At 34.8% G+C, this 144179-nt stretch overlaps 8 protein-coding genes, 1 non-coding gene and 1 pseudogene across 36 annotated transcripts in view; 3 read left to right on the top strand and 7 right to left on the bottom strand.

The window, feature by feature from the left end:
* The window catches only part of LOC144564959 (bZIP transcription factor TGA10-like), a 10159-nt gene extending 9702 nt beyond the window's left edge, over positions 1–457 (top strand). For all 4 annotated transcript variants that reach the window (XM_078314565.1, XM_078314564.1, XM_078314563.1 and 1 more), the window contains exon 11: positions 162–457. In XM_078314565.1, the coding sequence (XP_078170691.1) occupies positions 162–317 (156 nt within the window). In that variant the 3' untranslated portion in view covers positions 318–457. The remainder of the gene's footprint in view (positions 1–161) is intronic.
* Positions 458–37660: 37203 nt separating this feature from the next.
* Positions 37661–40261, bottom strand: LOC144565014 (uncharacterized; annotated as a pseudogene). Its single transcript, XR_013514815.1, has 5 exons — positions 39666–40261; positions 38604–39416; positions 38279–38483; positions 37834–37997; positions 37661–37746 (listed from the first exon to the last, which is right to left on the bottom strand). The product of XR_013514815.1 is annotated as an uncharacterized LOC144565014 (transcript).
* Positions 39799–40692, bottom strand: LOC144565013 (uncharacterized). Its single transcript, XM_078314624.1, has one exon. It carries the CDS (start codon positions 40690–40692, stop codon positions 39799–39801), a length of 894 nt encoding a protein of 297 aa, XP_078170750.1.
* Positions 40693–46278: 5586 nt separating this feature from the next.
* LOC144565884 (small nucleolar RNA R71) lies at positions 46279–46383 on the top strand. Its single transcript, XR_013515060.1, has one exon. It is a non-coding gene; the product is annotated as a small nucleolar RNA R71 (small nucleolar RNA).
* Positions 46384–52755: 6372 nt separating this feature from the next.
* Positions 52756–58530, bottom strand: ATMND1 (Mnd1 family protein). The gene is made up of 10 exons (XM_078315652.1): positions 58418–58530; positions 57571–57651; positions 56168–56284; positions 55345–55383; positions 54880–54987; positions 54326–54388; positions 53876–53927; positions 53538–53582; positions 53352–53431; positions 52756–52941 (listed from the first exon to the last, which is right to left on the bottom strand). The coding sequence occupies exons 1-10, from the start codon at positions 58418–58420 to the stop codon at positions 52906–52908; spliced, it is 624 nt and encodes a 207-aa protein (XP_078171778.1). The 5' UTR covers positions 58421–58530; the 3' UTR covers positions 52756–52905.
* A 2837-nt stretch (positions 58531–61367) lies between these two features.
* Positions 61368–71768, top strand: LOC144565012 (uncharacterized). Its single transcript, XM_078314623.1, has 3 exons — positions 61368–61516; positions 70530–70627; positions 70771–71768. The coding sequence occupies exons 1-3, from the start codon at positions 61368–61370 to the stop codon at positions 71766–71768; spliced, it is 1245 nt and encodes a 414-aa protein (XP_078170749.1).
* A 3127-nt stretch (positions 71769–74895) lies between these two features.
* On the bottom strand, positions 74896–81422 carry LOC144565365 (uncharacterized). The gene is made up of 4 exons (XM_078315098.1): positions 80938–81422; positions 76754–77040; positions 76065–76292; positions 74896–75782 (listed from the first exon to the last, which is right to left on the bottom strand). Exons 1-4 carry the CDS (start codon positions 81230–81232, stop codon positions 75267–75269), a joined length of 1326 nt encoding a protein of 441 aa, XP_078171224.1. The 5' UTR covers positions 81233–81422; the 3' UTR covers positions 74896–75266.
* Positions 81423–105127: 23705 nt separating this feature from the next.
* Positions 105128–107156, bottom strand: LOC144565033 (ras-related protein RGP1-like). Its single transcript, XM_078314660.1, has 2 exons — positions 106789–107156; positions 105128–105800 (listed from the first exon to the last, which is right to left on the bottom strand). Exons 1-2 carry the CDS (start codon positions 107007–107009, stop codon positions 105353–105355), a joined length of 669 nt encoding a protein of 222 aa, XP_078170786.1. The 5' UTR covers positions 107010–107156; the 3' UTR covers positions 105128–105352.
* A 3011-nt stretch (positions 107157–110167) lies between these two features.
* On the bottom strand, positions 110168–116836 carry LOC144565029 (SWAP (Suppressor-of-White-APricot)/surp domain-containing protein / D111/G-patch domain-containing protein). Of its 24 annotated transcripts, none has more exons than XR_013514818.1 (10): positions 115180–115706; positions 114411–114549; positions 113723–113832; positions 113051–113170; positions 112593–112730; positions 111868–112053; positions 111390–111568; positions 110823–110879; positions 110312–110395; positions 110168–110281 (listed from the first exon to the last, which is right to left on the bottom strand). XR_013514818.1 is itself a non-coding variant. In XM_078314640.1 (10 exons), the coding sequence occupies exons 2-9, from the start codon at positions 115574–115576 to the stop codon at positions 110853–110855; spliced, it is 1296 nt and encodes a 431-aa protein (XP_078170766.1). In that variant the 5' UTR covers positions 115577–115611; positions 116749–116836; the 3' UTR covers positions 110168–110395; positions 110823–110852. The 24 variants fall into 24 exon arrangements, 23 of the variants coding, with proteins under 23 accessions (XP_078170766.1, XP_078170773.1, XP_078170784.1 ...); XM_078314640.1 differs by adding an exon at positions 116749–116836 and having other exon boundaries at positions 110168–110395; positions 115180–115611; XM_078314647.1 differs by adding an exon at positions 116749–116836 and having other exon boundaries at positions 110168–110395; positions 112593–112724; positions 115180–115611.
* Positions 116837–120341: 3505 nt separating this feature from the next.
* LOC144565436 (zinc finger protein WIP5-like) lies at positions 120342–125308 on the bottom strand. The gene is made up of 2 exons (XM_078315192.1): positions 124777–125308; positions 120342–120871 (listed from the first exon to the last, which is right to left on the bottom strand). Exons 1-2 carry the CDS (start codon positions 125176–125178, stop codon positions 120407–120409), a joined length of 867 nt encoding a protein of 288 aa, XP_078171318.1. The 5' UTR covers positions 125179–125308; the 3' UTR covers positions 120342–120406.
* Positions 125309–144179: the final 18871 nt, after the last annotated feature.

Raw genomic sequence — 144179 nt, 5'->3', positions numbered from 1 at the left:
AATGAACAAGTGGAATTTTAATTTCTATCTGTAAATCCATAAATGAACTTTTCTGATACATTGAACCTCAAATTTAGAGAAATTTTATAGATCTACTAAAAAGCTCATACATTTTGAATAATCTGTTCATAATTTCAAATTGTGTTTCTGTTTTTTTGCAGGCAGACAATCTAAGACTTCAGACTCTTCATAGACTTCATCAGATTCTAACTGTCCGTCAGTCAGCACGATGTTTCCTTGCGATCACCGAATACTTCCATCGCCTTCGAGCCCTAAGCTCTCTATGGGTATCTAGACCTAGACAAGAGGGAGTTTAGAGACTAATTAGAAGGGTCTTTATGATATTTGTACATAAGTGTAGGTGCCTAAAGAAATTAGGAGAATCATTAATTTAAAGGTGTTAAAATAATTAGGGTGGCATGGCAAATTAATGAAATGACAAAACTATATTGAAAGCTCTCTGGTAGCATAGAAATTGCATTGACAACTGCATTGCTTTTGGAATGTTTTATTACTAGACCTATTCCGTAAACATAATTATAAAATGAATATACAAATTAATCAAATAAAAAAAGAATATACAAATTAATCTAACAAATACACAAAAAAATAGAAACAGGTATGTTCAATTATCCAAAATATATAATAGGCCGTTCCTCAAGTTTAGGTACTACAAAAGTCTAGCATACATGCAATACAGTCACCCAAAAAATAATATATTAGCATAAATTTGTGTTTCTCATGTGCAACCGAAGCATTATTTGAGCTTTGATAAGTTGGAAAAATAATGAACAATTTGTACAAATTCACAAAAATAATGAAATAATAAAAGACACTATATCTATATGGTATCCTGTCTTGACAGAGGTGATAAAAAAAGCTCATGAATCAATCGTAACTTGCATCTGACTTACTCGCTAACAACTTGTTCGTTAGTGGAGCGAGTTGTTAAAGATCAATAATTAACAAGTTTGAGCATATGACTTACTCGCTAACAGCTCGCCACTAGCTTGGTCTAGAATTAATGAGTTTGAGCTGTGGCCTAGCTCGCTCGCGAGCTAACAAGCCAGCTCTGTCCAAATATGAATTTGTATGTTTGATTTGGTATGTATAAATTTTTGTGAACTATATATGTTTGTATGAATTTGAGGATTTGATATATTTTGATATGTATGAATTCAGTTGCAAACTTAATTTATGGTAGTTGATTTGCTTAGTTACACTTGAATTGAGAGTACTGCTCAAGTTATGGAAATGAACTTGTTGTTATTGTTGTTGTTGTTATTATTATTATTATTATTATTATTATTATTGTTATTGTTATTATTATTATTATTATTATTATTATTATTATTATTATTATTATTATTATTATTATTATTATTTGTATGATTGAGTTCCAATAAAGTCCATTGAACTAATGAGCCAGCTCGGTTCAGCTCTACGCTCGCCCATGATGATCTTAACTAAAGATTTTAATTTGGGTCCTTAATCTCAGTTCACTCAACTAGCTCAGTAGCTATAGCAAGCTGATCTTAAGCTGAACCCAGCTCGTTGCCACCCCTATCCTGTCAGTTGTGACTTATCTTACCATATGGAGAAACTACTAGAGTGCTGCAAAGAACTTCAATTGGAGTGTTGTATTGGTGTTGCACCAATCATCTTCTCTTGTTATCTGGAGACACTACTTATGTGCTGCAAAGACCTTTAATTGGAGTGTTGTATTAGGTTTTCAACTACTCTCTTCTCTTGCCATCTAGATAAACTATTAGTGTGTTGCAAGGCCTTTAATTGGAGTGTTGTATTAGGGTTGCAACCACTCTCATCTCTTGCTATATGGAGATACTGGCTGTATGCTGCAAAGACCTTCAATTGGAGTGTTGTATTAGGTTTACAACTACCCTCTTCTCTTGCCATATGAAGATACTACTAGTGTGCTTCAAAGACCTACAATTGGAGTGTTGTATTAGGGTTGCAACTACTATCTTCTATTGCTATATGGAGACACTACTAGAGCATTACAAAGACGTTCAATTGGAGTGTTGTATTGGGGTTGCAACTTCCCTCTTCTCTTTCCATATGGAGGCACTACTAGTGTACTACAAAGACCTTCAATTAGAGGGTTGTATTAGGGTTGCCATATGGAGATACTACTAGTGTGCTGCAAAGACCTACAATTGGAGTGTTGTATTAGGGTTGCAACTACCATCTTCTATTTCCATATGGAGACACTACTAGAGTGTTACAAAGATGTTCAATTGGAGTGTTGTATTGGGGTTACAACTACCATCTTCTCTTTCCATATGGAGGCACTACTAGTGTACTACAAAGACTTTCAATTATAGGGTTGTATTAGGCTTGCAATTATCCACTTCCCTTGCCATATGGTGACACTATTAGAGTGCTCCAAACACCTTCAATTGGAGTGTTGTATTAGGGTTACAACTATAGTCTTTTATTGCCATCTGGAGACACTACTAAAGTGCTACAAAGACCTTTAATTGGAATGTTTTATTAGGGCTGCAATTACCCTCTTCTCATACCATTTGGAGACAATACTAAAGTGCTACAAAGACATTCAATTGGAGTGCTGTATTGGGAATACAACCACCCTATTCTCTTGCTATATGGAGACAATAACTGTGTGCTGTAAAGACCTTCAATTGGCTACTATAACATCTGTGTCATTTCAGTCTATATAACACCAATTCCAAAATCTATCGAATCGACTTCAAACGGTGAATTCAAACCATTCAAACTGATCTACTTCATTAGTTGTGCGTATACATGTAAAATTTATAACTTTTATAATTTATTTGGTATCAAGTTAAGAGGTCAAATGTGTGAGTTTTAAGTTAATTTTAATACATTCATTTTTCAATTTTTTTACCGCTTGATTTGATACTAAAATAACTCGAAAATATAAAAAGTTTGCATGTAAATGCATCACTCATAAAGTTAATTGGTTTGAACGGTTTGGATTAGTCGTTTGAAGTCTATTCAATCAATTTTGAAGTTAGTGTCATGTGACACCGATGTCATACTAGCTGGACTCCTCATTATAAATGAAGGGCAATGATACTATTAACATATAACTTTCTCCCGCACAAGCCATATACGAAGAACTACTATTTTTATCATTACTTGCAATAAACACCTTTTAATAGTAATTACGTTATACATTTCTCATGTGAAAAAGATACAGTCTCATATCTTATAATTCGTAGACACAATGAAGACATTAATGACACAAACACAATCCATATAATGTTTCATTTGTTAGGTTATGTTCAATGCATGAATCCTTTCATACACTTGTGTTAATAAATGATGATATTTTGTCAATATTTATAGAACTACAATGTACTTTAACTAACATGACAATCCTCTTGCGATATATTAGTGTTCCATACTAATTATCAAGATTGTGAACATTTCAGAGTTTATGTTTAGCATGATTTAGAGTTCTACGGTTCAAGATCAATAGAATCTTTTTGAACACATCTAAGTTAAACATCAAACTCAAGAAAATAAAATGTATATAACATCTAATTTAAACATGCAAAAGTAGTCAACAATAGATAACTTTTAGAACACAAAACTAACAGTAACTACCATCTTCTCTTATCAAAAGGAGACACTACTAAAGTGATGGATAGATTTTCAATTGGAGTGTTGTATTGGAGTTGCAACTATAATCTTTTATTGCTATGTGGAGACACTATTAGAGTGTTACAAAGACCTTCAATTGGAGTGTTGTATTGGAGTTGCAACCACCCTCTTCTCTTGATATCTAGAGACACTACTAGTGTGATGCAAAGACTTTCAATTGGAGTGTTGTATTAGGGTTGCAATAACCATTTTCTCTTGCTATCTGGTCACACTACTTGAGTGCTGTAAGGCTCTTCAATTGGAGTGTTGTATTAGGCTTACAACGACTCTCTTCTCTGGCCATCTGGAGATACCACTAGTGTGTTGTAAAGGTCTTCAATTGGAGTTACAACTATCCTTTTATCTTACCATATGGTGACAACATTAGAGTGCTCAAAACACCTTCAATTGCAGTATTGTATTAGGGTTACAACTACTCTTTTTGTTGCCATATGAAGACACTACCAAAGTGGTGCAAAATACTTTCAAATCGAGTGTTTCATTAGAGTTGCAACTACCCTCTTCTCATGCTATATGGAGAGACTACTCGAGTGTTGCAAAGACCTTCAATTAGAGTGTTGTATTAGGGTTGCAACCACCCTTGTCTCTTGCTATATAGAGACAATACTTGTTTGCTGCAAAGACATTCAATTGAAGTGTTGTATTGGAGTGGTAACTACCATCTTCTCTTAGCAACTGGAGACCCTACGACAGAGCTACAAAGACATTCAATGGGAGTGTCGTATTGGGGTGGCAACTACCATCTTCTATTGCCATATGGAGACACAACTAAAGTGTGACAAAGACCTTCAATTGGAATGTTGTATTGGAGTTTGGAACTACCCTCTCTATTGCCATATGGAGACTACTAGAGTGCTACAAAGAACTTCAATTGGAGTGTTGTATTGGGGTTGCAACCACCCACTTCTCTTGTGATATGCCTAAATTATATACATATTCAATCTGATTTTTATCACAAAATAACACCAAATATCTTGTATTTTGAATATAAAGTGAATAGAATACACCTAGGATCAAGTTATTGCGTTTGTTTGGTTTTATTTTGCAGAAAATAAAGAAAAATGAAGAAAACCGAAGAAAAATGCCCAGTGCGAACGCACGGTTTGCGATACGGCCACACTAAGTACTTAGATGAATTTCTGGACGCGCGCCAATTTTAAAAATGTATAATAAGCTATTCATCAAAATCCGTGCGGACACATAGATATCGATGCGGACGCACTCTGGTCGCACAGGAAAAACCGAGCCTAGTGTGGACGCACTGTAGCACCAGTGCGAGTGGCCTGGCCACACTGAAGCAGAACGCAGAATTGGAGCCTGAACTTAAAATAGCCATAATTTTTGACTCGTAACTCTGTTTTAGACATATGACCACTTTTTGGAAAGCTAACGAGAAAATCTACAACTTGAGAATCTAAAAAAAGAAACTTGAAGTTGGAGCATCCGCCTGGTCCCGCAGATAACCAAAATTACATGGTTTGACAGTTTTTTCTATTTTTGGCGCATCATGGACGCGTTTTTAGAGTCAAACCTGGACAAGGCATCCTGGGAAACAATTCAAATATAGCACCCACTCACCTCACAACTATGCCCCTTGATTTGGCATAGTCCTTGGCTATAAATTGAGGGGTTATTTTCCATTTAAGACACAACAACTCTCATCTCTCTTTCTCACCCCCTGGTGCATGTCCATTTCCAAGGAAATACACACTTAGCGTAAAATTCAGCAGCCAAAGAAAGATTTTCTAGGAGGGAGAAGAAGGAGATTCGAGCAAGAAGTTGGCAAATTGAGGTTTTTGATCCAAGAAAGGGTGTAATCATTTCTTCTTATTTTTGCCAATTTTTGTAATGGATCTCTCCATGAGGGAGTAGATCTCTCTCTAGGGGTTTATGTCAATGCATGAACTTGTTTAATTGTATCTTATTCGGTTATTTGTTTTTATTATGATTGTTTTATTGGATTTGATTGTTAATTTCTGTGATTTATCATTTGTGTTGATTACATAGTTTAGTACTTGAAATCGCAGTAGTCCCGCTTTGGAATCACTTTGTTATGCAAAGGATCCAAAGAAGTTAGGATGAGAGGAGAGTACCAAATTATGAACACAAATATCTTAGGTTTTGGGTTAGAACCGACCGTACTTTGATATCCATAACTGGAACTATAGAAATTAAGGGTTAGGGTTTGGTGAAGAAACGACCGTGAAGTCAAACCCCCTACTTAGGACACCTAGATTGATTAAGTATTGATATGTATTTTGTGTAAATGTGATTGTTAAATATCCCTTTAGGATGATGACAGCACCTAAAATTCGAGGAACATTAACTCAACCTACCAAAATACTTGTGTCAATAATTAGTCAATATAGGCTAACGAGAGCTCAATGGGTCTAGATAACTAGGGTGAAGAACGACCGTGAAGTCCAAAATTATCTAGGCACGTTATTAATTCACGACCGTGACCCTTTTTAACACTTTAGGTTAGAAACCTCATCAAATCATACATGAATTTGAACAAATACCGAATAGATAGAATTAGCAAGGGATTGTAGACCAAATACCCCTAGATCTCCTTTACTTGAAAGAAAACCAATCTTTCTTTCCTTTATTTACTTTAATTGTTTAAAAATCCTCTCTTTTGGGTATTGAACCCAAACTTATGATTAATTAGAACAAACCCCCCCCCCCCCCCATTTACTTTACTTTCGTTTATTTTCTGAAATTAATTATTAAAGTTTAAACTAAGTATTTACCATACTCTCTGTGGTTCGACACCCAAAGTACTACAAAGATAGGTTGTGCGCTTGCAACTAACCATTTTTTGAGTATTTAGGTTTATAAATTTAAAAGTCTAAAGAGTATAAAAATAATCACAATTCCCTATCTCCAAAATACTCATCATCTTGCTATTTGTAGACACTACTTGTGTGCTGTAAAGACCTTCAATTGGAGTGTTATATTAGGTTTTCAACTACCCTCTTCTCTTGACATCTGGAGACACTACTAGTGTGTTGTAAGGTCTTCAATTGGAGTGTTGTATTAAGGTTGCAACAACCATCTTCTCTTGCTATCTAGAGACACTACTTGTGTGCAGCAAAGACCTTTAATTGGAGTGTTGTATTAATGTTGCAACTACCCCCTTAACTTGCCATCTGGACACATTACTATTGTGCTGCAAAGGCCATCAATTTGAGTGTCATATTACGGTTGCAACCACCCGCTTCTTTTTCTATCTACAGACACTACAAATGTACTGCAAATACCTTAAATTGGAATGCTGTATTAGGGTTACAACTACCCTCTTCTCTTGCCATATGGAGACTACTAGAGTGCCTGAAAAACATTCAATTGGAGTGCTGTATTAGGGTTGCAACCACCCTCTTCTCTTGCCATATAGAGAAACTACTAGAGTGTGACAAAGACCTTTATTTTGAGTGTTGTATTGGGATTGCCACTACCGTCTTCTCTTGCTATATGGAGACATTACTAGAGAGCTGCAAAGACCTTTAATTGGAGTGTTGTATTGGGGTGTTGTATTAGGGTTGCTGCTACCCTTTTGTCTTCCCTTTTGAAGACACTAATAGAGTGCTTCAAACACCGTCTATTGGAGTGTTGTACTTGGGTTTGAACTACCATTTTCTATTGTCATATGGAGATACAAATAGTGTGTTACAAAGACCTTAAATTGGAGTGTTGTCTTGGGATTACAACTACCATTTTTTCTAATTTTAATTATACAAAATTTCAAATTGTTTGTCTTGTTCTTATTAATTTACTTCTTATTGTTTTGATAGGTTTTGTTTGTTACAGTTCGTGTAAACAAAAAAAAACCTTCCTTTTGATTCTAATGCTAATCAAAATTAAAAAAATCAACATAATTCGAATTAGAAGAATCAAAAGATTCAACGCAAAAAGAAGGTTCATCTGAGGATTATTCGGTATATTCGGTATATTCTATGGAAAAAATCTGTCCTTATCCGTTTCATGGATTTGGTTTTGATACCAGGTTAATTCTCATTAACAGGATTTTTCGGGCTTGGATTGTCGCCAAGGTCCATCGCATTGGAATGATTGACAAAGATTCCAAGAGGCTAATCGTGTGGGCGCGGATCCAGTTTTACTGTTTTAGTCCAATGCCTGTTCCACAAATCATCAAGTGTAGGCTTAGCGATGAATTGTGCCACAAACCCATATTGATTGGGAACTTCGTGGTGGTGGAATACAATGCTTTTGAAGAATTTTCTTCTAAAAGAAAGTATACAATAATTAAAATAAATTATTGGTACCATTAATCTATTATAAAAATGTCTTTTTCTATCCAAATCAAATCCTCCATTTGATTTGGATAGAATAAGAAAGTAGTATATGAACCCATCCAACTTTTTGTGTATACTAATACTAGATTGAAATAATTTAACTGGTATTATCCTGATTTTTTGGTTTTTCCTGATCGGAAAAATTATCCAAGAAAAATTTATCCACAGATTCTCTTATATCAGGTATAATACTATTTTGCTTCTTGTGATTTCATAAATTATGAAGAATCGTCTGAAGCAGATGCAAGGTTTTTTCTAATGCATAGTATGTCCCATAATAAGTTCGGGGTAGAAGATGACTATTCATAGCTATTACCTTAACAAGAAGAGTTCGACCCAATCCTTGATTTCTGTCTTTGTTGATCCTGATTCGACATTAGAAGTATACAAGGTCTTCAAGTTTTTTCTTGTGTAAGAATTTGTCATTGTTGAACAAATGCTTATCTACTCCTTCCTCTTAGTATCTTTCTGAGAATTTCTTCTTTATATTTGACGAGAGTCAAAAAAGTCAAATTCTTGATCCTCTCAAAAATCCATTATTGTCTAAGAAATATTGACATTCCCATTTTTCAGATTGTTCAAAATCTTCTATGTGGATCTAAGAATCTCATATCAATAGAAACCATATTCTCATCCGTAGAACTCCAAGTACTCGAATCAATCAAAGATTCGATTCGACCGAAACTCTCTATTCGTAAATGAAATCTACAATGTTGACAAATATATTTGTTTTTTTGCGCATATTTTTTGTAAATGGATGTCTCACAATTTTCACAATAAGTCTGTAAATGAGCGTATGGCCCAAATACATTTTGATATTTAATGAAAGATTGATTCTTTTTGAAGACTTTTTCCTGTAACTACTGCATATTTGATTCCATCCATAAATCCATTTTCTTACCTATGATTTTCAGTATCGATCAGAATCCTCACATTACTATTGTGCTCCAAAGGCCTTCAATTTGAGTGTCATATTAGGGTTGCAACCACCCGCTTCTTTTGCTATCTACAGACAAATGTACTGCAAAGACCTTCAATTGGAATGTTGTATTAGGGTTACAACTACCCTCTTCTTTTGCCATATGGAGACTACTAGATTGCTTCAAAAACATTCAATTGGAGTTTTGTATTAGGAGTGTGGTATTAGGGTTGCAACTGATAAGGGTCAAATTTTTCATGATTTTCCCTATCACTTAGCATATATTATTGCCATTTGTTATTAATTACAATTGCTTATTTTTTAGAGAATCAGATTCATTTTTGTTATTTTACTTGATTTTAGATAATTGCATATTTTCAATGATTTTTAAGCAAAAACAGGATAAAACACGCAATTCTGACATCTCAGCCTCAGGCGCACGGATGCCATCATCCGCATGCTATCCAGAAGCCGCTACCGTACGGGTCTCAACCAAACCGCGTGCTATCCAGAAGAGCTATCGCAGACGATTATGCCGCCCGTACGGATCTTAGCCAAACCGCATGCTATTCGGGCATCCGCACGCAGAAACTGCCAGAACAACAGTTATAGATCTTATTGAAGGTTTCACTCTAGTGGACATACAATAGATCTTAAGTGCTCTCACATACAATAGCAGTTATTAGGGTTACAACTACCCTCTTCTCTTGCTATTATCTTTGCACTATGATCTGAATTCTTACTGAAATCTTATTCCTCATGATCTTATTTATTGTGTGTTTAAAGTGACCTTGTATGAGAGGAGTACGTAATCCACCCATACCTAATTTTAACCAATATCCGAAGAACATAAGTTATCTTAGGTACAAGTAGAAAATTACTGACCAGTTGACAGCTTGTATCCGAATCACAGTTAAGGGACCTATTGGGAAGTGGTTTAGCAGACGAATGTCGCATTCCATCACCGATAGTGGGGTAATCTTGATTATTAACATCGTGAGATATTAGTAATTAGGACTTATCATTAATCTTAACATCGTGAGATATTATTAACATTCTTACTGAGACTTACAAAGTATCCGACAGGCACTTACTCAGTTAGGGTGTTGTAAGTCCGACCCAGAGATCAACACTAGAATAGGATTAACAGCTCTCAGATTGCAGAGATACCAGTATAGCACGTGTACGGTTCTGATCAAACCGTGTGCGATTCTGACTGGAGTTGAAACGAGACCTTGTACGGTTTACCCAAAACGTGTGCGGATGGTGATAGAGTCGCATGCTATTGAGTAACTTTGCAACTGACTGGTATTAGCAATAGCATGCGGATGGTGACAGAACCGTGCGCTATTGTTATGACAACCAGAACCTACATTAAACAAGTTTAAATGATAGAATGTCTGATTCCATAGAAGCCCCATCTTCTAAACACTTAAACTACTACCACTTCTTTGTTGTAATCCAATATTACAACTAAGAAACCAACAATCAACCAACTGTTCGCACAGAATATATGCTACAAAGTTTCAGTATAGCAAGCTATACCTTTTAAACCTTTGTTATACTCTGTCAAATCAGATAGCAAGTGCACTATCCTATCGATGAGTATGCTCAGGTATCGATCCACAGGGACGGAAGAAAATGACCGGACTCGTCTTAAAATTACTTGAGATTCTAGAAGTGAGAAAAATTGGTTTGATTTAATCCTAACAATTCTACTGATTTATGACAAGTTTAAAAGACAATAAAAAGAATTAAAGTTATTTTCAAATGATAAAAAGGCGTTTCCAGGGTTCAGATTTCATTTCTGTTCAGCCCCGAGGCATACGGCCCGTAGGGGACCCCGAGTTAATGCTGCAGCTACTGTTTTCTGTGTTGATACTAATGTTTAGGGTTTCTATCGACCAGATCTAGATACCTAACCTCAACTTTCGCATTTTGGCCTAGTACCCGATTACCGGACTCAAATACTTCCCTCTTAGATGCGTTAAACCTCAACTTTCGCATTTTGGCCTAATTTATCTAAGTTACTTGTTGGTTTACTAAAAGTATCCAATGACTTTCGCCTCAAGGAAAGTTTCACCTTTCGGGTACTCCTTGGTTTAACCCTACTTCATATACTTTATTCGGTTGGATTAAATGTCATAGACTTGGCTCCTAACACTTAGATGTGCGCATTCATCTAACGGGATGACTAATCAATTCAAGCAAGCACAAATAAAGCAATCAAAATACTACTCAACAAAGTAAAAACAAAGCATTCAACACAAAATCCAAGTAGCATACAAACAAAACCAAACTAGAAACTACATCTTAACCCTAGAAACAAAGTAAATTAGCTACTCATGTTAATAAGATAACACAAATAACAGAAAATAAAAGAGTTCATGACAAAACAGTGGAGAAATCCGAAGATCCGTTGCAAACTCGCGTTTTTCACTTCTCTTCCTCTCCTCCTCCTCTTGTCTTTTGCTCCAAGAAAGCTTGTCCAAGTTCCAGTGGTGAATCCCCCTTTTTTTGGTGAGGAAATATCTCATTTAATGCCCCAGATCGCGCCCCCAGGGGCTTCCTTTTCGGCCTCCTTAAATTATGCTCATTTCAGATTCCAGCTGGATTTTCCGAATTAGCGCCCTACGGGCCGTAGGGGACCCCGTACGGGCCGTATGCCTGTGCTTTGTCTTGGAGACTTTGTGCCTCTGTTGTGGAACCTTATGTGTAGTTGGGCAGATCCTGTACGGGCCGTACAAAATGTCATACGGGCCGTATGAAAAGTAGTCAGATCCAGTTTTTCGCCCTTTTTCCTGCAAAATACCAAACAAAGCATAGCAGTACCACATTTCATCGAAATATAAGTAAAAAGTCCACATTTATAGGCTTTAAAGCACAGGTTTCAGTGTAAATCAGGGCTGTAATTTAGATATAATATGGAGATGTCAAATTTCCCCAAGCTTGAACTTTGCTTGTCCTCAAGCAAAAATCCCAACATGGGTATAGGGTTGGTCTTTGGATTACCTAAATGAAAATAAATTCCTAAATGTGAAAATTTACATGAACTGCTCTTATCAAGAACCATGAGAATCTTTTTGGATACAATTTGGATTTTCCTTGATGAATTTTGATTCACCCCACTAATCGATTAATCAAACTTCATATTTTGAGATGCTTTAATATTTGTAAAAAACTAATTACTTGAATTGATCAATCTTTCATTCTTACATTGAAATTATGCCCTCGTTTGTGGTGATTTTTCCTTTTTCGCCCCCCCAAGCTTGAAACAAGCTTAGGTTAGAAAGTCGCGGATTTCATGTGTTGATAACTGCAAATATTTTTAAAACTTTTCGAGCTCAAAGGCATCCCGTCGGATTGTGCCAGTACTCTTTTTTTTTCTTTGGGAGACGAGCTCAAAGGCGCCCAGTAGGACTTATTGCCAGTACTCTTATTTTCTCCATCTTTTCATTTATTTCATTTGCATATATCATGAATACACACATCCAAGGTATTCTTTCATACCAATGGATATCCCAACCTTTCTATTATTTAAAATCCCCAATTCTCTATTTTAAAAGGCAGAGTTCAGTTTCAAAATGACTTTTCGATACAATTCAAGTTTTCATATTTTCAAGTTCTCAAAACATCCCTTCCTAATTAGTTCTTTGATCAATTATGAGGTTAGTTGTAAATTCTCAAGGTCATCCCAAACACAACCAAAACTTTTCACAAAAGTCCCTAATTCAAGCAATAACGCAAATTTATCACTGAAAAATACAAATTTTTGAAAAATAAACATGCCCTAAATGCAGATACAGTTTTCTTCTATTCCACCCCCCCAAGCTTGAATGAAGCATTGTCCTCAATGCTTGAGTTCACACAAGAAAAATAAAATAGAAGAAAATATGAAAACTAACCAGACATGGAGTGAGGGAAGAGGCAGGGGCGCCTCACTGATTGGTGGGAGGTGGGTCGGGTGGTTTTTGGTGGAGCGCCGTGTCAAATGTGTTGAAAGGATACACCATTATTTCCTTTTTAACGCGCCAAGGGAGATAAAGCATAGACCAGGTTGGTTGTGCATGGCTCGTATGCTGGTCTGCACGGTCCGTGTGCCTGTGATCATCCGCTGGTAAGGTCCTGTGCATGCATGTGGCTGGGTTTGTGCCCATCAGCTCCTCGATTAAGTTCCCGATCACAGTTTGCTGAGTTTTCAAATCCTCCAAGAGTCTAGCAGTGCGATTCGGGGGCGGATCTGAGCAAAGTGTCGTGTTGTCAAACACTTGCAAAAGAAAAATCCACCCCATATCTTTCAAGTCCTTGATTGAGCACCCGATCGCGCTTATGTGAGCTTTCAATTTCCCCAAGAGCGTGGCAGTCCGATCAGGGCTGAGATCTGCATTCAAGATCACAGGACAAGATTTATTTGGGTCTAGAAACTCATACCTGAAGTTAGCTGGGAGAGGCTTTAATTCGGGAGTGATCTGCTCTGCCTGGCTGGTTGTACGGTCCGTATGAATATTGTGCGGACCGTATGCCTCAGCTCCAGCCTGAGCTTTTGGTTCCTTCTCAATCTCCAGCTTCTCTGTTTGGGATTCCTCTGGTGTACGGTCCGTATGATCTGGGTACGGTCCGTATGGCAATTCTTCCAGACAGATAGGCGTCATGTCTGCCGTGCAGATCGTCTCAAACTCGCTTGTTTCATCCTGCAACTCAGATAAATAATCAGAGTAATTTTTAACTGAGCTCCCGTATCCCTCACGGAGTTGTCCCTTAGCCAATCGATCCTCCACGTTGACTGCACAGCATATTTCTGGTTCAGCTAGCCTCTGAGGGAAAGGAACAGGTGGCTGGTAGGGTGGTGGTTTCTCGGTCACCTTCTTTTTCTGTCTGTCAGCTTCATTTTGTACGGGCCGTACGGGATTGGTACGGACCGTATGGTCTGTCTTCTCATTCACAACTTCAATCGGATCAGGTTCTGACTGCTCAGGAATCTCAGGGGAGGTCGATACGGGCCGTATGGGATTCGTACGGACCGTATGGTTGGCTTCTGGCTCGACAGGTATGGCTGGTCCTTGGTACTGTGTCCCACTGGGCGTGCCAGGTGGTTTCTTGGCCCCCATCCTTCTCTGATTCTCAGCCCCTTTTAAAAGGTCTAGCATAAGCAAAGTGTCACCCTTCCTTCTCTGGTTCTTAGGCTCTCTCTGTACGGCCCGTGTTGGGTTGGTACGGCCCGTATCAGAAAAATCTTCAACATTCACTACTAGCCGCGTTGGATCTGCACGGTCATGGATTTCTTCGGATGGCTTTGGCACGACCTGTGTTGGGTCAGTACGGTCTGTGCAAGGTGGTGCGGAGTCAGATGAGGTTACTGGTTGAGCTGGTTCTGCAATGTCAGGGTTTGGTACGACCCGTACAGATTTGGTACAGCCCGTACCAGGCATGGAGGGTCCTTCATAGTTGGTCCCACTCAGCAAGGTTATGGATTTTACCTCTCCTCTAGGGTTCATTTCTAGTTGACTGGGCAGTCTTCCAGGAGGTGGTTGTGCAGAGGCAGCTTGATGACCCATTTGTTCATTCCTTCTGTTCTGAGCAACTGAACCGGCCAGTTGGGCATTGAGAGCCTGCAATTGCTCGAAGATCATTTGGTTCATTTTCCCCTGCTCATGCATGAAATTACTCACCGCGGGATCAATGTACGGCTCGGGTGGATCGGATTGGAATGGGCAGTCGTTTGAAGTGTCGAATGGTGCATTGTTGTAGAAATTGCGATTGTAGTCGCCGAGATAGTTGACCTGTTCGGGTTCCTCATCCCATTCCGCCAGTGGGCAATACTCGTAAGAGTGACTCCTATCCCCACACATGACACATGGTTGTGGTTGATGGTTTCTGACTGCCTTCACGCTCATTTTGGCTAAAGCCTCTTGCATGGCCTCCTCCAGCTTGGCAGCTTTAGCAAATAGAGTTGTGATCTGATCAACTTTGGATTGGCGTCTCCTCCAGCTCGAGAACTGTCACGGCCAAACCACTGTTGGTTTGTCGCCATGTTGTACATTAGATCCATGGCGTCTTGTTCTAGGTCTGTCTGGCCTCTGTTGTCAGCTTGTACGGTCCGTATGTATCTTGTACGGGCCGTACGGAGAGGTGACAGATGTGGTGGTGCTGGAACGAATGTGTTGGAAGTTTGCCCCTTGCTTCTGAGATGGTAGTGGTTCTTGGGCAGTGACTCCTTCCAGTATGTTCCTGCAAAGATGGAAAAAGAAAAAAAAATTAAAATTAAAATCTAGAATCAAGCACAAATAAGAAAAAGTCTAGAATTTTCGTTGCCGTCCCCGGCAACGGCGCCAAAAACTTGTTCACACATAAGTATGCACAAAGTTTCAGTACAGCAAGCTGTACCTTTTAACCTTGAATACACCTTCGGTTCAGACTGCAAGTGCACAGTCCTATCGAGTAGTATATTGTCGGGTATCGATCCACAGGGACGGTTGAAACTTAACTGGACTTTACTTAAATTAAATAAACTCTAGAAGTTGCAAATGTGATTTTGGTGTTTTAAAAAGATAAATAATGATATTCAAAACAATAAATATTTTTGGGGTTTTGTTTAATAAGAATAAAAAGGCGTTTCAGGGTTCAGATTTCATTTTTGTTCAGCCCCGAGGCATACGGCCCGTACGGATTCCCGTACGGCCCGTAGGGGACCCCGAGTTAATGCAGCAGCTACTGTTTTCTGCGTTGGTGCTAATGTTTAGGATTTCTATCGACCAGATCTAGATACCTAACCTCAACTTTCGCATTTTGGCCTAGTACCCGATTACCGGACTCAAATACTTCCCTCTTAGATGCGTTAAACCTCAACTTTCGCATTTTGGCCTAATTTATCCAAGTTACTTGTCGGTTTACTAAAAGTATCCAAGGACTTTCGCCTCAAGAAAAGTTTCACCTTTCGGGTACTCCTTGGTTTCACCCTACTTCATATACTTTATTCGGTTGGATTAAATGTCATAGACTTGGCTCCTAACCTTTAGATGTGCGCATTCATCTAACGGGATGACTAATCAATTCAAGCAAGCACAAATAAAGCAATCGAAATACTACTCAACAACGTAAAAACAAAGCATTCAACACAAAATCCAAGTAGCATGCAAACAATGCCAAACTAGAAACTACATCTTAGCCCTAGAAACTAAAAGAAAAGAAAGCAAATAAAACAAGTAAAGATAATGATAAGGGAGCTCATGGCAAAGCTCGAGGAACGAAGAAGATCCGTCGCAAAACTCTCATTTTCCTCCTCTCTACTTGCTCTCCAAGCCAAGCCATCGCTCCCAAACCCTAGGTTGATCCCCCGTGATGAGGAATGAATCTCTCCCCCTGGAAAGATTGTATTTATTCCATGACCTAATCCCCCTTTTTCTGCTGTGGAATATCTCCTTTTAATGCCCAGATCACGTCCCAAGAGGCTTCCTTTTCGGCCTCCTTAAATTATGCTCATTTCAGATTCCAGCTGGATTTTCCGAATTAGCGTCCTACGGGCCGTAGGGGACCCCGTACGGGCCGTATGCCTATGCTTTGTCTTGGAGACTTTGTGCCTCTGTTATGGAACCTTCTGTGTGGTTGGGCAGATCTTGTACGGGCCGTACGAAATGTGATACGGGCCGTATGAAAAGTAGTAAGATCCAGTTTTTCGCCCTTTTTCCTGCAAAATACCAAACAAAGCATAGCAGTACCACATTTCATCGAAATATAAGTAAAAAGTCCACATTTATAGGCTTTAAAGCACAGGTTTCAGTGTAAATCAGGGCCGTAATTTAGATATAATATGGAGATATCACCAACCAAACACAATCAACTAACCTAAATGAACCGATAACCTAGACTTTAGTTTATATCTTAGATCTCTTAATACACCATCCCTGCGGATCGATACCCCAATCTATACTACACGGTAGATTCATGCACTTGTGAATCGACACTAAATAGAAATTAGGGTCATAAATATTATTAGCATTGATTTCCACCCTATCAGCAACCGCCCTCTTCCATTGCCATATGGAGAAACTACTAGAGTGCGGTAAAGACCTTTAATTTGAGTGTTGTATTGGGGTTGCAACTACCCTCTTCTCTTGCTATATGGAGACACTACTAGAGTGTTGCAAAAACCTTCAATTGGAGTGTTATATTAGAGGGGTAACTACCCTCTTCTCTTGCCATATGGAAACACTAATAGAGTGCTTCAAACACCATCTATTAGAGTGTTATATTGGGGTTTCAACTACCATCTTCTATTGTCATATGGAGACACCAATAGTGTGTTACATAGACCTTAAATTGGAGTGTTATATTGCGGTTGCAACTACCTTTTTCTCTAGCCACATGGAGACACTACTAGAGTGATGCAAAGACATTCAATTGTAGTGTTGTATTGGTGTTGCAACTACCCTATTCTATTTTCATATACACAACAACTGTGTTATAAAGACATTAAACTAGAGTGTTATATTAAGGTTGCAACTACTCTCTTTTTTTGCCATAAGGAGACACTACTAGTGCTGCAAAGACTTTCAATTGGAGTGTTGTGTTACTGTTACAACTACTACCTTAACTTGCCATCTAGACACGATACTATTGTGCTCCAAAGGCCTTCAATTTGAGTGTCGTATTAGGGTTGCAACCACCCACTTCTTTTGCTATCTACAGACACTACAAGTGTGCTGCAAAGGCCTTCAATTGGACTGTTGTATTAGGGTTGCAACTACCCTCTTCTCTTGCCATATAGAGACACTACTAGAGTGCTTCAAATACCTTCAATTAGAGTGTTGTATTAGGATTGTGGTATTAGGGTTGCAACCACCCTCTTTCTTTGACATATGGAGAAACTACTAGAGTGCAGCAAATACCTTTAATTTGAGTGTTGTATTGGGGTTGCAACTACCCTCTTTTATTGCCATTTGGAGACACTACTAGAGCGTTGCAAAGACCTTCAATTGGAGTGTTGTATTAGGGTTGCAACTACCCTCTTCTCTTGCTATATGTAGACACTAATAGAGTGGCTCAAGGACCTTCTATTGGAGTGTTGTATTGGGATTTCAACTACCCTCTTCTATTGTCATATGGAGACACAAATAGTGTATTGCAAAGACCTTAAATTGGAGTGTTGTATTGAGATTGCAACTACCCTTTTCTCTTGCTAGATGGAGACACCACTGGAGTGATGCAATGACCTTCAATTGTAGTGTTGTATTGGGGTTGCAACTATCCTCTTCTATTGTCATATAGAGACAGTAATAGTGTGTTACAAAGGCCTTCAACTCTAGTCTTATATTAAAGTTGCAATTACTCTCTTTTCTCGTCATATGGGGACACTACTAGAGTCCTGCAAAGAACTTCAATAGGAGTGTTGTATTAGTGTTACAACAGCCCCCTAAACATGCCATATGGACACATTACTATTGTGCTCCAAAGGCCTTCAATTGGAGTGTCGTATTAGGGTTTTAACCACCCGCTTCCTTTGCTATCTACAGACACTACTAGAGTGCTTGAAATACCTTCAATTAGAGTGTTGTATTAGGGTTGCAATCACCCTCTTCTCTTGCCATATGGAGAAACTACTGGAGTGCTGCAACGACTTTTAATTCGGGTGTTGCATTGGGGTTGCAACTACCCTCTTCTTTTGCCTTCTGAAGACACTACTAGAGCGCTGCAAAGACCTTAAATTGGTGTATTGTATTGTATTGGGGTTACAACTATCCTTTTTTCTTGCCAGATGGAGGACTCTACCAGAGTGATGCAAAGACCTTTTATTTGTGGTGTAGTATTGGGTTTTCAACTACCCTCTTTTATTGTCATATTGACACACTAATATAATGTAACAAAGACTTTCAACTGGAGTGTTATATTATGGTTGCAACTACCCTCTTCTCTAGCCATATGGAGATACTACTAGAGTGCAGCAAAGACCTTCAATTACAGTGTTGTATTAGGGTTACAACTACCCCCTTAACTTGCCATCCGGAGACATTACTATTGTGCTGCAATGGTATTCAATTGGAGTGTCGTATTAGGGTTGCAACGGGCACTTCTGTTGCTATCTGGAGACACTACAAGTGTGCTGCAAAGACCTTCAATTGGAGTATTGTATTAGGGTTACAACTACTCTCTTCTCTTGCCAAATGGAGACTATTAGAGTGCTTCAAAAATGTTCAATTGGAGAGTTGTATTAGGGTTACAACTACCCGCTTCTTTTGCTATATAGAGATACTACAAGGGTGTTGCAAAGACCTTCAATTGGAGTGTTGTATTAGGGTTGCAACTACCCTCTTCTCTTGCCATATGGAGTCAATACTAGAGTGCAGCATAGACTTTCAATTGGGATGTTGTATTAGAGGTATTGTATTTGGGTTGTAACTACTTTCTTCTCTTGTCATATGTAGAAACTACTGGACTGCTGCAATGACCTTTTATTGTAGTGTTGTATTAGGCTTTCAACAACCCTATTCTATTGTCATATGAAGGCACTAAAAATGTGTTACAAAGTCCTTAAATTGGAATGTTGTATTAGAGTTGTAACTACCCTCTTCTCTTGTCCTATTAGAACACTATCATAGTCCTTCAAAGATCTTCAATTGGAGTGTTGTATTAGGGGTGTTGTATTAGGGTTGCAACCAGCCTCTTCTCTTGTCATATGGAGAAATTACTAGAGTGCGCCAAAGACCATTATTATGAGTGTTGTATTGGGGTTGCAACTACCCTCTTCTCTTGCCATATGGAGATATTACTAGAGTGCTACAAAGACTTTCAATTGGGGGTGTTGTATTAGGGTTGCAACTACCATTTTGTCTTCCCTTATGGAGACACTAATAGAGTGCTTCAAACACCGTCTATTGGAGTGTTATATTGGGGTTTCCACTACCCTCTTCTATTGTCATATGGAGACACTAATAGTGTGTTACATAGACCTTAAATTGGAGTGTTGTATTGCGGTTGCAACTACCTTCTTTCTCTAGCCACATGGAGACACTACTAGAGCGATGCAAAGACATTCAATTGTAGTGTTGTATTGGTGTTGCAACTACCCTATTCTATTTTCATATAGAGACACAACAACTGTGTTATAAAGACATTCAACTAGAGTGTTATATTAAGGTTGCAACTACTCTCTTTTCTTGCCATAATGAGACACTACTAGAGTGCGGCAAAGACTTTCAATTGGAGTGTTGTGTTACTGTTACAACTACTACCTAACTTGCCATCTAGACACGATACTATTGTGCTCCAAAGGCCTTCAATTTGAGTGTCGTATTAGGGTTGCAACCACCCGCTTCTTTTGATATCTACAGACACTACAAGTGTGCTGCAAAGACCTTCAATTGGACTGTTGTATTAGGGTTGCAACTACCCTCTTCTCTTACCATATGGAGACACTACTATAGTGCTTCAAATACCTTCAATTAGAGTGTTGTATTAGGATTGTGGTATTAGGGTTGCAACCACCCTCTTTCTTTGACATATGGAGAAACTACTAGAGTGCAGCAAAGACCTTTAATTTGAGTGTTGTATTGGGGTTGCAACTACCCTCTTCTATTGTCATTTGGAGACACTACTAGAGCGTTGCAAAGACCTTCAATTGGAATGTTGTATTAGGGTTGCAACTACCCTCTTCTCTTGCTATATGGAGACACTAATAGAGTGGCTCAAGGACCTTCTATTGGAGTGTTGTATTGGGATTTCAACTACCCTCTTCTATTGTCATATGGAGACACAAATTGTGTGTTGCAAATCCCTTAAATTGGAGTGTTGTATTGGGATTGCAACTACCATTTTCTCTTGCTAGATGGAGACACCACTGGAGTGATGCAATGACCTTCAATTGTAGTGTTGTATTGGGGTTGCAACTATCCTCTTCTATTGTCATATAGAGACAGTAATAGTGTGTTACAAAGGCCTTCAACTCTAGTCTTATATTAAAGTTGCAATTACTCTCTTTTCTCGTCATATGGGGACACTACTAGAGTCCTGCAAAGAACTTCAATAGGAGTGTTGTATTAGTGTTACAACAGCCCCCTAAACATGCCATCTAGACACATTACTATTATGCTCCAAAGGCCTTCAATTGGAGTGTCGTATTAGGGTTGTAACCATCCGCTTCCTTTGCTATCTACAGACACTACAAGTATGCTGCAAAGACCTTCAATTTGACTGTTGTATTCGGGTTGCAACTACCATTTTCTCTTACCATATGGAGACACTACTAGAGTGCTTGAAATACCTTCAATTAGAGTGTTGTATTAGGGTTGCAATCACCCTCTTCTCTTGCCATATGGAGAAACTACTGGAGTGCTGCAACGACTTTTAATGCGGGTGTTGCATTGGGGTTGCAACTACCCTCTTCTTTTGTCTTCTGGAGACACTACTAGAGCGCTGCAAAGACCTTAAATTGGTGTATTGTATTGTATTGGGTTACAACTATCCTTTTTTCTTGCCAGATGGAGGATACTACTAGAGTGATGCAAAGACCTTTTATTGTGGTGTTGTATTGGGTTTGCAACTACCATCTTTTATTGTCATATTGACACACTAATATAATGTAACAAAGACTTTCAACTGGAGTGTTATATTACGATTGCAACTATCCTCTTCTCTAGCCATATGGAAACACTACTAGAGTGCTGCAAAGACCTTCAATTACAGTGTTGTATTAGGGTTACAACTACCCCCTTAACTTGCCATCTGGAGACATTACTATTGTGCTGCAACGGTATTCAATTCGAGTGTTGTATTGGGTTGCAACCAGCCACTTCTGTTGCTATCTGGAGACACTACAAGTGTGTTGCAAAGACCTTCAATTGTAGTTTTGTATTAAGGTTATTACTACCCTCTTCTCTTGCCAAATGGTGACTACTAGAGTACTTCAAAAACGTTCAATTGGAGAGTTGTATTAGTGTTACAACTACCCGCTTCATTTGCTATCTATAGATACAACAAGTGTGTTGGAAAGACCTTCAATTGGAGTGTTGTATTAGGGTTGCAACTACCTTCTTCTCTTGCCATATTGAGACAATACTAGAGTGCCTGCAAAGACCTTCAATTGGGGTGTTGTATTAGAGGTCTTGTATTTGGGTTGTAACTACCTTCTTTTCTTGTCATATGAAGGCACTAAAAATGTGTTACAAAGTCCTTAAATTTGAGTGTTGTATTAGAGTTATAACTACCCTCTTCCCTTGTCCTATGAAGACACTACCATAGTCCTTCAAAGATCTTGAATTGGAGTTTGTATTAGGTGTGTTGTATTAGGGTTGCAACCACCTCTTCTATTGCCATATGGAGAAATTACTAGAGTGCGCGAAAGACCTTTATTTTGAGTGTTGTATTGGGGTTGCTACTACCCTCTTCTCTTGCCATATGGAGACATTACTAAAGTGCTGCAAAGACCTTGAATTGGGGGTGCTGTTTTAGTGTTACAACTACCGCCTTAACTTGCCATCTAGACTCATTACTATTGTGCTCCAAAGATCATCAATTCGAGTGTCATATTAGGGTTGCAACCACCCGTTTCTTTTGATATCTACAGACACTACAAGTGTGCTGCAAAGACCTTCAATTGGACAGTTGTATTAGGGTTGGAACTACCCTATTCTCTTGCCATATGGAGACACTACTAGAGTGCTTCAAATACCTTCACTTGGAGTGTTTTATTAGGAGTGCGGTATTAGGGTTGCAACCACCCTCTTCCCTTGCCACATGGAGAAACTACTATAGTGCGGTAAAGATCTTTTATTTGAGTGTTGTATTGGGATTGCAACTACCCTCTTCTCTTGCCATATGGACACACTACTAGAGTGCTGCAAAGACCTTCAATTGGAGTGTTGTATTAGGGTTGCAACTACCCTCTTCTCTTGCCATATGGAGACACTAATAGAGTGGCTCAAGGACCTTGTATTGGGGTTTCAATTACCCTCTTCTATTTTCATATGGAGACATAAATAGTGCGTTACAAAGACCTTAAATTGGAGTGTTGTATTGAGATTGCAACCACTACCCTTTTTTCTTGCCATATGGAGACACTACTGGAGTGATTTCAAAGACCTTCAATTGTAGTGTTGTATTGGGGTTGCAACTAAAAGTGTGTTATAGAGACACTAAAAGTGTGTTACAAAGACCTTCAACTCGAGTGTTATATTAAGGTTGCAACTAGAGTGCTGCAAATAACTTCAATAGGAGTGTTGTATTAGTGTTACAACTTCCCCCTTAACCCATCTGGTCACATTACTATTGTGCTCCAAAGGCCTTCAATTGGGGGAGAGGGGGGCGTCCGACGCCCATCAGACCACTTTTGTGTTCGATGGGTTCTCTTCACCATCAGATCTGCTTTAGGATTCGCTCCCGCAATTTCACGTCTGCTTTAAAATCCGTACACACGAATCCTAAAGCAGATCTGACAGTGAAAGAACCCATCGAACACAAAAGTGGTCCAATGGCCATCGGACGACCCCCTCTTCCTTTAATTGGAGTGTCGTATTAGGGTTGAAACCACCCGCTTCTTTTGCTATTTACAAACACTACAAGTGTGCTACAAATACCTTATGTTGGAGTGTTGTATTAGAGTTACAACTACCCTCTTCTCTTGCCATATGGAGACATTACTATAGTGCTGGAAAGACCTTCAAATTGGAGTGTTGTATTGGAGGTGCTATATTAGGGTTGTAACTACCCTTTTGTGTTGCCATATGGAGACACCAATAGAGAGCTTCAAAGACCTTCTATAGGAGTGTTGTATTAGGGTTTCAACCATGCTCTTCTATTGTCATATGGAGACACTAATAGTATGTTACAAAGACATTAAATTTGAGTATTTGTATTGGGGTTGCAACTATCCTTTTCTCTTGCCAGATGGATACACTACTAGAGTGATGTAAAGACCTTCAATTGTGGTGTTGTGTTGGGGTTGGAACTACCCTCTTTTATTGTCATATTTACACACTAATATAGTGTAACAAAGACTTTCAACTGGAGTGTTATATTAAGGTTGCAATTACCCTCTTCTCTAGCCATATGGAGACACTACTAGAGTGTACTGCAAAGACGTTCAATTAGAGTGTTGTCTTAGGGTTACAACTACCCCCTTAACTTGCCATCTGGAGACATTACTATTGTGCTGCAATGGTATGCAATTGGAGTGTCGTATTAGGGTTGCAACCAGCCGCTTCTATTGCTATCTGGTAGTGTGTCACAAAGACCTTAAATTAGAGTGTTGTATTAGGGTTGCAACTACCCTCTTCTCTTGCCATATGGCGACACCACCATGATGCTTCAAAGACCTTCAATTGGAGTGTTGTATTTGGGGTGTTGTATCAGGGTTGCAACTACCCTCTTTTCTTGCCACATGTAGCAACTACTAGAGTGCGGCAAAGAAATTTAATTGGAGTGTTGTATTGGGGTCGCAACTACCCCCTTCTCTGGCCATATGGAGAAACTACTAGAGTGCTGCAAAGACCTTATATTGGAGTGTTGTATTAGGAGTTCAACTACCATCTTCTATTGTCATAAGGAGTTACTAATAGTGTGTTACAAAGACCATAAATTGGAGTGTTTTATTAGAGTTGCAACTACCCTCTTCTCATGCCATATGTAGATACTACTTGAGTGCTGCAAAGACCTTCAATTGAAGTGTTGTAATAGGGGTCTTGTAATTGGGTTGCAATTCTCTTGCTATATATGGAGCAACTACAGGAGTGCTCCAAAGACCTTCTATTAGAGTTTTGTATTGGAGTTTCAACTACCCTCTTCTATTGTCATATAGAGACACTAATTGTGTGTTACAAAGACCTTAAACTGGAGTGTTATATTAAAGTTGTAACAACTCTCTTTTCTTGCCATATGGAGACATTACTAGAGTGGTGCAAAGACCTTCAATTGGAGTGTTGTATTAATGAACTACCCTATTAACTTGCCATTTGGACACATTACTATAGTGTTGCAAAGGCCTTCAATTCGAGTGTTGTATTAGGGTTGCAACCACCCACTTCTTTTGCTATCTACAGAAACTATAAGTGTGCTGCAAAGACCTTCAATTGGATTGTTGTATTAGGGTTGCAACTACCCTTTTCTCTTGCCATATGGAGACACTACTAGATTGCTTCAAATACCTTCAATTGGAATGTTGTATTAGGAGTGTGGTATTAGGGTTGCAACCACCATCTTTCTTTGCCATATGGAGAAACTACGAGAGTGCGGTAAAGACCTTTAATTTGAGTGTTGTATTGGGGTGGCAACTACCCTCTTCTCTTGCCATCTGGAGACATTACTATTGTGCTGCAATGGTATGCAATTGGAGTGTCGTATTAGGGTTGCAACCAGCCGCTTCTATTGCTATCTGGAGACACTACAAGTGTGCTGCAAAGACCTTCAATTGGAGTGTTGTATTAGGGTCTTATATTTGGGTTGCAACTACCCTCTTTTATTGCCAAATGGAGAAACTACTGGAGTGTTGTATTGGGATTTCAACTACCTTATTTTATTGTCATATGGAGGCACTAATAGTGTGTCACAAAGACCTTAAATTAGAGTGTTGTATTAGGGTTGCAACTACCCTCTTCTCTTGCCATATGGCGACACCACCATGATGCTTCAAAGGCCTTCAATTGGAGTGTTGTATTTGGGGTGTTGTATCAGGGTTGCAACTACCCTCTTTTCTTGCCACATGTAGCAACTACTAGAGTGCGGCAAAGAAATTTAATTGGAGTGTTGTATTGGGGTCGCAACTACCCCCTTCTCTGGCCATATGGAGAAACTACTAGAGTGCTGCAAAGACCTTATATTGGAGTGTTGTATTAGGAGTTCAACTACCATCTTCTATTGTCATAAGGAGTTACTAATAGTGTGTTACAAAGACCATAAATTGGAGTGTTTTATTAGAGTTGCAACTACCCTCTTCTCATGCCATATGTAGATACTACTTGAGTGCTGCAAAGACCTTCAATTGAAGTGTTGTAATAGGGGTCTTGTAATTGGGTTGCAATTCTCTTGCTATATATGGAGCAACTACAGGAGTGCTCCAAAGACCTTCTATTAGAGTTTTGTATTGGAGTTTCAACTACCCTCTTCTATTGTCATATAGAGACACTAATTGTGTGTTACAAAGACCTTAAACTGGAGTGTTATATTAAAGTTGTAACAACTCTCTTTTCTTGCCATATGGAGACATTACTAGAGTGGTGCAAAGACCTTCAATTGGAGTGTTGTATTAATGAACTACCCTATTAACTTGCCATTTGGACACATTACTATAGTGTTGCAAAGGCCTTCAATTCGAGTGTTGTATTAGGGTTGCAACCACCCACTTCTTTTGCTATCTACAGAAACTATAAGTGTGCTGCAAAGACCTTCAATTGGATTGTTGTATTAGGGTTGCAACTACCCTTTTCTCTTGCCATATGGAGACACTACTAGATTGCTTCAAATACCTTCAATTGGAATGTTGTATTAGGAGTGTGGTATTAGGGTTGCAACCACCATCTTTCTTTGCCATATGGAGAAACTACGAGAGTGCGGTAAAGACCTTTAATTTGAGTGTTGTATTGGGGTGGCAACTACCCTCTTCTCTTGCCATATGGAGACACTACTAGAGTGCTGCAAAGACCTTCAATTGGAGTGTTGTATTAGGGTTGGAACTACCATCTTCACTTGCCATATGGAGACACTAATAGAGTGGCTCAAGGACCTTCTATTGGAGTGTTGTATTGGGGTTTCAACTACCCTCTTCTATTGTCATATGGAGACACAAATAGTGTGTTACAAAGACCTTAAATTGGAGTGTTGTATTGGGATGACACTACTCTTTCTCTTGCCACATGAAGACACTACTAGAGTGATACAAAAGCCTTCAATTGATGTGTTGTATTAGTGTTACAACTTCCCCCTTAACATGCCATCTGGAGACATTACTATTGTGCTGCAAAGCATTCAATTGGAGTGTCGTATTAGGCTTGTAACTACCCGCTTCTTTTGCTATCTAAAGACACTACAAGTGTGCTGCAAAGACCTTCTATTGAAGTGTTGTATTAGGGTTACAACTAGCCCCTTAACATTCTATCCAGAGATATTACAATTGTGTTGTGAAGGCCTTCAATGGGAGAGTCATATTAGAGTTGCAACCACCCATTTCTTTTGCTACTTAGAGTCATATTAGAGTCATATTTAGAGTGTTGTAATGACCTTCAATTGGAGTGTTGTATTAGTGTTACATCTACCCCCTTAAATTGCCATCTGGACATATTACTATTCTGCTCGAAAGGCCTTCAATTGGAATGTCATATTAAGGTTGCAACCACCCGCTTCTTTTGCTATCTACAGACCCTACAAGTGTGCTGCAAAGACCTTCAATTGGAGTGTTGAATTTTGCAACTACCTCTTCTCTAGCCATATGGAGACACTACGAGAGTGCTTCAAAGTCCTTCAATTGGAGTGTTTTATTAGGGGTGTTGAATTAGGGTTGTAATATGGAGAATCTACTAGAGAGCAGCATAGAAATTTAATTGGAGGTATTGGAGTTGCAATTACTCTCTTCTCTTGCCAGATGGAGACATTACTAGAAAGCTGCAAAGACCTTCAATTAGAGTATTGTATTACATGTACAACTACCCCCTTAACTTGCCATCTGGAGACATTACTATTGTGCTGCAAAGGCCTTCAATTGGAGTGTTGTATTAGGGTTGCAACCATCCGCTTCTTTTTTCTATCTAGAGACACTTGAAGTGTGTTGCTAAGACCTTTCATTGTAGTGTTTTATTGGGGTTGAAAATACCCTCTTCTATTGTCATATGGATAAACTAATAGTGTGTTACTAAGACCTTCAATTGGAGTCTCATATTAAGGTTGCAACTACTCTCTTCTATTGCAATATGGAGACACTACTAGAGTGCTGCAATGACCTTCAATTTGAGTATTGTATTAGGGTTGCAACCGCCCGCTTCTTGTGTTATCTAGAGATAATACAAGTGTGCTGCAAAGACCTTTAATTGGAGAGTTGTATTAGAGTTGCAACTACCATCTTCTCTTGCCATATGGAGGACACCAATAGAGTTCTTCAAAGACCTTCTATTGTAGTGTTGTATTTGGGTTTCAACTATCCTCTTCTATTGTCATATGGAGACACTGATAGTGTGTTACAAAGACCTTCAATTGGAGTTTTTATAACGGTTGCAGCTACTCTCTTTTCTTGCCATATTGAGACACTACTAGAGTACTACAAAGACCTTCAATTGGAGTGTTGTATTAGTGTTACACCTACCACATAACTTGCCATTTGGACACATTAAAGTTGTGCTCCAAAGGCCTTCAATTAGAGTGTCGTATTATGGTTGTAACCACCTGCTTCTTTTGCTATCTAGACACTACAAGTGTGCTGCAAAGACATTCAGTAGGAGTGTTGTATAAGGGTTGCAACTACCCTATTCTCCTGCCATATGGAGACACTACTAGATTGTTTCAAAGATCTTCAATTGGAGTGTTTTATTCGGGGTCTTGTATTTGGGTTGGTACTGCCCTCTTCTCTTTCCATATGGAGGAACTATTGGAGTGCTGCAAAGACCTTCAATTGGAGTGTTGTATTAGGAGTCTTGTATTTGGGTTGTAACTACCTTCTTCTCTTGCCATATGGAGAAGTTACTGGACTGCTGCAAAGACCTTATTGTAGTGTTGTATTGGGCTTTCAACAACCCTTGTCATATGGGGGGCACTAAAAATGTGTTAAAAACACCTTAAATTGGAGTGTTGCATTAGGGTTGCAACTACCCTCTTTTCTTGCCATATGGAGACTCTACTAGAGTGCGGCAAATAAATTTGATTGGAGTGTTGTATGAGGGTTCTTGTATTTGGGTTGCAACGGCCCTCTTCTCTTGCCATATGGAGAAACTAGCTGGAGTCCTACAAAGACCTTCTATTGGAGTGTTGCTTTGGGGTTTCAACTACCCTCTTCTATTGTCATATGGAGAAACTATTGGAGTCCTGCAAAGACCTTCTATTGAAGGGTTGTATTGTGGTTTAAACTACCCTCTTCTATTGTCATGCAGAGACACTAATTGTGTGTTACAAAGACTTTCAATTTGAGTGTTACATTAAGGTTGCAACTACTCTCTTCTCTTACCATATGGAGACACTATTAGGGTGCTGCAAAGACCTTCAATTGGAGTGTTGTATTAGTGTTACAACTACCCCCTTAACATGCTATCTGGAGACATTACAATTGTGCTGCAAAAACCTTCAATTGGAGTGTCTTATTAGGGTTGCAACCACCCGCTTCTTACACATCAAGTGTGCTGCAAAGACATTCAATTGGAGTATTGTATTAGGGTTGCAACTAACCTCTTCTCTTGCCATATGGAGAGAATACTAGAGTGCTTCAAAGATCTTCCATTGAAATGTTGTATTAGGGGTCCTGTATTTGGGTTGCAACTACCATCTTCTCTTGTCATATGGAGGAACTACTGGAGTGCTGCAAAGACTTTTATTGGAGTGTTGTATTGGGGTTTCAACTACCCTCTTCTATTGTCATATGGATAAACTAATAGTGTGTTACTAAGACCTTCAATTGGAGTGTTATATTAAGGTTGTAACTACTCTTTTCTGTTGCCATATGGAGACACTACTAGAGTGCTGTAATGACCTTCAATTGGAGTGTTGTATTAGTGTTACATCTACCCCCTTAATTTGCCATCTGGACATATTACTATTCTGCTCGAAAGGCCTTCAATTGGAATGTCATATTAAGGTTGCAACCCACCCGCTTCTTTTGCTATCTACAGACACTACAAGTGTTCTGCAAAGACATTCAATTGGAATGTTGTATTAGGGTTGCAACTACCCTATTCTCTTGCCATATGGAGACACTACTAGAGTGCTTCAAAGATCTTAAATTGGAGTGTTGTATTAGGTGTTTTGTATTTTGGGTTACAACTACCCTCTTCTCTTGCCATATGGAGGAACTACTAGAGTGCTGCAAATATCTTCTATTGGAATGTTGTATTGGGGTTTCAACTACCCTCTTCTATTGTCATATGGATAAACTAATAGTGTGTTACAAAGACCTTCAATTAGAGTGTTATAGTAAGGTTGCAACTACTTTTTTCTTTTGCCATATAGAGACACTGCTATAGTACTGCAATGACCTTCAATTGAAGTGTTGTATTAGTGTTACATCTACCCCCTTAACTTGCCATCTAGACATATTACTATTGTGCTTGAAAGGCCTTTAATTGGAGTGTCGTATTAGGGTTGCAACCACCAGCTTCTTTTGCTACCTAGAGACACATCAAGTGTACTGGAAAGACATTCAATTGAAGTATTGTATTAGGGTTGCAAGTACCCTATTCTCTAGCCATATAGAGACACTACTAGAGTGCTTCAAAGATTTTCAATTGGAGTGTTGTATTAGGGGTCTTTTATTTGGGTTGCGACTGCCATTTTCTCTTGCCATATGGAGAAACTACTAGACTGCTGCAAGGACATTTTATTGTAGTGTTGTATTGTATTTTCAACAAACCTATTCTATTATGATATGGAGGAACTACTAGAGTGCGACAAAGAAATTTAATTGGAGTGTTGTATTAGGGTTGCAAGTACCCTCTTCTCTTGCCATATAGAGACACTACTAGAGTGCTGCAAAGATCTTCAATTAGAGTGTTGTATTAGGGTTCTTGTATTTGGGTTGCAACTACCCTCTTCTCTTGCTTTATGTAGAAACTACTAGAGTCCTGCAAATACATTCTATTGGAGTGTTGTTTTGGGGTTTCAACTACCCTCTTCTATTGTTATTTGGAGAAACTATTGGAGTGTTGCTAAAGGGTCGTATTGTGGTTTAAACTACCATCTTCTATTGTCATATGGAGGAACTATTGGAGTGCTGCAAAGACCTTCAATTGAATTGTAACAACCTTCTTCTCTTGCCATATGGAAAAGTTACTGGACTGCTGGAAAGACCTTTTGTTGTAGTGTTGTATTGGGCTTTTAACAACCCTATTCTATTGTCATATGGAGGCACTAAAAATGTGTTACAAAGACCTTAAGTTAGAGTGTTGTATTAGAGTTGCAACTACCCTCTTCTTTTGCCATATGGAGACACTGTCAGTGCTTCAAAGACTCCAAAGAAAGCCAATACTGGTAAATCAAAGAAAAGAGCCCGATTGAGATTGGAAGAGGGTCAAGGTAGTGGTGGTAATGATGTTGCCATATTTGATCTATTGTTCTGACCAATTTGAACTACCAAAACATGTGTTTAGAACCATCAAATAACGTCCATTACATTGAATATATATAGAATGTGGTACTACTGCGATTTCATTCTTATTTTGTAGAGAAATTGGCGAAATCAGGGAAGTCTGTGATATTTTGAGATTTTGACGCGACCCGCATCATGGCCGACGCGAGTCGCATCCCACCCTGATGCTACCACAAGATGCGAGGCGCATCAGACAGCTTCCAATGCGGGTCGCATCACTGGTGACGCGACTCGCGTCAAGAGTCCCCAGAGCAGACAGCGGGAGCCCAATGGAGCCCAGTAAAGGCCCAAATTTGAAGGATTCGTTTTGGAAAAGCTATAAATAGACCACCCTCTGCCACTGGAGAAGGAGTTCAGAAATTCAAGATTTCAAACCTTAAGGCCTTTGAAGTGTCGCTCAAGAAAAAGGAGGAGCTGAGGAGGGAGGATTGGAAGATTCTTTCTAGATCCATTTCTTCATTCGGTTTTATCATGATTTCTTCTCTTATCTCTTTCTTTATGATGCTTGAGTAGATCTTTCTTGTTTCTACGGTTGATGTAATCTAAAATTCTGTTTGTATGCATTGAACTTGAATTTGAGTTTTTCTTGTGTTTGATTACCTGTGTATTATTCTTCCATTTCTTGATTGTGATTGTTTGAATGAATCTTGATGTCCACTGTTGAATGTTTCTTGCATCTCTTCTAGTACTTTGACCTTGATGTTTCTTGCAATTAGATCGAGTATTTGAGGTAGATCTTAGATCCGAGAGGTGAGATCAATAGTAACTGAGAGGTGAAACTTCCATCTATTGAGAAATAGTGGATACCTTTAGCAAACCAGACAATTGACTTAGGTTGAACACCAGTAAACGAGAGTTTGAGGTTGTAGATCTAAGAAGGTGAAGTTGCATATCCTTACCAGGTTCATTAAGCCAATAAACGAGAGTTCAGGTTTAGGAATGATAGGTACGGTCAACAGATCCTTACACAAGCAGATAACTCAGAAACAGGCCAAATGCTGCATTCACTCGAGGACCACACGAGTTGCGTGGGAGACCACGCGGGTCGCGTGCGAGAGCACGCAAGTCGCGTGAAGGTCCAGAGAGGCAGAGTTGAGGATGAAATCTGAAACCCTAGAAACTTCGTTTTAAAATCAAAGTAAAACCAAACGTTTAATTGCTTTCCTTTTCTGTTATTGAACCTAGGAATTTAACCAATGTTATCAGAACCGGACCGGACGTTGACCCGGTAAAGCTTCGGATCAAAGGTTCACTGGTCGGACCGGTGGGTCAATCGATTCAACCGCTGGTTTTTTAAAACATATATTGCTTAATATCTGAGAGCTCAAATAGCTATTTACTTTTATCTCTATGTACACATTTGATTAAACAAAACATATATATAACTCTAACAAAGAATAACATATCTAAAACAATAGATAAAAATCATAAAATAGAAAAAAAAAATTATAAAATAATAGAAGTTTAATATTTTGATAGCACTGACTTGAAATGTTGACACATTTCATATTATAAAGTAGCCTCATGATCACACATTTTAAATAACTTAATACAACAAAATAAATATTTAATATTTCTAAAAGCTTAAGAAAATTAATGAGCAACAAATTAAAATGCCTAAAAATTAGAATTCTAAGACTGGCTAGTCAAAATGTCACGCAGTAACTGAAACATCTTGATATATATCATTGTTAGGAGTTGCAGATCCTACTTCTCCTACGGTTTCTCTAGCCTCAACACTTTGATTTCCTTGCTCTTGGACTCCTGTGTTATCTGTGCATGTGTTGTACCCTAAAATATTGCCAATTAAATAAACATAAATTGGTAATAATTTAAATACTTGGAAAGACGCCAAATGGTTTAAAATCTTCCCGAAATGAAGGGAAATGACATATTAAAATTCATGGTAATATTCTACATTTAAAACCATGAATTTTGATATAAGATTCAGATTCTAACTCCAAATGGTTAAAGAGTTATGAATTTTCAAAGTTTCTGATGACATGGCAACCTCTGATTGGTGCCACCTCAGCCTGGGTACCCCTAGCATTAAACCTAGTTATTATGGGTGCAATTTAGGGTATAACAAACCTAAACCTGACCCCTGGGACCCATTATCAGCCTCTCAGTATAAAATTCGCTGAATACTGGAGATGGCTGAACTCAGTACATGAGAAATGAACTATATACACCGGGTTGACAGTGTATTGGTGCACCATGCGCCCAGACCAGCCAAACCAGGCTAAGGAACGCTGAGTTTAAACTCAGCGCCTTTGATCCCTTCAAATCGCGTGCACCCAGAGTGCCATACACCGTGCCACTGCCCTCTACACGGCCTATAGTGCGCCAAGCGCAAGTGAAGTAAGGGACAGAGTAAAGAGAGAGGAGAGGGCATGTCAGGGCCACTGACGAGTGGGCCCCTTGCCCTGACAACTCCTTCTTCCTCCTCCGCGTCTCCTGAGCTTCAATTGGAGCTTGAAATTCATGGAAATTGAAAAGGAATTGAGCAGATGCTCACCTAAACTTGAAAGAGGTTCACTTCCTCTACTCCTTGCTGTATTCTCTCAAGCCTAAGCGGCGACTACCCTCTTTAAACGAGGCCGAGAAGGAAGGAAGGTGAGAAAATGGGATAGTCGATTGGAATCATCTCAAGCTTTGAGACTTAGCAGGGTAATGCCTAGTGCCAACACGATGACCTTACAAGTGTCAATTTGGTCTAACCAAGCCCAATTTTATGAGAATTATGAATCGGTACTGTAAGGAATCCGAGTAATGGCTAAGGCACCAACCCAGCTGTCTAAACGGTAAATTGGGCTTTAGCACATGATAAACAAGTGAAGGCGATGCCATGTGTCCATGCTTTGCACCCTGAAGCGCAATAATCGAGACAGGCACAAGTTAAGCTTAAAATCAGCTCGGTACAGCACACCATATGCACTAACGGCTAATGAAGAGCTCATAGGTCCCCTGGACACGTGTCAAATGGACCTGAGGTCATGCCAAAATAGGAGAATATACTCCTGGAAGCTGGGAACATGCATTCCCTCATACCTCTTCTACATGTCAAGAAATCAAGGGCTATTGATGCCCAGAACTGTTTTCAATGCAATCCAAAGGCTGAAATGCATCCAACACACGATTGATGATGCGTTTAAATACAATTGGGTGACCCCCTGCACAGATGCTCATGGAAAGATGCCAATTAAGCACAGACATTTGATCAAACACTGAGGGCCAAGATGAGACCACCTCAGCTGGGGCAGTTCTAAACCCTAGCTCTTTGCCTATAAAAGGGCACCCCAAATGAAGCACAAAAAAAGGGACAGCTAGGGAGAAAACACACACATCAAGCTCTATACACACAGTAGCATATTACACACACAAACACACACATTTACACACACACAAGTGGTGCACACACACACAATAAGCTTCCTCTGTGATAAACAAGTCTAATTCATAGGTAATTAGAGCTTGGATTCAATGTAAGGTCCCTAGGGACTATGTCATGTATTATTTTCATTAATAAAGTTTGTTATTCTTGCTATTTGATCTTCTTTTCTTATATTTTTTGCTTCTTTTCTGTTCTAATACAATAACCTTCCTTTAAAACACCTAAATAATGTACATAAACATTTAAAATACAAAAATATGCTGTTTTAATACAAATCTTTCATAAAAAGTTACATTTTTGTACATTTTTCTCTATTTTCTTTCACTTTCTTCTTTTCTGTCTCCTCTGATCATTTTTGCAAATTAATTAAGGGCTAGGATGAGTGTAGTGAGCAAGTGGGCATCCTTGCTCATCTAACCCCTTAATTTCTTTGATTTAAAAGTGATTAAAAAGAGGAAAAAGTGACTCAAATAAAAGATAAACACACAAGGGCTGTTTAAAGTGAGCAAGTGAGCATCCTTTGCAGTTCTCAACCCTAAGTCCCCTTGAGAGAGCCTATTTGCAACTAGATCCAAAGAAATGGTGAGATTATGCCCTTTAAATGGCTAATTTTACTATTTTGAAGGGCCTAATTGCAAAAAGTGAGAAACTGAGGACTAAGATGTAAATATGCAGCAGTTATACTGCCATATGCCATTTACATTCTTTGTCTAATGAAGTTTTGATGATATTGCTCTCTAAAATCAAGGGGATATGCTCAAAAATGTGATTTCTAAAACAATCAGGGGTCTCCCTGCATATTTCCAGGTTCTGACATATTCAAAATGTATTCAAATGATGATTTTATAAACTTTGAACCCATTCATCTCTATTTTTCACTTTTCTGGTATGAAAACAGTGGCTAAATGCCCCTTGAAAACCTGTATTGAACCAAACCAGACTTGAAAAGGACTTGTACCAGTCCCTGGTACCATTACAAACTCAGTTTCAGCATTTAATTGCATGAAAAGCTTGACTGGTACAATGGAATTCATTGAAATATGCATAAGTGACCTCTGCTGACAGATCAGCTAATTCAGATCGGTAGAAGGACCAAACTGAAAAATGGGCTTCACAGTCAGATAGAACACATCAAAACACACAAAATTGATATAAACTTCATCTCATTTGGACATTCCTATGAAAAGTTATGAGGTTTCAAAGTTCATCTTTTAAAAAAAATGGAAATTCTGTATTTAAAATGGTAAAATTACCTTGAATACCCCTGAGCTTGATCAAGCCACTCAACTGAGCTACACTACTCAGAAAATTCTCAAATTTAGAACAAAAATCCCTGAACTACATGTCTTTGAATCTGTGAAATAAAAAAACATACACTATGTGCAAAATTTAAGAGAAATTGATTCAAAAGTATTGAAAAATGCATGTTCTTCATGCTACCTTGATCCATAATTCAACTCAGTGTAATTCAAAGCTGCCAAGTTCCTCTAAAACATTCCAAATGACATAAATGACTCCCCTAGATACTCAATTTGACTTGAAATCCCTTGTACCAGTCATTGGTACTAAGTTGGAACTGAAACCGAAACTATAAAACCCAAATCATGTCCAAAGCTCCTTTAAATGTGAAATTGACGCTTCTAACATCTTTCATAGTTTCACACGACTCTAAATAGCCAATCAATTGAAAGAAATCCCGAAGAAATTGATCAGAATCGATTTGAGACCCAATCGGTATCAATTGGTACTGTAGATGCCTATTTCGTCGCCTCCGATGATCGCCGATGGCCGACGATGGTACCAATCAACTCCTGACAGCCTCACGATCATAACCATGTCCTTGGCCGGCGCCGCCGTGGCCTAGATCGGCCGGACTGAATTTGTCAGAGAAGAACCCTAGCCGGGAAACCCCTTTGCACAAATATTAAAGCAAGAAACACGGATCTCAATGCAATCTGTTTAATCCAATGAACCAGGTTCAAAAGATCAAATCCAACGGCTCTCTGACAGCATGGGGCCCACTTATCAATTTAAATGAACTCTTTTGCACTAATCTCAAAGCCCAATGAATTAATCCCGTGCCTTGCACATTAATTGATAGCCTAGTACACATCTCAAAGGCCCAAAACCCAAATCTTGAAAGCCCAGCACAAATCTCAAAAGCCCAGAAATGATTAAACGAACCTCTTTTACACATAAACCCCTCTGTTTATCTAAAATATGCAGAGAAGCCCCTACAAATTTACAAAGAGGCCCTTGTCAGAATAAAAACTTCTCAAATAAGCCCTTGAAGGCCCAAATTTCATTTGAGACCCTGTTAAAAGCCCAAATTACAGCCTCAGGTCCCTGGAAATATACAAACAAGTCCCTGGAAGTATAAAATCTTCACAAACAAGTCCTTTCAAGTCCTTTTTGGCCATAACTTTTTCATACTAAGTCCAAATCAACTCAAATCAGTTCCAAATGAACCCAAATCCAATTCTCTACGATTTTAAATAATATTTGAACATATCCAGGTTCCAGACATAACCTGAAATGACCAAAATACCCCTCTTTCGACATATTTAAAAATATAAAAAATGATATTTAATATTCCTTTCAAATTAAAAACACACAAATGATATTTCTCATGAATGTTTCCACATTTCAAACACATAAATCCATGTCTTCATGCATACATCATGACAATTTACCAAAACATACCCATAAATCAAATGAGAACCAACCATACGACCAAAACAGACTATACATGAGCCCTTTTTAGCCCCATTATCCGGTTCAATCCAAATAGGCACACATCCCGGAATGCATGAGGTCTTCAGATAGACTCGAAAGGTCTTTCTGATGTAATTAACGGCGGGGGCTTGCGCCCGTCGGGAGTAAAACGTCCTCACAATCGCAAATAATAAAACCTCCGACAACTGATCATGAACGTAGGTCGTCACAATGGGTGAACCAGGAGGAAAGCAGAAAGCAAATTCCGAGTGAATGCCTTCCCCTGAGTTCGGTGACCTGGTCACATTCAAAGAAACAGAGCACTGAACCCAGCCGGGAGCATTTCCACTCACCCACATGTAAAAAATCCTGCACCGTTAGCTAACCTAACGCCGTGCAACTTTCTGCGCCCTACAGCATGGATCTTCAATCTCATCACCAGAATCAAACTCATCCAAATTCAAAACTTCATCTACAAAATGATAAGTACTAATGTAATTAGAATTCTAAAATATCTTATATTGAAGTTCATAATTCAAAATAGTTATGAAAAACTCACCATTGTCTTCATTAGTTTGTATCTTAAGCCCAGCCATTTGTTTGTGAAATTCCTCAATTTCATCGACCGTCAAAAATGGTGGATCATCCTCTAAAACCCAATTGTCATTATCAACAAAATCTTCAAAATTAATAGGATCATAATTTCTACCACGGGATGATATCCTGTAATTCACAATAAATATTTTTTTTATTTTTTTGTTGGAAAATATAATTTTAGTTTACATATAACATATAAAGATTCATACCCTTTTTCTCAAAGCACATCCAGACAATATAAAGATAAGATAATATCTTGATTTTTTTTTATACCTTTCATAGAGATATTTTTCTTTTTGGGTTTGGTCTGAGTAGTAAATTTAGGTCAATAATCAAATCATGAAAGGGAGAATTGAAAATCGAGGGAATAATGAATGACAAATTAAGGAGATTCATATTTTTCATACCTTTGATGCAATCTCAAATTATATCGAACATAAACAAGATCATTCAACCTTTGGTGCTCCATCTTATTCCTTTTTTTTTAGTGAATGAACTCAAACACACTCCAATTTCTCTCACATCCAGATGAACTACAAGTTTGACCCAAGATGCGAACGGCTAATTTTTGTAGATTTGGTGCACTGGTGCCAAAAGTTATCCACCATTCATCTACAAAAGTATTGACAAATGTAAATTTACTAAACAATACTATGACATATTATGTGATATTATAACAACATAAAATAAATTAATGTATTAACTAAAAGCTAATATATATATATATATTACCTGGAGGCATCTGAGAACGATTACAAATGGCAGTAGTTCTCCCGAAATCTCCTTCTGCATTTCGAAACAACTTCATCTCACCAGTCAGTTTGGTTTGTAATCCTACTTTTCCATGAGCGAACCTTTCTATCACATCATGCACACCAGAGATGGTTTTTCGATGTTTGGAAAATTCAGTACTATTATACTGATTGGATGGATTGAACTAATACCTTGCTGCGTGGAGATCCTTGCCGAGTTGTTTATCCCAACGTGCTTCCATTATTTCTAGAAATGGTTGTGCTACCTTTTTCTTCCTTTGGAACCTCCAACCAATTTCATCTTTAGCAACATGAATAGCACCATACAAGAAACCCATTGCAGGTCTCTCATCACTGTCAACTATGCGAAGGACACAAACTAGCGGTTCGGTTATTTGGCAGATTGTTGCACAATTTTTCCAAAAATGTTGGTCTAGAACATCTTCTTTAAATTTCTTACCCTTATTTTCTTTTGCATATGATGATATCGTCCACTCTCTGGATGTCACCATGGCACGCAATGCATCCTTTTGTGCAAAGATGCTTTGCAGAGCAATGAAATTAGTCGCAAAACGTGTTGGTGCGGGTCGAAGTATCTCTCTTCCTTTAGTGAATTGTCTCATCAAATGCAGAGGATAGCAATGGTTGTATATGTACTTCGTCATGCTCGATGCTTTATCAACTACTGCTCCAACTTCAACCAATTTCCCCATATCTGAGAGCATCAAATTTATGCAATGGGCAGCACAAGGTGACCAATAAAGAGTAGGAAATTCTCCTTCTAGAAGCTTACCTAAAAATAGTGACAAAGCAAACTTAGTGTTCTTATAACTTTAAATAAAACAAGCCCCTATTTACAACAACACTTGATCAACATATGACAGTTTCTTAGTCTCCAAAAAAGTAATATTACATTTTAGAGGAAAAAAAAAAAGAAAATTGGTGGTTGTCTGAAAAGTGAGCCCTGACTGTAAACCTCACTCTTGATATAAGAAAGATTAATATATAAGAAATATAAATAAGAAGTATAAAAGAAAATTACCTGCAGCGACATAATTTCTTGCATTATCAGTCACTATATGCACCACATTTTCAGAGCCAACAAATTCCACAACTTCTTTGAATAGTTTGAACAACATTTCTGCAGTTTTGGATTCCTCTGTTGCATCAATGGACTACAAGAACACCGTTCCCTTTGGGCATTGCACTAAAAAATTTATTAGCGTTCTTCTCCTTTGATCAGTCCAACCGTCAGCCATTATAGTGCAACCAGTCTCCCTCCACACACTACGAAATCCCTCAACAAATTTCTTTACTTCTTCAATGTTTTTTTCAAGCAAATAACCACGGAGATCATGAAAATTCGGACCTCGATAGCCAGGCCCAAAACTAGCAATTGCATCCAACATGGGTTGATAATACTTGGAGTTAGAAGCATTGAAAGGCACACCAGCATCAACCATCCACTTGGACACTGATAAATCAACCTTCTCTTTGAATTCTTTTGATTGCAAAACACTCTTCATAGATGGTTGAGCACCAGGTGTGGTACGAGGCATGAAGCAGTGGCCAGCACCAAGTTTTGCATTTCTTTTCACAACTTCTGGCCTTTTCTTGCTAGCAACTAGTTGTCCTCCGCTTAAAGCAACATGTTTGCCCTTGGAACTGGAAGGGGCTGACATATTGCCTTCTTCTACTTCATTAGTCAGATCAATAGGAGATTGGTCTTCGTCGGAATGACTTTGTTCATCCAGTTCATTTAACCTCCGTTTTTTGTTGGAAAATTCGTCAATACTTTGTTGCATTTGAAAACTGACCTCTTGCGGTACCTTTTTGCATGGCACTACATCTCCTCTTACTCCGGCTAGGTGCTTCTTAAACCGGTTAATACCACCGCCTTGAAATGTTTTGTCGCAATGGAGACATGCAATGGCTTTCACATTTTTATTCTTCACAACAACAATGCGTTCAACGCAATGTCCCCAAGCCGGATCTGTTTTCCCTCTTGTGGCAGCTTTAGGAGAAGTTGGGGGTACAGATTCATTTCCCTCAAGGTTAATTGCCGACATGGTCCCTTTAAAACAAGAATAATTAGGTTCTTCAAAATCAGCTTAAAACATAAGAAAATAAAAATATTTTCATGAGAGCACTAGCCTCAACTATAAAAAGAAATTTATATTTATGATTCTGTTGATGAGTACAAATAATTCACAATTCAACTTTAGCCATGTGCTTTATTTAAAATAATTATAAATATCAATAATAGATTAAAACAGTGTAGCTAACTAAGAAAATATTATCTATTTCACAATTCAATTTTGAATAGGTCTGATGTTATTACTAGAATCAGACAGGACCAGGAAAAGTGATACTGTGAAATTCTGTGAAATTTTGACGGGTACCATCTAATGAATTCTGTGAAATTATCCCTCTGGTAACTTGTACTCTGATACTTCATATATGTACACTGTACTAGTACTGGTTTTGGCAAGGATTTCTGGTTTATACTCTGATTTCTGGTTTATACTCTGCTTATCTTCTATTTGAAGTATGTCAAAGAAGGATACGGTATAAAATTGACCAAATAAGCAAGAATCCATGAATTTGGACATAATCAATGTTGCCACCGTATTTTTCACTTTTAAGATGACCCATAAATTTATTATTGCAAAATTATATCAGTATAGAAATTCAAGTACTGGACCAAAATGCTCTTTGGTTTGAGCATTTCATCAAACATCTTACATGCATGAACTATTCAATAAAATTATTCAATAAAATTAACTCAAAGATGTCATAAAATTACTTACTGTTCTTGATCTCAGTAGCTCCTTTTGTGATTCGGATTCAATTGAAGTAGAAGGGGATTTGAATGAGTTAATCCACCACCAAATTAACAATAGAGAGGAGGTCAAAGTAGAAGGGGATTTGAATGAGATTTCAAAAAAATATCTTTCCATCTCTACCACCAAGAGAAGGCAAGAGATCAGTGGAGAATCGGGAAAACCGGAAAAGATTTGAGAAAGGAGAAATTCAATAGGCAAGAAATCTCACGAGAGAGATTTGAAGAAGAAATATGTTTTGAACCGGGGTTTTACGTCGGTTGAAATCAACGACTTTTAACTGGAAATCGGGCGGTTTAATCACCTGTTGACGGTTCAATGCATAAAGCGATCCAATTGATGAATCGAACCGGACAGGTGACCGGTTCTGGTTTTTTCCGGCTGAACCGGCCGGTCCGGTTCCGGTTTTTTCCGGCTGAACCGGTCGGTCCGGTTCCGGTTTTTTCTGGCTGAACCGGCCGGTCCGGTCCGGTTCTGATAACACTGATTTAAACAATTCAAACCAACCTTTTCTCAAAATCTAGTACCTAACTGAGACAAGAAAAGGTTCAGAGTTGAACTATACCGTCCCTGAGGATCGATACCTGATTATACTCTTGAACGAAAGTTGTGCACTTGCAACCTAATTTGAAAGCTAAATCACGGTTTAAAAGGGTACGGCTAGCTGTACCTGAAACTTTGTGTATATCATACTTTTGTGCGAACAGGTAACATAGAACCAAATTTTACAATTCAATGTACCAACAAATATCTTTTTCGGGGTATTGTGGCATATGAAAATTTCACGGGCCAATTCATGGAAAGACAATTGACGGATTGTTACTATTTTGATAAGGCTACAGTCACCTTTAGACAACCCGAGGATGACAAAACTATTGCATACTTGAACCATTGGAATTGGAACCTTCTTGTCAGTTGTTGTGAACCATACACCGAGATTCTCACCCGCACCTTTTATGCCAATCTCACCATTGTCGAAAACCCATTCATACTCTCTTCATGGGTATGCGGGCAAGAAATTGCCATTTCTCTCGGGAACGTAGCCGCATGGCTCGGAGTTCCAAATGAAGGTGAATAAACTTACCTCTTGAGAAGTTGGACGAATAATGCTCTTGAGTCCGCCAACCATTACAAAACTTGGTTTGACTGAAACAACGTTGGCGGGGCACCAATCTATATCTCTCATCTTTCATCTCTACATAGATTGCTCTTTCTCTTCATCAATAACATTTGTATCCCAAAAGTCACAATCAAAATCAACCTTGAATGGGGACCCATGTACTACCTTCGCCACCTCATTCAAATGGACAACAAAAGATTCAACATACCTTATATATCCTTCGCCATATGAGAAGTGCTTTTGAAAGCAAAGTATCTCGGTTGTCATATGCCCATCACATTCACAAAATCATTCGCCCAAATGGCATTGAAATGCCCGAGGAGCAACAATTCAATTTGCCTATAAATTTGGTTGATCATCTAACAAAGACTGGATGGATACATGGTCACTCGAATTCGGGTCTACCAAATTACCAACCAGATATGCGAGATGTAAATGATTGGATCAATAGGGAATGTGCTTTACCCAACCAATATTGGAATCCAAATGAAATGGAACAAGAGAACCAAGAACAAGAGGATCTGGTACAAGAACCCCAACCTCAACAAGTACCTCAATATCAATTTGTACCAGAAGCGGGTCAATTCGTACCTCCTCAAGGCCTCAATGAACAAATGGTATGGTTGCCAATAAATACATGCTCACTGTGTGGACATCATGCTCAACATGTTGAAACCAATGAGAATTCCAAAATATCAAGAGGGGACAAAGACAAATACGGACACAAGTGCTACAAAACACCCAAGCTATTAAATTGCTTGATGAGGCTCAATCAAGCCTCTTGACCCGATTTGTGAAGCAATATGGCGCCTCAAGTAGCCCGGCACCTCAAACTCGGCAAGGTGTGAATGTTGTAGAAGAGGAGATTCTTGAAGAGGAAGAAAACCCCGAAGAAGAGGAGACTCTAGATGAAAAAGAAAATGAAGATGAAGAAGAGGTCTAAGTTGAAGAAGAGGATGCGCATGATCACAATAACGACGAGTAGCTATCTTTAATTTCAAAATTAATTTTAATTAAAATTTGCTAAGTTGGTTGCTATGCTATAAACTTATATCTTTAGTTGCATATTTTTAATTTGGACTTTAATTAATGTTGTTGTGGATTTTATGCATTATGAATTATTTAAGGGTTAAATTGCCAAATTGTTGAATACTTGCATGATTAAATTTGGATATGTGATATGTGTGTATTTAATCGCATGAATTGCTAACTTGTCAAGAGTTAAATTGCAAAAATTGCTTATACTTGTATATCTTAAAATCTTGACAAGTGGTATTGATATGTATGAGATGTTAATTGCAAATAATGCATGAATTGAATTGATATGTATGAATTGTGACATGCATTGTGAGAATTTCGATTGACAATCTTCGATTAAATATTGCTATTGGAAATGGACTTGTCAATTGTCATGTAGAATTTTTTATCATTTGTGATTTATCGGTCTTATGTTACTAAATTGAGGGGGAGTGCATATTTTGAGGGGGAGCACTTTGGATTTGTGCTATTTTTCTTCCTTTCGTCGATTTTCAAAATGGGGAGAAATTTCTAGACATGCAAAATAACAATTGAGTAAACCAAATTGGAAAAAAAAATTGATTTATGCACTTACTCGCATTGTATATTTTTGCAAATCGTCAAAAGAGAGAGATTGTTGTTCTGGCAATAATCTTTTTCGTCTATTTGACTAATTTGCAAAAACATACAATTATTGAATTTTATGATTTCTTCTATTTTAGAGTTATGCAAGTTCAAGACAATTGGAATTGCAATGTAGATTGCTTGAAGTGAAGAAATCATGAAGACTTATCAAGAATTTAAATTGTAAAATCGAAAACTTGGTAAAGTGCTTTTGATGTTGTTTCAATAGGGAACAAATGTTCGTAACATTTGTAAAACGTTATAACGATTTCAGCCTATCAGAAACGCTGGAGTACAGTTTGATCAAACTTAAATGGAATCACAAACGTTGGTAACATTTGTCAATCGTTACAATGATTTAATTAAATCTGCATTGTAATGTTTGACAAAAGTTATAACATTTTAATTAAATTCAACCTTCAGAAATTCCTATTTTTGATCAAGTTTTTACAGTGCAAAATGTTACATAACGTTTTACAATCACTGGTAACGATTTGATCAATGTCGCAGAAAAAAAAACCTATAATTCAAAATTGAACTAAAACGTTGTAACGTTTTATGTCAATTTGCTCTTCTAGAGCTGTCTCTATAAATAGACCTGTCTCTACAAATAGAGTTGTCTCTACAAATAGAGTTGTAGGGTCTCTTCCTCACTTATCTCAGCCGACCCTAAATTTCAAAAAACACTATTTTTCTGTGAGCTTGGTTACTCCATTGTTGTGAGAGCTTAAAACTTTAAAATCCCTCAAACAACCTCAAACCCACTTCACTAATCTTGAGTTAGATTATATTAGAGTGATCTTTTGAGTGTTTCTCTTGAGTAGCTTAAACTTTGAGACTTCATTCTCATCTCTAGCTGGCCGATTGACTTCCCGCTTGGATTGTAAGGGCTCAACGGTTCACAAGTTATAATTCTTTCGTATTGGGTAATAGAAAGGCGCACCTAGAAGAGGTTGCGAAACCCTGGAGACGTAGGTCTTTGCTTTTCCAAACTTCGTTAACATCCCGTGTCAAATTTCTCTAAATTCATCTATTTACTTTTAATCGCATTTATTTTCAGCTTTTGTAGTGATTAACGATGCATTTAGTATAACAGTTCTAACCATGACTTAGACTTAATTATGCTAAATTTTTTAAGAAAATGTAAAAAGCAAGAAGTAAAAGGTAAAGTAAATTATTGGGTTGCCTCCCAAACGACGCTTGTTTATGGTCCAAAGCTCGACCATGCTGCATCTATTTTTAGTGGTTGGGTGGTGGCAAGAAGGCTCCCCCTTCACCAATTAGAGGTCCTTCATATCCTTATTCTTTTTGGTGGTTGATGCACTTGCAACTCTCCTTAGGATTTACCTCTGGCTGACCCAGTATGTTGGATTTCCTCTTGAGAAATTGACAAAATCATTTGCTAGGTGAGCAACTTGATTTTTGACATTTTTTGTTCTGCCGGTTAGTGCCTCCACGCTTGCAGCCATGTCATCGCTTGCCTTCTTTTGAGATATGATGAAGTCCTCCATCTTCCACTTCAAATAGGACTTGCGAGGTGGTTGTGCATCGAATTGTCGCTGCAGATATGGTTGTTGTTGTGTGGGTCTGTTTTGATAGTTTCGTTGGCGCATGCCTCCTTGATTGTTGAAGGTAGAGTTTGATTGTTCCTCATTCCTGCATTATAATAGTTAGAATTGTAATTGTTGGATTAAGGATTCCCTACCATATTAATTTGTTCAGCCTCGGCCTCGGTCATGAGGGAACAAGGATCTTCAAGATTGTGAGGCTCTCCACAATCCCCGTATGTTACAACATTCACCACTGTTGTCTTTTGGGTTGTTAACTTGGATACAACGTTGGTTAATGCGTCCACCTTAGTAGTGAGGAGGGTGAAGTCATTGACACTGTGCCTGCCCGGAGTGGCGGTCCTGTTTGGAGAGCGGACCGAAGTTGAGTAGTTTTGACTTTGGCACAAGCCATTTATGATCCGGTTGTCATCTTTGACACTTTGACTAATGAAAGCTCCCCTAGCGGACGAGTCTAATATTTGTTTCAGATGAAGAAAGAGACTATCATGGTAGGGACATTCTCGTAAGTGGCCCTTGTGGCGCTCCCATGCATCATTAAGAGATTCTCCATCCTGTTGTTGAAAACCAGTGATCTTTAGTGGAAAGTACTTGGCAAGGAAAGCGGTAGCAAGCTCGTCCCAAGTTGTGATTGACTCGGGATCAAGAAAGTCTAGCCATGCTTTCGGCCTTGGCCCAAGTGAGAAGGAAAATAGGCGGAGACGCATGTGGTCTTGTTCTACTCCTTCTTGGCGGATGGAATCACTAATGGTGAGAAAGTCTGAGATGTGGATATGGGGATTGTCTTCCGGCTGGCCTTCGAATCGGTTCCTTTGTACTTCATGTATGTATGAAGTCTTGAGTTTGGTTTAAGCATTGGTGGCAGGTATCCTGATACTGCTTCTATTGTGCTCCCCAGTTGGCATGGAATAGTCCTTGATAGGCTTAGTCTCTTCTTCATTGATTTCCACTCGGTTGAATGGAATTCGGTTATTGTTTTGTAGTGGCGGGTTCGGTGAATCTTCACCATGGGAAGACATCTCGGAAGGCTTAGGTAGAATTTCCTTGGAGGGATCTTACTTCCTTATGTACTTTCTCTTAGCTGAAGTTGAGAGAGGAGTTAACTTCTTGTTTGAGTTGAGAGCTAAACTGGATCTCGTGTATCCAGCCAGTGTATGCACCTACAAGAAGAAATAAGAGATTAAGGAAAAGAGATTAAGAGAAGAACTAAAAGACCTTAATGAAAATGTAAAAATTCGTGAGAATTTTTACACCATCCTCGGCAACAGCGCCAAAAAGCTTGATAGGGTGGAAATCAATGCTAATAATATTTATAATCCTAATGTTTACTCTACTGTCGATTCACAAGCGTATGAATCTATCGTATAGATTGGGGTGTCGATCAGCATGGATGGTGTATTAAGAGATCCAAGATGTAAACTAAGTTCTAGGTTATCGGTTCCTTTAGGTTGGTTGATTGTGTTTGGTTGATTGATTGTTAGTTGTTTGGTTATAATATTGAATTACAACAGAGAAGTAATAGTAGATTAAGTGTTTAGAATATGGGCTTCTAGGAACTCAGACATTCTATCATTCAAACTTATTTAATATAGGTTTTGGTTGTCATAACAATTGTGCACAGTCTTTCACCAATTGCATGCTACTGCTAATACCAATCAATGTAAAGTCACTCTGTAGCATGCAATTCTGTCACCATCTGCACACGTCTAAGTAAACCATACAGAGTCTGGTTTCTACTCCAATCAAAATCGCACATGGTTTGATCAGAACCACACACGCCCTGCATTGGTATCAATTGCAATCTGAGAGCTGTTAATCCTATTCTAGTGTTGATCGCCCCTCGATCTAATCAACACCCTAACCGAGTAAGTCTCCATCGGTGTACTTAGTACAGTTGCATGAAGATTTATGATAAGTCCTAATTATTAATATTTCACAATACCAATAATCAAGATTACTCCACTATTAGTCATAGAATGCAACGTTCGTCTACTAAACAATGTCCTAATAGGTTCCTTACTGTAGTTTGAATACAAGTGGGCACCCTCTCGGTTTATTCTACTTGTATCTAAGATACTTATACTCTTAGAATATTGGTGTCACACCCCGGAACAGGGGGTCGCGCAGTTTTGTTTTAAAATGCGTTTTTGTTCATGCATGCGGATTTATATTTATATTATTATATTTTTATGTGGGTGGGCCTGATTCTATTAGTATGCGGGGGGTGGCAGGGGGGTGGCAGGGGGGCGGCAGCCCCCTGCGAGTGTTGTCTGAGGTTACGAAGCACCGCTCAATAGAGCCCGGAAAATTTTATTTTGGAGAAGTCAAATTGCATGAAAATCCTTTAACCGACGGTCCAGATTAGTCAAATTATCATATGATTTGATTTAAAACAAGTTTGGTTCAAATCCGATTTAATTTGGCTAAGTTATACTCAAAACAGCATTTTTCAGAATCCCCATTGCGGCCCGCAATAATTTCCAAAATTCTCAGCCTCTGCACAGCACTTCTGCCTCCATTCATTGCGGCCCGCAATGAATTTATTGCGGCCCGCAATGACCTGGTTGGCTTTTTAAGCTGCGAATTTTTCTCTGTCTACTCTCATTGCGGCCCGCAATAGGGTTATTGCGGCCCGTAATAAGGGTACTGTTTTTCATCCCTTTGCCCATTTTCGTGGAATTTCATCCCGTTTTCAAACCCGATCAAATCCCCGTATAACTAAACAATTATTCCCCATTCACTAGAAATTTTAATGACGTTTAACATGCAATTTCAACATTTAAATCATAACAACCATTTAAAACATACCGTTAGGGTTTTATAACATAATACGGTTCGATAATAACCTATACATCAAAATAACCGACTACGGGTTCAACTACACATTCAAAATGGCATAAAAAGGGTTTGGCATAACCTATTAGCTCGGCCTATACTCACGAGTCGAGCCCGAGTCCCACTTCACTCGCGTTTACCTGCACATATCAGTTCAAAGGGAAAAATTCCCCGAGGGGAGGGGGTGAGAAAACCTGTCATCCGTTATCTCAGTGCGGAATTTAACAGGGCTACTGGATTTGTGAGAAATCCATCACCAGAACTAAATACACTAGCAATAGAGCTTCTATTTAATTATTCACCAATAATAATAAATGCACATGTACCGGGAATAGATTCAAACGGATTTCAATTCACATCTCATCAACATCAATCAACGGATTTCCAGAAAGATTTGGTTTCACAGATATAATATATATACGTCTGGTTATGAGATACAGATATCAACTATCGATCACCTCCGGCTTAACAGTTCTAATTTCTGGTTTCAAGTCATACAATTTCATCAATTCATCACTTAAAATATGCACGGGCATATTCCGCGAATATGCAACAGAATATAAATTTTCTCAAAAAGAAATCACTGACACTTTCACTGAATCACTGAACCACTGAACCACAGTTCTACCTAAAATTACACTGCACTTCCCTTACCCAACCGGTACTGGGTTCACTAGGGCCATTCTCCAGATGCGCATAAGGGTCCTGGATGAAAGTCTAGTAGCGAGCTAGACTTTCCACTATAATACACTGTTCACTTCACACAATCAATCCAAGTCATACTGTGGTTCCACTCACTTGTTCAAAACGACAGATCAACAATCGATAAACCGTACCAACATGAGAATCATAACAGTTATACAATTCAATTTCACTAATATCACAATTAATGCAATGCGGCAACAAATGCTTTCAATCAGAGATTCAACATGCTATGCACAGTTTATTTAAATCAAGCAATCAACATAAATATAATAATATGCACCGTTATTTAGTTCTACGAATAAACCCCAAAACAGATCCCGTGAACCCCCGCACCTGGTTATGTAGGGTACGTAGAGGGTCCGTGATCTCGTGACTCGGTAAGCTCGTCAATCTCGCTAGCCGTGCTCGTTAGGATCTATCCATAGGTCAATTTATTAAATTCCGGCACCTTTACAATTTAAACCCTAATCAATTTTTGGGAAAATCCGTAATTTGGAAATTTGGTTGCACTTTGGAACACGAAATCAATCAATTTACACTTTAGAAACAACAAAGGCACGGAATAATCAATTTGGTACGATTCTACGGGTTTTCACCGAAACCCTAAAAACACGGAATCGAGAAATTTGGGAAAATCCGTAAATTGGAAATTTGGTGGCACTTTGGAACACGGAATCAGTCAATTTACACTATAGAAACAACAAAGGCACGGAATAGTAAGTTTGGTACGATTCTACGGGTTTTCACCGAAACCCTAAAAACAAGGAATCAAGAAACGAGAGAGAAATAGAAACGAGAATTACCAATGGAACGGATGGATGTGCGAGATTTGAGCTCCTCTTCCTAGATCTCGGTTTTCGGGCAAAATGGTCACCGGGGTGTCTCTCTCTCACTCTCTCTCTCTCTCGTTCTTTCTCTCTTGGCGGAAACAAAGGAAAAGAAGAAAAGATATGGGGGCAGGAAAGGAAAGGAAGGAGGGGAAGAGGAGGGAATGACAAGGGGCCCCCACTTGTAAGTGGTATTTTTGCAAAATAAACCCTCCACTTGTTCGATATTGTTTAAATGATTTATATAACCCCAATTGCTCCTCTCTCTTAACACAATTAATCGTATAATTATTTTTCACCATCCACGTCACTAATTTCGTATATACGTATATATATATTATTTGATTTAACCACTTATTATTTTAATTAAATCTGAATTTTAAAAGTTCACGGTGTTACAATTGGTTAACCCCAAAAGGCATGAATGGAGTGTACACTTCCAATCACACGAGATCGCTTTAACCACAATAAGCAAGAACATAAGGCATAAAATCTCAGTAAGAATTCAGATCATAGTGCAATGATAATATAAATGAACAACTAGATTAAACTCATAAGAATTCAAGATTACATGTCTTTACCCTATAAAAGAGTTGCTTAGCCGCTCATGGCGGGTTCAACAACAAAAGAGACAAAAGACATAAAGAAAGAGAGCAGTAGAGAGAGATGGAAGGAGAACACCTATGCTGTCTCTTCTCTCATGCACACTGTCTTTAAGTCTTGCATCTTCCTCTTCTTCTAATGGAGACCTTATTATTCTATTGATTTCTCATTTGCATAGCCTCCATAAGAGTGAAACCCTAGTTGTAAGTGCTCTCTAATGTAAAATGTGTCTTTAGATGTTCAGATATTCGAGATAGATATCTTTCCCTGGCGTCCATATGCTTATATAGGCCTTGATTGGGAAGTTAGATCTATAATCGCTGTTCTGGCGGTTTCTGCGTGCGGATGCCTAAGTCGCATGCGATTTGAATGTAAACCGCACGAATGGCATAACTGTCTGCGGTAGCACTTCTCGGTCACATGTGGATGAAGGCATCCGTATGGCTGAGGCTGAATGTCAGAATTGCATCGTTTTATGGTTGTTTTAGCTCCAATATCATTGAAAATCTACAATTATCTAAAATCAAGTGAAATAACAAAAATTAATCTGATTCTCTATAAAATAAGAAATTGTTACTCGATAAATGGCAATAATTTAGGCTAAGTGATAGGAAAAATAACGACTTATTTCACTCCTATCAACGTCCGAAGCACGCACAACACGTGTTCTCGGCACACCAAAACACAACACACGTCCAAAGCACAACACGACACGTCAAGAAACTTTAATGTGTTCACACGACACATCATGTATTTTGGACACGCTTAAACACATGACCAAAACACAATACATCCGAAGCACGGCACACGTACTATGTAGTATGTATGTCGTGTTTAGGCATATCTAGAATACGTACAGTGTCATATCAACACGTTGAAAATTTTAGATGTGCCATGTTGTATAACATCGGAGATGAACATAACACGTTAATGACATGATACGATTTAGTAAATCATGCTTCGATTTGCCATGCAAAATTAACAAATGACTAAAATTAAAACCATTACAAATTTAATTTAACTAACTAAAAACTAAATATTCATTTATTAAAAATCACCAAGTATTTTGATTCGCTACGAGTGTAAATCCTATACAAATTAAAATAAGTACAAATTAAATAAATATCCTATATAAATTTACATATAAAATCAAGTGTAGTAAATATGTAAATTGAGAAATTGCAAACTTACGTATCAAATTAAGTGTGAAGACTTGATATATCGAACTAATGTAAACTTTTTATAGATTTAAAGCAAAGCTGATGTGTATTGTGTTTACTAAGAGGAATTGGAAAGCACAATTTTAAAAATATATTAGATTGACTTCAATAATCAATTCAAACGGTTGAAATCCATCTACTTCACGAGTGATGCATACATATGCCAAAATTTTAAAATTAATTTAGTACAAAATCAAACGGTTAACAAAATAATGAAATATGAATTCATAAATTTGTATAGTACTCGTGCTTGTGATGCATCAAAATTAGTACATATAAAGAAAACATGTTGACAATCTTCTATTTAATTTCTATTGATGATTGTTAGCAGTTAAGTCTCATACGAATATATGATTAGGCTCGATCCAGAACAAAGCTCGGTCCAAAATTGATAAAAATCATTTAAATGAGCTTGATATTATTGGAGAGGAGACCATTCCTATTCCGTCATCTTACTAACTCGGAAGCACAGTCAATGTTCTACTCATCGCAGTTCACTTCTCTACTGACTGCCAATTTATATTTTGATATATTTAAACAACATATTTGAAGATTAGTAGCCGAAGTCTCACAAGAATAAGCAAAACAAGAGCGGAAACCAAGGCCCCAAGTATCATTAAAAAAAAAAAATCTTTAGATATTTTCTGGTATTGATCTGCCAAATGAACAATTCTGTAAACGAAGTATTCTTCAGATAAACAGAACATTTCTTGATAAAATTGTTAAGAGAAAACAAACAACAGGAAATCTTGCTCAAAGACAACTTAGACTGTGTGAAGTGCATATTTGCATATTCATCATGTATATATAACATGGTCAGGGAAAACACTGACGCAGAAAATATATGCACGTTTTCAAAATGAACTTCTAGAGACCAAGATAAACTGTCCTAGTCACAAGTATATGAAGTGGTAATAATATCATGGGAGATAATCAAAATCTTCTGTTATTCCAGCCTACATATAAGATTAAGATTGCATGTAAAATGAACTTTCTATTTCAAATTCCTTATCAACAGCAACCCTGAACTGGTACCATGATATGTTTTATGTGCGCAAAGGTTTCTGACTATAGGTAACTAGTTGGGTACATCTCCAATCTTACAAGTACCAGACTGGGTAAAGGTAAGTGGTTCGGTGACAGCTGGTATTATATTGACCCAAGCAAAGGAGAGTTAAAATTTCAAAAAAGGAAAAGTAAATTGGAGGCAAACTGATCTATTTTCCCAACAGGTCTGATAGCTGTACAGCTTATACAAAATTGCTTTTCTTCCCCCCATATAACCATCAAAGCTAAGAACATACGGTAAAATTTAATAGATTTAATAGTATAAACAGAACATGGAGAAATGAAAAACTACATTTACCTCTTTGTACAAGTGTTCAAGTTGTTCCTTAGCTTGTGGGAATGTGGTAGAACACCATTGCTGAAGCGTGAATATATTATCTGAAATTCATCCAAAGTATTTTACATGGCTTCATGTCCCACATTAAAAAAATTTCAATATACCTTTTTAAAATAGAGATAAAAATCAATGATCAAAGATAAGAACCTGTCCATCTGTTAGCTGCTGAGTGGGCAGCCTCAATTGCTTGTTCTGCCATGTCAGCAATTTGAAACATTTACAGACAAGAAAAATTAATGGATTCACATATGGATATGTGGAATCTGGTCACCAACCACTCAGTGGAAAGAAAACTTTTGGGACATCCATTTTTTCAATTGAAAGGTGTCAAAACAATTCTTGCCTAGCCTTATTATGCTGGCATCATATAAGGCTCATTTTAACATACTAGTCTTATTGCTAAGACCAGTAAAGATGCACTTGCAAACTTTATAAAATACAGTAAAAAATAATCGATTAAAACAACAAGAATTGTAAGTTCTTACTCATAGCCTCAAGAGCAGCTGGATCATTGTCAGCATAACAAGCTAGATTTTCCTATCAGGAAATATAATAATGTAAGGATCAACTGACAATATTTTAACTCGACATCCAAGACTTGTTATAACTATAATTGAAATAAGAAACCAACTTCTTGTATTGATCTATATGATACATATATTGTGGCTATAGGGAATTACTTGTTTTACCATTCATTTAGTGATTCACAAAGTTTTAATGCATTATAATAAACTCAAATTACATATCCATGTTGAACCCATAAACTTTTTTATTTTTTTATTTTGAAGCACTTTTTATTTGAATTGAAATATATCGTCAAGGTTGTCAGATTCTTTTGTCAATATATATCCTATCTTCATAGAATATATCATAAAATTAACCTTTATAGGGAACTATTGAAACAAACAGGGAATAAAGGGGTGAACCGGACCAACCTTCAGTTTTTTGTGCTCTAATTCAGTAGCCTTGAGCTCTTCTAGAGCAGCCTCCCTCTCATCCTGTACCATTAGCATAGAAAATCAATCCTTGTAAAAGGGAAATAATGTGAAAAAAGCTCTTTGCAAATTATACCCAATATTTTATGATATTTTCAAAAAATAACATTTGCCATATTTATGTCTATGACCCAAATCTTTGAAACATTTGAGAATAAGATCCAAGTAACAGCCAGGTGGGAATGGTTCTTTTATGTTTATGTAGACAATTTTGCCCCTAGAATCGAGTCAAGTGGAACATTCCCTATGCTCAGCTTGAACTGAATTAAGCCAATTGGTATAGATGTTAAGCACCAGGTTTTTATGACCTGAATATGAAGCAACTTAACTAGTACGAAAACTTCAGGGGCACTTTAGTCTTTTCTTACATTTACATTTAGATATGATTTTACAAAGAAGGGTGTCAGTTGTGAATACAAGAAATGTTGGGTGTTATCTGCACATAGTAGTGCTGTAAGTATTCTGTTTAGAACCCAAAATATTAGTGCACTTACAGACTCTTCACGGCCTCTTTTGAGGCTCTCTCTTTGTTCTGCCAGCTCGGCATGTCGTTTTTTACTACTTTTCAGGTCAGCCTCCAGCTTTTTATATGTGTTGCTCAACTACAGCAAAAAAAAATATATATATATATATATATATTTGAGGGAAAGATTTACAACTTCTGCACATGTATTGCACATGTATAGGTAACTCCAAATCTAAAAACTTCAAAACCAGGATTATCATATACTCGGTAATAGCATAGAATCAGCAAGAACAGATGCAACCAGACACTATTATCCCAAAACTAAATTAAGGATTTGGAAAATTCTACAATAAATTCTGCCAAAGGAGTAAAATGAAACAAGATGAAAATAAATTTCCTAAGCCCTGATTCTACAATGGTCAAGTACGGTACCAGATAAAATATAGTGCTATAATGGTCTTGTTTGCTGCTCTTTATTGAATGAATGAGATACCTGATTTCCAGCACAGCTAGGAAGGCTCCAAAAGTATACCTGAAAACATTCATAAGCCATTGTTAGTGAGTGAAGCTAGTATGTACTTAAGCTAACCACGATGTTGGTACACTTAACTCAAGAATTTATTGGATGTCTTCAAATGACAAATCTAAACCATCTTTAATAAATTCATTTTTTATCATTTTTTTACCACTTGACTTTACACAAAATAAAATTAGAGGGTTCAAATGCCTCATGTCCTCTATGCCTCATCACGCCTCACATTCTTTATTTCAGTTTTCAAAGTCCAAACAGTTGATCCGAACCGCTTAACATGATCTCCATATTAAATTGTGCTTGGAGACCAAATTTTATATTTCTTTGAAACTTCTTTACTATTTTTTTAGATAGGTACAAAAACACTGTTTTTGGATTGCGCGGTTTGGATCGACTGTTTGGATATTGAAAATGGAGATAAAGGATATGAGGCACAATTCGTTGTTTGAAGCCGATCAAGTAGATTATTAAGTTGAGCTCACCAATCATCTTGGTAAGTTTAAGTTCATACTAAATTACATCATTCTTTTTGATAGTCATATAATATAATTTAGCCCTCTTTGTATGCACATTGACAAGGCCTAATAACTCATGGTTTTGGTTGTCATTTGGTCAGTATTGTGTTAGCCGAAGCTTTCCAGCTAAATGTAACCTCAAATTTACCTTTTGAATTGTTCTTTTTGAAAAAAAAAAATAGTAAAAAAAAACCATTGATAAAGTAAGCTAAAACTTCTAATAAAATGGACATATAAGAAAAGACATAACAAAGATAAGAAATATATACAGAAGTTCCAATTTTCTCCTTCAAGACAAGGTCATCATCAACTAGGGTTTGAATGACATCCTTCACAGATTGGCTTATCACACCTTTCTTTGGCCCCATTTTCTCGAGTTCTTTTAGCTATTACAATGTTTTATAATTTAATGTCAAACAGAAAGAATAGTTAGAACACGACCTTAAAAATAAGTAAAAAAAAAAACCTATCTTCTCTTTCTCTCTTTCCACTGACCAAGAGAAAAGGAGTTTGAGAAGATAATTCTTTGCAGTATTTTCCAAGTAAACCCACTCTTGTTGCCAATACTTGCTATAGAATATGAAGGCGTGAGGATTTGAGTGTTATGGTACTGGTTCAAGTAAACTAGTTATCATCCAATAAACCACCAGTGATAGCATAGAGCGTATAAGGATTGCTTGGGGTGTGAACCTTCGGGCTTACTTCCAATAGGGCCTATGTACAACAATTGTATAGAATATTTCCAACAGGACTTATATATGTACACTTTCCAATTACCTCCTGATATTTTAAATTCAAAAACCACCAAGGCAAAGTACACACTTTACATAATACAAGATAAAACAACTGGAACAGTTGTACATCCTGGTACATACTAGGTAAAGACAATTTGTGAGAGCCAAACAAATATGGAGGCATTGTTTACTCCAATTTGCAAGGTGAAGATAAATAGAAACTGTGCCCGTGCAAAACCCCACATGACAGTAGATACTCTAGAAATGAAAAACACCTGCTATACCCTACAAAGCACATTAACTATCTCTTATGGTCCTCTTTAGAGTGGAAAAAATGGCACGGCAGAGTCGGCTCCGTCACGGAATGGCACGGCACGCGAGTCGATTACGTGTCCCGTGCCGTGACCATTTTTAGAAAATTTGGCACAGCACATAGCCACGCGAGTCACGTGTAATTAAGACCGTTTAATCTTTACCAAATGGTGAATCTTGAATAAACTAACCAAAATTATGATTAATGGTCACGCGAGTCACATTTGGGCACGGCGTGACTCCCATGGCGTGACCATTCGCGTGCCATGACTACCCCTTGACATGTTGGTCAGGTCACGGCACGACACGAGACCAAAGTCACGGCACGTCACATTTTTTCCACTCTAGTCCTCTTATGATAATATTGTTCAATTCATACCCAAAATACTCTCATTTTTCCTGCCTTATGGAGAGATAAACATCGAGGAAGGAGGGAAGTTGGGGATCTAATGAACCAAATTGTAGAAAACAGGAATAACAAACATAGTTTATACTTTCCACTTTGTGAAGGCATGAAGCTCAGGTTGTTTTATTTTTATTTTTTGTAAGTTAAGACCAGGAGGTCTCAGAGCAATGTACCTGAAAAATCTGTATAATATACGTAATAAATGAATGAATAAACTCACAAGAAAGAAGTCTTGGCTCTCATATAATATTTGAAGCATTTGCTCACGCTTCTCCTCCAATGAAAGTCCCCTTTTCTTCGACTGATAGAAAAGTAAAAAATTGAAGATAGAAGACAGTAGCGAAAGGCCAGTATGTCAGATGATGAAATGTAAAAATTGAAGATAGAAGAACATCTAGTTACTTACATCTTCTACTAAGAGAAAAGAAGTACATGCACATTATAAAGTAAGAAAAGATGTTGATGAAATGTAAAAATGCAAATAACATTGCCCAATTAAATATTTAAAAACAAAGATAAATTACCAAAAAGTAACAGACTTCAGGAAACTATATCTGAATTGCTAAATTTGACAAAAAAATCAAAGCGTTGTAAGAATACATATTCTCCAACCCAACAGTTCGAACAATTTGCTAAAATAAAGATCAATTTAGGACATAAGCAAAATTTATCCATAGTTAACACTTTTCAAACAAAATGTCAACGGGTTAGTGTGCATCATTTGGGGGTTTACTGAAATCCAATTTCCAATCACAGACCGTATGACTTTCTCAAAAAAGAAAAAAGTAAAGAAAAAAAGAACAGTATAAAAGAACCCCTTCACCTGGACAGAACCAGAACCTCACCACGAACAGGCAGTTCGGAAAATAAAGAGTTATATCCGTGCTGCATCTGGCTTACAACAATTGGAATGTTTCTAGAAGGATAAGCTCTAACTAAAAAAATATTAGAAAGAAAACAACTAAAAAGCCTCCATAGAAGAACGATTGGTTCACATCTGGCTACACTTCATCTATGGATACAATTCTTACCATTTTCTCGAATAAAATAAACAGAGGGAGAATTACCATTTTCGATCGATCGAGAGAGAGAGAGAGAGAGGACTGTGTTAGTCGCGAAGTAGAGTTACTCCAACCACTACCAAGTATTTTCAAAAAAAGAAGAAGTAGAGCTACTCCAAACGAATTAACGAGAGAGAGAGAGGCGCTTGACGGTTCGGATCAAATATAGGGGTGTCAATGGGGACGGTGCGGGCGGTGCGGGTTGGGTGTCATATCCATACACATTAAAATTGACCTTATTTAACTTAGCAGTATAGTATTTCAAAAAAAAAAAAAAAAAAAAAAAAATTGACCTTATTTATCCTCTATTCATACCCATTAAAAATTGATCTTATTCTACCCTATTCTTACCCGTTAATATTATCGGGTAACGAAACTGTAGCGGATGAATAACGGATAATATTAGTATAATAATTAGTTTTATTAGATTTTACAAATTAAACATTAAAAACTCATTCATTTTAACACATATATAATTGCATTTTTAATAAAAAATAAAATAAATGTGCAATCAATTCCAACTAAATTATTTTTTATAAAGAATAAAAATTCAAAAACACGAATATACATTTAAGTGAGTTGAAAATTGAATTGAGTATACATTTAAGTGGTTTGAAAATTGAATTGAATATATATTTGGATTTTATAATTACCCTATAGGGTAACGGGTACGAAATAGTCATTACCCATACCCTTACATATTTATTTAACGAAAAAAAATTCTTACCCATACCCATACCCAATAAGCTAACGAAAAAAAAATCTTACCCATACCCGCCTTATCGAATACGATACGGGTCGGATAAACGGTTAAAAAGGTACCATTGACACCCCTAATCAAATTCAACGTTTAAACTTGACCACAGTGTATTGGGACTTTGTGATGGGACCCACACACTTTGTGGTCTATGCCTCTATGGTATTCCTACCTTGATTATACTAGCCTAACTAACTGACCTATAACACTTCTAATTTATTTATTCATCTATTGCTTTTTATTCTAGGGCTGAAAACGGAGCGGATTCGGAGCACCGTATCCGTTTGTTAACGAGCGAATACGGGTAAACAAATTTTCAAATAGAAAACCAAATCTGCTATAAACGGAAACAGATACAAATTGAATAATCTATGGATACGAATACAAAACAAATATTTATCGGATAATTGAATTATTTTAACTTTAAAATATAAATACTAATTAACAAACTCTAAATATGAAAATGATTGAATAATTTAAATTAAATTCAAGTAGTAATTTGTAAAATGTTATATATAGAGAGAAACTAATGTGCATTCGTATGCATATGGTTCGATATGCATACGGTCTAAATTTGAAATTTCAAAATTCAAAATGTCGATCCGAGCCGTTCATCTTGTTATTCATAATAATATGTGCTTGGAGACCAAATTTTACATTTTTCTGAATTTTTTTACTATTTATTAAGCCACTTTGAAAATTGTTGATCCAACGGTGGCTTAACAAAATAGTAAAATCAGCAACCACCGTTGGGTCTGCAATTTTCAAAGTAGCTTAATAAATAGTAAAAAAATTCAGAAAAATATAAAATTTGATTTCCAAGCACATATTAATATGGAGAACAAGATGAACAGTTCGGATCGACGTTTTGGATTTTAAAATTTCAAATTTAAATCGTATGAATATCAGGCCATATGCATACGAATGCACATTAATCACTCTCTCTGTATATATATATGATTTCTTCTTATTCATTTTACTTATTTAAGATGTCTTTTATTTAATTTATATATCTAAGGTAGGGGTAGAAACAAACCGAACCGAACCGAACCGAACCGAACTTACCTTAGGTTTGAGTTTGGTTTGAATTAATTTCGAACCGAACCAATTTCGAATCGAATTAATTGCGAACTACACATTTTTCTAATCGAACTCGAATCGAATCACGAACTAAATTATTTTTAGCAACCCTAATTATACCGGTAGTTTATACATTAATTTTTTCTCGCGGGACAAAATTCACATGACTTCCTTTTACCGGTATGAACTATGAAATGAGTGTTTTTAAGTTGAAAAATTATTCATGAAAAAATACATCAGATATGACTTTTCTGGTATGAACTATGAGAGACGACCGAAGAGAGAGGAGAGACAGACATCTAGGCCGGAGAGAGGAGTGATAGCCGGAGAGATAGCCAGTCGCCAAGAGCGTCGGCTAAATTTTAAAGCTAGAAGGAGAGTGAGTTAGGGAGAGGTGGAGAGAGAACTAGGTTATTGAGATTTGAAAGCGAGAGAGTGTCGGCTAAGTTAAATTATGACTCTCTATTTTGGATTTTAATTTCATCAGGTAAATGGACGACCGATGTTATTATGAGATTCGAACCATAAAAGTAACCGAACCCATTTCGATCGAACCAGGCTAGGTTTGAGTTTGGTTTGTATTAATTTCAAACCGAACCTGGTTTAGTTCGTTTCAATTCGAACCCATTTCAAATCGAATTAAACTCGAATCAAACCCGAATCGAATCACGAATTACGAATTTTTTTGCCAGCCCTAATCTAAGGAGTTCCATCAAATTCTTGGTGATAGAGCCCACAACTATAGAGAGATAGGGTTCACAACTGCACATGCCAAATGTCAGTTCCAGCCGCCTCAGGTGAACTCTCTCAAGAGAGCTACCGTCGACTAGCAACCACTGCAATCTCCTCCAGATCCAATAGATAACAGTGGTTGCTAGTCGACGGTAGCTCTCTTGAGAGAGATTGTGGTGGTTAGTCGACGGTAGCTCTCTTGAGAGAGATTGTGGTGGTTAGTCGATGGTAGCTCTCTTGAGAGAGTTCGCCTGAGGCAGCTGGAACTGACCCAAGCAGATGCTGTGGTACACCTAGCCGTTCTTGTACAGTTACATTGTTGGTGGTTATGTCGAGGCCTGTGTAGAACTAGATCTTGTTCGAGTTTACCACCTCGCCTGAGAACTGATGGGCTATGTCGATGGAGAGGCGGGTCTTGGCGCGTGGCGGTACCGGCGCACCAGAGATCCTATGCTTCTTCTCATCGATGAGAGCACGGAGGGACAGGAGTACGGGATGGTTATTCCAGAAAAGAGGAATAGAATGATGAAGAATAGGTATAGAGGAAGCCAGTTGGGGCACGCTTATCAGTAGCTCATGCGTTTCCGCCTGTCCGCCTGTCCGTCTGTCCGTCTGTGTGCGCGCGATGGTATATGAAAAATGCTTCTCTCTCTCTAGTCTCTACACGGACACACTCTAGAGTCTTTCTGTAATTGTGCGGTAGGGTGTGGAGAGAATGAGGTGTTCGTTTCTTATATATATAAATTAGCAAATGGTGGATTAGAGCGTTCTGTTTTTTTTTTTTTTTTTTTTTTTTGCTATTTGCTTTAATTAATTTTAATCTATTAAATTATGGGAGTTGAGTTATCACTTATAATCATATTGCTTGTGCATACGGCCGGATTTAATACTCTCTCTTTACAGATAAAAATTTAAAACATGGAGGCTGTGCTGGTACTTTGTAATTTTTGTATAGCCTACATTCTACTTGGGGAATGGGGAATGGGGAATGGGAATGTTAAACTCTTAAGGCTGACAGGTGTATCATTACTCTTGTCGTCAAATACAGATTAAATGTGACTAGTATTTGATGTTACTAATGGTGTGCCAGTTACTGATTAAAGCTGAGTGCATGGTAACAAGCGGGTAATTTGAAAATAATATTGGTCAGATTTAAAATTCATTATTAGTATAATTTTAAAAATAATTCGTTATTATTATAATATAAATAAATAGCAAAATAACGATAGTTCTTAACAATAAAAGTTTGTAATCTTCAAGAATAATATAGTATAAATAGCATTATTTCGTCAAAGTTAAAAACTTAAAATTCATTTTTGAAGATTTTGTAAAAAAAATATTCATCATTAAATTTATTGGGAAAAGTTTTTTATAGATTAAAATAAATAATATTTAGAAACTTGGTGGATATACTTAAAGACTTAAAGTAATCATCCTTTGTATTATAATTTTCCATCTTAATTAAATAAATAGTATGTATAATCTTTCAGAGACCTCTAGAAAAATAATGGACATTTATTAATAGTTAGCCAACTTTTTTCTCTAAGAAGAAAGCTCAAATATGTTTGATAATATATACCTTAAAAGAATAAATTTTGTACTTTAATATCTAGTCACACTTACCAACCATATTCGTCTTTTTGTCTATCTTCATAACCACTAATGGATGCATAATAATGCACAGTTAGGACCACATACGATCAAAAACGGGTTGTAATTTAATGAAAATTGAGATGAAGCATAGTGGACAACAGGACAAGGCATTTCAAGAATAAAAATAAACAGTCAAATCTTCTATTAATGCTAGCCGGTTCATTAGAGTAAATCATTTATTCTAATGAACTGGCTACTAATTTTAGGCATCTAATTTTTAAACCAATGTTATTAGAACCGGACCGGATATCGACCCGGTAACAGTTTATCAGTTGGACCGGTGGGTTAATCGGTTCAACCGTTAATTTTTTAAACAATTATATATTACATATTTTTTATGAAAATTCACACATATATTGATTAATATACCGTATAACTGAATTATATTTAAAAGAAAACAAAAAAGGGAAAAATAAATAAGAAACATATAAAACCCAATTACAAAATAAGACTTGGTACCTTCATGCGTGTGTGTACGAGGCAAAGCTCAAACTGAATTAAAGCAAGACCCGTTGAACTTGGTTTACTGTTTGCTATGTTGCTTATTAGTCGACTTATTTGATTTGAACATTTCATTCCACTTTAAGAGCATTTTCAATTCTTCAATACTCAAAGTTATACATTAATCCAATCAAGTTTCAAGTACTACGCACAAACACAACGCACCGATCGATGAGATTACCAGCAACTTATCCCTATAATAACTTTGAAAAAAATTACACCTTGACATCTACGGTTAAACTTTGTCAAAAAAAAAAGGTTTGAAATAATTAAATAAATAGGAACGAAGGCTGAACAGTGAACAGCTCTCGAGACGCATCTGAAACTACATGTAGTAAGAGAAATAATCGAGGTTAGTGAAGAAAATAGTAGAAGCAAGAATAAAAGGTAATTGATACCAGGGGCGGAACCAGGGCCTGGGCCAGTCTGGGCCCTGGCCCCCCCTTGGCCCATAAAATTATAAAGAGTCATTTAATAAAAAAGAAAAACTGGCATCCCCTAAAAATATAAAGAGTCATTTAATAAAAAAGAAAAACTGGCATCCCCTACATTGTTTATGAGCCCTTGGCATCAGGGGCGGATCTACGGCCCTTGAATTTGAAATATTTAGCAGGCCCATTACAATTTAGTATTTGTGCCTACCCTGATTTAACATAATGCCTACCCCTAATTCAGCCCATGAACCTTTTTGATAGTTCTCAGACCTGAACGGGTAAGTGCTTTTAAAGACTGCACCTCCCACCTTTTTTATAGCCTTTGCATATGTTCCAGCGCTTTTTAATTTTGTTGTGGGATTAAGCCAGCGATACTTGTATATAACAATCCGGATGCTGTGTTGATAAGGGACTAATTGTGCTCCCTTTTTGGGCTGCTCCCGTGACCAATAATGACTGATAACTAAGTTTCTTCAACATGTAACTTAACTTTTTTATGTTATTACTGCCGATTGATTGGATATAATACTCTATTTATTTGTTCTAACTTCCGACAAAAAATATATTTCACATAAATTATTACGTCTCGAACTTTGATTAATTAATTTTCAATTTTATTTAAACTCGTGAAAGATTGTTTATTGTGTTTTTCATATTGATTGCATTTTATCTAGTATTCGATTAGTTAATGGGTTTAAACCAGATTAGTTATTTAAATCCGATTAGTGCCCATCCGCCCCTGCTTGGCACCTCTGTTTCTTTTCACTCTCCCAATTGTTTCTTTTCATTTAATCGTATAACATGAAATTAAAATTGATATTCTGAGAGAAACTAGTTAGGCCCCCCCTACCGATCATTCCTGGTTCCGCCACTGATTGATACCAAAATTGTTCCTACAGGAAAGTAATGCCAGACCAAAAATTCAGCGAACACACCAATAGAAAAAAGAGATTAGAAAAAAGAACCGATGCAAATCACCGGCATCGAAGAAGAGAAGTAATACAAGTCAGTACGAACAACCCATGATGGAAGAGACAGGAAGAAAAGAAACAAAAAAAGAATGAAGCGGATTGGATTGGATTTGCATAAAATCGGGGTTCTTTTTGCTGCACGATCTACGGTTCACATGAAAAAACGGTCGGTCAAACCGGTTTTGACCGGTCCAATAACACAAACGGTCCTTTTAAAGAATTAGATCGGACAGGTATCTGAGTCCGGTTTTTTTCGGTTAAACCACCGGTCCGGTCCGGTTCTAATACTCTTTATTTACAGATAAAAATTTAACACATGGAGGCTGTGCTGGTACTTTGTAATTTTTGTATAGCCTACATTCTACTTAGGGAAGGGGGAATGGGAGAATGGGAATGTTACACTCTTAAGGCTGGATTTTTTTGATAAACCATAATTAAGAAAATCATTTTTACTAATCCAGCATGATTGCTTTTTTTTTTCAAAAATCAGAAGGACCGAAGGAGCCCTCCGGTCTCACTTTTTTTCTTTTCTCAAGACCGGAGGAGCCCTCCGGTCTCCCTATTTTTATTTCAAAATTTAACGGAAGCCACAGAAGATCCCACTAGTATATCCAACAAATTTTATGCTTCAAGACCGGAGCCTTGGTCCGGTCCCATTTTTTTTTTTTTTTTTACTTTTTTCCACTTTTTTCACTTTTTTCTGTGCGGCTATCTGTGTAGCATCTCTTATTTTATGTATATATAATATATGTATATGTGTATGTATTACCTCATATTTTATATCTTCGCTTTCAAAGTTTAAATTGTCGATCCGAACCGTTCAACATAATATTTATGCTAAAATATGCATGTAGATAAAATTTTATATTTTTTGAAATTTTTTTACTATTTTTTAAGATGAGTACAAAATTCAACAGTCTGAATATAGCGATTTTGATATATACACATATATTATATATACATATATACTTATATACATATATTATATTATATTATATATACATATATATACATATACACATACACATACACATACACATACACATACACATATACATATACATAAACATATATTATATATACAAATATTATATATACACATATACATATATTATATATACATAAAAAATAGAGATGCTACACAGATCGCCGCACGGGAAAAAGTGGAAAAAGTAAAAAAGATAAAAAAAAAATATTGAGACCGGATGGCTCCTCCGGTCTTGAGAAAAGGAAAAAAGTGAGACCGGAGGAGTCCTCCGGTCTTTGTGGTTTTTGAAAAAAAAAAGCAATTATGCTAGATTAGTAAAAATAATTTTCTTAATTATGGTTTATCAAAAAAATTCCTTAAGGCTGACAGGTGTATCATTACTCTTGTCGTCAATACAGATTAAATGTGACTAGTATTTGATGTTACTAATTGTGTGCCAGTCACTGATTAAAGATGAGTGCAAGGTAACAAGCTGGTAATTTGAAAATAATATTGGTCAGATTTAAAATTCATGATCAGTATAATTTTAAAAATAATTTGTTATTATTATAATATAAATATAGAAGCAAAATAACGATAGTTCTTCTTAACAATAAAAGTTTGTCATCTTCAATAATAATATAGTATAAGAGGAGGGATTGGATGACATATTTTTTGGTGACATCGGATGACACCGTGCATTTTTAAAGTCCAAACAGTCGTTCCAAACCGTTCAACTTGATGGATATGTTAAAATGTGCTTGCAGATCAAATTTTACATTTTTTGGAATTTTTTTACTATTTATTAAGATGGATACAAAAATTCAACGGTCTGAATATAGCGATTTTGTTAAATACTTAATAAATAGTAAACAAATTTCAAAAAATGTAAAATTTGATCTGCAAGTACATTTTAACATATCCATTATGTTGAACGGTTTGGATCGACTGTTTGGACTTTGAAAACTTTGAAAATGCACGATGTTATCCGATGTCACCAAAAAACGGTGTCATCCGATCCCTCCTCATAGTATAAATAGCATTATTTCATCAAAGTTAAAATCAATATAGTATAAATAGCATTATTTCGTCAAAGTTAAAAACTTAAAATTCATTTTTGAAGATTTTGTAAAAAAAATATTCATCATTAAATTTATTGGGAAAAGTTTTTTATAGATTAAAATAAACAATATTTAGAAACTTGGTGGATATACTTAAAGTAATCATCATTTGTATTATAATTTTCCATCTTAATCAGTGTTTTAAATAGCGCGCTATAGCGGCGCTATAGCGCCGCTATAGCGTTTTCCGACCAAAAAAGCTATGGCGCTATGCCCAAATAGCGCCGCTATAGCGCGCTATTCCGCGCTATAGCGCCGCTATTTGAGCATAGCGCGATTTTTTTAACCCGTACGCTATTTCGCGATAAACGCTATTTAAACCATTGATCTTAATTAAATAAATAGTATGTCTAATCTTCCAGAGACCTCTAGAAAAATAATGGACATTTATTAATAGACAGCCAACTTTTTTTCTAAGAAGAAAGCTCAAATATGTTTGATAATATATACCTTAAAAGAATAAATTTTGTACTTTAATATCTAGTCATTAAATTTTGTACTTTAATATCTAGTCACACTTACCAACCGTATTCGTCTATTTTTGTCTATCTTCATAACCACTAATGGATGCATAATAATGCACAGTTAGGACCACATACGATCAAAAACGGGTTGTAATTTAATAAAAATTGAGATGAAGCATAGTTGACGAGGCATTTCAAGAATAAAAATAAACAGTCAACTCTTCTATTAATGGTAGCCGGTTCATTAGAGTAAATCATTTATTCTAATGAACCGGCTACTAATCTTAGGCATCTAATTTTTAAACCAATGTTATCAGAACTGGACCGGATATCGACCCGGTAAAGCTTCGGTTCAACGGTTTATCGGTCGGACTGGTGAGTCAATCGGTTTAAACAATTATATATTACATATTTTTGATGAAAATTAACACACATATATTGATTAATATACTGGAACGGACCGGTGGTTTAACCGAAAAATACCGGACTCGGATACCTGTCCGGTCTGATACTTTAAAAGGACCGTTTGAGTTATTGGACCGGTCAAAACCAGTTTGACCGACCGTTTTTTCATTTGAACCATAGACCGTGCAACAAAAAAAAAAACTTGGTTTTATGCAAATCCAATCCAATCCAATCCAATCCAATCCACTTCTTTCTTTTTTTGTTTCTTTTCTTCCCGTCTCTTTCATCATGGGTTGTTCGTACTGACTTGTATTGCTTCTCTTCTTCGATGCCAGTGATTCGCATCGGTTCTTTTTTTCTAATGTCTTGTTTTGGTGCTGGTTGATTTTTGTTGCTCTATTGGTGTGTTCGCTAAATTTTGGTCTTGCATTGCTTTTCTGTAGGAACAATTTTAGTACCAATTACCTTTTATTCTTGCTTCTACTATTTTCTTCACTTAGCTCGATTATTTCTCTTACTACATGTAGTTTCAGATACGTCTCGAGGGCTGTTCACTGTTCAGCCTTCGTTCCTATTTATTTAATTATTTCAAACTTTTTTTTTTGAAAAAGTTTAACAGTAGATGTCAAGGTGTAATGTTTTTCAAAGTTATTATAGAAATAAGTTGCTAGTAATCTCATCGATCGGTGCATTGTGTTTGTGCGTAGTACTTGAAACTTGATTGGATTAATGTATAACTTTGAGTATTGAAGAATTGAAAATGCTCTTAAAATGTTCAAATCAAATAAGTCGACTAATAAGCAACATAGCAAACAGTAAACCAAGTTCAACGGGTCTTGCTTTAATTCAGTTTGAGCTTTGCCTCATATACACACACACACATGGAGGTACCAAGTCTTGTTTTGTAATTGGGTTCTATATGTTTCTTATTTATTTTTCCCTTTTTTGTTTTCTTTTAAATATAATTCAGTTATACGGTATATTAATCAATATATGTGTGTGAATTTCATCAAAAATATGTAATATATAATTGTTTAAAAAATTAATGGTTGAACCGATTGACCCACCGGTCCGACCGATAAACCGTTGAACCAAAGCTTTACCGGGTCGATATCCGATCCGGTTCTGATAACATTGGTCCCATCACAGAGTCCCAGTACACTGTGGTCAAGTTTAAGCGTTGAATTTGATCCGAACCGTCGCGAACAATTCTTACTTTTTGGAGTTTTATACAGCGTACCCAGGACTTTATCGAATTTACATTTTCTAATCTGAATTTGATTAAAGTAAATTTCTTCAGAGAGCACTGAACTATAATTTTAGTAACTTTAATTATTCTTTATTATAATCCATTAAACTTTTATATTGTTTCAGAAAAACATTTTCTTATTTTTATATAAAAAAACAATTTGGATGCTAGAGTCACTCCTGATGTGTCAATGTTGGGCATAAACATTATCAAGATATTGTTTATGTTCGAATCTTTTTTTAATTTATAACATGTGATAGTTCTGTTTCAACAAGTAACTAATTGAGATAAGTAATTTTTAGATAATAAACCAAAATTTGGTTAATTAATTTATTATAAGAGGTAATGTTTAGCTATCTCTAAAGAAATTTACTAGCGAATTTTGTATCTTCATCGCCTTCATTTATAAAAGTTTAATAGGTTCTATTTTAAAACTCAAAATATAATATGAAATTTTTAGATATCATCCTATATTATTTCATTCTGCAACGAATCATTCCAGCATTGTTAGGTTTGGATATATTGCAAAAATGATGCTACAGATTTAATTTTTAATATTATCAATAAAAAAAAAATCAGTGTATCTATGGAGAATTGGAGATCAAATCAAATTCAGAAAAAAATAGTCCATATTTTTACTGATTATTTATTCATACCATATAAAAGATATTATAGTATTTATAATATTATCGTAAAATGTTCAAAAATTAGCAAGATAATAATGATTCGTTGTAACTTATGGATCACTATGACTCGTTGTTACCTTTAATACGGTGAATAAAAATTGAGAATTCCGGAGCGACTCTTCCTCCTCTCACGAAGTTATCTATTGCAAGTACAGTGGGAAAAATAATACGACATAGTTCGCTCCGTTACGGAACGGTATGGTTATGTCACGGAATGGCACGACACATGTGTCAGTTACCTGTCGTGATTTGTGTGTTCCATGTTGTGACCATTCGTGTGCCGTAGCTATTTTTAGAAAATTTGACACGGCACGGCACACGAAAGATCTAGTCACAGTATGGTATGTGGTCACACTAGTCACGTATAATTAGGGCCATTAAATCTTGACTAAATGGTGAATCTTGAATAAACTAATCTAAATTATGATCAAATAGTCACGCAAGTCACGTTTTGTGGCACGTTTGGGTACGACATGACTTGCGTAGCGTGCTCATTCGCGTAACATGACCACCCCTTGACTTTTTTGATCATGGGATATGAAAAATTAACGTGGTCACGAGACATAAAAATTTAACTTAATCACGGCACAACACTAAATCAAAATTACGACGTATCAGTCATGACACTTCACGGCACGACACAACACGTTTTTTTTCACTCTAATTGCAAGATTATTTGATGCTAGTTGGAAGTTGGAACGAAGGCAATATATTAGACAAATTTGCAAATAAACCAAGTTAAAAAGAAATCTAGAAGTCCCAAATAATTTAATCATTCTAAGCTTTCATTTGGAAGATTAGTTAAATTTAAGGCCTATAAAGCATGATCCAAGCACAAGTGCAACTGAGGCATTACAGAGAAGAATTTGTCGGCCCAATAATCTTCTATGGGCTGGAGCACATCTGACTTAAAATTTTGTGCATCTATAAACAAGCAATTTCACGCTGCACATGAATTCCTGTGCCAGAATATTCTACGCATACAACCCTTCATATAGTTGATCAGATTAAATGGGAAATAGCAGACGGATCACACATCCCGGCTCTGAACCAACCTTGGTTTGATGGGTGGAATTTGCAGATAATTGACACAAACAGGAAAAGAGATGCAACAGTGGCCTCATTGGTTAACCTAGCAACAGGATCATGGGATGCTCAGGTAGTGACGGAGCTGTTGGGGGTAGATGCAATGCAAGGTATCCAATTAGCCCAAGCACCTGCACAGTTAACCATACTAAAAGATAGGTTGATTTGGTTAATTGGTTGCCTAGCAAAAGTGGCTCGTACTCCTCCAAACAAGGATACGAACTTCTTAAAACACTGAATCTGCAACCACCAGTCTATGAGGATATAACAAATGAAGCTTTGGGGAAAATCTGGACATGGAAGGGTATTTTGCCTAGAGTACGAACATTCCTTTGGCGAGCAATACATGGGGCTTTACCAACTGCAGCATGGCTCCACGCAAGGATAAGAGACATCAACCCAGTATGCAAGCGATGTCGGGCTGAAAACGAATACCTTATGCACCTGTTCTACTACTGTCCGGTATCACAGGCCACATGGCAAGCAGCAGGATTGACTCTCAACGTGGATGACCTTCCACTAAACTTCACCAAAACATTGCTAACCGTCACTCAGACAATGGATGAAAGACAAACAGTAAACTACTGCAACCTGTTGTGGGAGGTTTGGAAAGCAAGAAACAGAGAAGTCTTTGAAGGTAAGAAAACACAACCATTGGGAATCCTCAAACAAGCCAAATCCATGGAGCAAGCTGTTACAACTCCCAGCAGTAACCTGACAAGGACTCGAGTAATCCTGAATAGGATACCAAGGGGAGCAAAGACCATATTAATAGATGCTTCATGGGAGCCCTCAAACAAGACAGGAACAACAGCAGTGATGGTTTTTGATGAACAAGGGGGGCTGCTAGAGGCGCTGAGCCAAGCTATGGTGACCAATGATTCCTTTCAAGCTGAGGCCATAGCCTTGTTACAAGCATTGCAGTACGTGGAATCCAACAGCACACACACTTCTAGATGCCCTTATGTGATTTTCTCTGATTGCAAAACTCTTGTTCAAACGGTGAACCAACAGTGTGTAGATGAATTACCATCATGGAAGGCAAGACAGACAATAGCACAGTGCATTGTCATTTGGGAACAAGTACTGCACACAACCTCACTCTACCACACCAGACGAGAAGCATTGACACAACCCCATTTGTTGGCAAATGGAATTAGAAAGGCTAACTCAGGAAGCACAGGCATGGAGCTGGTCAGAGAACTAGGAATAGATTTACAGCTCTTGTCACAATTTTTTGTTTTTCAATAATTGGGTAGAGGTAGTTTCCTTTTTACTGTTAATTTAGTTTATTTTTTGAAAATTGATGTACTGGTACAAACTGCCTTGTAGCTCCATTTATGTTTCAATCAAATATACCTACGGGTTTCACTCAAAAAAAAAAAAAACCCTTCAAATCATTTCTATCTCGATTCTCGAAAACTACGACCCCATGCTATTATAAATTATTTGGGACTGGGGACAACATTGGACCAGTAATTAAGGAAGAAATCTCTCATTTACAGGTGAAGTAGATTGCTTCGTTTACATACTACCCAGTAACTGGGACTCTCATATAGTCCCAATTGAGGTTCACTAAAAAGAATGTCAAAGATTGAAGCTCAACAGGACGGCCCTCTATTAGAAATGAGGCCTATATGTTATTATGAAATCTTTCACTGAAGTGACTGAACCCCAGAATATTTTTCGTCGAAAGACTGCTTTTATTGAGTTGTTGGGGACCTTGCCCCTGGGGATAATCTACCTTTAGGCCCTGTTCAGAAGACATTTGTTTTAATGGGAATCATAGGAATTTGAGTATATTGGGAATTTGGGCCCTGTACCCGTTCGGATGGTCTTTTCGTCCCCATCTCGTTCCCTTGTTTTCTTTCCAAAATCAATCCACACAGCGTAAAATTTTGGGATAAAAAAACATCGAGTCCGATCTCATTTTTTCTTTCCCAAATGGTGTGCTACCCAACAGTCTTTTTTTACTCGATTTCAGTGGGAGAACGAAAATATTGTGCATGAAGCTCGAACAGTGCCTCGAGCATAATAGGTGGATAGCGAATTTTGCTCAAACCTCTCAATAGTTTACTTTCACCATGGTTAGAAAAGGTATGATTTCCTTCAAATTCTTAGAAAAATAACTACTAGATGTCAACTCTTTTATCCTTTGTCATTATTTGTGATAATCTGGCAAAGGTATGAACTACTGTTGTAAATAAAAGTATGCGGTCGTTGGACGGACATGGTACTACCAAATGATTAATCGGAATTATGCGGACAATTTAACGTTTTTATTAAATTTATATATGTATATCATAATTTATTTAACTCATTAAATTTGTCAAATAAACTTAATTTAACATAATTTCATTATTATAATGTGACACTACACTTATTTTTTAATGTATATCCACTTTACATGTGTTAGTACTCAGTAACACATTTATTTAATGAAAAAATAAATTCAAGAGTTAAACTTTTTTTCAAATACTAATAACATATTATGTGAAAGAAATGAAACATTCAAACATAAAATCACTAAATTTAGTTTATAATAACAACTTAGTTTCATAAATGAATATGTCGTACTAATTGAAAAAATTACATCAGTAATTAGTAAGAAAAATATATGATAAATAAATAGAAGAAGAATTAATCAATTTTAAAGTAAGTAAAAAGAAAAAAACATATATAAAAAATATTGAATATATGTCAAAGCACAAACAAAACTGCAATACATGATTTATAAAACTTATTTCACACGCTATCACATAAAAAAATCAGTGTGAATTTTTTTTTACTGAAATAAACGGGAATAAAGGCAATAAACGGCCGATTAATAAAAAAAATCCGCAAAAAATCCTCCGCTAAGTGTATTTGTAACGGTTTGGCCACCGTTTCCGATTAAACGACTGATTAATCGGCCGTTAAGGCTGATTTTTACAACACTGGTATGAACTATGCAGGTTTTTACTAAGATGAGGGTTCAAATGCCTCCATGTTTTTGTGCCTCCATCATGCCTCCATCTCTCTCCATCATTTTCAAAGTTCAAACAGTCGATTCGAACCACTCAACCTAACCTCCATACTAAAATATATTTGGAGACCAAATTTTATCTTTTTAGGAATTTTTTTACTATTTTTTTAGATAGGTAAAAAAATACTGTTTTTAGATAGTTCAAATTTATTGATTTTGTACCTATCTAAGAAAATAGTTGATTTATATATTGAAAGCTTAATATTAATTACATTCATTTTATTTATTTATTTTACTGACTAGCTAGCTAGATTGAAGAAAGATCAGATAATATTTTTTTTTTCTTTTGATTGAATAAATTATTAAAATATGTTGAAGTTCTTCGAATGAAAATTAATATAGTTTGCAAGGAAACTAATTCAAAAAATTATGAGCAAATATTGCTGTTATAGTCTATATATATAATTTGGGTTTATCAGTTTTTTTGTGCTTGCCTTAGTTTATGCATAAATAGAGCTAATGATAAAGATTAGTAATTTAAAAGAGTTAATGGAGTCACTATATGTTTTATTCCAGTTATGTAATGGAGAAGAATCAAATATTTATATATTTCTTCCAAAACAATTAAAGATCCATTTCACAATCATAAATATCATTCTAATCTGACAAAGCAGGAAACCTTTGGACATAATCCGGTCCAAAGGTCATCGATCGGACAAATTCTGGATTGGACAAGATCTGGTCCAAAGTACATCGGATCTACTCCGCACCCATCTGTTTAATGTTTGTTTTCCTAATTTAGTCTCAATCTAATTAACAAATGAGACCTATGCACCAGTTTTTAGCTATATTTAGCTTATTATTATTTTGAGTAGGGTAAAAAGGAACTCATTAGTTTTGTACTCTAATTGTGTTTTACATTTTTATCTTTATTTTTAAAGTCTAATAGTCGATTCAGATCATTCAACATGATTTCCATAATAAAATTTGCTTGACCACCAAATTATATATTTTTTTGAATTTTCTTAACTAATTTTTAGATAAGTACAAAATCACTATATTGAGAGTCGAGAATCTTTTGAAGTCGGTGATTTTGTACCTATCTAAAAAACTTAGTAAACAAATTAAAAAAATATTAAATTTGGTCTCCAAAAACATGTTGAGCGGTTCGAATCGACTGTTTAGATTCTGAAAACATAGATAAGAATGTGGAGCACAAAACTAATGGTGTATTTTAACGCTACTCTATTATTTTATTTTATTTTTTTTCAAATGGCTTATTATCTTTCTAATTAAGCCGGCCTATGACATGTAAATGATACAAAAGTTTAGAACGGTGTGTTTTAATAAAACTTTTAAGGCAATATATCAACTCTTTATAACACAAATGTAAAGCTTAAAATTACAAAATAATTAAACTCACAAGAAGCTTTTATTTAGTTCCCTTTCACCTCAAAAGTACACAAAAATGTACAAAATGCACTATATAATTAAGACTTAATTAAGTGGCATCACATAATATTGCTTACCCATTTATTTCACATTTTTCTACCTGAACATTTTAAATCAACACATTTTGCAGTTACCAGTAAGTACTTTGCTTGCAGATGAACAAAGCTTTCAGGTAACTACATTTATCTCCATAATATACAAGTTCAGATGGCAAAGCGCAATTTGGAGAGAAGAAGAAGCCACATTTTTCTATTAACCTAACGATTAAATGCATGCATCATTTAAGCCTGGCAATGTGTACACAAAAGGGGAAACACATTATTTATTTAACCTCACACCCAACTATCAGGTAGCTTGATGTTCTGAAACCTAAACGAAGATTCACCAGTTGCGCTGCTTTTCACAATTTCCAGTCCATCATCCTCGCTGCTCACACTGCTCCTAATACTGCCTTCAAAACTCATACCCCTTGGCACCTCCTCTTGTTCAGTTGTGGTTGGTAGTGGGATCACTGATTGAGGAAGTGGCGGTTTTGTGGTTCCATTCTGATTTGATTCATCCTTCGGGACATCGACAGTGATTTTATCCCACATGAGGAAATGCAGCAAGATGGGCTTTAAAGCATGTCGGTGCAAGGATAGCTTTTGGCTGAGAGAGACCGTATCGAAGCATTTGATGTCGCCAGAGGTGGAGACCATCCATGGGAGAACTTTCTCATTGCCCACTCGCGAGACGATTAGAAGCTTTGATGCCTTCTTGGCCTCTTTGTACAGCTGGAGGAGACCGGAGCGTGTGGAGGCTACACTGTGGCTGTTTTCGTCTGCCACAGAGGATACGTAGATAAAACCCTGCAAAAATGATATAAGTAGTGAATCTTGGGTAAATCAACGTGTTTTTGCATTATTTTGAAGCATAATATTTGAATTTGAAAATTAAACTTCTATTTTGTTTCTTTTTATCTGTGGCTTCATTTATGACCATAAAAGTTTGTAATTTTTGTTCCATGAACTACTCTGTACCATCCGGTGTGACTCAGTGTACAAGAGATCAGTATGACTATAATATATATATCCATATGATATATTGATTGAATGTAATGAGAAAGTGATAAACCAATAATGGTATTTTACCTCTTCAGTTCGACTTATTGCAAAACCTAGCCTGGTATCACCTGGTAGCAATTTGATCTCTAGTGCTATCTCCCCTGCATTAGGGGTGTACCAGAGGCGTACTGCTCTCACCACCCCTATGTCAACACCATGGTAATCTTCAAATCCGTAGAGACTAACATTTGCCATGTTAGCTAGGTCGGCCAGAGAACCCATTGTTACTGTAGCGGATGCTGTTTCGCCAGATATCTGTGCATTTTAGAAAATTATGTTTTTGTAAAATTGGTTCTTAGTAGTTTTGGTCCTAAAAATACATGCAAATTAATCTAATATTGTTTTTGGTGAGTTGAAATAATTCATGTTTGTTGTATCTTTTGGTCTGACAATATTATTTCTGAGTTTAAATTTTGAAAAATATTTTTAACATTAATGTAAAAGAAAGTTCAAGAACATATTTGTTCCTACTAATTTGACGGCCACTTAGTAAGTTTTAGAGTCTAAAAGAGCATCTAAAGACCTAATTGAGTGTCTGGGATGCATGCCCCATAGCCACAATATATATATGCTAAATGAGCACTAAAACTAAGATGCAATAACAATGTACCATTGAAAAATCATTAAAACAATTGTAATGCTAAAGGACAAAAAAGAAACTAAAAATTTACTCAAAAAAAGAAACTAAAAAATTAAATAAAATCTTGAGTATGCACCTTAGTAAGAAGAGCCTCAGTCTGGACACTCATGAAACATATCGGCACACCAGATGCCTGGGACGAAACAAGCCAAGTATCGGCACGAGCAAGTGTATCCTCCAATGAGTTATATTTTGATGCCGATGCATCGGATGCCCTCGGAAGGAGCAGTATCGACAGAAATGAAGTGGCGCCAGATGGAAGCAGGAGTTCTCTCATTTTTTTCTCCCACGGGAATGACTCGTATGAGGAGCCAATCTTTGCATTACGCAATGCAGCTAACACCTTCGCATTGTTCTTCGATTCTAAAAAATGGGGAAGGAATTTAATTTACATTGAGAAAACCAGAGATGCATCTTTCCGAAAGATTCATTTCGTTTCTTTTTTTTTTCTTGGTTTTTGTTTGTCAACGCTCGTAAAAAAAGGGATCAGTGCTAAGAGGTTTGTCTCACAAAATAGTTGGCTGATGTAAGGGTGGTCTGCATGTCGTGTGAGAGAGAGACTTTTCCAAAAGAGAGAGAAAGAGAGAGAGAGAGACTTGGCCCACCTTGGCAGCCGCTGCCAATTTTTTTTTTTTAAAAAGAGAGAGAGAGAGAGAGACTTGGCCCAAGGTTTCAAAAAGAGACGCTTGCCGCTTGGTAGCTTCTACCCAAAAAAGGTTTCAAAGAGAGAGAGAGAGATTCAAGTATATTAAATATAATGTTGAGGAAATACTTTAGTATCTTAAGCACAGATCTTTAGGTCAACACCTTACATATGTATATTGAATCCTCATAGAAGATTAAAAAAAGGAGGATCTGAGAGCAGGAATTAAATATTGGATTTAATTACACAATTCGCCAACTAGCGATGTGAGCTGTATTGAAATGATTAGGGTTTCTACCCGACCCTTTCGGGGAAGGCTTGATTACACCATTAATTTATGGCATTGCCCAATAATAATTGGTGTAAATAAATAAAAAAAAAATCATAGTTTGGTATTGAAAGAAATGTAGATGCACGTCGAACTATTTGAATGGATATTCCCTTATTAATAATTTGGAAGTTCTGCTGTATATATATATATATATATATATATATTTTTTTTTTGAATTTTTATGCTGTATAATTTATTACATTCAAGTTGTCTGGAACTCTGGATCAATCAATGATTATACCCCTATTACCTCTGAAAACTTAATTATTATCGATACCAGTGTTATTAAGTCCCTTAATTAAGAGGGGCCAGCTTGGACAAAACTATGACCTTCTTGGTATTGTTAGCGGGCCTTTTTAATAAATAAATTGTAATATCTTATTACGAAACAACTACTACGAGTAGTTAAACTATTTGTAAATAATTTTTTTTATCAATATATCTTTTAGTGGGTATTTCCCACTAAACTCAAAAAAATAAAATAAAAAGTCCCTTAATTAATTCCGTTACACACAAAAACAATATCACACAGATTATATAGAGTTATATTTTTCAGATAAGAGTAGCAACCTGTTTTCTACAAGGACTTGTGTTTATTCATACTATATAATTGAAGTATTACCCTAACTTTTTTTTGGTTTTATATATTAAACTTTTTTGGGGGTGGAGTGCATGTAGGGTATTTGGGGGGAGGGGCCATGGTGCATGAAACCGTGTAATCTAGTATCACTTGCATTCCTATGAATATTAATTAGACTAATGTTTAGACCTCGTTGTGTACTTATCTGTATGAAGTATTAACCCTGGATATATATATATATATATGACTCAGAAGCAAATTTGATTTGTACGACGATTTATTTAGCTAAAAGGACTAAACTGCTAATTATATATAATTAATGCCACTACCTTTGGGGAACAAATAAAACACTTCATGTAGGTTAGTGGAGACCACATCGTTTGATTTCAATTTCAAGCATTTTTTTTTCCTTTTAAAGAGAGTTCAATAATTTTCTTCTTCTTCTTTATTTTTTTTTTTGTTGAGGTAGCTGGCGAATTGAGTCTTTAATTATTTTAATTATGATTCATGAAGGTACCCAAACTTTTATTTCTCTTACATTTCAAAATTCCATTCGGATGTGCATACATGAAATATATATATATATATATATATATATATATATATATATATCAGAGATGTCAATTGTTTTAGAAATATTTATTTTCTCAGCTTTAGGAGACATATTTTCCTACCAATTAGGTACTGATGAAAACATGCATGCAAGGTAGGTAGCCCAAAATATCCAGAATTTATCCTAAGTTCATTTTTAAAAGTATCTAATTAACAGACTGGCAATGGATTCTGAACATTTGGTGGGACAGCATGGATAGATTAAATACGTAATAAAATCTAAGATAATAATTAGTTTTTCTTGAAAAAAAGAAAATCTAAGCTAACTTTCTAGGAGCAGTATTTTAGGATTATTGCATGATTATTTTTTTGACAGTAATCTAAGCTAATTAACTTTCTAGGAACAAAATAACTAATTTAATATATATATCGACAACTTTACTTAATTATTTTCTTGTTCTGTTTGAGCATCACGAAGTTGGTGAACAATTTTTACTAAAAAAAATTATTGAGGAAGATTATTAGTGAACTTTAGAATATATGAACTTTGCAATATTGATTATATATGAGATAAGATTAATTAATTCATAGAAACCTTACAAGTTGATTGCTAATTATATGATTACTCAAGGAGAATAATTAATATAACTGCACGTAATTAAGAACCTTACAAGTTGACAGCTAACGGAGACTTAGAGAAAGATCAATTAACAACTTTAATTTATCCGAATTGATTGGTATCGTTTCTGTAAAGAGGACCTGTCAAATTATTTTATTAATTGTATGCAAATTATATATATATATTTTCAAAATTGTGCCTCATCATAGAGGATGTATATTTAAAAAAAACAAAATTAATTCCCTCTCGTGACAAACTAAAATGCTCGTGACAAAAGCCTTTCCCTAACTAATATCATAATGCTGGAATTTTAAGGTAATTAATGCATAAAGGCCTCGCCATATATTGGAGTGTTTGTTGCAATGTCACATTATAAAAGGGCTCGATTTGCAAGAAACAATAAATTCCCTCATAAGTGGCCAATGGTCGCTTGTAGCTCGACAAACTTACAGTGCACAAAACTTGGCTTTGGTAATAAAAATAAGAGTTTGCTGGATTTGAACAAGCATATGATATGCATTAATTAATTATTAATTGCTTATTCATGAATGTTTAAGCACTAGATTTGCGGTTGCTTTTCTTAGTAATTAAATAAACAATGTGCACCCATATATAACAAGCTCTACTATACGTTGGTAGCCGTTGAAGGTGGTCTTAATCGCCGTTAATGTTCATTGAAAACATAAATTTATTTTGTAGTAAAATCACAATTTCCGAAAAATAATTGAGAAATTCTGATATTACGTACATTTTGACAAATGGAGAAGTAAATAGAAATTATAAGATACCAGTGCGACATATATTACAAATATTTAAGAAAACCTAGAGGTGCATTTTTTTTATGTAGTCAACTATTACTGTTCCTACCCAATAAAATTGGTCTACAATTATATATATAGACTAACTTGTAATTTACGTCCGTAATTAGATGAAGCATTGTATTAGAAATATCAGAGTTATCTTTTCCATTATGATATTTAATTGTAGAATAAGTTTATTCATAACCAAAAAAAAATAGTGTAGCTAAGAGAAATCTGATTTGTTTAATTTCCTCACGCACAATATTGTCAATGTTTGTTGAAACATCGAGAATGAGGTAAGAAAGTAAAGAAATAGAAAAGACACCTTGCTTATGATTTTTTGTATTGAAATATTCTAGAATAAATGTTTAAAAAATACATAAATATTCAAACTGTAGCTTTTGTTCACTAAATTTAGAAAATAGCACTTCATTTGCATTTGCATTTGCATTTACCTTTTCATCAAGTATTTGTTCAACTGAAGAAAGAAATGCATAATTGAAGTTATTCATCTTCAAATTTCGATGCATAACTAAACTTGTTGAATTCATGTAAAACTGTAAATGATTGATATCTGAGAGAAAACCCTTATATCATAACAAGTAACAGGGTGTCTCAAAGCAAACAATTCTCAAATAATGTACATAATATATAGACTCCCAGATACTGCTAATTAATATAATTGGCCAAGAACAAGGAATGTCAAAGAATTAATAATAGCGAGCTAAAACATACCTTCAAATGATTCAGTGCTAGTCTCAGAATCCCATGAACCTGAATCTTCACTTGCTGTGGTTCTATGCTTGCGTGTTCTAGTCTGTCCGGTCGGGGGCTTTCCATATGTGTCGCCGAATGGTGAATCCTTACTTGAGGTTTCCCCCCGCTTGAATGCAGATTTGATCAACTTCTGCATGCCTCCTTTCTTGCTGCTCTTTTTCATGACAATTTCATCACCATGGTTTATAGGAGGCGGTGTCTGGTGGAGAGCAGTGACTCCCTCAGCCACTGCCTCGGAGCGGTCTGTCGGCATCCTTTTGTGGGGAATTTCAGAGGCTTTTGATTTTTATTTTTTCTAATATTTTTTTTTAGAACTGGTGTTGGTATTAGTTTTTTTGTTGTGATTCTGGTAGAGGGTTGAAGCGGTATGAAGAGAGGAGAGAGAGAGTAGAGTGCCGTATAAGATGCTAGGGATGGAAAGGGGGGTTGGGTTGAGGGAGGATGGTATGGATGAGGACTACTTGAGTATCATTACAAGCAATTTTCCATTTTTTTATGGATTAATGATTTGAGTACCTATAATATGAACCCATATGGTTCTTGACTTTTTGCATATTGGACTTTGATTAAATTGACAAAGAAATTATGCAGTCGCAAAATATATATATATATATATATATATTTAAAAGCCTCAGTTCTAAACGTGGAGAATAAAGAGAAGAGGAAGGAAAGAAAATAAAACAGGCTCCTGATTGTGCTTAACTAGAGGCTTAACTAGAGACGTTTATTCTCTGCCCGGTTTTCTTCAAAAAAAAAAAAAAAACCTAGAGACATTTATTTGCTTCAAAAAAATTGAGTGGAGGGGAGATGGTGAATTGTGTATAGAAACTTGATAATTTCATTCACTCCCGATTTGGAATATAGATGAGGTGAACTTGCTTCCTTCACTTCCCATTAATTACATACTCTCTTTGTAGAATACACTCTAAAAGTGTTTTGAACAATCTTTAATTGATTATTGTAATATTTTACATATCAAAATATTGAGATAATTTAGAAATATTCACATGCCTCTTGTCTAGTTGATTGATCATTTTTTTTCATTATCTTCTATTATGCCATAATTTAGAACATTTTTTTTTATTAAACTTCCTAATTTAAGGAGACCAATTAGTAACACCTACTTCATATTCATACTTAAATTTTTGTTTTTCTTGAGCATAACTTCAATATGACAAATTTACATAGAGTGATTCGAGGTCAATTGACCTCATTCATTTTAAAAAAAAATTGTACGTATACATAATTTTCTATATAATTTAGACTAAAATACTATGGGCAAAATTGACCCCATACTCAACATAAAAATTAAAGTTCTTCAACTCATCCTAACTTATATAACAATTTCAAACTTATATCTTCAACACATATATATATATATAAGAATACCCTTATAAAAATTTCAAAAGAATAAAATAAATTTATCAAATAATCTTTTCTTTTATTCCATTTCTTCCATCATTTTCCAACCAAAAATAATTCTCACAAAAAAAAAATCTTCGGCAGAATTTTAAAATTATTATTTCTAACTTTATCTTAATTAACAACAAGATCAAATGTTAGTTATAACAAAAACAAATATCGTCAAACTTGACTGAATTTTAGTTATGTACAAGAATTTTAAAAGGTAAAATTGTGAGATTGCCACTACAAAACCTTGAAATTGTGAGATTGCCACTACAAACTTCAAAATTGTGAGAATGCCACTATAAAACGTCCATAATTGTGAAAATTCCATTAACAGTGTATTCTTATAATATTTTTATCAAAAATTAATTTGAAGAGGTGATATCAACTGGAGTGTTACTGTTTTTGTATGAAGGATATAATCGGAAATACATAATTATGTATATCAAAACAGTATTTTTCAGTTATTTTTTGATAAAAATATAATAAAAATACACTGTTAATGACATTTTCACAATTATAAACGTTTTATAGTGGCATTCTCACAATTTTGAAGTTTGTAGTGACAATCTCACAATTTCAAGATTTTGTAGTGGCATTCTCACAATTTCCCCATTTTAAAACTACGAATTTTTACAGAGAGATGATTATCTTAATACCTAAATTAAAAGTTGGTTATAAAAAATATGTACATCTTCAAGCTCCACTGAGTTTTAGTTATGTGCAAGTAGCAATTATAAAAGAAACCAGTAAACAAAGCCAGTTGTATACAAAACGTTAGCCGAGGTAGGATGTGAGTACTGATTGGTGGATTCTTTTTGTTGGCCTCAAGTCGATTTAACAGCATTGAAAAAACTGAGGGCCGCAACAAGTGGACCCACCAGGCACGAGGGACCAAGTCAGCAAAGAATATTGGCCACAAAATTTTCTATAAAGTATATGAAAATTAAATTATTGAAGTCCCATGAATAAGACAAAATTTACACGGGATTCAAGCAAAATTTTCTACATTTAGAAATTAAAAAATTAATTATCAAAAACAAAGTTTTTTTTTTTTTTTTTTTTTGTTGATAACTGAATGAAACCGAATTAATTCAGTCTTACTTATTTCCACATGAAAACTCAATTAATAGAATCGAACTCTTAGTTCAATTCTATTTATTTATAATTCAAATATATTTTTATTTATATACTAAATTCATATTTTTTTATTGAGACTGAATCAATAGTTCAGTCTCAGTTTTTCTGAAAATTATTGGTCCTAAACTATTGATTTGATCTCAGTAGATACCCCAATAGAACCAAACCATTAGTTTGATTCCATCTATTTGATTTAGGAGTGCAAATGTATCGGATATTATCCATTCATATCCGGATATGAATCCAAAAATTGAATACAGATGTCTGATATCCAAATATCCGCATAAAATACATATATGAATATAGTTTTACTTTTTTTAATTATCCATATCCGAATAGTAGATATATACTATATATTTTAATATATATTATGAAATATTTTTTATAATTCAACGTTATAAAACACACAGATATCTAATTTGTATTTGTATCTGTCTAATATATGATCTATATCTATATTCAAAAAATAAAAACGAATACGGAAAAATAAAATTGCCACTATCCAATCGGTATCTGTTCGGTTTGCACCCCTAATTTGATCGAAAAAAAAAATTCCATATTTCGATCATTTCATTTTTTTTACTTTCTAAAAATGAAAAAAAAAATATATATGTTGGTACTGAGGCGGCTAATTTCAACTAGCCAGTCCATATTCTTGGCTGATACCGGCTTTTAAAAGGAAAATTAGAAAAGCGAAGTCATAAAAGATATGCCCCCTGATTCAAAACATTTCTGAAATCTGTGTTTAGATTTCAGACAGCATGCGGACATCACTGTTTTTAGCGCCATGACAACATGGCCCCACGCCGACCACATACATGATTCTCACAGTCACGTAATATGCAACAAGACATGACTTTGCATTTTATTTGAAATTTAATATTAACGTATATCTAGTTTTATGGTATATCTATTTAATATTTTAAAAATATTATTAAAACAAAAAAAATCAGAACTGCAAATATATTTGATCTGACGGATTGTATACGAATCAAATATGGTTGAGTAGCATATATAGGGAGTTCAGATCCTCTGAGGTAACTCTAAATTTTGAGTTTTGATTCAGCTATTGTCAAATAAAAATTCGGACCTATAACCTATTCAGTTCAAGGTAGAATGCACATAGTTCCTTTAATATTCATGCCAAAAAAAAGAGCTAGAATGTAAACATTATAATTACAAAGAGCTACAACCTACAATATAACATATTTACCACTATAACAAAAAGAAAATACATGAAACTAGAATGTAAACAACCCAATTTTTTTTAATACTAAAACAACTTCAAAATGTACCATTTATATTCTCACTTTCTTGTCCAGATTCACAGGTATCATCCATGCCCTCATCTACCTCTTTGGATATGTTTGGTTGGATTGAAAATAGGCTATTTTGGAATTAGGCTATTCGGAATAGCCTATTCAATATTTGATTGAGTTAGAATAGCAAGAATAGTGAATCCAAACCTTTTGTCTTATTAAAATAGGTTATTCCTAAATGTTTTGATATTTGACTATTTTAATAAGACAAACAATAGTTATTCTTAATTTGGCTATTCTAGCTATTTTTGTTTTGCAATCAAACATACCTTTAATGGTTATCTTCTTATGAAGATCGCTAATAATATCTTTTGGTATGATAATGATTAATTTGAAAAAGAAAAAAAAATAAAAAAAGTTGCATCACCTCTAGCCTTACTCCAGAAATTTGGTAAACTACGTTTTTTAATCAAAAGACCTCAATGATTTGCATTTAGCTTCCTTAAAACATATTATGTTTTTTTTTTTTCTAGCCAAATGAGATGGGCTACAGTGAGCCATGGAGTAAAATGAGTTGGTGCTCCATGGCACTATATTTTTATTTTGAAAATCAAAAGACCAATCCGAACCGCTCAACATGATCTCCATATTGAAATGTGCTTGGAGACCAAATTTTACATTTTTTTTATTTTTTTTCTATTTATTAAACAATTTTAAAAAGCGTTGATCTGATGGTCCAGAAATTTTTACTTTTTTTTTTTACTGTTAACAACAAAACAACAATTTTCAAAATTGCTTAATAAATAATAAAAAAATTCCAAAAAATGTAAAATTTGGTCTCGAAGCACATTTCAATATGGAGATCACATCTAACAGTTCAGATCGGTCATTTGGACTTTCAAAATAAAAATATGGCGTGGAGTACAAACGCGTTTTACTCCATGGCTCACCGTAGCTCATCTCCTAGCCAGATAGTCGACTATACCCGTAATAATTAGTTTCAACAATGATTTATCTTTTAAAGGGATGTTGTAAGAATCAATATATCACAAATCTTCTTAATAAGTCTCTTAAAAATTAATAATATATATTAAAAGAAAGTATCCAATTTCAAATAGCGTTGGTTGCTTCCACTATATATGCTGATCATGACATCATTCTTTTCTTAGAAGCTAATTTTAAGAATGTGGAAAAAAAAATGGTGGACATTAATAATATTCGAAGCATTACCAGTGATCAAAATTAATTAATTAGACCAAAATTGAACTGCTACCTATAGACATTAGTGTAGATAGCGGTAAGGATTTAGCTCAGATATTTTGATGCAACATTACTTCTTTCCCAATTATTTATTTAGGAATGTCATTATCAGATAGGATACTAAAACATTTAGATTGGAGTTCCCTGGTGGATGACTCTAGTTAATGTTTTCTTCAGTGTTGTCCCTCTATATACTCTCTCACTTTATAAATTATCAGTTAAAATTTAAAAACAAATTGATAGGATTAAAAATAAATTGTTGTGGCAATAGCTAGGTAGGTACACAAAAGAAATATTATTTTTAATTTAGTGAACTAGAAATATGTATGCTTAGCTAAGAAACATGAGTGATTAATAATTAGGTGTGTTATCTAAAACAAATGAATATTGCTTTGTTATTGAAATTGTGATGGAGATTAATTCAAAGATCCTACTTATCGGGGGATTTGGAAGATGGTGATTTCTCATAAATATTACTCACAACATCATCCAATTCCTTTATCAGCATTTTGGGCAAATAATTAATTCAAAAGATTAGTTTTTCTTATAGCAAAAACACTTAATTTTCTTATATTCATGTTTTTGTTTATTTTATTTGATGTACTGTTTGTTGTGCATAAGTTATTATTACATTTAGCATAGACAATTAAAAAAAAGCATAAAACTCTTGTAAAATATTGTTATTATGCAATTGCATTTGAATCTTATTTGAAATTATACAATTATGTTATATCACATTCCTTCTATTAATTTATCCTTTTATGTTTGAAATTATACGATTATGTAATCTTTTGTTGTAATTATACAACTCTTGTATTTTTTTTGGTGTTATTTTTCATTAGTAATTTTTTTTTATCATTTCTCATTCTTGCAAAAATTATGTGATTTATAATTTTGTACTACTATATTTCAACTATAATTAGGTTGATACTACAAATACTTGTTTCAACTGGTACTATCCTTTTGTATTATTTTTTTTGTAGTAATAAAAACTGAAATTATTTCAGTTTTTTTGGTTCTTTTTTTTTCAGTACAATCAAGCTAAGGTAAGTAAAATAAAAAACAAAAAGGATACTACAAATACTTTTCCATTAATTATGGCACCTTCCAGCGATTTGGAAGCGTACCTTCTCAGTTCTTATGTTTAAGGTTAGTGTTTCATGACAGACATCAATTATGACACCTGCAGTTCTTAGAAAAGGTCGTCTCAGAATAATGGGAACTTCCTTATTCTCTTCCATTTCCATAACAACAAAGTCAGCAGGTACATAGCGACCTTCCACTTTGCCTCTCAGCACCATTCATGCAACCCGCTTCCTTTCAGAAGTGACCCATGTGATGCGACCCGCGTGGGCATTGAGTGAATACAACATGCTATGTTTCCGTGTCAGTTCCTTGTGTAAGGCTCTACTGACCGTACCTAATGTTCCTAAACCTCAACTCTCGTTTATTGGCTTAATAAACTTGGTGACGGAAATGCAATTTTACCTTCTTAGATTTCCAACCCCTAAACTCGCGTTTATTGGTATTCAACCTAAGTTACATGTTCGATTTACTAAAGACATCCATTATCTTACGATAAATAAAAAGTTTCACCTTACAGTTACTATTTGGTCTTGAGGACCTACCTCAAATAGTTGGTCTAGTTGAAAGAAATATCAAAGCCAAAATACTAGAATAGATGCTATAGACATCTAACAGTAGACAATAAAAAATCATTCAATCAATTTCAACCAAGCAACTAAAATAATACTCGAATCAAATAAACACAAATATTCAACACATATTCAAACATGCATAATAAAACAGAGTTTCGGACTACATCATGACCCTAGAAACTAAGAAATCTACTCAGACATGATCAAAAAGCAAATAAAACAATTGATAAGAAGATTGTTCATGACAAAACCCAAAGAACAAAGAAAATTCGTGAAGAAACTTTCGTCTTTTCGCTTCTCGACTTCGTCTCCAAGCTAGCCGTCAGGTCCAAACCCTAGGAATTTCTCTCTTGCTCTCAGGAATGCAGAATGAATTGGTCTCCAGCAAGAAATCTCGTATTATAGCCTTCCTTAACCGACTTTCCTTTAATTGGCCTCTGTATCCTGTTCTGATTTGTTTCCGAAAAAGGCTGACGCGACCCGCATCAGGTGTGACGCGACCCGCGTGTCTGTGTTTCTCAAGTGATTGATGAGCATCGCGTCTGTGGTCGCGTCAGGATATGATGCGGCTCGCTTTGGATGTGACGCGGCCCGCGTGAAGACCTTCAGACTTCACAATTTGCCCTGATTTCGCCTGTTTTATGCAAAATAAGAATAAAAGCGCAACAGTACCATATTATATAGATATTCAATGTGAAAGACGCGATTTGGTGGCTTGGAACACAGATTTTGGTACAGAAATTGGTCGAAATAATAAGTCAGAGAATGAGACATCAGTTTCATTTATAAATTCGTATCGAGGGTTTGTAATTTTTACGATTAAATTCGTACGAATATTTCGTACTTTTATTTCTCAATTTAAGATTCGAATAATTCATTCTCAGTTTATATAATTATATATATTCGATTAAATTTCTAAAATTCCTAAATGAACGAGTTTTATAAATTCTATAATTTATTTGTACGAATAATTTCGTATAATTACACTCTTAACTAGAATTCAATTATTTATTTATTCACACAAATCTAATTTAATCAACTTCTTTTTTTTTTCTAAATTTCAAAGGGAACTTGTAACGAATTTTCTAAGTTGCGAATTTACCAAATAGTTATAATTTATCTATAGTGCTATATTTTATTTTATTTTAAAACTCTAAACTCTAACATACATAATTTCATAATTTATTTATATTTCAAAATTTTTAGATTCATTTTAATTAATCAAATAAAATGTGAACGATCGTTAATTTAATTAAAAAAATTATTTAGCGAAATGATTAATTTAGCAAATTAATCCATTTTAAAATTTCAGAATATAACAATTAAAGTGACCTAGTGCGTTCCATTTCAGACCGAATTGACCCAAATTTCTATCTGACAGCCGTGATCAAAACAGAAATACTTTGTTATCCTAGAGGATATGGATTCCCAACTGCGCACGGCTACATCTGTTAATATTTAATATATCGTTCTATATATATTTGGTTGGTCATATTGGGTCAACCCGTGATCCAACAAAATCGGGTATGAGTCAGAAATTTTATGATCCGTATTAACTATTAAGTCGTATCAAATCTAACTCGAATAAAAATAATAATAATGATATTGATCCCATCCGATTTATTGAGGTGTTCGGATTGTATTGGTTCAGATTATAATTGAACGGTTGAGATCTTAAATTTGAGTTACTTCAGGAGTCTGGTTAAATTTGAGTTACTTCAGAGGTGTTCTGGACTTCTCGTCTACTTCTCTTGACGAGTTCATATGACGCAAGTATTTTAAATCTGAGTTTGAATATGAACCGTCTGATATATTTTGGAACGAATATAAAAAGGAACCGTGTATTTTAACTCGGACCAAAATACCAAATTGACTTGAATTTTTGATAAATCCAAACTAAAAATTTGAGTTACTTCAGGGAATCCGGACTCTACTCTTGACAAAATTGCTGAAATAACGAGAATTTGGACTTGAGATTTGATGGTTGCCAACTTGCCATTGTTTTATGTTGCGCGCCTTTCCAATACTAAGGGCTATAGCCCACATAAACAATATTTTACTTCGTTCCAATAGCAGTCAGCGGAACCAAATCGTCTGTTCCTCCTCCAGAGTCACTGCAGAGTGGGCTCCCATATAACTCTAAATCCAAAATCATTTTAACTCTAAACCCTTTAACAGTAACTGGGTTCACCCCGCAGTGACTCTGGAGACAGAAATTTCCTGCACCCCAGAGAGGTAGGAGATCAGATTCCGCAGCCAGCAAATCCAAAAGAAGGCTAGCAACCATCTGATTAATTCAAGTTCACTCGTCATCTATTCCAGAGTTGAATCGAATTTTCTAACTAGCACCCAAATTTGAGAACAATGTTAATTTCATATCAATAATTAAATTGTAATGCTATAAGTCGGTGATAAGTGTATTAGGAAAAGTTTTTATTTGGTTGCTGGTCCATGGGCATATTTTCTTTCCTTAATTCACTTGTATGTTTAAGTATTTAATTTGCCAATTTTATATTTGTAAATCTGTGTAATATTTGATTGCTAATTATCCCAAAAATTAACAAATTTTCTAGATTAAAAATAATTCTTGGCATAAACTATTTTTTTTATTTTTTAATAATTACCACACGATGGAGTAATACCATTACACTTAACAGATAGTAAGAAATTGGGAGCATCGGTTCCAATGTCCTGTTAGAATTATTCGATATGCATTAAAAGTTGTGCAGACGGTTTTAAGATTTGTGGGGCCTAAGTGGGCATTAAATTGAATTTGATTTGATGGGTATCGGACCCCCAATCTGGTAGAATATTTTCTGCTAAAGGTCTACTCTGTTTAGCTTTTACCATGGTTCCGAAATTCGGAATCGAAAGCAAAATCGGTAAATTGATCGTATAATCGAAATCGGATGAATCAGAAGGAATCGGCCAAGTCAACTCGGAAACTCAAAAATTCGGATTTTTCAAAATAAATATCATGTATTAATAAAATTGAAAACTTTGTAAAAAATTATCTTGTCGAAAATATTGCTTTTGTTCTCTTTGATTCAGTGTAGTATTGAAGAAATATATATATATATATATATATGGCACGGCTAAATTGCTGCCAGCAGCATTTTAGCCGGAGGTGTTGCCGGGGCTTTTTTTATTTTCTGATGTCCAAACAATAAATCCAAACCGTTAGATGTGTAATCTATATTATTATCTACTTGGAGACCAAATTTTACATTTTTTGAAATTTTTTTTACTATTTATTAAGCTGGTTTGAAAACCGCTAATTTCAATGCTGCAGAAATTTACTGAAATCAACGGTTTTCAAACCAGCTTAATAAATAGTAAAAAAATTCCAAAAAATGTAAAATTTGGTCTCCAAGTAGATTATAATATAGATTAAACATCTAACGGTTTGGATTTGTTGTTTGGACATCAGAAATTACGATATTGCCCCGGCAGCACCTCCGCTGAAATGCTGCCGGCAGCAATTTAGCCGTGCCCTATATATATATATATATATATATATATATACTAGTATTGTACCCGTGCGTTGCAACGGAATATATTATAAAATAACAAAAATAAATTCTCATACAAAATAACAGGTACTGCAGTATCTTTATTAAAATTAAAATGATAAACTTTACATCATTCTATAAATTTATTAATACTAAATTTTATTTTTTAAACATACATTTTTATTGAAATGATAAACAATATTTTTTTTTAAAGTTTAACTAAAACTTAGATTGTTAACCATCTTTGGTGAAATAAACTTAACTAAATTTGCTACTGTCAAGTATCAAAATACTAAATATTAACGGGCTATATTTCATTATTATGCAAGACTATGCCTATTGTACCAAAAAGTCAAGCATATTTGTGCTAAATATTAACGGGCTTTATTTTTATTATTGTACGGAATATTAACTTATATTGTCCAGCATCTTTGTGCTTATTGTGTTGTGTTCATCAGTATACAAATAAATAGAATAGAATAACACAAGCTAAAAGACTCAAAAATTGATTTTAATTGAGTATAGATCTGTATAGAAACAAAATTGATAATATTTCTAGATTTCTCATGGTAGTAGTTATAGAAATATAAAAGATAAATAAGGAATAAAAGAAATAAGGAAACGTAGTTACATTGCTAAATTGGAGAGGGAGAAATAAGGAATGAATGAAATAAAAAAACATATTATATCGCTAAATTTCAGATTTTATTTATTTTTAATTGTAATGCACTGTGTGGCAATTAAGTATGTTTTTAGTTAAATTTAGACTTCTACACATTATTCAGACACATTTAATCAAAAGAAGATAGATTATGTAATCGAATGACTGAGATTAAATCTGAAATTTCAACTTTCAATCGTAGTCGTTGGCGGATCGGACACCCAACGTGCTTAATAATAGAATGGATATATATATATATATATATATATAGACAGAGAGAGAGAGAGAGAGAGAGATGGGGTATGGTACATTGCAATGCATAGGCATTTTGTGCATTTGACTAATAATCACCGGATTCAAAGTTCAAATGACCGATTCAAACTGTTCATCTTGTTCTCCATATTAGTATGTGCTTGGAGACCAAATTTTATATTTTTTGAAATTTTTTTACTATTTTTTTAGATTTATTGAAAATCGCTGTTTTCAGACAAATTTGGACCATAAAAAACAGCGATATTCAATAAATCTAAAAAAATAGTAAAAAATTTCCAAAAAATGTAAAATTTGATATCCAAACACATATTAATATGGAGAACAAGATGAACAGTTCGGATCGACCGTTAGGATTTTGAAAACTCGAATATTGAGCCGTAGCACGGGAGGCCTCTATGCAACCCATAACATATTAGCCAAATTATAGTTGGGCTATGGTGCATTGCAATGCATATAGAGAGAGAGAGAGAGAGAGAGAGAGAGGGAGGGAGGAGGGATCAAGTTACAACAAGTTATCACAACTATTTTCTACATTTTCAAAGTTCAAATCGTCAATCCAAACCATTAGATGTGATATTTACAATAAAATGTGCTTGGAGACCAAATTTTTCATTTTTTGGATTTTTTTTTTTACTATTTATTAAGATGGGTACAAAATTCAATGGTCTGAATTTGACTAGTTTTTGTACCCATCTTGATAAATAGTAAAAAAATTCCAAAAAAATGTAAAATTTGGTATCCAAGCACATTTTATTGTAGAGATCACATCTAACGGTTTGGATTGATGATTTCGACTTTCAAAATGTAGAAAATGGTTGTAGTAACTTGTTGTAATTCAAAAATTGTTGTAACTTGATCCCTCCTCATATATATATATATATATATATATAGAGAGAGAGAGAGAGAGTGACTAATATGCATTCGGTAGCATATGGGTCGATATGCATACGGTCCAAATTTGAAATTTTAAAATTCAAAAAGTCGATCTGAACCGTTCATCTTGTTCTCCATATTAATATGTGCTTAGAGACCAAATTTTATATTTTTCTGAACTTTTTTACTATTTATTAAGCCACTTTGAAAATTGTTGATCCAACGGTGGCTTAACAAAACAGTAAAATCAACAGCCACTGTTGGATCAGTAATTTTCAAAGTGGCTTAATAAATTGTAGAAAAATTTCAAAAAATGTAAAATTTGGCATCCAAGCACATTTTAATATGGAGAACAAGATGAATAGTTCGGATTGACGTTTTGGATTTTGAAATTTCAAATTTGGACCGTATGCATATCGGGCCATATGCATACGAATACACATTAGTCACTATATATATATATATATATATGTAGGGAGGGAGAGAGAGAGAGAGAGAGATGGGCTATGGTGCATTGCAATGCATGGGCACCCTTGTGCATTGGACTATAAATCACTGATTCAAAGTCCAAATGACCGATCTAAACCGTTCATCTTGTTCTTCATATTAATATGTGCTTGGAGACCAAATTATATATTTTTTGGAATTTTTCTACTATTTATTAAGCCACTTTGAAAATCTGAAAAACCGGATGAACAATTAAAATAGTAAAAATTTATGGACCGCCAGATTGACGATTTTCAAAGTGGTTTAATAAACAGTAAAAAATTTCCAAAAAATGTAAAATTTGGTCTCCAAGCACATATTAATATGGAGAACAAGATGAACGGTTTGGATCGGTCATTTGAACTTTGAATCGGTGATTTATAGTCCAATGCACAAGGGTGCCCATGCATTGCAATGCACCATAGCCTATATATATATATATATGAGTATAACTCCAAAGTGTTTGGTGAGCTTAAGTCCAAATCTCATCAAATCAGTTTCAAATGATGAAATCCGAACCGTTAGAACCCGCCTACCTTACAAGTATTGCATCTACATGTGAAAATTTTAAACATTCAAATTAATTTAGTATAAAGTCAATTGGTCAAAATTAGAATGTTAATGAATTAATTTTAGTGCATTCATTTTTTGAACGTTTTTTGACCGCTTGACTTTATACTAAATTAATTCGAATATTTAAAATTTTCACATATAGACGCATCACTCGTAAGGTCGGCAGATTTCAACGGTTTGGATTCATCATTTGAAACCGATTTGATGGGTTTTGGAGTTAAGCTCACCAAACACTTTAGTGAGCTTAAGAACACCCTAGTTCTACTCATATATATATACTAGTAATCGTGCCCGTGCACAGCAACAGAAGCAAATTATGTAGTAGAAAACATTAAGCTCCTTAATAAGGAGGAGAGATAATTTAAATCAAATTTGTAGAGAAAAATAGTTAAATACTATATTTATCTACAAGATAACACATGTGAACTCTAGTGTAGTGGTAAGAATTTTGGCACCAACAGAATCCAACTGGGTTCGAATCCCGCCTTCAGTAAAAAAAAAAAAGGGTGCGCGGTGCACAGGCTCGGTCCGCAGGTGCCGTGCGTGGTTCAGAGGCGGGGTCCACCGGTGTGGCACACGGTCTACGGGCACTAGGATCATATGTGGCATGACCAATGCATACTTAAGTGTTGAAGCTCATAATTTGAAAAATTCATCTATGTGCGATCTAAAAATTCAACGGCTGAGCATCATTCTGAAAAAAATAATAATAAATCAGGACCCTTGCAGGATCTAGACATTAAGCTCCTTAATAAGGAGGATATATATATATATATATATATATATATATATATATATATATATATATATATATATATATATATATATTTATACAGAGAGAGAGAGAGAGAATGTGTGTGACTAATATGCATTCGGTAGCATATAAGTCGATCTGAACCGTTCATCTTGTTCTCTATATTAATATGTGCTTGGAGACCAAATTTTATATTTTTCTGAATTTTTTTACTATTTATTAAGCCACTTTGAAAATTGCTGATCCAACGGTGGCTGCTGATTTTATTGTTTTGTTAAGCCACTGTTGGATCAGCAATTTTCAAAGTGGCTTAATAAATAGTAAAAAAATTCATAAAAATATAAAATTTGGTCTCCAAGCACATATTAATATGGAGAACAAGATGAACGGTTCAGATCGAATTTTTGGATTTTAAAATTCCAAATTTGGACGGTATGCATATCGGCCCATATGCTACCGAATGCATATTAGTCTCTATCTCTCTCTCTCTCTCTCTCTCTATATATATATATATATGAGGAGGGATCCAATTACACCATTTTTTGGTGACACCGAATTACACTCTCTATTTTCAAAGTTTTCAAATTCCAAACAGTCGATCCAAACCGTTCAACATAATGGATATGTTAAAATGTGCTTGCAGATCAAATTTTATATTTTTTGAAATTTTTTTACTATTTATTAAGTATTTAACAAAATCGCTATATTCAGACTGTTGAATTTTTGTACCTATCTTAATAAATAGTAAAAAAATTCAGAAAAATATAAAATTTGATCTGCAAGTACATTTTAACATATCCATCAAGTTGAACGGTTTGGATCAACTGTTTGGACTTTGTAAACACATGGTGTAATCCGGTGTCACCAAAAAAGGGTGTAATTGGATCCCTCCTCTACATATATATATATAGAGAGAGAGAGAGAATGGCTAATATCAAAACGTTTGCACCACGCCTCCCGTGCAACCAATTTATTTTCCGATTTTTAAAGTCCAAATGATAAATCTAAACCGTTAGATGTGTTCTCCATATTAAAATGTGCTTGGAGACCAAATTTTACATTTTTTGGAATTTTTTTACTATTTATTAAGCCACTTTGAAAATCACTGATCCAACGGTGGCTTCTGATTTTACTGTTCCAAACAGCCACCGTTGGATCAGCGATTTTCAAAGTGGCTTAATAAATAGTAAAAAAATTCCAAAAAATGTAAAATTTGGTCTCCAAGCACATTTTAATATGGAGAACACATCTAACGGTTTAGATTTATCATTTGGACTTTAAAAATTGGAAAATGAATCGGTTGCACGGGAGGCGTGGTGCAAACGTTTTGATATTAGCCATTCTCTATATGAGATGGGCTACGGTGAGTTACGAAGTAAAGCGACTATTTTACTTTACACTCATATTTTGCGATTTGAAAATCTAAACGACCGATCCGAACCGCTCAACATGATCTCTATATTGAAATGTGCTTGGAGACCAAATTTTACATTTTTTGGAATTTTTTTTACTATTTATTAAGCAATTTTGAAAATCGCTGATCCGATGGTCCAGAAATTTTTACTATTTTTTACTGTTCACAGCAAAACAATAGTTTTCAAAATTGCTTAATAAATAGTAAAAAAATTTCAAAAAATGTAAAATTTGGTCTCCAAGCACATTTCAATATGGAGATCACATCTAACCATTCGGATCGACCGTTTGAATTTTGAAAAGTCAAATTTGGACCGTATGTATTTCGACTCATATACATTCGAATGCACATTAGTCACTCTATATATATATATATATTGTCGCACATATATTGATAAAGTTTGTGATATTTGATAGAAAACGTGAACCTTATAAAAATTATACAAAAAATTGCATTCCAACATTAAATTCTTAATTTTGTTACTTAATTAGAATTTGATTGAAGTGAGCCAATAATTGATAGTATATCTAAACAAAAAAGAAGTGTGCGCCGCTTATGCATCAAATCTAGTCAAATTTTAGTTAGAAAGTATCAGTTTTGGCCGTCTCCTTTTTTTTCTTCTTCCTAATTAAAAATCAAAATTATTGAAAATCACTATTTTTTACTATTTTTTTAGATTTATTAAAAATCACTATTTTTGGATGGTCCAGAATTTTCAGATCAAGTGATTTTTGAAATATCTAAAAAAATAGTAAAAAAATTTCAAAAAATGTAAAATTTGGTCTCCAAACACATATTAATATGGAGAACAAGATGAACGGTTCAGATCGACCGTTAAGATTTAAAAACTCGAATATAGAGCCGTAGCATGGTAACAACCCGTGATATGCATAGTACCATAGACTCACTCTTGTTGATTTCTATAGTACTCCGGATAATAAAATTTGAGAGCCAGTACCTCACTTTGCTTATCCTGTGTATAAGCTGGCTTTTTTTTTTTTTTTTTTTCTTACCGTTTTGTGTTTTTTTTTATAATATTTTCTTTGGTTTGCGATAGTTTCAAATCTTGAAATAAATTAAGCTTATTTCATTGTTTTTAATATATGAAGTATGGTCTCGAGTGGATGACCTTGTCATCTTTGAAGAATGAGTATTAGAGTGGGAAAAATTGCACGGCAAAGCCGGCTCCATCATGGAATGGCACGGCACATGTGATTGTTCTGTGTCATGATTCACATGTCCTTTGTCGTGACTATTCGCGTGTCATAATCAGTTTTTAAAAATTTGGCATGTCATGTCACGCGAAAGATCCGGTCATGGCACGGCACGTAATATGCGAATCACGTGTAATTAGGACCATTAGGTCTTAATCAAATGGTGAATCTTAAATAAACTAACTTAAATTGACTAAACTAACTTAAATTATGAAAAAAATAGTTAAACGTGAGAAAGACAACCATATATGTTTGGACACAGCATGCGAGTCACGGCGTGACTCGTGTGTCGTGACCACTCCTCAGCATTTTGGTCACGACACGTGTCACTGTTCACTTGCACACGGCACGGCACGAGACCAAAGTCACGGCTTGTTAGTCACGGAACAGCACAACATGGCACGTTTTTTTTTTCACTCTAATGAGTATTATGAAGAAGTTAGAGACTTGATACCAATACTTAGCAAACGTGGATTCTTTCTATATTTTCTCATAGTTCAGGTTCTAAATTTGATTTATTGGAGGATTTATATAATGTCATATCTTAGATTGCATATAAAATATGTTAACGGATTAATGAATGAAAAAAGAAAGAAAGCATGCCATATATTACATTTCCCTTATTCAAAGTGCACACTCAAAATCTGAATTTCCATCCAACATTTATATCTCTATGTAAATTTAAAAAAAATCTTAGGTTGAATTAGTCTTACTTTAAATTAGCGGAAGATGGCTCCGATCGAGGTGATCTTTAGGGACAAAAAAAGTACCTCCTATTCTCTAATTCGAACCGTTCAAAATCAATCAAACGGCTTCAATTACATCTGATTTGTTTTAAAATATTATATTGATATAAAAGAAAAAAGTAATTGAAGTCGTTTGATCGATTTTGAACGGTTCAGATTGGAAAGGAGCAGATTTGCTTCCCTTGGATGCTGGCACAAAGGGCATTGGAAGATATGAAACTATGGTTTAGATACTGTGGAAGGGCAGTGGACCAATGTAATGGAGGGAATAATGTTACAACAGAGAGGGCACTATTTATTTCAAAAGTACATAACATAATGTAATCATTCCTAGAACATGAAGTTGTGAACAAATCTATTAATACAACCTTAGTAGTCGAATTTTTTTCATAAACCATAATTAATAAAACAAATTTTATGGAACCAATATGATTGGTTTTTTTTTTTTCAAAAACCATAAGGACCGTATGGTCCCTACGGTCTCCAAAATTACATTTTTTTGAGACCGTATGGACCATACAGTCTTACCTTTTTTTTTAAAAAAAAAACAAAAAAAAAATTAATTTTTTTTATTTTTTGTATTAAAATATTAGAAATATTGAATATATTTCTTTGAAAATAGATGAAATATAATATAATTTGATTTATTAGAAAGACTGCAACAAATAACCCGGATCAATATTTTTCAGATCGGATTTTTCACAGTTGTAAGCAAAATTAATATATTTATTTATGTGTTATTGGAAAAAAATAAAAATGCTTAGATTCTGAGTTATTGATCCCGGTTCAAAAGTCACTTCTAGATAATTCAGAAAATATTGTGATCCTTCTAGGACATTTAATTTATAAAAAGTTGTATCTGTTTTGAGAATTCTTTTTGAATAATAATCATTAAATAACTTAAAGTTTTTGTTTTTTTTAAATAGATACAACTTTTTATAAATTAAATGTACTAGAAGGATCACAATATTTTCTGAATTACTTAGAAGTGACTTTTGAACCGGGATCAATAACTCAGAATTTAAGCATTTTTATTTTTTTCCAATAACACATAAATAAATATATTAATTTTTCTTACAGCCGCGAAAAATCCGACCTAAAAAATATTGATCCGGGTTATTTGTTGCAGTCTTTCTAATAAATCAAATTATATTTCATCTATTTTCAAAGAAATATATTCAATATTTCTAATATTTTAATACAAATTTTTTTTAATTTATTTTTTAAAAAAGAAAAGAAAAAGAAGGTAAGACCATATGGTCCATACGGTCTCAAAAAATGTAATTTTGGAGACCGTAGGGACCATACGGTCCTTATAGTTTTTGAAAAAAAAAAACCAATCATATTGGTTCCGTAAAATTCGTTTTATTAATTATGATTTATGAAAAAAATTCTTAGTAGTCTCTATCAAGTGTTTTTAAAAAAAAAAAAAAAAATGGCTTCGCGATAAGTCTAGAAGAGCAGAATTTTTCCCAAAGCATCATAATTGAATTCCGTTAAATCTCTGTGATAGAAGTTAAAAACATAGAGATGGTCAGAAATTCAGATATAGAAATAACACTCAACCTGAGTTATCTAAAGTTAGTTTGTGTATTGAGTTTTATTCAAATGGAGAACTAACGTGAACGTGATGCAAGGTAGATGTATGTATTGAGTTTTATTGTTGTATTTACTAAAAATTTTATAGATTCTTGAAAATAATCAATTTTTGTGCCATCCAAAAATTATTTTGATTGCATATGCAAAGATGACCGAGAATGTGTAGTGTGTTGTATTCGCTACTAGCTAAATTAATTGTGCGCGACCCTTGTCAAAATAACAGAACATTTTCCTAGATACGAGAATGATATGGCAAATGTATCATTTGTCGTTTTGTAATTTTCTTCGTATCTTCCTCGTATCTTCAATATATAAGTTAATGTTCTATTTTAATGCTTATTTATCGTAGCAGAATTATTCACGATATATTGCATCTACACTGGAAGAGTGAGCATTCTATGTAGACAAACAAATATGGTTCCGAAAATGGAAATCGAAAGCAGAATAAGTAGGTTTAACGTAAAACCAAAATTGGATGAAACGGAAAGAATCGGCTGAGTCAACTCAGAAAACTCAGAATGTTTCAAAAAAGATATTTTGTATTAGAAAAATGAGAGAACTTCGTAAAATATTATTTTATCGGAAATATTGCTTTCGTTCTCTTCAATTCGGTGTAGTATTGCAAAAAAAATATTGTCGCACATAATTTTTTTTTTAAGTTTGTGGCTTTTGATAGTAAAAGTGAACACTGTAAAAATTGTACAGAGTATTGCATTCCAACATTAAATACTTATTTTTATTACTTGATTGGAAGTTGATATGAGTTCATGGTGAACCAATAAATAATAGTACATTTAAATAAAGGGAAGTGTACACCGCTTATGCACGAAGTCTAGTCGAAAAAAGAGTCATTTTTTGTCGCTTCCTTTCTTCCTTCTTCTCACTTTCTCCTCCGACCCAGCATAGTTGACTTAGCCTCAGACTATCTGATTTCAATTGAAAATTTTAGGTTTCAACGCAAAATTACAAAACGGCGAGTAAATCAGACAAAACTCGAATCGGCTCCGACCGATTATCAATCTGGCTCAACCGAATCAACTCGGAATCAGCCGATTCTCGGAACTCATAAAGTAACAGAGCCAATGCCTCTCTGTTTCTTCATTGGCAGATTAGCTAATTATCCACTTGGCACGAGAATACAGATTTTATAATGAAACATTTGATAATTGTGATATACCGCATTGGGAGTAACCCCATTGCTTCAAAACTCTATATCTGACTATCTGTCATGCTTTGCTAAACCAGGGGACAGAAACCTGAGAATTGGATTTTTATTTTTATTTTTATTTTTGTACATTGTTTCTCGGTAACTTGTGTGGCAAGAATTAATGTAGACATCAATAGTGGTATCATTTAATTTGGATGTAGAGAAAAGGGATCTGAAAGAACACATAAGATAATTTAAATCAAAGCGAAGAACTCTGATATGATCCTGACAAATCTGACACTGAATGTGGACTAAAGGCTAACTTGTTATCGTTTGTTTTTTATATTGCTAATATATGACCAAATCTATTGGACATATAGTCGGGTTCGGCATAGTAAATCAATCAACTGGTAGCGCAAAATGGACCTAAATCCATCCAACTTTGTTTAGTTTGGTTATCTTCTTGTCAAATAGAGTAATATTAAATTATTTAGCCCAAAGCCCGTCAATTTAATTTTGGTCCGAGGCATCTGATTAATGGGTTTTAATTAAGCGAGGCTGAAGTTCGATTAAAATGCTCACACTTATCAATTATATCAATAAAATGAATCAGATGAAAGTCCATTAAATTAATTTCGGACGTCAAAAGTAACATTCGGTTTAACGGAAAGCTCGCTTTCCAGCGAAATAAGCCGATTTGCTTGGATCAGCCGTCTCATCTCAATTCGCTCTCTCCTTCTCCATTCAACTTCATTCAACTCCGCCATTTCTCTCTCGGTTCTACTTCTCGAGTGGAGAAGAGAATAAGAGAGAGGGAGAAATCAGAGCCGATCGAGAGGAGCCGGGAGTGCGGTATCGTCAGAGTTTGGAGCATAGAGTTTATATCTTCATAGAAACACGACGGTAAGTAGATTCGATCATCATCAGAGTGCGGCAGCGGTCGAAGAAACGAATCCGGTTGTGGAGTGAGATAGCGTTAGGGTGATCAACATCTTGATTGAAGCGCTACGGTGAGTAGATTCGGTCATTGTCAGAGCGCGGCGGCGGTCGAAGAAGCGGATCCGGTCATGGAACGAGATGGCGATTAAAGTATTACGGTGATCAACATCTCGATTGGAGCGCGACAGTAAGTAGATCCGGTTACCATCAGAGTGCGACGGAGGTCAAAAAAGCGAATTCAGTCGTGAAGCGAGATGAAGATTATAGTACTAGATTATATTTTATGAGAATAGAAGAGTAAATTGTTAAAATTCAGTACCGAACTAATTAAGCCCAAGCCCATTAGCTTATTCTAGAATATTCAAGAGAGGGCCAACTGACATCGAAATTAGTGGAAATTATGTAGAAACAATTTGTATTATCTAGAACCAACCTTAGTCGACATTAGAATCATATAAATAGGAGATTGAGGCTCATGGTGAATGAGTGTCCGTGGGTAGTGTGATATGTGAGATAGTTGTGTAGAAGATATGATATGTGTAGTACTCCTCTCTTAATAAAATCAAGTTTATATTCAACAAGTGGTATCAGAGCGGGTTAGGGCATGTTGGCTAGAAGGTTCAAATAATCCGTGAGTCTGTTGTTGTGTTGAAGGTCGTGCTGATTAGGAGGTTTGTGTAACCCCTTAGTACGTCGTGGTGTCGGAATGTCAGACTTGAGTGGCATGAGTGGTTTGATTGAGAAACTGTATAACTATAATTATAGAGACTGGCGTACGTGTATTAAGTCATATCTGCAGGGGCAAGATCTGTGGGAGATTGTCGGTGGCGATGAGATCGAACCGCCACCGAATTTGATCCGAGCTTATAAGAAGTGGAAGGTGAAGGCGGGCCAAGCATTATTCGTGTTGAAGGCTACGGTGGACAAGAGTCTACTATCTCGCATTGAAGATGTGGAGACACCAAAAGAGGCATGGGATGTTTTCGCCGCGTTGTTTTCAAGGAATAACACAAGTCGGCTACAACTGCTCGAGAGGGAGATGATGAATATCTCCCAAGGTGACAAGACTGTAAGTGAGTATTTTCTTAAAGTAAAAAATTTGTGTAGGGAGATTGAGCAGTTAGACGCCAATGCAAAAATTGGCGAGGATAGAATGCGGCGGATAATCCTAAATGGCATGAGGCCGAAGTACAGTGCCTTCATCACAGCAATTCAAGGATGGGCGACGCAACCAACCCTGTTGGAATTAGAGAATTTGTTGGCCAGTCAGGAAGCTCTTACCAAGCAATTGACAGGTTTGACGGTAAAGCACGAAGAGGAGAAGGCTCTGTATAGTGGTCGACATGGAGAGTCGAGCAGGGACCGGTATTAACGACAACTTGAGACGGAGAAGGCTTATCATGAATAATGTAAGAGGTGTTCATGTTCAGGGGAGCTCCTAGAGGCCAAGAGGGCAAAGGAGCCGAAGGCGGTGAATACCGGAGTAGAAGAGTGGAGTGCTACAATTGCGGACGACGAGGGCACTATGCGAGAGAGTGCCAGTTCAGGAAGAATGAAGGAAGCTTTGTGGTGACCACGAAGGAGAAGGCACCGGAGGAAGTCCCAAGTGAAGAAGAGTAGGACAAAGTGGTGGCTGTTGCGATGCAGTCAGTGACCGACGTAGAGGACGTCAAAGAGGCTGATAAGCCTGAGGATGAGGAGATCGACTTCGAGTCATGGTTCTTTGAAGAACCAGTTGAAGAACCGGTCCAAAAGGAGACTGGAGTTGTGAGGTGCACGGTGGCTGATGAGGAGAAGCCACAGGAGAGCACGGAACTGAAGGCCATCACCAAAGAGGGTGATGATGATGAGACAACACAGAGAAGTGTCGTTGTTGCGAAGAAGACTACAGAGCGAGAATTTGTGCAAGAAGATGCAGCTTGTCAGGAGAACCGTCGAGAGAAGAGAACTCGACGACGACTTGTACCAAGGCAGTGTGAGAAGAAGATTCCAGAACCTTCTCTTCTAAAGAAGACTATTCTAGAAGATCGATTTCAGACGTCTGAGCAACTTCAAACTCAGAAAATTAAAAGAAGTAACAAGAAACATGATGATCCAAATAAACGTGGAGTACTGAAGATCAAGACAATATCAAGTCGGTGCTGAGGGGGAGTATTAAAATTCAGCACCGAACTAATTAAACCCAAGCCCATTAGCTTATTCTAGAATATTCAAGAGAGGGCCAACCGACATCGAAATTAGTAATAGCAAAGTCAATGGAATTCACTAGAAATTATGTAGAAACAATTTGTATTATCTAGAACCAACCTTAGCCGACATTAGAATCATATAAATAGTAGATTGAGGTTCATGGTGAATGAGCGTCCATGAGTAGTGTGATATGTGAGATAGTTGTGTAGAAGATATGATATGTCTAGTACTCCTCTCTTAATAAAATCAAGTTTATATTTCACATAAATTTTAGGAATTACGGTCATTTGACCTATTGTAAATACATTTTTTATCAATGAAATTGTTAGATGGAATTTAAAACCACTAACCTTAAAAAAAACATTCGGTTTAACATCACGCTACTTGTTTAGATCTAGCTAAATTATCTTTCTTTTCTGCTTGTTCTTTGCCTTTGTAAATTGTTTTATTTCATTTAATGAAAAATGTTTTGCGTTAGTGCATACATTATCAGATTCTAAGAAAAAACAAAATTGTTGAACAAAATCAGTTGACAAATTGCTTGAAAGGATGGTATGAAATGGAGATTTCATGCTCTGCTTAACCAGCTTAATTCTTTGTCAGCTTGGCAACATTAATTTGATAACAAAAAGTAGAATCATTAATTTAGACTTCTCTAAGCAAATACAACTTCCATCAGAAATATACTGAGATTATTGATATCTCAATCATGTTCTGATGCTCCAAAACCAGCCGAAAAAATGAAAAAAAAAAAAAAAATCAAAACAAAACAAAACAAAAGAACGGATAAAAGAAGTAATTACACCAATTAAAACACAAACCGAAAAAAGCAGGCCCTGAGTAAGTAATTGTTATTCTAACGACCTCTGCATAACTAAGAATGAGATTAATAAAAAAAAACAAAAACAGCTTGAATCTGGAATAAGCCGACATCAACAGTTGACTGATTAGCTACATAAAAAGATATGATCTGGCATTGCTCTTCAGTTTTCATGTACATAATTAATTTAAGCCCCTCGTAGTATACAACAAATAAGAAGTCATACTCCAAATGCTACCATCCTTTGCAAAATCTTATCCTATACTAATAAAATTCTGTATACGTGTAGAAGAGTATAAATCTAACTACATAATCAATCCACCCTGAGCCCAAGGTCAAAAGTTGAAATCTACCATCAACTTATTCTCAAAATGTACAAAAAAATACATATCATAAACAGTAAACAAAGCACCTGGATCAACCCAAATTCCACATTACCAATAAAATGCTAGTACAAACAGCATGTACTCTTGACTGGGGTTTCCACCTCCTGGTCAATGGGGACAGTAATGTCTGTCCCTTTCAGCAGCCGGGTATTGTTACTGGCCTCCAATTCCTCATTTGCCATTAATGATTTCTTACTTACAATCCGGTAAATCTCTGACAGAACCATCAGAAAAGCTATCTCCACATTTGTAGACTCCATAGCTGACGTCTCCATGAAAAACAAGTTCTCATCCTGTGCAAATTGTTTTGCATTTTCAGTCGGGACGGCTCGTAGTGTCCCCAGGTCACACTTGTTGCCAATCAACATGATGACTATGTTCTTGTCAGCATGTGACCGAATTTCTTCTAGCCATCGAGATGCGTGCTCAAAAGATTGTTGTTTAGTTATGTCATACACCAGCATTGCACCTACAGCTCCACGGTAGTATGCACCGGTGACGGCACGGTACCTGATCAGAGATGGTTATTAAATTGGTCAGTTGGGGCATGGTTGTGGTCATCGCAGTCAGTGCTGGAACTGCAACTGATCACTTAAAGAGCTAGTTGTAAGTTGTTCTTAGATGGCGTTTTGCAATTAAATAAAAAGATTATTCTGGACTAAAAGCACCGCTGTTTGCAAATGTCTAGAATTATGATTTCGTCCACCTTCACTCACACCGATTGCAATCTTGATGTAGTTCAGAGAAAAAGAAAACATTTAATAACTTCTTGTCACTAAATACTGGTTCTAGTTTCCCCAGTATACCACTCATTTCTGTAAAAATACAGAAGTCTGAACAAAGTACCATTTAGTCCAGCTAGTCTTTAAGACAAGGCACAAAACTATGTAATTCAAGTTAAATTAAAATGTTGAATATAATTCATAACATCTTTCTTTATTCTAGAGAGTAATGGTATTATAAAAATTCATTAAAGAGAGAAAGGAAGTAGAAGCAACTAGGCGTTCATAAAATAATTAATCCCTCTATATAAAATTAAAATAAGAAAAGCTGTAAATTTGTTCTGAAAGCCATGTATTGAGCACCATACATAAAAAGCTAATCCTTCCAACATGTACCCCTTTCAATGTGCCAATCATGCTGGTGATTAAAACAAAAACAACTGATACTGAATTTATCCCTAACTTATTCCAAGTTCTAACATAACCAACTGGCCAATAAATTAATGTAAATTGGGCTCCTAAAATTCCATCAAGTATTATTTTTAGTCTCCTACAGAACATTTCAAGTCACAACTGAGACAAATCCCACAATTAATTATAATCGACTTTGGCATCATCTTGAGACTTCTAAATAACCTAGTTAATAAATTCACACAATTATAACAAATGACATCACTTTTCAATAGAGGAATTCATGGTTTTTTATGCAACTAATGGGTACTCAGCCAGCGAAAATTCATGAACGGATAGTTCAAAAATCAGTAAAGAATGAGTACCTTTCCTGACCAGCGGTATCCCAGACCTGAGCTTTGACGATCTTGTGATCAATCATGACAGTTCTCGTTTGAAACTCGACACCGATCGTTGCTTTTGCAACAAGACTGAACTCGTTTCGAGAGAATCTAGACAAGAGCTGCGACTTCCCCACAGCTGAATCTCCGATCAAAACCACCTTGAATACGTAGTCTAGTCCCTGCTGTGTGTCTATAGTCGACATTACTCTTTATTTGGCCTATCCTATTTGGCCTCTTTGGTTACAGAGAGAGAGAGAGAGATTCAACGGTTTCTCTTCTCTCGGACTTCTCGTCGGGGAAAGAAGGGAAGTTGGTTACCTATACCGGGTACGGCTCCATTAATATGCGGTTGAATTCAACCTTTCAGCTTCAGGTATTAAAAAGAGTTCAAGATAGTTGACAGCGCGATTTTGACTTCGTACAGGGCATTTTTTACATGTTTTGTCATTTTTAACTCACACGGACTATGGATTTCTATACCCACCATAATATCTTATTTTTAAATTTTAACTAATTAAATGTTAATAATGTAGTTAAATATTAAGATCGAGTAACTAATTATTTGTTAGACAAATATATTTGTCAATCATACATGTTTCAACATGCAAATATTTATAACTGAAAAAGTGATCGTTATGTTGTACAAACCTCATATAGTTATCATTGTTTCTATGAGATCGTAATGAATAGAAAATTCAGAATTACTACATATCAGATATGTCATAAATGATATCATTTTTTATAATGCTTATAAATATGACATTTTTTACTAACATATAATAAATATGTATTATATATAAATAATTAGTTGTTTCCTGTTAACAACATAATTTTCTTATTTACTATAATTTTAAAGCTGTAAACTTCAAGCTGCGATATTAAAATTATTGGCACGTCCATTATCGCTTAACCTTGCTTATTATTTTATTACTTATGTATTATAGTTAATCAAATTTTGAAGTTGAGATACAGTGAGATATATATATTTTTTTCTCTGGTGGAGACTTTAATTTATTTACTTTATTTCATTTTTGGTGGGTTTTGTATGACTTAAAAGTCTGATCGTCTAATACACGGCGATTTTTAGATCCTAGTGGAAAATTGTGTGGAGCCAATTCCTCTCTCACTTTTAAAGAAACTTCTGGTGCGTTTGGCATCAATCAGAATCCAATTTAATAATTTTATAGACTACATTTGCAAATATGACACAGCTCGGCTTAAGTTTTTAATCTGATTGTATCTTTCTCATTTTAATAGTTACGCATGTTCCCTCCTCGGAACTGCATTTATGTTGTTGGACAATATTAGATTGCATTCAACGCGTTGATATTAACATATTACCTCATAGATATGCGGTGCAAATTTTGTATAAAATTATTTTTATTTCATCAACAGCAATAAAGAAATCTCTAATTACACAATGTATTGTTCATCATTAATGCTCCCACTAAGAATAACTAACCCAATGATTTTCATCCGATTTAAAACGAAAGACTCAGATCATGCACTCATTCTTATCATGTAAGGCGGATTCAGACCATCCAATTGCAATAATCCTTCTATCCTAAAAAAAAAAGCATTATCTCACTTGATCTCATCAACTTTTTGCATACTACGCAAGGTTTAAAACTAGCAATTAAGCGGTGGTAAAGAGGTCAATAAACCACAACATAAGTATGCTTTATAAATGTGACAAGTTTTGTATGTAGCTGCATACAATGATATATATATTCTACGTAACAAAATATCAATTATATGACAAAAATCGCAGGCTTAGTGCAGTGGCATGATTTATAATCTCCCTCATCTCTTTACGGAGAAACTCAGATATAATTTTCGAAAAACCATGTAAATTAAGATGATGGAATGTAGCGGAACGCCGGAACCCTTTAAAAAAAAATTATATACAATACAATTACAATAATAAAAAATAAGCAACTTAACTTTTTTTTTCATGTGCTCCTACTTTAAAAATTAACAAAAACTTGTACATTTAATTTAGTAAGTTCGGTGCAGTGAAGTCACTGAATTGCCTCAAAATTGTTAATTTGCAAAGTCTGCCTCAAATTTTCTAACTTGTAAACTCAACCTCATTTTTTTGTTTTTTTACTAATTTGAAAAATCACCCCATTCTAAAGACATAATTAAAGCTTTAGTTACTATTACAGAAAGTCTTCAAAAATAATACGAGATTACATGCATTAACCAGCAATTAAACATGACAGAGGTATGATTAAAGACTTGTTTTAGCATTAAGTTGCACAATTGTTTGCTGTGAGCATGACAGGAACTAATAAACCATCCTAAACAAATAGCAAGGCATACACCTTGCCCGTTTCAAGTAATTAGCAAGGTCCAGTCACTTTACTCAGATTAATTGGAACACAATAAAACTTTACTCAGATTAATTGGAACACAACAAATTTCGAGTACAACCACACACTAGAAACAAATTCACGCACGACAGAAACAATTATAGCAAAACAAAAAAATATAAGGCTACTTTAGACCTCTGTTTCAACTTTCAAATAACTTTGCATGCAAGAGAAATAAAGAGTTTGCAATATACAGACCATAACAGTCATTTTAGGTCGTTAATGAATGACAATAAAAGAGGCCCTCTTGAGTTCTAGTATAGAAAAGTCTAACAGGGAAATAGAGTATGCATTTTACTTAGAGGCAGAGTCATGTGTTCAGACTATGAGAGTTAAACATGAATAAGGATCAAGCGTATTAAATTTTTGTGCTGCGAATGGAGATTAATTTGACAGTTCCATAACATTTTCATAATAAACAAAAAATTATGAAAATAAATGGGATCAATTGACCCCATTTACAATGTGTGCCTTCGCCTCTGATTTTACTGCTAAAGGATTAACGCACTGCTGCTGCTCAAGTACAATTTATCAGCAAATCTCCTATATTGCTCATTTCTTGCAGCAAGGCATAAAAACCTAGAAAACTTCTGCTTTGTCACCACTATCTAGAAGCTCGATATCATTTTATATACAACATTAATATTAGCTGATCAACTTGTTGCGTATCATAATACTTCTGCTTTGTCGCCACTATCTTGGCTTGATAATCCCATTAAATAGATATGTATTCAGAATACTCTTATACTTCTGTTGAAATTCCCAAATTAATTACTTTAACACGACGTCCCTATCATGCTAAATACCCTTCTAATTGTAGTGGATTTCTGCGAATGATCACTGTACCAGGCCATTTTTTTTTCTTTTCGCTGATGGTTTTTCAGCATCTGATAATTTACCTAAAAGATTGAAGGCCTAACAATAATCATCAAGTCCTCGTGCGATCGTTCCACATAGAAACACAGAATACCAAAAGATAAAAACATAAAAGATACAAAAAGCCAATTTAAGAACAGAATCAACATTGAACAACACAGAGAAGGCTAAACCTTCAGGGATCAAAGTGCCATAAACTTAAACACAAGTACCCTATTGAATATCTAAAATCCAGAAGAAAAAAAAAACATAACAAACTTTTCAGAAAAAAACATTCCTTTTAAATTACTAGCCAAAGCTACACAGCCGCAGTGTGTCCACAATTTATCCTGAGAACACTGAAAAAAATAAAATTAGAAGCAAGGCCAGAAACCCATAAGAAAATATACAGGTAAAGTCAATATAACTCCAATGGCAATGGTTAATTATTGAAATTTCAAGATGGCAGCTGAAGCAGGAAGCCAATTACCAGGTCGGGCCAACAATAAATTATTGTTGCATCCAGATGTGAAGTTTGTGGTAAGAACTGGTCATTTTTTTACTAATAGTAAATTGACTAATGGATTACCAAGGCAATTAAGGAAATAATTCACACAAACACCTAAGTGTAGCATAATAACCTCCATGTATGTAGCAAACTATGATACGTAATTCATAAAATGGCAAATTTGCAGTCAAATGGCAAAAAGTATACATGTAATTAAAAAAAAGGTAAAAATGAAGTGATAAGAATAGGGACGAAGAGCAGAAAAGAGTATGTCTTACAGCTTGAGAGACAGGACCACAGAGCGGTTATTAATAGTATGCCTTTCTTGGGTTACCCTACAACATTTTAACAATTATTTTCCCTTTAATAGCTCTCAAAAGTAAAATGAACCAAACAGAACCAAACAAAGAAATATATTGTCCCAACTTAACAGAACATCTGAAAATCTGTAAAACTCCTCTTAAACAGTTCTATAGAGGAGCACAGAGAAAAACCCTCTCAAACTTGTTCATTCAAAGAAAGTACATTAGGCTTTCTATGGTTTTGGAGTGTAAAAAGAGGAAGCCATCCTAAAAGATTGAAAATGAAAGGAAGGTCCTGAATCTTCTATTAGACATTTAGACATCAATACAATTTAAAAAGCTATGAGACTAAATCGGATATTAGAGGTACATTTAACAGCTTCATGATCACAAATATTGGAGTGTAACATTCAAGAGACCTACATTATGTATTTGGGAGAGAGTATGTTTCAGGTGACATAAGAGCCCTTGAAGAGACAACCAACAAATAGTGTAACTAGATTAATTATATAGAAAGAAAATATAAGAGGGAATAGTTTGTACCAGAGGGTTAGGCCGGTGTTTGTAGCCGAGCATCATACGCTTCTTGTACTGCTCATAGATATCATCTTCGGCAGAAACCTCACCTGGTTTCACTGCACCCACCCCCAGGTTGTCTTTTTTCACATCTCCAGCCATTACTGGGTCTGACCGCCCACTCTTGCCACTCCCAAGTCCTTCCCCTATAATGCAAGATCTAAACAATTACAACTCCATACTACCTTAAGCATAAACAAAAGAAAAGAATGAAAAAAAAAATGAAGAAATACATTTTACGCAATGTATTAGTAGAGTTGCAGCATGAGAAAATAATTGTTTCTCTAAATTCCAAAGGTAAATGACATGTGTTGGCAGAATGGTAAATATCATACATTTCAAATCGAACACAAGTGAGCCATGAGCTCCAAGCTAAACATGCAGCCCTACTTGGGACCACCAACAAGAAAACTATGAAAAACTAACCCCTGAAGTACAATTATACCTTCTTTCCACCCCATCTTAGAAAGAAGTTTGTGACCAATGTTGTCAGCCTGGATCTTAGCTTTCTGTGCAGCCTCTTCTGCAGCCTTCTGCGCAGCAGAATCATTACAGCGTGCCATGAACTTCTCTAATTCCTCTTGAGGGATGAAATCGCCCATGTGGTGACCTTTTTTACCTGATCCTGATGCTTTAAGAAAAATAATAACAATAGAAGTTACTTAGTACTTGTCGAGTAACTATTTATACCAGGTTGCTCCTATGAGAATGTTAAACAAAGAGAAGAAATAAAGAAACTAAGCATACAAATAATGTATAACTGCAAAAATCTAAAATCCAACCCAGATACCTGCTCTATCATCTCCAACTAAAAATAATTCAAACTGTCGAAGGTTTTAAAGTTAGCATTCAGCAGCTTACAGTGATAAAACGATCAACAATTAAAAAAAATGCCAAAATGTTTTTTTTTAAATCATTTTTTTATGCTTTACACTACAATCACGTCGCAGCTGAACAACCCCAAGCTGAATATACACAACCACATATCCAAATAAATTTTGTCAGAACAACCTGAACTCAACCATAGACCTCAACAAAAAACCTGACCATAAAAATGAGACTCTTTATCAAAGTTTTCAATAGACACGAGCAACCTGAGAATGTGCAGTTATCAGGAATCATAACTGGTAGATCAATCAACCTATTAAAATTGGGGGATAAATGAGATACCTTGAAGGGAAGGAGGTGGGGGCATTTCATCTTTAGATAAGCGATGTGGCCTCTTTTTCTCCTCTTCTGCAGCCTTTTTCATGTAGAACTCCATCATCGCAACTGGATCTGATGGGGGCCCACTTGCTGAACCTGTTTCTAATAAATGTCATGCACTCCATACCAAAACTAATCACTGCTATGAGTTTTATAGTAAATCTTAAAACCTATTAAATGAAAGCAAAAGTGTACCACATTGGTATGATTACTTCTTACTATGTCCAAAAAATCAACATAGAAAAATCTGAAACATATGTTGAGCTGTGATTTACCAACTTTGAAAAAGGGTATTGTCTATACAAATAAGGTTTACATACCTAACATTTATTTCCAACATTCAGGAACTATGTTCACATATGTCAAAAATTTTGAAACCTAAATGCCACTTACTGTCAGTACTAAATGTCCACAACTACTACCTGAAGAGCCAGCTTCTTGGCTTGAACCATACAAAGCTGCAGCTGGAGTTTGGTATGATTTCTGTTGAGGCCTGCCTCTTTGGGACCCGCCAGACCAACCAGCAGTAGAAGTATTATTGACTGCACTCAATATGTAGAGACAATGAGAATAACAGTCGTGATAAATCATAGTATGTCCATCAAAAATAGCTAATACATGGATCAGGCATTGATGATATACTAGTTTATACATGTATACATGTACCAGTATTGTATGATTACAACAGATAAAAATATAATACTATAAAAGCTACAGACCCACCAACCTGCCCTCATTTGTGTAACAAAGACTAAAAAAACCATAATTGTGCATGCCTGAGTAACTTCCAACTGTACAGAGAGGCATATATTGCAATTCGTCTGGCCAAATAAACCTCAGTTTATCCATCAAGAAACAGTTCTTACACCGCCACTATTAAGCCTCTAATAAAAAAGACGAGACTATCCAATTAAACCTCAATTAACTCCATTTACCCTAATTTTGCAATTGATCCAGACATATACACTCATAAACTTTCAACTGAACAATTTGTCCTGCTCAATCAACCTTCGATTGTATAAAGTAATCCACTTAACCCTAATTATGCAATCAGCATTTAGTTTTTGTTTAGCTATAAATTTTTAAGTCTTTACCATGATGCGATGATGCAGAATGAGAATCAAACTGGGCAAGAGCCTTTTCTTCCTCATGGAGCCTATACTCATAATACTTGTACTCTGAGCAATTCTTATCAAACAAGAACCTTGATAACCAAACAAAGAGTATAAATTCAACTATTAATAAAATAACAATGTAAAGTCACAATACACATACACATTGCAAACAAACAAATGCTTAAGGAAGTATTCTCTCCATGGCAAAATAACTTTAAAACTGTTCTCAGCATCTAATAAGTATGCTTTTTCAAGTTTTGATTTTCATCTTATAGCTTTTTTTTTTAATTCTTTAGTATAAAAAAGTTTAATACATTTGTTAGCATAAAAAATACAAAAGAATCATTTTGCAGTGGTCCCATCTACTTGTACAATGTCCTCTTGTAACAGTATGGCCCTCCTGTGTATTAATATGCCATTTTAATTTGTTCTTCAAGTATTTACTATATAGTTTCTGGTAAGATATGCTCAAGGCATAATCCTTAAAAGAAATGGGCGAGTATGACTTTATAAGTTAATTGGTAATGAGTGCCAATACTAAGCAACTATATACCAATTGACAGCTTTATCCATAATACTTGCATTGCAATAATTGTTTTCCTTGCCTTACCACATCTCAAATGAAAACAGAAAATATTAATACTAAAAGAAAGAAGAAAAAACAAACTTGAAAGGAGTATCGCCAGGGTTTCTCTGCCGAGTGACGTGCTCATGTTGTCTTCCGTTTTTTGCAACCAAGTTGGCCAGCCTGTCAATAACCTTCCTGACAGTATAATCACTAGGCGGTGATGGCACACCTGTTTCTGCTGCATTACCACTTAAATAATTCTGTTAAATAAATATCAATTTACATATCATTCCTGCATTACAACCAACACCCTACAATTTTGACCAGTTCTCAATTGGGTAACTATACTATCCACTGCACTTCATCAGTGAAAGTAAAATAGAATGAAAAGATGAAAAATAAAACATATCTTGCCAAAAGGCACCCTAACTAACAAGAGCTATTGAGGGCGTTTGAATCCAGTAATTTTCCAATCAACATTACTTATGATAGACGAATTCTCAAATAGGTAAATTATTTATCAGATCATATGAAGAAATAGATCCAAAAGAACAATAATTAAAACAAATCTATCCCCCCAGATAAGGTAAAAAACAATTCAATAGGTAGCATGGTGTTATAAATATTACTTATTACTTGTTAGATCAGAGCTAATGAGCTAATAATAAATATAAAATACAAAAATTATAGATAAATGCAATATTGGATAAAAGAAAAACTTTCTTAACATGGTATTATATGACATGAATACTGTTACATCTTTTGTGGATTTCTAGCCTTTTAAGATGAAGAAATATTGATACTGCCTTCAAATTGACAGAAATTCCAGTTGAAACATTTTAAAATACTACAATAAAGAAGACATTACCAACAACACCATTCTCCGAACCGAGCCCCTGGTCCATTTTGTGACGCTTGGCTGGCTCATGAGGAGAGACTCCATTATCTCCCTCATCATCCTCTTCATCCATACCAAATCCCACAGGTGCAGTTACAACCTTTGATTTGGATTTCAAACTAAAAGCAAGCTTGCCGGTGGCACCAGAACTGGTACCAGTTGACTGATCTGTTTTCTTCATAATGCTCCCTTTCTGATCCAAGGGCCTCTTGTTTAGCACAACAGATGGCTTTGCAGGAACCATTGGCGGCACTGAAGAAACAGGTGGTTTGGTGCTAACTGTATTCGATTTCTCTTCCATAACCTTTTGCATTTGTTTGAATTTCTCCATGAAGGACCCATCATTTGCAAAGAGGTCCTTTTCCATTGCCGGTTTGTTCAGCTTCTATTTAATGTCAAATGCTGCACTCTTTAAGCTTTAGCTTAGAGTTTACACATGAAATAAGTTGTTGACAAATCAGGAAAAGTAGGATAAAAAATTCAAGTGCCCGCCACTAGACCTCGAGATTTCATGGATACCATGGAAAATGGAAAATATCTGATATACGCTCCTATATAGTATGAAGATACTATCAATTCCACACTCAAAACTTTCTTTCAGAAGCACTCTACTGCCCCCTACATTCTTAAGCACTTTTATAAAGAGAAAACATAAATGTAATGGGCAGTTTGAGCACAACTTAAAATATGACAATATTTCAAAAGGAGAAGAATTTGTTTGTGCCTTTGCTGTTTGCTTTAAGGGGTAGGGATCATTGTGTTTTTGCCAGGTCAATGATGATTTCAATAAAGCTGAAATCTTGATACTGCTCTTGATGGGTCAGTCAATGAGTTCAGTATCTGATTAGGGATACTGGGTGTGCTCCTCAGACCAATGCACGGCATTTTGGCTTTTTCCAGGGTAGTTTTGCATTTTTTTTTTCTCTTATTGAACTAGTCTCTTTAATGTTTCTTTTTATATAATGGAAGGGCATTTATGCCTATTCTTCAAAAAAATAGTATAAAGGAGAAGATGCAGCTATTGCAAAGAGCCAAAAAGAATGAACCCAATCCTATCTGCTGGTTCCCTTCCTTAAGGCTACTAACAAATTCAAAAATGGAAGTCTCGGTATTCCATTACGCATAACATAACTCTTTTCTGACAAATACTAAAATTAATTTTAACACAAAAATTTGAAGAATTTAATTGATGCATTAGAAAGTACTTTGTACTCGATTGGGAAGTGTTTAAGTAGTGCCTCAAAGGCAATTTTTTGGAAAAATAAAAGGCAATAAATCCAAGTTATTAGAACTGTTAATACGACTTCATAAGCAAGAATTACCGCATCAGATATTATACCTCTTGCGTGTGAAGGAAAACATAAATTTAGCATATTCGAGTAATAGATGAAAACGAGATGCAAAACGAAAGAAGAATTTAGAGTTGAAACAGTTAGAGAGTAATAGAAAGCAAACCTTCGATTCACCAGAGAGAAATCGGATAAGAAAATTAGGTTGGACGACGAAATTGAGAAAACCTAAGAATGAAAATCGGATTACCTCTCGAAAGATGCGACGCGATCCCAATTTTGTGAGAGAAAACTGAGGTCAGGGTCGGTCAATTTTTTTTAGTTATAATGGAGAATGGAGATCTCCATAAAATGAGTCTGCGACTTCTCGGAGTATTTCATTTGGGCTTTGGGTCGGTCCATTGTGGTAAGATTTGGGCCTAAATTTTATGGGCCTGTATGATTAGTGCAGACTTGCGTGCTCAATCTGAAGAGCATCCTTGTACGGAATGTTAAATTCTGTTTCAATTGTTATTTGAGAAATTAATATTCAGCCTAGTTATTATGAGGGGTTTTCTATTGCATTAAAAAAAATTCATCCGAATTTGAAAACAAGTTGATTTGTCTTAACTAATGGATTGTCTTGCTTTCATGGTTCAATATATTTGATCTATCTTGGGGAAAGAGATTATTTTGACATTTGATAATGATTATTTTGATAATAATAAAATTAATTTTCAAATACAATTTAAAACAAAAAAAATATAGTTATTGTACTAAGATAGATAGAATAACAATCAAATTTTATGCAATTTGAATATTATTCAATGATGCATCAAATATCGTTCATTTCAAATTGCTGAAATTTCAACTCATTTTGTGTACCATGATAGGCGCATCATATAAATACTAACGAACCGAGTTAGCTCGAGTTATGGATAACTTGAATTCAACTCGCAAGATAGTGAGCCGAGTTGACTCGAGTTGATACTGAACCGAGCTGGCTCGTTGACTCAAATTCAACTCACGAGTTACTCGAGTTGGCTCGTGACTCGTGAGTCAACTCCTTTAAGGTGTTGAAATGTTGAACAATTGAATTGATAATTATTGTTATGTAACAATATGAGAAGTAAATATTGAATTAACAAACAATCCACAACGAAATGATCAAATAAAATGAGTTGAGTCAACTTGGATTAGTCACATCTAGTCGGGAAAATGAAATGGGCCGAAAGCTACAGAGGAAATCATTAATCAAACGAGTCACGAGTTGTAACGAGCGAGTTGAGTCCAACTCGAACTCAACTCGTTGAACTCACGAGTTACTCAACTCAAGTCATACTAACTCGAATTTTAAATAAACGAGTTGTTAATGAGTTCGTTACTGAGCTGAGTCTGAGCAGCTCACAAGTCGCGAGCTTTTTATACAACCCTATACGGGAGGATAGCTAGATGCTCCCTATTAAATGGGCCGAAAGCTACCGAGGAAATCATTAATCAAACAAGTCACGAGTTGTAATGAGCGAGTTGATGAGTCCAACTCGAATTCAACTCGAGTCAGACTAACTCGAATTTTAAATGAACGAGTTGTTAACGAGTTCATTACCGAGCTGAGTCCGAGCAACTCACGAGACGCGAGCTTTTTATATACAGGCCTATAAATCATATAGACAACATGTTGATTTTTAAATTTAAACTTATTTTTAAAAAATATCAAAAGTACTAAAAATAAATAACTATATATCGAAGTTATCGATAAACTTATTTTTTAAAATTATCGAAATTATTAAAAAAAAAAATAACTATCCAAGTTATGGATCCCTCCTATCTTATACAAATACTACAGTTGTTTCGAGAGAAAGCGACACCGCGAACTGTTTCGCATGAGAGAATGTGAAAACAAAAACTGATCAGGCATTAATTTGGACAAAAAGAGAGAATGTTTGTAATTTTGTACGAGGTGTTTGCACCTGGGCCATTCTTTAAGTGATTCATGCATGCACCTCGATCATGATAGTACGTCCTACCATTTCGACACATAATTACCAGTTGGCTGGCGCCTGCGATGATTGATCAATAAAATCACAGGAAAAGAAATTAATACAGTGCCTCCACTTGTCATCATATGTAGTTGTGTTTCAGTCACAAATAATAATTATCATAGTTGTGTTTCAGTCGCAAAGAATAATTGGCAGAAAGGCATGCGTCACCTCACCTGACACTCGACTTGTCCACTTACTACAGAGTGTTTGTATCTTTCTTGCTAGTAGCTAGGCCTACACGTTTATCCTTCACCACTAGATAATTATACTTGTAAATCTAAAAAAGAAGGTACGTAATGATGTGCAGATAATTAATTAATGAGAAAGAATAATTTTTTGGAGACTTCTCAATCAACTGAAAATTTTAAATTGTATTAATTATGTCAATAACAAAATAAGCTGTGTATAAAAATATCAACCGGTCATATTGTCTCCTGCCTGTGGCATACGTAGTTCTCAATGAAGTCCAGATCCTCTCAGTTAATTTGTTTATACAATCATGTTATACTCTGAAAATTGTATCTCATTCTATTGATCTATTTTCTGACTCCACCTCTAATAAGTTAAAAACATTGTGTAAATAACAGAATTTATTTTTTTTTTCTGAAATTGTATCACTCTCTTAATTATACCGATCTATTTCGCTCCGAAAAAAATTTAGAAGAAAAGTTTTGTTAATATTTAAAAATTTAATTTATGTTATCTTTGTTTGGTTTTAAAAGAAGGAAATAAGTTTAATTTTTTGAGATTGAATGTGCACAATTAAATTTAAAACAAACAGACAGAATGAATCTGTGCAGAAAATTCAAGTAGGGCAAATGATCACATGCTCTCCGGGCGGTGTGTCTGAATATTTGTAACTTGAGATAAAAACAAAAAATAGGTTTATTTGAAAGATGCTATGAAATGTGATCAGTATTCCCTTATACTGAGATTATAAACAAGTCATCCGTACTGTTAGGTTCCATCATTCTGTTTCCCCTGATCAAATTCCTCCCCGATGTTCAGTATTCCCTTCTGATTTCTGAATCCAGTCCTATATATGATGCTCTGGAAAATCAGTACATGAAATCCCTTACAATTGAACTTAATTTCATTGGGATCTATTGAAGATGTGATGTGACAGAACTTAGGACAATCAATCTTGAAATTATAATATTGTTAAATTAGAAATTTCAATAAATAAGAAAGAGTATGAGCATGACTGAACTAAATTAATAGTTGAAGAGTCAAAATCAGACTTTCAGTAATAATGTGAGTATGCAATCATAGTATTTTTTTTTTAAAACCTTCGCAGAGGCTGCGAAGTCATGAGGAGGAATCAAACTCTCAATAATCTTTGGATAACCGTCTTAGGATTTTTTTTTTTTTCTTAACCAACTCTGCTACCTCCCCTTTCTCAAAATTAAAGTTTGTGATCGTAGTACATAGTTTCTCTTCTTTAACTTCTCATACAGTGTGTATATAAATTTAGCATTTTATGGAGAACTATATAAAATGTTGCTCAATTATATGAAAAATAACCAAAAGAAAACATAAAAATAAATAATATATGACAACTAAGTCCCCGTTAATTTAATTAAATCCCTCATAAATTAATTTTTCTCTTCAGATTTGTAAACAAAACAATGAATTATTCAATAAATCAACAACAAGCAAATAATATATGCATCAGATCTTTTTTCTTTTTGGAGATAAATATTCATTAGTTCTTAAAATTAACCACACAAGGTTTATTAATTAAGTCTTGAAACAATTGTTTAGGCAATATCTCTAGCTAGTTCATTAACAACTTCTCTTAATGACAAATTAATTAACAAACTTTGTCCCAAACAAGGTTTTATTACTGAACAAATTACAAAACAAATGATTAATTAATGGCAACCCTCATTTACCAACTCCACAAGCAGCACTAATATTAATCTCAGATGAAAGCGCATTTTCCTCCTTTAAATACACAAATGGCTTGGCATTATTACCTAGTCCATAGGCACCATGACCATGTCCAAATGCCTTAACATGGTCCTTTAAAGACCTCTTGTGCTTGAAGTCGGTACCACACACACAGAACCACAACCGACCGCAATTCTTTTCATGGGTCCGCCAATCGCCTCTGACAGCTAGGGCTTTGCCACATTTCCGGCACGAGAAGGGACGTGAACCATGACGTCGTTTGTAGTGGGTTTGAAGAGTTCTGAAGTCCTTTAGAGGCCTTGATCTAGGATGATCTATGTTGTTGCGGCATCCGGGGGCGCAACAATAGCATTGGAGACGCAACATGGCACTCGGTTGGATGCCCCTTAGTGAATCCAGTCCCTTACGGTACTGTGACCCATGACCCCACATGTGCATCTATAAGAAATATAGATAGATAGATCAAAAATTCGAAAATAGGTGCAATATAAATGTGAAGAAAACTGAATCCAACAAATTTCTACTTCTCTATATTCGAAAATAAGTGCAAGCAATATATATTTTATGCTTTTAATAAAGAGTAAAATGGATATTTTATAGATTTAAAATGAGTTTTAATATAGAAGACAATAAAATGGGTAAATTTATCATTTTTGGAAGTGGGGAAATATGTAATTTCAAAGTTTAAAAGGAAAAACATGTAATTTGAAGTTTTTGAGGGGTATACATGAAAATCCCCCTAGAAAATAAATCGCTAAATAGCAATATCAAATTTACTCAAATAAAGATGAAAACTAATTTCAGACTGGTATGAGGCCAACTTAATTAAGATAACACAAGTACCGACGTAACGACATAGGTTTCAGAGAATTTAGAATAAATTTTAAAAGTAGTAAACAAGATATTTTCTATTTATAGTTACAAACACGGACAGGGTGATCTTAAATATATTTTGTTCAGCATTTGTTTTTTATTCGAATTCAGTGACAGGTTGCAGAGATGGAAACGGCCCCCTAGACATCCGAAATGGACCTGATCGATGGACCTAGATGGCGCCATCCGAGCCCAAATACACCTTGTCTAGGGCTCTAGGCCCTAACACAGACTATCCAGAATAATTTTAAATTTATAAAGTCAATTAACAAGGCAACAGGTAAGTTCTGCCACCTTTCTCTAAACTGTTTTGGATTCAACTAGAACTGATCACATGCTCTAGGCAGTGTAGGAATATTATTTGTACCTTGTGAGAAGGAGAGAGAGAGAGAGAGAATAGTGAGAATAGGAGTCTGAAAGATACTACTCTCTCGATCTGTCGATCAGTAATCGCTCATTTACAAGAATAAGTACAAAATTTGACTCTCCAAAGTTGAGATGAGAACACTGCCACCAGCGCTGTCAGCTGGTTCAATCATCACACTGTTTGGCTCTCATTACTCTCCAATATTTTCAAAGTACAGTATGATCAACTCATGCGCTGCCTCTTGGAAATCAACATCTCTCCTTCATTATATTGGACCTTATATATGAAGGTGTGATCAGGGACGGAACAAAAATGTTGAGATTTGGAGCCTGAATAAACTAATGCAGGGCAATTTTAAAGTATATAGCACTTTTGTCCTTTGTATTTTATATTTTAGTCCCCTTATAAAATAAAATTATATCACACTATTACAGTGAGTAACTTATACAGCCTCCTCAATCTCAATTTTCTAGTTTCACCCCTGAAAAATTCTAATTCCTATTTATATGAAAACTTAGTCACCACAAGCAACCCCAAATCTGCCGGTGGGTTTTAATATATGAATAGACCAATTCGCATTATTTGACTTCACGTATCTTTTATTTCTAGACATAACAAATTAGATGATTATACAAGTAGCTCAATTTATATGTTTTAATGCTTTTTAATTTAAACAAAAGAATCATATGTAATAGCTACTTTGTAAATCATCGGAGCAATTAATGCAATCGCCTACGGGCTTTCAAAAAAAAAAAAATCTGCCGGTGGGTGTGATGTCTGTTTCAGCTGATCATCATCTAATTTCAATATATGATTGGATTTGTTTTTCATTTTAACAGTGATTATGAATCATATATATATCCCATAATTTAATTAGCTGTTTTAGTGTTTTTCAATCAAGAGTCATCAAGGTTTTCAGATGTTTAATTTGTTCTGTATATATTTGTCGTCCTTGTGCTCTTTTTTATCGTTAATATATTTATATGCCATGGCATGTAACTGTGTCAACTCGGCCGGTTTGGTTCTAGACTGGATCCACTCCATGGAGTGTGTCAATCAAGAGTCATCAGGGTTTTGGGACGTGGTTCTATACCTATTTTTCATCCTTGTACTCTTTTCGATCGTTAATACTTTTATGAGGAGGATCTGATTACACCATTTTTTGGTAACACCGAATTACACTCTCCATTTTCAAAATTTACAAAGTCCAAACAGTCGATCCAAACCATTCAACTTGTTGGATATGTTAAAATGTGCTTGCAGATCAAATTTTACATTTTTTTTTAAATTGTTTTACTATTTATTAAGTATTTAACAAAATCGCTATATTCAGACCATTGAATTTTTGTACCCATCTTAATAAATAGTAAAAAAATTCAGAAAAATATAAAATTTGATCTACAAGCACATTTTAACATATCCAACAAGTTGAACGGTTTGGATCGATTGTTTGGACTTTGTAAACATAGGATGTAATCCGGTGTCACTAAAAAAAGATGTAATCGGATCCCTCCTCTACTTCTATATGCCAGGCATGTATAGGTTTTGCATGTAAGTGTTGGCTTCGCCGCCGGTTTGGTTCTAGACTGGATCCACCCCAAGGAGTATGTTCAAACAAGGCTTGACTCAAGGATTTAATAGTTAAATAGAGAACATTGCATAATGATCAGCTGAATTTCATCTACAGCTTAAAAAATGAAAATGTAGAATCACTAGTCTTTGTGTGAATGGTTAGTACTTAGAGTATTAACATCTATTCGTTATATGTTAACCAACAGATGCAGAGATGAGACATAAATAATAGTAGCCTATATATAGTGACGCTAGTTCTTGGCTACAGATAAATAGGCAAGTATATAGCATGAGCAAGAATTAATGTTGTTGCACAAGTTTTTCAGCCATCTGGCTTGGATCCACAGAGATATATACCGGAATTCTGACACGTGTCCTACGATTGTTGGTTCTTCAACATTGCGAATTTGACAAATGTGAAGTTTCATAAGGTCTAATTATAAGCATATTGTTCAAAATTTAGAATCTAATTAATGCTTCCTCTGACTATATACCTTGTTTTGTAATTTATAGAGTATATATGACACCGATCGATTAATTAATGCTTGATGTAATACATTTATTTGAATATACATAGAAGATAACTCCAATAATTACAAATATAATAATATAATCTATTGGTGTTGCATGCTCTTCTCGTTTTCTCTAGAGAGTTGACATTTTATTTTTTGCGTGCTCAATATATTGACTAATAATCGGTATTGATTGCTAGTTGATTCTTATCATCATCGTATTGTTATTTGTTGAAAAATAAAATGTAAAATTAAGATCAAATAGGATTAATTAGAAAATAGCCTCAAAGTCATATGGCCATGTCAATTTGTCATCATAGGTTATATAAATGGCAAAAAAAGGAGCTAAGATAAAACTCCACCTTTTTTTTCCCCTTAAAATAGAATATATATATATATATATATATATATATATATATATAGTACCGTACGTTAAGAGTACGTAGGTAATAATACCGTTAGAAGGATGTGTATAAATATTAAATACTATGTAACTCTTGTGTAACAGATCAGAAAACTATTCACTAAAATAGGTCATCATATATAATTTCCGCAAAACATAATATTATTTATGTTTTGTTGTTATTATTACTATACTATAACTTTTGTTGATGCTGTTGAATTCGTTACTGTTATATCTTATTATTATTGTTGTTGTTGCTAATGCTGTTGTTTAATTTGTAGTAAAGATAACGTATCTTGCCGTAAAGAAACAGTGATTAATTTAAAGAATGAAAAAGAGTACCAAGGGAGAAAAGGAGAAAGTTTTACTGTTATAATACCTGTAATGAAAAAAAAAAAATTATATATTGTTATTCTACAAGTTTTCAACCAAAATTAAAAAGCAGAAAGAATCGTGAAACCAAACTTCCTTGTTTTCGTGTTGCTGAAAAGAACTATTAGCTTTATATATGCATATCAAAGATTTGGTTTTCTGAAGCTGAAGAGAAAGAAATTAAGTTGAAACAAAGAGAGGATATTTAGATGTAGAGAGATATAAAATAAAAATAAAAACATACCTGTAAATTGTTATATCTATGAAAAGTCTTTGGACATACTGAGCAGGAAAATTGTGTCGGGCCAAGCAATATTTGAGCAGGCGTCGGGATCCAATATGTGTTTCCCTTATTCAACCTCCCAATGGCATCTCCATAATTTGCTATCGTTTCTTCCCCGTGATCTGGTTCTCTCTCTGCAGTTTCACTTCCACTAGAAAGTTTTTCTTTACTGTTATCACACGGTAGACCTAACTCCAGTGTAACAGTAATGTCAGAGCTCATATTCAGTAGTTGCCGACATTCATTTCCATTTATTTCACAGCTGGATGTGTTTTGTTGTTGGGAAAATAGAGCTAACAGAGGGAGAGTTTCTTTGAGAGGAGAAGAAGATGAGATCGATGAAGTGTGCGTTAGATCGCTCATGGTATGATTAGGGTTAATTAGGTGTTGCTTGCGAAAGTGGAGGAGCAGTGCATATTAGGTTCTATTATAGAGAGAAACAGACAGACTGAGAGAGACATTTCACATTTGGATGCCTCTGCCAAGGTTCTAAGAAAAAGAGAGAGAGAGGTCAGCGGTACATGAAAATTGTGGAGTAAAAAAGATGGCTAGACCAGCTGTCTTATAACATTGTATGATGGCCTGATGGGATAGAGAGTGTAACTGTGCAACGAAAAGCTGTGATCTGGTCAAAGTAGTGTAAAAGGAATCATTTAACATTCCCTTGGCGCCAGCGTAGACATATATTACCTTAAACACACTATATCTGAACTGTCACTGACAAAAACTCAATAAGTGCTTCAAGTAGCAACCTGTGAAGATATGTAATATTTCTTTATACTTTCAATTGTACCATCAACTTTTAATGCACAGGTAACTTTTTTTAGTTTAGACCAAATAAATCTCTATATATTGTATTTTCAATGGCAAGTATAAATTTCAAAATATCCCTGAGATCCAAAATGGCTGACCATAACGAGGACCTTATTTTTATTTTTATTTTTTGCAAATGAGGACCTTATGTTTTGCTGGCTGATAATTCAAATTCTCTGGCTTTTTTTAAATAAACCTGATAAGAATTAGGGGTGTCAATGATACGGATACCTTTTAGCCGTTTATCCGATCCGTACCATATTCGATAAGGCAGGTATGAGTAAGATTTTTTTTTTCGTTAGTTTATTGGGTATGGATATGGATATGGGTATGGGTAAGAAATTTTTTTTTTCATTAGCTAAACGGGTAAGGGTACGTGTAAAGTCTATTTTGTACCCGTTACTCTATAGAGTAATTATATAAAATATAATAATATGATAATATTTGAGCAATAATTAGTGAGTACTTTTGTTATTTAGTGTATTATTTTTGTTGTAAGAAAAATATTAAACATTTTATTTTTATTTGTATGTCTTGTTCTTTAATTAAATAATTAAATTTATCGGAAGATATATTTTTGTTTTTGAATTCTCTTGCTTTATAAAAAAATACAATTTAGTTGAAATTGATTGTACATTTTTTTTTATTAATAATATCATTGCATATGTGCGATATAAATGAGTTTTGATGTTCTATTTGTAAAATATAATAAAACTAATTATTATAGTAGTATTATTTTTTATTCATCCACTACCATTTCGTTACCCGATAATTTTAATGAGTAAGAATAGGAAGGTACGTAGGATAAGATCAAATTTTAACGGATAAGATTATTTTTAGTGGATATAAGTATGAAAATGCTTCCACTTTATCTGTATCATACCCATTGACACCCCTAATAAAAAATAAGTTCAGTCAAGATGTGAATTCAGCTTCACTCTTGTCACGAGGCCATCAGATTTAATTTTATTAAATGTTTATAAATATACTATATATCAAAGATGTACACCATGCATTCTGCCGCCATTGTAATGGTCCGACCATTAGTCTTATATATATATATATATGAACCTTGTCACGACATATATAATGGATCTATGAGTTTACATAAGTTGCTAGTACAATTATTTATCAATTGGATGATTCTAGTGGGCATGAAATTTTAACATATCATGTTTTAACGTACATTCACAATGATAATCGTCAATTTTTAAAGACAGAAGGTAATTTCATGCTGACATGTGATGTGTTTTATTTGGACGTATATACCGATTTTTTTATTTATATTAAAAAAATAACCAAATCAGTAGTGTATTTCGAATACTACCCAAATTGGAAAAAAAAAATTCAGAAATTCATGCCTAAAACCGGGAAAAAAAATTCCGGTATCCAATTCCGGTTTTTAGTCAAAAAACTGGAAAAAAAAATTCCAGAAATGGAATTTCCCATTTTTTTTTTTATAAACTCATTTACATATGTATATATGTATTATATTATATATACATATACATATATGAGTAAGGCTTGAGTGCTATGGATAGCATAGAGGACTACGGTGCTACGGCTCAATATTCGAGTTTTCAAAATCCTAACGGTCGATCCGAACTGTTCATCTTGTTCTCCGTATTAATATGTGTTTGGAGACCAAATTTTACATTTTTTGAAAAAAATTTACTACTTTTTAGCTAGGTAGAAAATCAAATATCTGAATAGTGCATAATTTTTTATATCAAGTGATTTTCTACCTAGCTAAAAAAATAGTAAAATATTTCCAAAAAATGTAAAATTTGGTCTCCAAACACATATTAATATGGAGAACAAGATGAACAGTTTGGATCGACCATTAGAATTTTGAAAACTCGAATATTGAGCCATAGCACCATAGCCCTCTATGCTATCCATAGCACCCAAGCCTTACTCTAGATATATTATATTATATATGAGGAGGGATCCAATTACACCCTTTTTTGGTGACACCGGATTACACCCTATGTTTACAAAGTCCAAACAGTTGATCCAAACCATTCAACTTGATGGATATGTTAAAATGTGCTTGCAGATCAAATTTTATATTTTTCTGAATTTTTTTACTATTTATTAAGATGGGTACAAAATTTAACGGTCTAAATATAGCGATTTTGTTAAATACTTAATAAATAGTAAAAAAATTCCAAAAAATGTAAAATTTGATCTGCAAGCACATTTTAACATATCCATTATGTTGAACGGTTTGGATCGATTGTTTGGAATTTAAAAACTTTGAAAATAGAGAGTGTAATTCGGTGTCACCATAAAAGGGTGTAATTGGATCCCTCCTCATTATATATACATATACATATATTATATGAGATGGGCTACGGTGAGCCATGGAGTAAAATGAGTTGGTGCTCCATGACACTATATTTCTATTTTGAAAATCCAAACGACCGATCCGAACCGCTCAACATGATCTCCATATTGAAATGTGCTTGGAGACCAAATTTTACATTTTTTTGGAATTTTTTAACTATTTATTAAGTAATTTTGAAAATCGCTAATCCGATGGTCCAAAATTTTTTACTGTTCACAGCAAAACAACAATTTTCAAAATTGCTTAATAAATAGTAAAAAAATTCCAGAAAATGTAAAATTTGGTCTCCAAGCACATTTCAATATGGAGATCACATCTAACGGTTCGGATCAGTCGTTTGTACTTTCAAAATAAAAATACGGTGTGAAGTAGAAACGCGTTTTACTTTGCAACTCACCATAGCTCATCTCTACATGTATTATATTATATTATATTATATTATATTATATTATATTATATTATATTATATTATATTATATTATATATATATATGTATTATATTATATATACATATACATATATTATATTATATATACATATATTATAAAAAAATGATTTTATAAAAAAAACCCAAACGACGTTTATAAACAAAATACTGATCGTTGTATACCTATCAAAAACTTAAACTGAATTTTTGAGGCACCTAGGGATCTCCGCTAACTCCTCCAAGGCGATCAGAAAATCAAGTCTGCAGTTTTAAGAGTCGGCCGGTCGTTCCGAGTCTCCATCTCGAACGGATCTAGCCACCGCTCATCATTTCATCTTGCCTCATTCTAACCGAGCAGGTGCTTCCATCCAACGGATCTGGTCACCGCTCTTCGATCTGACTCAATCATCCAGATTTGACTGAGGGTGTTGTAAATTTGTTTCACCCCGTAGTATCTATTATAACTATATATGAATAAGGTACGTATTGTTATGGTTGTGGTGATGATGATGAATATGTTGTCTCTTTCATATTTTTCTCCCTCTTTCCCTCTTCCTCCTCTCCTTCTTCTCTCTTCCGATGTGACTCCTGTGAGGTGACTGTCCGGTCTATATGATTTAGTTTCCGGGCTGGTTTGATTCAGTACCTTCTCGGCTGAGTGGTGACGGTCCTGGTCTGATTGATTCAGTTCTCTATCCGGTTTTGATTCAGTGCCTCCTCAGCTAAGTGGTGATTGTCCTGGTCCGGTTGATTCAGTTTATGGTCCAGTTTGATTCAGTGCCTCTCGAGTGCATATCCTTCTAGGCAGTGTTGACACGGTATAGTCACACTGGCTCGACTGCTATGGTTGCATACCAAGAGAAGAGAATGAATAGGCCCATTGACTTGCTAATTTGGCGCGAACTAAACATTTCACAACTACTAGTTTTACTTTTTCTCTTCTCTTTAATTTTTAGCAGTGAGAGATTTTACTAGTTCAATGTATAGGATGCTATCTTTGTGTAATTATATATATATATATATATATATATATATATATATATATATATATATATATATATATATATATATATATACGCTAAAACAAACTTGTAATTTACTTTGATGTTTTAACGCAATTGCCTAAGGGCTTACAACAAAAAAAAACTATATATTTCTTTCCATATATTAATAAAGTAAACTTCTATGCAAAAAAAATTATATATAAATATTCTTTTCTTCAAACGAAAGATGGAGAGTTAATACATTTCTTAAATTTAAGAGTCATAAAATGCACGGGATGTACATACACGCTTATTAATTTAATTAAAAAGCAAGAGAAGTACTTTAAGTTACATCACAAATTGTGCTGCATGTAATTGAAAAGTCTACAATTAATATATTAATTGGTGATATATATGATGAGATTTGCTGACATCTATAATTTAACACAGTGGTAATCTATGGTTGATTTCTTGGCAGGTGCTGCCAAGTTTCTCAAAAAAGAAGAAGATAATCTATATGGTTGATGTAATATCTATTTAGGAATTTGTAACATATATATAAGATTGGGGCCGACTTCAATTATAAAGAGATGTATGGAAAGGCTTCCTCTTCCTCCTGATTTTGTTTTTTTTTTATTTCAATGATTTTGATGATACATCATGCAAAAAAGGACACAGGTACTTCTATGAGAATCAGCTTTTAATCTAGTAGCAAAGGTAATATTAATTCTTCGGGTAGGAAATCGCAGGTTCGAAACTCAAAAGAAACAATCTTTGTAGATATTGAATAAGTTGATTAACTTAAAGTTATAATCTCTAACCTTTACTTCAAATAAATATTCAAAATATACTATAATTTAACCCATTCGGCGCCTCGTCCCGACATTTTTATTTTTATCCCATTAAAAAAATATTTTAATAATAATAACCAAAGTTTAGTAACAATTTTAAAAATACCCTACCCGTGAAATTTTTCCACGGGCTGGAATTTTTTTTTTTTATAAAACAGAAATTTGTTTTTATTTTTTATTTTTTGTATTGACTTATTAGAAATGTTGGATATATTTCTTTGAAAATAGATGGAATACAATATAATTTGATTTATTAGAAAGGCTGTAACAAATAACCCGGATCAATATTTTTCAGGCTGGATTTTTCGCGGCTGTAAGAAAAATTAATATATTTCTTTATGTGTTATTGAAAAAAAATAAAAATGCTTAGATTATGAGTTATTGATCCCGGTTAAAAGTCACTTCTATGTAATCTAGAAAATATTGTGATCCTTCTAGGATATTTAATTTATAAAAAGTTGTATCTATTTTGAAAAAAAACAAAAACTTTAAGTTATTTAATAATTATTATTCAAAAAGAATTCTCAAAATAGATACAACTTTTTATAAATTAAATATCCTAGAAGGATCACAATATTTTCTAGATTACATAGAAGTGACTTTTGCACCGGGATCAATAACTCAGAATCTAAGCATTTTTATTTTTTTCCAATAACACATAAAGAAATATATTAATTTTTCTTACAGCCGCAAAAAATCCAGCCTGAAAAATATTGATCCGGGTTATTTGTTAGTCTTTCTAATAAATCAAATTATATTGTATTCCATCTATTTTCAAAGAAATATATCCAACATTTCTAATAAGTCAATACAAAAAATAAAAAATAAAAACAAATTTCTGTTTTATAAAAAAAAAAAATTTCAGCCCGTGGAAAAATTCCACGGGTGGGGTATTTTTAAAATTGTTACTAAACTTTGGTTATTATTATTAAAATATTTTTTTAATGGAGTAAAAATAAAAATTGTCGGCGCCTCGTCTCTACTCAAACCCCTCTAAATTTGTATTAAAAGAGGTTTAATTATGAAAATATTTAGAGAGAGAAAATTTTGATTACATGTACAATAGCATGCCTCTAAGATGTCGGTCAATCTCCATTCTCCACCATTACGATATGACACTTTCGCATTAAGGTAACTTTATACCAACTTTTTGTATAACATGTGTGTATATATATTAATGCATTTTGTGCCAAACATGTTCACGGACGTGACATACATGTGCCGAACACGATATATATGCATATTGAGAAAACAACGCTGGGTTGGCCGAAGTCAAAATTCATAACTAAAATGATTAATTAGGGAAGTCCTAGAATAATCAAACTAATACTTATGGTTGATGGCTTTACTAAGTGGGTCACTTAGGAAGTCTCTGAAATTATTAATATTTTAATGAGATTTAGAGATTTCCATAGGAATTTATAAATAGGGGATCTTTGTACCCATTTTGATCCATCTAATTAAACAAGAAAACAAGCAAAGCAAGAAAGAGAGATGTAATAAGAGAGAAAGTGATCGAGAGTGTTGTAGTATATTGAAGGTGTAGAATATCACTAGTAGTGAGGTATAATTTTAGAGGTTCTATATTGAGTAGTAGATTGTAATTTTAAAAAAGAATTGTAAGAGTATTTTAAATGATAATAAAATATGATTTTATGAAATATCACTCTTCATACTCAACAATACGCATTTTTCTCCCACCAAGAAAATTGAGGATCAAATCTCTCAACATATGGTATATGTTATAACGCACTTTTAGAAGCATGTATGCCGTATAATTTTTAATAAAAAATTACCTTAGTTTTGTTAAAAAAAAAATATATATATATAGTGAACTTAATTAATTATAAATTTTGTGAATAGGAAAAATCGCCTCAGAAATGTATTAACATATATGGAGGGGATCTAATTACACCAAAAATCATTTTTGGTGACATCGAATTACGTACACTCTCAATTTTCAAAGTTTCCAAATTTCAAATAGTCGATCTTAACCTTTCAGCATGATGAATATATTAAAATGTACTTAATGATCAAATTTTATAGTTTTCTGAATTTTTTTTACTATTTATTAAGTATTTTACAAAATCGTTGTTTTCAGATCATTGAATTTTTGTATCCATCTTAATAAATAGTAAAAAAATTCAAAAAAAAATGTAAAATTGCATCTGCAAGTACATTTTAGCATATCCATCATGTTAAACAGTTTGGATATACTGTTTGGACTTTGAAAATATAGGGTGTAATCCGGTGTCACCAAAAAAGGGTGCAATTGCACTACTACAAAAAAAAAACCCTTTTATATTGGTTGAAATCGCGTTCCGCCATCAGGTTTCGATCCGATGCATATCGCCCCGATAGAAAATGTAGACATCTATGCTATCGGATCAAAACATATGGCGTTAATCAATATACCATCGGCAGCGCACCTTTGGCCATCGTGTTTGACGAACCCAACGCCATCGCTTTTGTTCTGCCAACCGACGGCAAATGTGATTAATGTTGTCTACTGAATTTCAATAGTCGTTTGCTATAGTGTCTTGCACTATCTATTTTGTTTGTGTTGGCGTTGGCAAATCCTAGAATTATAGCGGGTCATTAATTTCTAGACCAATGGTGATGTATATGTAATTATTATTATTTTTAACTATTAATTCTCATATTACAGGCTAGCCTAGCCATTTTTAAAAACACAGCTAGCAAAGCAAAGATAAACATGCATGCGCTCATTCCATACCCATCTCTGAACCAACAATTAATATATACATACACAAGTACTCCAACATATAATATATATCAATCCATGCCACAAGCAATATATAAAAAAAGAGTTTACAATAATTATTAAACATACAACTAATAAACACAGCAATAGTTCATTGTACCAGAAAACTAATTGTTCTTACCACAATTATTAAAACCAACAACAAATTAATTAAGTGTTTAAACACAAGAACCTGAAACAATAATTGTTTCAAACCACAGACAATAACTTGTCAAATCCTTCCACAGCTAATTACCTGCACGACAATTAAACTGATGATAATTTCAAGAAGAACTTACACCATTGGATACGGATGTCATGTAATTCATGTTCTTTGTACGGCATTTTGGACAGACGACACTGCATGAATAAATGAAAACATATGAATAACATATATAATTAAGAACTTAAATCTAAAAGGATGATAGAAATAGGTGATTGACAGACCTTTGGAAAAGAACGTGCATAATTTTTGATGAGCGTCTCCATGTTCTTCATTACATAATACCCGGACTCCCATAAATTGCTCTGTGTGGGGCTCTGATCAAATGTGTATTGTTTAAAACAAGATCTAATTAGTAGTGCAAGTGGAACTTCAAATAAGTTGCAAGAAAATACTCGATTAAAATATTTCTTACCTGAAACATTCTGACCTCCAGTGCTACGATTCCGATAAGAAGAGCAAAAAAATGCTAATGATCACTGCTGCTGTCGAGGAGTAAGTGCCTTCCTAAAATTTACGTTTGTTTAGAATGTTAATGATTTTATTATTATATTATCATTTTAAATATGTCTCGTAAGTACTGATTGTTCAATGTGTTCATATTTCAACAGCGTCTTCATGAGGGAAATGAGTACTTCTTTAACGGTTCGTAACGATTGCAAGGTAATAGTTTCTATTGAGATATGATTATAATGACCTAGATGCAAAAATTTGTGAATATACATATAAGTCATTTGTATGCTCGTAATACATACATTTTATTTTTTTTCAAACTTGTTATATAGTGCCCACAACAACCAGCCGACTGGGAATGTGCATATTATGTCATGTTGCTCATGCAAGACATAATAAAGGAATTCCTCGATGTTTTCCCGTAATTAAAGGTATATATGCATTTATAAATTTTCCAAAAATAAGCATTGTTGCTTAAAATATAATAAAATAAAAAATTTAATTGTACATGCTCTTCTAAATTCTAAAAAATGCAGGATATTCCCGCTAAACATACGGCACAACGCTTGGTCGACTTTCGCCTAATGTGGGTCCAAATTTTGCTAAATGAGATAAAGCCGAGAAGAAGTACAACAATTTAGGATGTGTTATCTGAATTTGCATGAACATGAATTTTTTGTAATAATTTAGGATGTGTGATATTGAATTTAGAATTTGTGATAAATTAGCATGTTGGCCAGCTAAATATATATGGAAGCTGGTCATTTAATAATTTTTTTTTTAATTCAATAAAGCATCAGGGTTGGTTCTTAGCTAAGAACCGATCCAGATAGCATTTTTTTTTTAAAATGCAAAATAACTATCAGGATCGGTTCTCTCGATCGGTTCTTACATAAGAACCAATCCAGATAATTGTTTTTTGAATTTTAAAAAATATATAATTTAAAATATACATCAAGATCGGTTCTACAGTACAACCGATCCATATGACTGCTTATCTGGATCGGTTCTTAGCTAAGTATCGATCCAGATAAGCAGTCATCTGGATCAGTTCTACTGTAGAACAGATCTTGATGGTGCCTATCTGGATCGGTTCTTCGTAACAACCGATCCAGATAGTGACTATTAGGATCGGTCGCAAAACCGATACATATTTGTTTAGTATCTATATCGCTCTGATCAGAATCGATTGTATTTCGATATTAATATGCGTATATAACCAATCCTAATTCTATTTTTTTCCAATAGTGAGAGAAGCACATCTGCCATAACCTTAGGAACGACATGGGCTCTACTGGGAATATATATCACAAGAGCATGTAAATCTCTGAAGACATATCCCTACAAAACTTGCATGCATGACATTGCACGGAAGAAAAGGACAACTTGATTTGTAAACAATAATTAAAAAATAGTGATCGTCGGCAATAGGTCAATATTTAAATCTCATTACTTTGAATGATCAACTTTAATTACAATAAATGTAATCATTTTCACTGAATTTTATTTTTATAATTATTTTTAATAGACTTGAGAAGTGTGACAATATCCATCATATTTTGAAAAAAAACAAATTTTAAAAATACAAAAATAAACAAGATACGATTAATTATACATGAATTAGGAAAATACATTTTTTGCATTCAATGAAGCCTCAAAATTTTATTAAACTTTTCATTAAACTAAAATAAATAGATCGGAACAAACTTTTCAATAATATTTTAGATTTAAGTAATTTAGACAACGTACGAAAAGTGTTTTTTTTTTCAAGTTTCAACAATAATCAAGGTTCAGCTTTAACCTAAAATATTGGATTACAGTTTTGATTAAAATGGGCTGCAAAGTTTTAATTAATAGAGAGCGGGTGCTACCAGGCCTACTCTTTTCCTTTACTTTCATTATTCTTCTCTGCAAAAATGAATAGGATAATTTGTTGGATCTACGTGCATATTTAGATTCCACCTTACTTCTAAGATTCATATTTGAATACTACATGATCTGAATTTACAATTACTACGTTAAGAATTGGGTATATAAGTAATACTAATCTAATATATATATTAAATTTGAGCTGCTTAAAAGCTATATATCACATACATTAAAAGAAATAATATTATTTTAATATAAATATATATATATAGAGTTAGGCTGGGGTGCTATGGATAGCATAGTGGCCTCTATGCTACGGCTCAATATTCGAGTTTTCAAAATCCAAACGGTCGATCCGAACCGTTCATCTTATTCTCCATATTAATATCTGCTTGGAGACCAAATTTTATAATTTTCTGAATTTTTTTACTATTTATTAAGCCACTTTGAAAATCGCTAATCCAACGGTTTTACTGTTTTGTGCAGCCACCGTTGGATCAACAATTTTGTAAAATACTTAATAAATAGTAAAAAAATTCATAAAAATGTAAAATTTGGTCTCCAAGCAGATATTAATATGGAGAATAAGATGAACGGTTCGGATCGACCGTTTGAATTTTGAAAACTCGAATATTGAGCCGTAGCATAGAGGCCACTATGCTATCCATAGCACCCCAGCCTAACTCTATATATATATATATATAATGACAAATTTTAATGTTGATTTTAATTGATCTACTTTTCATCAAGCATTTCGGTTTCAATTTTTATTATTTGTTGCGCTTTTTTGGGTATGATCAATTAGAGGTGATCCGAAATTATGGGTACATCTAAATAATTACTTTTTAAATCTCTAGATCTTATATCAAGATATAGAAAATCAGATGTTTTGAATCATACATGCATGTTTGTTTTACGAAGTATATCAAAATTCGTTGGTTTCAGTAACCCAATAATTTATGATGATGTTCTCTGATCAACTCATAATACTCTTTTGGTAATTAAGCTTAAATTCGTATCGGATTTACTATATGTGTAATTAAAAGTATGTTGTGTCATAGGTTTTCATATTCCACATTTATTTGTTAAAATGTTCAATTAGACAATTCAAAATTAAGTTAATTACTCAATGTGATATTTTCATCAAATTCCCATAGGAAATCAATTTTTTCTAATTTATAGAATGCCTTTTGATTTTATCAAAATAGTACAAAATGATAATAGTTGAGAACAGTCAAGAATTAAGAAGCGAAAGATAGAATATTTGAATGTGCAGTCATATAATTAGCTAATAGTCATACTTATTATCTTGGCCTACTAATTTCATTATCTATGATTGATTTTTTTTTAAATATGGATGTAATTATCTCAACTGAATTATATATTCAATGCCGCCTTTATAATTAATTTCTTTGTAACCGGTAAAGTATATGAAACAACTGAAAGTGTTTATGGTTGAAGGCCATGGGAATACGGTACGTATTAATTAATGAAGAAAGTATGCATTATATGGTTTTGAGCAAGTATCAAGAAGGTATAATTAATTTCTGCTGCAAATATCTTCGAGGGAATGATTTTTTAAGGTGCATTAATTATACATATACACTCTATGTGAAAATGAAAAAAAAAAAAAAAAAAAAAAAAGATATATGAATTTTGCTTGTTTGCATTTATATGAGTGATATCATTCTTATGAAAAATAATTCACGAATTAAGGTATGATAATTTTAATTTAACAATGGCTCAAAAATTTAAGATGAGTGACATGAGGCTTATGTCATATTATTTGAGAATTGAGTTATAGCAATAAAGTAATGGAATATTTATCTCCCAAAGCAAACTATAAAAATTAAAATTTGAGATGATGGATTGCGCAATTCCATCAATACATTAATGGATTGTGTCGTAAAACTATTAAAGGAAATATTGAACGAGAAAAATTGACTCTACCAAAGAGTCTTGTGGAAAGCCAATTCTACTTGACATACATGCATTAGATCTAGATCACTGGATATATAATTTTCAGTGGATTTAATTTAGTGTGCAGGTATATATGAAGAATTTTAGAAAATAACGTGGGAAAGAAGCAAAGAGAATTCTTTGATATTTAAGAGGTATTTTCTTGATTTTTGATAGCTTTTATAACCTCTTCAATTGTAGCGAAAGGGTATGATGATAGTGTGTTATGTTAATGAGTTTTAGTATAGTCTTGTGGAAAGCCAACTAGATCTACTTATTCCATTACTCTTTGGTATAACTGTCCATGAATGCGATGCAATATATGGCTATTGTTTTGCTAATTAGAGAACTATATATATATATATATATATATTTTGTCCAAGATGAAATAAACATTTTTGGTATACCCAAGAACTAAAATGTTTCATGATTAAAGCAACACATCAGTACAAGATTTTATTTCTTTTCTAGATTGCATCACTAGCAATGAGATTCTGTAGGGGTACATCAAAATATTTGACACCCGGGTTGTCCAGAACTTTGAGAGATCATTGAACTTGTGAAGAACTCAAGGTTACAATTAAGGGTGTAGAATTGTGTGATAAATTAACTTTAAATTTGACTTTTTGAATTTTGCATTGAGCAGAAATTAAAGCAAGTTGATAGTTTGTTTAGGAAGGCTAAACGTTATCCAATTTGGGAGACCAGATGCCTGCAGATCTATTTGCATGACCAGATGCCTGCAGATCTATTTGCATGAATGTGATCATGCATGGGGGCTGGGGCAAAAACAATAATATTATTTCATGATGGAAAATATTTGATGGTTATCAAGAGCTAGCTAGCATGGACAGTCTATAGTCTATGTACGTACAGTTAATTTGGCCTGGTTCTGTGAGATTCCCTCTACACTAGCATAGATCTTGTAATGTAGCTGTTGGGCACAATACTTGGACCGGGAATTTGTTCAAAGAAAGATATGGACATCTTTGGTTTCCAATGCCTAATTAATTAAAGATTTGCCAATTAAAAGACATGCGTGGATAAATCTACACCAAATATTAAATATTACAAACAACATTCCTTTCGTTCCAACTTCCCGTAACAATCATATATGGCACACACAACACACCGCACTGTCCGTGGTGATGGGATAAAGAATTTAACAAAAGTAGTAATTTAGCTTCATGCAGCGCACAGATCATAGAAGCCAAAACTGCTATGTTAAAATCTTTACCGTACGTGGTGACGGACCTGGTGATCAGTAGTTGCATGATCAGCTCAAAATATATATATATATATATATATACGTTGGGTGCCCACTCAACCGTGAATAACAAATCGCCGTATTTTTCAAGGAACAAGGCGGTCGGATCGGGTTCTACTGTTTTTAATTACAGAGATGTAATTGCTAGAAGAGATAATTAATTTTCTAAGCATATTATATATATAACGTTTATGTATATTTTTTCCGATTACATATTACAAACCTTTTTTCTTAGTTTAATAGAAGTTAAAAGTAGGTTTAGACCTACTGTATTCATCCAACTGACTGTACTCACCAAAATTGGAAATTAAACTTTACTTCTATTTCAGTGCCTCTGTATCTACAGTGTTGTAGATTGTAGATCTAGCTCTTCACGAGCAGCAGTGCGTCACTAGCACCACTTTGAAATAACTGCTAAAGACTGGGCTATGTTTGGATGTACGGAGAATAGCGAGAATAGCGTTGTTCCGATCCATCCAAACATACTCAATTGCTATTCGGAACAGCGAGAATAGCGTTGTTCCGCTATTCTTACAAAAAATCGGAATAGCAATTAGTGCTCTCTCAAATGTTCAATCCCTCCAAGCACATTTTAATATAGATTAAAATCTAACGGTTTGAATCAGCTAATTGGACTTCAAAACTAGAGATATGAGCGCAAATTAAACACTCACTTTAATTTGCAAAGCATGGTAGCCTTACTCTCTCTCTCTCTCTCTCTCTCTCTCTCTCTATCTATCTATATATATATATATATATATATAGGGTCTGTCTAAATTGTTGCTGGCAGCATTTCAGCAGAGGTGCTGCCGGGGCTATATTTATCCGTGTGATGTCCAAACAACAAATCCAAACCGTTAGATGTTTAATCTATCTTATAATCTACTTGGAGACCAAATTTTACATTTTTTGGAATTTTTTTACTATATATTAAGCTGGTTTGAAAACCGCTGATTTCAGTAAATTTCTGCAGCATTGAAATCAGCGGTTTTCAAACCAGCTTAATATATAGTAAAAAAATTTCAAAAAATGTAAAATTTGGTCTCCAAGTAGATTATAGTATAGATTAAACATCTAACAGTTTGGATTTGTTGTTTGGACATCACAAAACAAAAAAATAGGCGGCAGCACCGCCGGCAGCAAATTAGCCACAGCCTATATATATATATATAGAGGTGGGCTACGGTGAGTTGCGAAGTAAAACGCGTTTCTACTTCACGCCGTATTTTTAATTTGAAAGTCCAAATGACCAATCCGAACCGTTAGATGTTTAATCCATATTGAAATGTGCTTGGAGACCAAATTTTACATTTTTTGGAATTTTTTTGCTATTTATGAAGTATTTTTGAAAATTGCTGTTTTGCTGTGAACAGTAAAAAAACAGTAAAATTTTCTGGACCATCAGATCAGCAACTTTCAAAATTGCTTAATAAATAGTAAAAAAATTCCAAAATATGTAAAATTTGGTCTCCAAGCACATTTCAATATGGAGAACAAGATGAACGGTTCGGATCGACGTTTTGAACTTTAAAATCGCAAAATATGAGCGTGAAGTAAAATAGTCGCTTTACTTCGCAACTCACCGTAGCCTAGCTCTATATATATATATATATATATATATATATATATATATATATATATATATATATATATATATGAGGAGGGATCCGATTACACCCCTTTTGGTGACACCGAATTACATTCTCCATTTTTAAAGTTTTCAAAGTCCAAACAGTCGATCCAAACTGTTCAACTTGTTGGATATGTTAAAATGTGCTTGCAAATCAAATTTTATATTTTTTGGAATTTTTTTACTATTTATTAAGTATTTAACAAAATCGTTATATTCAGACCGTTGAATTTTTGTACCCATCTTAATAAATAGTAAAAAAATTCAGAAAAATATAAAATTTGATCTGCAAGCACATTTTAACATATCCAACAAGTTGAACGGTTTGGATCGACTGTTTGGACTTTGTAAATATAAAGTGTAATCCGGTATCATCAAAAAAGGGTGTAATCGGATCCCTATATATATATTGAGAAAAAGATTGGTATATATATGACAAAACATTTAAGAGTGATTTACTTGGATTATAATTTACAACAATGTGGAGCTATTTAAATTTTATACGCTAGCTAAAGCCCACCTGAAAGTCTGAAACTTCTACTAAAAGCTAAAGGAGTGTCAAGTGGTCCCCTGCTATTAATTAATCAATCAATCGTGCTGTGTCATGCATCATTCTTTTGAACATATGCATGCTTTTTGCATCCGCATTTTGTATTCTGCAGCCTGACGCAAAAAGTAAAGAAATGTCAATTATGAGTTATGATGATGATGATGATGATGATGATGATGATGAATTGATGATGATTGTCTGATAATGATAATAATAGCATCAATTCAATCTAAATAAACTTGATAGGTCATGCTTACTTAATTATTCCTATATGTCATTTAATTTCTGCAAAATATAACAAATGACGAATACGGCAATTAATTTTACTATACAGTAGGTGGTGGCGGCGGCAGCGGCAGCAGCGATCACCTTTTTTTATGGTAACTATCCCTAATAATAGTAGTTAGGAAATTCAATGAAACTATAATTTATGTCATATATATATAGTAAGAGGGAGGGCTCAAATGCTCTATTTGTTTTCATGTTTCAATCATATTTCACGTCTTTATCTTCAATTTTAAAGTCTAAATAGATGATTCAAACCACTCAACATGATATCCACATTAAAATGTGCTTGGAGACCAAATTTTATATTTTTTTTAAAAAATTATTATTTTTTAAGATAGATACAAAATCATTATTTTTCAGAAAATTTGAACCATCTAAAAACCGTGATTTTGTACCATTTATTATATGCAGGATCTATCACGTTTTGCAGGGATCTGGATTACATTTTGAGGTCATAATTGGGTAGATATGAAGTTACACCATATAGTGCACAACACAATAAATAAATAAATAAATAAATAAATGAAGCTATTGTTTTCTCTGTGTACAAATGGGATATCATTTTTATATTCACAGATCTTCCTTCAGTCATACCACACCCATCAGTTGGATTATTCAATCACTATTTTATTCATAATTAATAGATTGTTTTTTTTCAAAATAGTAGGTAGGCCCCTCAATATTTGTCTATTATATATATAATAACAAGATGACAAGCTGCTCCTGGGGTTAAGACAGAAAGTTGGATTGTGATGTTATCTCATTCATCTCCATTTCATGCTCGTATGAGACCATTTGTTGATCTCTTGTTTGCAATTAAAATGTTGATTTCAGTATAATGTAATTAAACTGTTCAATTAAACCATTCCCTTGTATTGTTTATTTGTTTACTAGAACTATTCTGAAAAGCAGAGCATTATAGAGAGCAGCAGGGCTGATCTGAAAAGTATGAAATATATGGAATAGCATAAAGACTTAATAAACAAAGGGGTATAAAAAGTAAAAATTCGTTGTCTTGATTATTAATTATCGCATAAGTTCAAAATATTGATAGGATTAAATCGTATTAATTAAGACTTTAAAAAATTAAATGTCATCCTACCGAACACCTAACTAATTTGTATTTAGTAGAGAATTTCCCTATCAAAACTATAATTAGTTCTTGTCGCAGCCTTGGGGGGAAAAAAAGGATGAACGAACGTCTCCAGTTATCTCATGAAACGGAGAAGAAGAAAGCCTAAGGAGGAATTAGCTGGTTGCTTGCTTTTATGGGTCATCAAAATTGGAAACAGGGTAAATAGCAAGGCATATGATCTTGTTTCTTTGCGTGAGGATAGAAATTCAATAGTTCGTTCCAAAGATGCCTAATATTTGTCCATTTGGTATGTTGAGTGAGTAGTTCTAAGTGGGTGATTGGGTCGTTTTCCATTAGTTAGTACTTATACCTCAAAACTCAGCCACCTAAGCCACCTAGGACCAACGGGCCATGGCTAGCTAGCTTCCTTATTTGTGTAGTTTTTGTGGATCGAATTGGATATTATTCGTTCGTATTTGATTCACATCCGGATATATATCCGAAAACAATTTAATACTGATGAGAATGCGGATGCGGATACTAATGAATAATATCCAAGAAATAAAAGAAGATATGAAATGAATTTTATCACTAGCTATTTGATCCGTTGGCACCTGAGCATTTTCTCTGCAAGCATGCATCGAGGATATTTTTTTGCATAGAATTCCTGCGCGTCGGTGTATATATCATATATAGGTACATTTGTACCAAGAGAATTTTTTTTTTTTTTTTTTTTTAGAGAAAAATTGGAGGTCTAGCCTAGCTCCAAGTTCCATTAAACGGACACCAGAAGTGTCTTTTGTTATACATAAGGATTACCGTAATTTAAATAAATGAAAGACAAAAATAGAACATAAAAGAAACTAATTAAACCCAAAAAAATCAGTAAAAAGGATTGAAAACAACATCTCAGCAATGCCTGTAACCTTCCTAGAATCCCTTTGTCTTTATGCGTACCATGAAATGCATGTACTCCATTGCCGTTTTCATTGCCAGTATGTTTGAGGACTTGTTTTTCTGCAAAGATCCTCCTACATCTTTCTCTCTAGACGACAAAGCATAATGTGGTCTGAATTCTCCTAATTTGACTGTGCCTAGAGTTGGTAATGGCCATTCTATAGTTACCAAATAGAGTAGGGTTACTATACATTTAAAATCCTACTCTATTTGAGTAGGGTTAAAATATATATGCATCATTAGTTTGTGCTTCAATCATAATTCACGTTTTTTTTTCCGTTTTCAAAGTTTAAACAATCGATTCAAACCGCTCAATATGATCTTCATATTATAATGTACTTGGAGATCAAATTTTATATTTTTTTTGAAAAAAAACATACTGCTTTTTAGATAGGCACAAAATCACTGTTTTGGATGGTCCAAAATTTTCATAATACAACGATTTTGTATCTATCTAAAAAATTAGTAAAAATTCCAAAAAAAAATACAAATTTGGTCTCCAAACACATTTTAATACAAAGATCATGGTGAGCAGTTTGGATCAACTGTCCAGACTTTAAAAACGAAGATAAAAATGTAAAGCATAATTGGTGCACAAAACCAATGGTGTTTTTTAACCCTACTCAAAAATTAAAACTCATTTTTTGTTTATACTTAAAATTGAATCCAAACACTGGTCTTGTTTATTTTCATGAGAAGTGGATCTACGTTAAATTTGAAGATTATTAGAGTTCATTTGATACTATATCATATGCAAGAAATGAATGAATATAGTAACTATGATTGATTTATTTTAATGCATTTAATTTTTGTATGCAGGGGCGGAACCAGGATCTGGGCCAACCTAGGCCCTAGCCCCCTTTGGCCTAAAAAAGTATAGAGCCCTTTAATAAATAAAATGCATA

The sequence above is a fragment of the Carex rostrata genome, chromosome 14, assembly GCF_964058835.1.
Source record: "Carex rostrata chromosome 14, lpCarRost1.2, whole genome shotgun sequence".
Lineage (NCBI taxonomy): Eukaryota > Viridiplantae > Streptophyta > Magnoliopsida > Poales > Cyperaceae > Carex > Carex rostrata.
The sequence above is the reverse complement of the archived record's forward strand: the minus strand, read 5'-3'. Positions and strand labels throughout refer to the sequence as shown.

Bases quoted from the DNA above. Each gene is read 5' to 3' on its own strand.
- LOC144565013 (XM_078314624.1), bottom strand. From the start codon at position 40,692: ATGTCGGCAATTAACCTTGAGGGAAATGAATCTGTACCCCCAACTTCT.
- ATMND1 (XM_078315652.1), bottom strand. The intron at 56,285-57,570 runs GTGAGTTTATTC...ACATTGTAATAG, and splicing joins AGAGCCAAGACTTCTTTCTT to CTAAAAGAACTCGAGAAAAT. The intron at 54,389-54,879 runs GTAAGTGCACTA...CTAATGGTACAG, and splicing joins AAAGAGGCCGTGAAGAGTCT to GATGAGAGGGAGGCTGCTCT.
- LOC144565012 (XM_078314623.1), top strand. From the start codon at position 61,368: ATGGGCTATGTCGATGGAGAGGCGGGTCTTGGCGCGTGGCGGTACCGG. The intron at 61,517-70,529 runs GTATAGAGGAAG...TGACACAAACAG, and splicing joins AATAGAATGATGAAGAATAG to GAAAAGAGATGCAACAGTGG. The intron at 70,628-70,770 runs GTATCCAATTAG...TGCAACCACCAG, and splicing joins GGGGGTAGATGCAATGCAAG to TCTATGAGGATATAACAAAT.
- LOC144565365 (XM_078315098.1), bottom strand. From the start codon at position 81,232: ATGCCGACAGACCGCTCCGAGGCAGTGGCTGAGGGAGTCACTGCTCTC. The intron at 77,041-80,937 runs GTATGTTTTAGC...CCCATTTTTTAG, and splicing joins TAGCACTGAATCATTTGAAG to AATCGAAGAACAATGCGAAG. The intron at 76,293-76,753 runs GTGCATACTCAA...TAAAATGCACAG, and splicing joins CTGAGGCTCTTCTTACTAAG to ATATCTGGCGAAACAGCATC.
- LOC144565033 (XM_078314660.1), bottom strand. From the start codon at position 107,009: ATGTCGACTATAGACACACAGCAGGGACTAGACTACGTATTCAAGGTG. The intron at 105,801-106,788 runs GTACTCATTCTT...ATCTCTGATCAG, and splicing joins GATACCGCTGGTCAGGAAAG to GTACCGTGCCGTCACCGGTG.
- LOC144565029 (XM_078314640.1), bottom strand. From the start codon at position 115,576: ATGGAAAAGGACCTCTTTGCAAATGATGGGTCCTTCATGGAGAAATTC. The intron at 114,550-115,179 runs GTAATGTCTTCT...GTGGTAATGCAG, and splicing joins TTCGGAGAATGGTGTTGTTG to CAGAAACAGGTGTGCCATCA. The intron at 112,054-112,592 runs GTATCTCATTTA...TTTTTCTTAAAG, and splicing joins CCCACCTCCTTCCCTTCAAG to CATCAGGATCAGGTAAAAAA.
- LOC144565436 (XM_078315192.1), bottom strand. From the start codon at position 125,178: ATGAGCGATCTAACGCACACTTCATCGATCTCATCTTCTTCTCCTCTC. The intron at 120,872-124,776 runs GTATGTTTTTAT...TATTTCTTATAG, and splicing joins ATAGATATAACAATTTACAG to ATGCACATGTGGGGTCATGG.